The 118,576-nt window shown below is 37.0% G+C and overlaps 20 protein-coding genes and 2 pseudogenes across 36 annotated transcripts; 12 read left to right on the top strand and 10 right to left on the bottom strand.

Annotated features, from left to right (window-relative positions):
* Nucleotides 1–2,766: 2,766 nt before the first annotated feature.
* Nucleotides 2,767–3,474, top strand: LOC103342173 (SAUR-like auxin-responsive protein family). Its single transcript, XM_008245772.2, has one exon. The coding sequence runs from the start codon at nt 2,894–2,896 to the stop codon at nt 3,311–3,313; it is 420 nt and encodes a 139-aa protein (XP_008243994.2). The 5' UTR covers nt 2,767–2,893; the 3' UTR covers nt 3,314–3,474.
* A 2,678-nt stretch (nt 3,475–6,152) lies between these two features.
* On the bottom strand, nt 6,153–7,891 carry LOC103342172 (thylakoid lumen 15.0 kDa protein). The gene is made up of 6 exons (XM_008245771.3): nt 7,602–7,891; nt 7,421–7,524; nt 7,119–7,209; nt 6,826–6,894; nt 6,591–6,700; nt 6,153–6,469 (listed from the first exon to the last, which is right to left on the bottom strand). The coding sequence occupies exons 1-6, from the start codon at nt 7,801–7,803 to the stop codon at nt 6,377–6,379; spliced, it is 669 nt and encodes a 222-aa protein (XP_008243993.2). The 5' UTR covers nt 7,804–7,891; the 3' UTR covers nt 6,153–6,376.
* An 818-nt stretch (nt 7,892–8,709) lies between these two features.
* LOC103342171 (actin T1-like protein) lies at nt 8,710–9,484 on the bottom strand. Its single transcript, XM_008245770.3, has 3 exons — nt 9,287–9,484; nt 9,094–9,172; nt 8,710–8,942 (listed from the first exon to the last, which is right to left on the bottom strand). The coding sequence occupies exons 1-3, from the start codon at nt 9,436–9,438 to the stop codon at nt 8,874–8,876; spliced, it is 300 nt and encodes a 99-aa protein (XP_008243992.1). The 5' UTR covers nt 9,439–9,484; the 3' UTR covers nt 8,710–8,873.
* A 160-nt stretch (nt 9,485–9,644) lies between these two features.
* Nucleotides 9,645–11,680, top strand: TAF8 (TBP-associated factor 8). The gene has a single exon (XM_008245766.3). It carries the CDS (start codon nt 10,208–10,210, stop codon nt 11,387–11,389), a length of 1,182 nt encoding a protein of 393 aa, XP_008243988.1. The 5' UTR covers nt 9,645–10,207; the 3' UTR covers nt 11,390–11,680.
* A 394-nt stretch (nt 11,681–12,074) lies between these two features.
* On the bottom strand, nt 12,075–14,591 carry LOC103342167 (membrane magnesium transporter-like protein). Its single transcript, XM_008245765.2, has 4 exons — nt 14,387–14,591; nt 14,208–14,260; nt 14,023–14,123; nt 12,075–12,457 (listed from the first exon to the last, which is right to left on the bottom strand). Exons 1-4 carry the CDS (start codon nt 14,463–14,465, stop codon nt 12,364–12,366), a joined length of 327 nt encoding a protein of 108 aa, XP_008243987.1. The 5' UTR covers nt 14,466–14,591; the 3' UTR covers nt 12,075–12,363.
* A 155-nt stretch (nt 14,592–14,746) lies between these two features.
* On the top strand, nt 14,747–20,077 carry LOC103342166 (uncharacterized). 3 transcript variants are annotated; one of them, XR_016125960.1, is made up of 12 exons: nt 14,747–14,964; nt 15,047–15,308; nt 15,489–15,832; nt 15,934–16,219; nt 16,435–16,502; nt 17,030–17,278; nt 17,459–17,534; nt 17,866–17,942; nt 18,012–18,071; nt 18,397–18,481; nt 19,006–19,104; nt 19,331–20,077. XR_016125960.1 is itself a non-coding variant. In XM_008245764.3 (12 exons), exons 1-12 carry the CDS (start codon nt 14,830–14,832, stop codon nt 19,559–19,561), a joined length of 1,962 nt encoding a protein of 653 aa, XP_008243986.2. In that variant the 5' UTR covers nt 14,752–14,829; the 3' UTR covers nt 19,562–20,077. The 3 variants fall into 3 exon arrangements, 2 of the variants coding, with proteins under 2 accessions (XP_088905989.1, XP_008243986.2); XM_008245764.3 differs by having other exon boundaries at nt 14,752–14,964; nt 18,022–18,071; XM_089049863.1 differs by lacking the exons at nt 17,459–17,534; nt 17,866–17,942 and having other exon boundaries at nt 14,751–14,964; nt 18,022–18,071.
* Nucleotides 20,078–21,495: 1,418 nt separating this feature from the next.
* TKI1 (TSL-kinase interacting protein 1) lies at nt 21,496–29,372 on the top strand. Of its 3 annotated transcripts, XM_008245763.3 has the most exons (15): nt 21,496–21,696; nt 22,603–22,816; nt 22,928–23,010; nt 23,092–23,139; nt 23,249–23,358; nt 23,719–23,803; nt 24,079–24,355; nt 25,845–25,979; nt 26,089–26,240; nt 26,346–26,584; nt 26,669–26,742; nt 26,965–27,101; nt 27,812–28,207; nt 28,318–28,446; nt 28,761–29,372. In XM_008245763.3, exons 2-15 carry the CDS (start codon nt 22,690–22,692, stop codon nt 28,986–28,988), a joined length of 2,220 nt encoding a protein of 739 aa, XP_008243985.2. In that variant the 5' UTR covers nt 21,496–21,696; nt 22,603–22,689; the 3' UTR covers nt 28,989–29,372. The 3 variants fall into 3 exon arrangements, with proteins under 3 accessions (XP_008243985.2, XP_008243983.2, XP_008243984.2); XM_008245761.3 differs by having other exon boundaries at nt 26,669–27,101; XM_008245762.3 differs by having other exon boundaries at nt 25,863–25,979; nt 26,669–27,101.
* Nucleotides 29,373–34,816: 5,444 nt separating this feature from the next.
* LOC103342163 (UDP-glycosyltransferase 86A1-like) lies at nt 34,817–36,977 on the bottom strand. The gene is made up of 2 exons (XM_008245760.2): nt 36,060–36,977; nt 34,817–35,950 (listed from the first exon to the last, which is right to left on the bottom strand). The coding sequence occupies exons 1-2, from the start codon at nt 36,583–36,585 to the stop codon at nt 35,037–35,039; spliced, it is 1,440 nt and encodes a 479-aa protein (XP_008243982.1). The 5' UTR covers nt 36,586–36,977; the 3' UTR covers nt 34,817–35,036.
* Nucleotides 36,978–38,085: 1,108 nt separating this feature from the next.
* Nucleotides 38,086–39,436, bottom strand: LOC103342162 (UDP-glycosyltransferase 86A1-like; annotated as a pseudogene). The gene is made up of 2 exons (XR_016126991.1): nt 38,812–39,436; nt 38,086–38,598 (listed from the first exon to the last, which is right to left on the bottom strand). The product of XR_016126991.1 is annotated as a UDP-glycosyltransferase 86A1-like (transcript).
* A 141-nt stretch (nt 39,437–39,577) lies between these two features.
* On the bottom strand, nt 39,578–41,587 carry LOC103342161 (UDP-glycosyltransferase 86A1-like). Its single transcript, XM_008245759.2, has 2 exons — nt 40,888–41,587; nt 39,578–40,657 (listed from the first exon to the last, which is right to left on the bottom strand). The coding sequence occupies exons 1-2, from the start codon at nt 41,417–41,419 to the stop codon at nt 39,747–39,749; spliced, it is 1,443 nt and encodes a 480-aa protein (XP_008243981.2). The 5' UTR covers nt 41,420–41,587; the 3' UTR covers nt 39,578–39,746.
* Nucleotides 41,588–42,501: 914 nt separating this feature from the next.
* Nucleotides 42,502–44,489, top strand: LOC103342265 (UDP-glycosyltransferase 86A1-like; annotated as a pseudogene). The gene is made up of 2 exons (XR_016126988.1): nt 42,502–43,181; nt 43,388–44,489. The product of XR_016126988.1 is annotated as a UDP-glycosyltransferase 86A1-like (transcript).
* Nucleotides 44,490–48,491: 4,002 nt separating this feature from the next.
* Nucleotides 48,492–50,610, top strand: LOC103342160 (UDP-glycosyltransferase 86A1-like). The gene is made up of 2 exons (XM_008245758.3): nt 48,492–49,232; nt 49,437–50,610. Exons 1-2 carry the CDS (start codon nt 48,707–48,709, stop codon nt 50,381–50,383), a joined length of 1,473 nt encoding a protein of 490 aa, XP_008243980.2. The 5' UTR covers nt 48,492–48,706; the 3' UTR covers nt 50,384–50,610.
* A 1,330-nt stretch (nt 50,611–51,940) lies between these two features.
* On the top strand, nt 51,941–57,251 carry LOC103342159 (cell division control protein 48 homolog D). The gene is made up of 9 exons (XM_089052374.1): nt 51,941–52,478; nt 52,606–52,771; nt 53,342–53,570; nt 54,165–54,931; nt 55,023–55,244; nt 55,347–55,418; nt 55,520–55,801; nt 56,245–56,604; nt 56,721–57,251. The coding sequence occupies exons 1-9, from the start codon at nt 52,450–52,452 to the stop codon at nt 57,012–57,014; spliced, it is 2,421 nt and encodes an 806-aa protein (XP_088908500.1). The 5' UTR covers nt 51,941–52,449; the 3' UTR covers nt 57,015–57,251.
* Nucleotides 57,252–62,841: 5,590 nt separating this feature from the next.
* ROT4 (DVL family protein) lies at nt 62,842–63,454 on the bottom strand. Its single transcript, XM_008245755.2, has one exon. It carries the CDS (start codon nt 63,264–63,266, stop codon nt 63,036–63,038), a length of 231 nt encoding a protein of 76 aa, XP_008243977.1. The 5' UTR covers nt 63,267–63,454; the 3' UTR covers nt 62,842–63,035.
* Nucleotides 63,455–68,548: 5,094 nt separating this feature from the next.
* On the top strand, nt 68,549–70,510 carry LOC103342157 (Pentatricopeptide repeat (PPR-like) superfamily protein). Its single transcript, XM_008245754.2, has one exon. The coding sequence runs from the start codon at nt 68,626–68,628 to the stop codon at nt 70,471–70,473; it is 1,848 nt and encodes a 615-aa protein (XP_008243976.2). The 5' UTR covers nt 68,549–68,625; the 3' UTR covers nt 70,474–70,510.
* A 218-nt stretch (nt 70,511–70,728) lies between these two features.
* SIGF (RNApolymerase sigma-subunit F) lies at nt 70,729–75,612 on the bottom strand. The gene is made up of 9 exons (XM_008245753.3): nt 74,998–75,612; nt 74,205–74,356; nt 73,732–73,856; nt 73,409–73,615; nt 73,047–73,326; nt 72,724–72,954; nt 72,102–72,242; nt 71,549–71,749; nt 70,729–71,358 (listed from the first exon to the last, which is right to left on the bottom strand). Exons 1-9 carry the CDS (start codon nt 75,092–75,094, stop codon nt 71,071–71,073), a joined length of 1,722 nt encoding a protein of 573 aa, XP_008243975.2. The 5' UTR covers nt 75,095–75,612; the 3' UTR covers nt 70,729–71,070.
* Nucleotides 75,613–76,698: 1,086 nt separating this feature from the next.
* Nucleotides 76,699–78,136, top strand: LOC103342154 (TCP family transcription factor). The gene has a single exon (XM_008245752.3). It carries the CDS (start codon nt 77,060–77,062, stop codon nt 77,747–77,749), a length of 690 nt encoding a protein of 229 aa, XP_008243974.1. The 5' UTR covers nt 76,699–77,059; the 3' UTR covers nt 77,750–78,136.
* Nucleotides 78,137–78,739: 603 nt separating this feature from the next.
* LOC103342153 (Cysteine proteinases superfamily protein) lies at nt 78,740–84,362 on the bottom strand. Of its 6 annotated transcripts, none has more exons than XR_016125690.1 (12): nt 84,196–84,361; nt 82,254–82,688; nt 82,034–82,152; nt 81,573–81,646; nt 81,385–81,439; nt 81,148–81,222; nt 80,963–81,036; nt 80,827–80,875; nt 80,663–80,747; nt 80,266–80,322; nt 79,610–79,802; nt 78,740–79,092 (listed from the first exon to the last, which is right to left on the bottom strand). XR_016125690.1 is itself a non-coding variant. In XM_089049453.1 (11 exons), exons 2-11 carry the CDS (start codon nt 82,582–82,584, stop codon nt 79,741–79,743), a joined length of 981 nt encoding a protein of 326 aa, XP_088905579.1. In that variant the 5' UTR covers nt 82,585–82,688; nt 84,196–84,361; the 3' UTR covers nt 79,076–79,740. The 6 variants fall into 6 exon arrangements, 2 of the variants coding, with proteins under 2 accessions (XP_088905579.1, XP_088905584.1); XR_016125683.1 differs by having other exon boundaries at nt 79,076–79,453; nt 79,604–79,802; nt 82,254–82,677; nt 84,196–84,362; XR_016125686.1 differs by having other exon boundaries at nt 79,076–79,453.
* Nucleotides 84,363–87,440: 3,078 nt separating this feature from the next.
* Nucleotides 87,441–91,964, bottom strand: LOC103342152 (serine/threonine-protein kinase PCRK1). 2 transcript variants are annotated; one of them, XM_008245742.3, is made up of 5 exons: nt 91,548–91,964; nt 90,508–90,913; nt 89,769–90,026; nt 89,424–89,546; nt 87,441–88,606 (listed from the first exon to the last, which is right to left on the bottom strand). In XM_008245742.3, the coding sequence occupies exons 2-5, from the start codon at nt 90,862–90,864 to the stop codon at nt 87,968–87,970; spliced, it is 1,377 nt and encodes a 458-aa protein (XP_008243964.1). In that variant the 5' UTR covers nt 90,865–90,913; nt 91,548–91,964; the 3' UTR covers nt 87,441–87,967. The 2 variants fall into 2 exon arrangements, with proteins under 2 accessions (XP_008243964.1, XP_008243965.1); XM_008245743.3 differs by having other exon boundaries at nt 90,508–90,925; nt 91,548–91,782.
* A 3,093-nt stretch (nt 91,965–95,057) lies between these two features.
* Nucleotides 95,058–104,038, top strand: NAP12 (non-intrinsic ABC protein 12). Of its 2 annotated transcripts, none has more exons than XM_008245741.3 (14): nt 95,058–95,938; nt 96,026–96,102; nt 96,423–96,695; nt 97,263–97,326; nt 97,433–97,579; nt 97,826–97,860; nt 98,436–98,509; nt 99,064–99,989; nt 100,945–101,241; nt 101,678–102,142; nt 102,554–102,702; nt 102,915–103,204; nt 103,305–103,438; nt 103,576–104,038. In XM_008245741.3, exons 1-14 carry the CDS (start codon nt 95,706–95,708, stop codon nt 103,730–103,732), a joined length of 3,321 nt encoding a protein of 1,106 aa, XP_008243963.1. In that variant the 5' UTR covers nt 95,058–95,705; the 3' UTR covers nt 103,733–104,038. The 2 variants fall into 2 exon arrangements, with proteins under 2 accessions (XP_008243963.1, XP_088908506.1); XM_089052380.1 differs by having other exon boundaries at nt 97,439–97,579.
* A 638-nt stretch (nt 104,039–104,676) lies between these two features.
* On the top strand, nt 104,677–107,365 carry LOC103342150 (Translin family protein). Of its 2 annotated transcripts, none has more exons than XM_016796706.2 (7): nt 104,677–105,085; nt 105,195–105,291; nt 105,379–105,494; nt 106,008–106,052; nt 106,412–106,437; nt 106,851–106,913; nt 107,046–107,365. In XM_016796706.2, exons 1-7 carry the CDS (start codon nt 104,722–104,724, stop codon nt 107,049–107,051), a joined length of 717 nt encoding a protein of 238 aa, XP_016652192.2. In that variant the 5' UTR covers nt 104,677–104,721; the 3' UTR covers nt 107,052–107,365. The 2 variants fall into 2 exon arrangements, with proteins under 2 accessions (XP_016652192.2, XP_008243962.2); XM_008245740.2 differs by having other exon boundaries at nt 104,682–105,085; nt 106,778–106,913.
* A 930-nt stretch (nt 107,366–108,295) lies between these two features.
* On the top strand, nt 108,296–113,508 carry TRFL8 (TRF-like 8). 3 transcript variants are annotated; one of them, XM_008245737.3, is made up of 10 exons: nt 108,296–108,477; nt 108,557–108,602; nt 109,568–109,647; nt 109,925–110,117; nt 110,604–110,656; nt 110,866–110,956; nt 111,059–111,708; nt 112,400–112,624; nt 112,893–112,946; nt 113,037–113,508. In XM_008245737.3, exons 3-10 carry the CDS (start codon nt 109,594–109,596, stop codon nt 113,220–113,222), a joined length of 1,506 nt encoding a protein of 501 aa, XP_008243959.2. In that variant the 5' UTR covers nt 108,296–108,477; nt 108,557–108,602; nt 109,568–109,593; the 3' UTR covers nt 113,223–113,508. The 3 variants fall into 3 exon arrangements, with proteins under 3 accessions (XP_008243959.2, XP_008243960.2, XP_088899935.1); XM_008245738.3 differs by having other exon boundaries at nt 109,925–110,114; XM_089043809.1 differs by having other exon boundaries at nt 108,463–108,602.
* Nucleotides 113,509–118,576: the final 5,068 nt, after the last annotated feature.

A 118,576-nucleotide genomic window follows, 5' to 3' on the forward strand; every position in this document is an offset into this window, starting at 1 on the left:
TTCAATAAGTGATAGAATAAAGAGAGATAACAGCAATAGCCGGTGGGGGACCCGGTTGGATCTCCTCCGTCTGGCGGCCGTTCACGGTTGAATTGAACCCATGCCATCCTTTTTGTCTTGGAAATATCCTTCATGTACTGGCTCTCGTTACTCTCGTTTCCCTTTCTTCTCGTCACATCAACGCAGTAATCAAACCCCTCACTCGGTTTGAGGAATACAAAAACAAAAATCAAACCCCTTAAAAAAAAAAAAAAAAACCTCAGTGAACATTTTATACAACTTGCACATGACTGTGTTGCTTTAGTTCCAGTGGAATAATCGATCCTGGATCAGATATGCAATGGCTGGATAAAGAACACTAGGCCTTCTTTCTGAGAGGTACTTATTGTCCTATAATTCGTATAAAATGCTTCAAGGACCCCAATTATAACAGCCAAAAGAAAGGTACATCAAAGATCCCACTACATTGGACCCAGAAAAAGGTAAAAGGAGTGTACTGACATTGATAAGTCGATTAAATTACACATGCGTCCGTCCCATCTTAACTTGGCTTTTAGGATTTGGAGACAATGTTGATGGTGAATGAGTCATCATGGTAAGTGGTTTGGTGACAAGTATAACCTGGCAATGTTTTCTTGTCACATCATACTGTTAATTTAAATCACTCATAATAAAATATAAATTAATTTGATCAATAATTTAGATGTATATTCTTCGATCTATCGATGTTGCTAGTGGTAGGCTAAAGATCCCCCTGAAATCTTAACATATACATACACTATTCTTAAATTGATTGATTGATTAGTAAAAGAATATTTTCAAAATGAATTATGCTAGCCTTTATACACGTGACTGACATTAACACAACTCTTGTTTATGTGAATCCTTACACAAGAGTAAGTCCATGTACATATATTTGCTGCCATACCAGGAGTGATTTGTAGTTGCCATCAGCGCAGAGGTTGAACAGGGAAATATGAAGGAGCAGCCAAATGATGAGATAAAGCAGCACCATGGAATTACCCCTTCCCATCCCATTTGATTAGAAACGTGACCATCTTCCCCTGCCCATTAGGCAGATCCAGATACATTATAGGTCATCCAAAGTAATGCCTTTATGATTTTTTAATGCATTCAATTGTAAGATGCAGAGCTGATTATGTATTTTCATACTGAATCCAATGATAAGAGTTTCTTCTTTTAACAATTCTACAATTCTACAATTTAGAGAAGTATAACAAAAACTCAACTCCAACTATGCTTCATATCAAACTTCTAAAATAGTATGATCTCGATGTGCTCCTAAATTTGAGAAGAGAAAAACGGATCCTAATGGCTCATATTCATTGTTAAATCAAAATTAATTTAATAAAGAACTAAAACATTTGACTCCTTAAATTATGATAAAATTTGTGTGATGAGAGAGAGAGATACATAAGGTGCAGTCTCCAGTTAGAGCTAGATCTTGTTCTGAAAAAGTCAAGGGTTCCACACCTCCAAACCCCACATCCCTTACTTATTTGTTGAACTTGAATTGTATGAGTTTGCTTATCTTATCCATCACGTGGAAAATGAAACCGCAATTGAGTACAGTGTCATCTTGATATACATTGTTAGTCAATTTCCTGTAACAATTGACCGTTTTGAGTTTATTAGTTTCCTAAAAGATTCAGATGCTTATTTTTCATCAAATATTTCTGTTGAATCGGTAGTTTGAGCCTAATATTACATGTTTAGCAAATATAGAGAGGCATTTTGTTGAGCAAGTTTCTGCTGCTTCTTCCTGAATTAATAATATTGATTTCCCAAATATGTGTACCACAGACGTTATGGCCTACTCATCCAATCACCGGCAATAGTCACATAAATATAAAATAAAGTGGATGGCGGTTGATCATATGACCATCGCTTTTACTGCTGCTTGTCTCTAAGACTAAGACTAACTAAGAAACACCAATTCTCTTCTCGCCGACACACCAAGAAACTTTTTACTTCCATACACCGCAGTAACTACACAGAAACAAGTGGGTGAAAAAATAATGCAGGCTCCCGCAGCACTAATTTTACCATAAATTAGGAAAGTAAGTCTTGTGTATTAGTGATGTTCCTATGTAAACTTGTCTTGCACTCCAAGACATTTGGATTTTCTTGTGTACCAAGTAGTGTAGAGAGAGTTTTGTATACATGTTTTGTATTTGTTTAATGAAAGATCGGTTTAGTGGCTCGGCACATGCTTTTCTCTCATTCTCCTTATTCTTTCATGTCTCCTTCTCATTATTCTTCAATAATATCTAAGAATTATTGATCGGGACTCAGTATATTATTAGATAATCATCTGCTTAACTATTTTGTATCCATCAATGTTAATTCATGTGAATTTCGTGCCAACTTTGTGTTAGTATGATTTTTTAATCTTTATTAGATTGAGGTACGAGTTCATTTTTCTCACGATATAGTATTTTAGATTTCTAAATCACCGTTAGACTTAATCATTTTGAATATGAATCTCAATTTTGTGTTGATATTTTGTGAAGTTTTGAATCACTGTACAAAATTTTACCGTCAGATCAAAGTCCCAATTCCCATCACAAACTCACAAATCATTAAACAAACTCATCATCATCATGAGTGATGAGATGAGGAGTACCGCGTGAGGACATTTGGATGCGATGTTGACTCATCAAAACGTTTGCATTAAATGACTTGTCGTCCATGGCACCTACATTAGATGCAAAATGGCTCCTCAATGAAACAGAAGTTTCCTTCTTTTCCCACTCTGGCTTCCTTCTCAAAAACCCACTATAAAACACACCCTCCACAGAAAATCACCATCACCCATCAAAATAAACAACGCAAGCAAGCTCTTGAGTCCAAGTCCTCAACACACAATAATATGTCTACACTGAAAATCCGATCAAAGAAACCAGACGACATTCGAGGTCTCGTGACGCTGAGGCTGCTCATTCGGAAGCTTGTGCAGAGGGGTCTCTCCATTTTATCAGCCAGAGGCTTTCATCCCCACAATGATTTTGATGAAGCCACAGTGGTGCCAGAAGATGTTAAAGAAGGGCATTTTGCTGTCTTTGCAGTGAAGGGCAAGGAGGCAGAGAGGTTTGTGGTGAAATTAGAGTCCTTGCAAAACCCTGAGTTTTTGAGGTTGCTAGAAGAAGCTGAGGAAGAATATGGATTTGAACAGAAGGGGGCTCTTGCTGTTCCTTGCAGGCCAGAGGAGTTGCGTAAGATTTTAGAGAACAGGAGGGAGAAGAATAGTAGTAATAATAATATTAATCTTACAGTTATACAAGGATACTAGCTAAGCTAGCTACCCGAATGACCACATTTTCATGTATGATTTATTAGCCATGTAAATTTCTTTGTCTAATTATTTCCTCTGTTATATGTGCTCTTTTTGCACTGGATGTAGACAGATTTCTGCATGGGAAGAATATAAGAAAAATTCATTCTTATATCTTATATCATTTCTTCCTTCTGAGGTAAGCAGAGTGGGTTGGGGTTGGGGAAATGGGATGACAACAATTAAGTATGATCTGAAAATAATCATATTAGAAGCAAGAGCTATGCCTATCCGAACTTCCACTACTTTCATTCAGTTTTTAATTTTTCTGTGCCTGTATGTTGAACCAATACCATAACTTTTTTTCAACAATGACAAAGTTTAATTTAAATGCTTAGAATTTGAGGCGGCCAAGGGGGCTGAGAAGCGGTATTTTGTTTTGTGGCGGATGTTAGCGGTTCGAGTCTGTTTATCTTCACTTCAAGCCGAAATGTTGCTATATTTTTCTCTTTTTTCTTTGTCGCATTAATGATCAAATCCTTAAGCCTTAGCACTTCTATTTTCTAGAAAAAAAATATTTTCGCATTTATTTTAGACTCATATGTCTTGTAGTATGACACAGTCTAATACGGGATGTGAGAGGACGTTCAAACACTCATGATTTAGTGTTGGGAGACTCATCATAAGCATCAGAACCCTCACTCTGGCCCGCATTAGAGGATTCTTAATTATACTAATACAAAAGGAGAGGTGCTCCTATAAAATACTACACATGTAAACCGAGTGGAATATTTGATTCCGGCAGAACACCGATTCTTGCCGTGTTTGGCCAGGTAGTACCAACACGTTTGGTGCTTTTTTTTCTTTTCTGAAAAGAGTTAGTTGGCAATGGACTAATGATCTGATCATGAGACTTATGACGGTGGAAACCAACCAACTCCTCCGTTAGCAGTTGTTTTCTTTTTTCATAATTATTTCTTTATTACACAAAGGTATATTCCAATTGTGTTCATATTATTACTTTTTTATTAGTAGTTGGTTAATTTTATATTCACAATTAGGTCTTGGTGGACCCTATCTATTTGGACCTTGAAAGAACTTGCATTTTAGTGCATACTGTGAAGTCCATAGTCCTACCCTTGACTTTACATGCCACCTCCACTCCTCAAGAGGTTCAACTTTTGAGATCAACCCATGTGGAAAATGTAAAAATATTATAGGACTAGTGAGTAGAGACATGTGGAAATAATGGAATTAATAAAGTTTTCATAGTTGTATGAATTGTGCTAGCATCAGTCGTAAGTGATTGAATTTTATCCGTTAGTTTATATGAGACTCATAATGAAGCTCATACATATCAATACTTAGCATTTCTAATTAGGTTATTATGTGTGACTGATGCTAGCATCTTTTATATTTCACACTTGTATTGTATGTGGTCATTGTAAGCAAAGTCTTGAGGCACCAAAACAATGATGATTGATGACAACCCAACTTGAAAGACATTGACGGAAGTGTCTGAAAAATAGTTGGTCCTGATCGTATGTAATGATTGTTACCAAAGTCTGGAAACACTGGCTGGAGTTACAATTTAAAAGATTAGATGGATTGGAAGTCATTTTTATTGTCAGCCGAAAGTGCAGGATTGCTTCCAAAACTTTGAAGCTCTAGCAAACTAAGCTACAATTGAGCTTCAATTCGAGACCTCTTGTGAGCAGTGACGGATCCAGGATTATGCGGCCAAGGGGGTTTAGTGTAAAAGTTCCGAAATTTTTCTATAAAGAAAATAATGCTAAAAACGCCTATTAATCCGTCATTCAAAATTTTTAAATTTAAATTATCCATCAATATGATTCATATCCATAAATTTCATTACATAAAAAAAAATTTATCAATATCAACAATATATATTATCACTATAAATTTATTAATTTAAATTTTGACATGCTTACTTGTACTTGAAAAAAAGGGCGGCACAAGATGGTGGTGGTGATCGCCAATGGGCCACTCGCGAAGAGTTGGTGTAGGTTGTCGGAGGTTAGGAGGTTGGGAGAGGTTAGGATTTGAGAGGGAAGGGCTGTGAAATTGGGAATGAAGGGTTAGGAGGCGCTGTGCAGAGTCGGTGGGTATTCTATGTGTGTGTGTTTTTTTTTAATTTATAATTTAAAGGCCTCAAAACGACGTCGTTTTGAGGCCAGTCAATTAAAAATTGATGAGCCTTGGACCAAACGACGCGCTTTGGCAAGGCCAGTTTAAAAAAAGACTGCAGCGCGCAAAGGCACAAAGAAGAAGGAATGGCTTGGGACTTTCATCGAGCACTTGGTGTGCATACCAGGGGTCGCCTAGCAACTGTCCAAGGGGGCTTTCATGGAGTCCCTTGCCAAATTTCCAGCCTTCCAAGGGGTCGTCCGACCCCTCTTGTCCCAACGTGCGTCTGCCCTGCTTGTGAGAACAATATGGTGAAATATGATCTTATGAGTTTTTACGTACACATTATAATTAAGCACATCAGCTTGCCTTTTATACCAAAACATTTTCCAACTATGCAAGCGATATTGTATATATTTTCTTAAAACAAACCCATGATAAAAGCACATGGTTATAAGTGTGCTCAATTTGCTTGCCTCCCACACAAAGTTCCAATGAAGATGGGCAATTCTGGAGAAAAAATGAATATGGGCAATTCAAGCCATAATATGGGCCCGACCCGTTTAGATTAAGCATGGCAGGATCTATGCTATGTTGGGCCGGGTATAGCAACACTTTCGGCATTAAAAGAAAATTTTAAAATAATTGATGCTATTTTTTTTCTTTGATACAAGCAATAGGTGAGGGTATTTGAACAGAGAAACTCAGGTGCACGGATAACTATTCTTAACCATTTGAGTTACAAATCTTTTGTAAAATTCATAGTATTGATAAGATTATGGAATGAACATTATTCTGATTTTCAACACAAGAACAGTCACTGGGAAGTTGCTCATTTAGAACAAGCAATTTAGCATTGTCATACAAATCTCAACAACATTTACAAAATGGACAGGGTGCAAATGAAGGAGCCATTGTTAAGTAGTCATTGTATTATTTTACCTCAGAGCAATTATCTGAGCCTACAGGTTCTTTCAAGCAGCTAGATATTGCCACTACTGCAGCTTCAATCGCTCCGTCTTCTCCCTGTTCCATTCCATCCAGCAGATACAAGTTACAACCATACTCTTTTTCTTCAGAAAATCTTGTGCAATGCAAACAACCTCATTACAAACATAGATATATCTGAGCAATGAGGGAACTTCACCTTCTCTTTCCAGTAGAACATATTTCCATATTTCCCGGCCAAACGGCTCCAAAAGCTACGTGGAACATCAAGATCAACGGAAGCCCCCACGTTGAAGTTCAGTATATTGCCTGCTCAAAGAGAGAAAGAGACCCATCAATACAAATAATCTATGGTAGAGGTAGTACAAAGAAAAGAGGAAAAAACTCATACAATATAAGTTAAAACACAAGATTGGCATGTATGAATACATTACCAAAGGTGGGATCAGCAACAAAGACAATAGTTCTATCATCCACTTGCCAGAAATCTTTAATTGCCAAACCTGCAAAACATGGAAATATTGCAAAACCAGGGTTAATTTTATCTTCTCACACATTCAGATTGGTCTCTTAACAATAATTCTAATTTACAATTTGGCAACATAAACATGTTAGACTGTGTGACAAGAGAGCATTTGCTTGCAAAACCCTAAACAAATATATAGAAATTTAAAAAAATAAAAGAAAACACTCTGAATGCCAAAGTCTTACAGAATATTAAGCACACCTGGTGTGTCAGGATAGTTCTGTGCAAGAACCCTCAACTTGAATCCAGTATCTTTCTCTATGTTATCAATCTCTTGGGCTAGTCTTTTCTCCTGAAAATTACCATACATTAATTATAAGCACCTCAGCTTAATTCTTAGATTTCAATTTTGATGTCAATGTTCAAAAGACACCACTACGATATTATTAATGTCCCATATAATAGTAATAGATGCAATGCAAGTTTTCCATTTTCAATTTCAACCCAAGAATCCAGGAAATCCATATAAAACCAACAAATAAGCAATAAATAAGAAAACACACCTGACCATCAGAGAGGAAGCCAGCTACATCAATTACAGGACTGAACTCTTTGGGAAGCAATTCTGGCTTGTTCACCCCAACTTTTGCCTCCACAGGTCCTACTCCTGCAGAAATTTAAAGGCTTCTTCACATTTTCAGCATGTTAATCTTTTATGCAATTGCAGAAAATGAGAGTACGTGCCTGAGAGAGATAATCCGAGCGTGAGAGCCCCCGAGAGCACTAAATTTAAAGACTTGGACCGAAACTCCGAGACCCAGTTGCTCAATTGTGTTGGCTTTTGGGTTGAAGAGAGATGAGAGGACGCAGCGATCAGTGGCGTGAATGGAAGACGTGAGGTTGTTTGGGAAGTGGGAGATGAACATGGAGGATGGAGAAACGCCATTGTTTATTCAGCTAGGACCGTGGCAGCTGCAAAGGCTTTTAGGATAATGGAGGACGTGGGCTATTTTCTATTTCTGTTCTTTTTTGGGGGGTTTTTAACATTTTCACCAGGGATTCTTTAAAAATCTCCAAAATTCGGCTTTTTTTCATTACTTTATTTTCTAAATAATCCGGCTGTTAAAAGAAGTCCCAAATTCCCAATGATAATTTTATAAAAATTTTAACCCACATGGAAAAAAATACATGCAAAAATCCATACATCATAATTTACCTAATTTGTGTGACTTACAAGTGATTGCACGTATTCGAAGTTTATGCTAAACTCATAAAGGAAGTAAGTCGTAAACATTTTCTTTACCACTCAGCAAATAGGACTATAGATTTTCAGATTCCATTTTCTTTTGGGGGTACTACGCCTTAATTGTATTTTGGTGACAAATTCCGTGGGAAAGGATTGGTTTCATCAGACAATGAGGTCTCTCTTTGAACCAGACTGCTCGAAAACAATTGTGACTTAAAATGAGAAAGCTCAAAGCCTCAAGCCTGCTATATTAAAGCTTTTATCACAATCTGCGGAAGGCAATTCTAGTTCCCTTTCCACTCAATAAACTTGTGTTTGGGAGTTGTTTCACTAACTATAGCTGCAGGCTAAACAACATTAGGAAAATAACCCTTTTTCCAAACAGCAATTTGAGCAAACAGCTTCTCAAGACTTCCATTGCCAAGCAGAAAGAGATGCTGCATCATGTAGCAACTCAGCTAGCATTATACCATCTATATCCATCCATTATCCACCATTTATCAAATTGTTCATCGTCTGCACCTCAAATTCTCAATTGCTTAAATTTCAAATTATCCTCGCAATCGAAAAAACCAACCATTTGCAGAAGAAGAAAAAATGATCATATGACACAACTCACTGGCATTCAAAAAGGCAGGAAGCCTGATACTGATAAAGGAGAAGATTCTGCTTTTAGCCCTCAATACAATACATAATAAACATTATATCCTTCATGCTATGAGAGTTTCAGCTCAGTAAAACTTAAACAAGGCCAATTGAAACAATCAAGTTTAAGGGAAATAAACAGGCCAGTTGAAATAGTAGGAATCTCTGAGATCCTTGTCCATGTACTGGTTCCACTGCAACAAGAACCAAAAAAAAAAAAAACAAGTTTCATCAACAAAAGAACAATATAAAAACCCACAAAATCTCCCAAATGGGTTCTCATTAGAATCAGAGAAATTCTTGAAATTTCAGCTTGCCCAACATTTGAGACACAACCCAACATACCTTAAATTTGTAGGGCTCCCCTTTCTTCATGGCCTTCTTCCAGTGATACTGCTCAAAGCACATTGCTTTGTCATGCCAGCTGCAACAATTTTCAAATTGTGAAGAAAAAAAAACAGAATTAACAAACAGAAACATAAAATAGCAACAAATTCACAAACTGGGTAATTATCAAAACTAACAAAAGATGACCTACTTGAACTGATTGGAGAGCTGCCACATGTAGGGGTTGACCCAAGTGAGCGCAGAGAAGGCAGCGGACCCAATCCATATGTTCACAAAGCGTTCCGGGTCGGCATGTGGGACCCCCGGGTCTCCTCTGTACGCGTTCCCAAAATACTTCTCCATTTCTCAGTCTCTCTCTCTCTGTGGTTTCTTATCCTCCATCTCCGATGAGCACAAAGAACATATTTATACTATGGGTTTTTAATTTGGGCTGGGCCGGGTACACTAAAAGGCCCAAAAAGAAGTCCACTAAAGGCCCAGATGCCTCTTAGTTTAGTGGCAGAATTCTATAAAAGTAAACCCAAGACCCCCCCAATTCTCTTCATCGATCTCACTTCTCTCTCTCTCTCTCTCTCTCTCTCTCTTCGTTCCCAAATCTCCCTTCCGTTTGAATTTTGATACCAAACATTGCCAAAGGGGTCTTACCAGGGATTTATCAATTTCTATTTTTTTTTTCAAATTCATAAATTCCCTCCATATCCTCAACCTTCTTCACTCTCTCAAACCCTAACCCTACTTGCCTCTCCTTCCTCCTCTAGGGTTTCGCGATATTTCGCTCAATCTGATTCCAAACTCTGCTCGTTTACTTCTGATTCGTGTTCCGGAGTCTTCGAATCGCTGCAACGCTCCGAGAATTGCGTTTATTTCACTCCAATTTCTAACTACCTCTCGCTGCTTCTCTTTCTGGGTTTTTTTCTAGGGTTTCTCAGTGTCAGCTGGTAGAGTCCTCCTATTTTCTTTCGCTTTTATATGTTTTTGTTTGACTGCCGAGAAAACGAGGGAAAGGGAGGGAAGATGCGCGGGCTTTTGCGGGAACAGGTTCATGGGTCGAATGATTTGAGGGTTCGAGAAAAAGCCCAGTGATATGAGGGTTTGAATATGAGCCTTGAATATGAGCCATGGAGAAGCGGACAGTAGCAGCAGAGTGAATGAACCCAGTAGCGAAGCTTCGAGAAGAGGAGGAGGAGGAGGAGGAGCCGATGAGTTTGGCCGAGCCATATCTACGGTTGCGGTGGCGCAGATATGCGAGAGCGTTGGGTTTCAGAGCTTCAAGGAGTCTGCTCTGGACGCTCTCGCCGACATTGCCATCAGATACCTCCGTGACTTAGGGAAGATGTCGAGCTTTTATGCTAACTTGGCTGGCAGAACCGAATGCAATGTTTTTGATATTATTAGAGGGTTGGAGGATTTGGAATCACTGCAAGGGTTCTTGGGTGCTGCTGAGGTCAGTCATTGTCTTGCAGGGTCTGGGATAGTGAGAGGCATTGTTGAGTATGTGGGTTCGGCTGAGGAGATCCCATTTGCACAGCCATTGCCTCGGTTTCCGGTGATCAAGCAGCGGAGATTAATTCCGAGTTTCGAGCAAATGGGGGAGGCGCCACAGAGTAAACATTTGCCCAATTGGTTGCCGGCTTTCCCTGATCCACACACTTATATTCAAACACCAATGTGGAATGAGAGGAAGACCGATCCCCGAGAAGATAAAATTGAGCAGGCTAGACAGAGGAGGAAGGCTGAGAGGTCTTTGTTGAGTCTGCAGCAGAGGTTGTTGTGCAATGGTGAGGCATCTGGTTCAGGAGGAGTCTCCGTTGCAGTACCATTGGTTAGTGGTGGTGGTAATGATGGAAAGGGATTATTATTACAAGGGAGTGAGAGTAATCCAAGTAATCCATTCCTTGAACCGCCTATCCAGCCGGGAGAGAAAGATGTATCAGTGTCCGAAGTTGTCTTGCCATCCAAGTTTTTGGATGAAGTGGGGCAAGGGAAGAATGGCGGTTCTTCGGTTCTGGATGCATTTACGCCCGCCATTGAAGCAGTGAAGAATGGGGTGTGGAGTGATGGAGATGATGAGAGAAAGCAGCTTCTTCCAGATACGAGGCCTGCGATTAATTTCAAGTTCAGAAGTGGGAAGAAGTTTCTGGGAGAATCTTCGGATGTGAGGCTGCAAAAGAAAGGTTCTGGGAGACCAGCTTATTGGTTTGGGCGAGATGAGGAGAGGGATGACAAGAAGAGAAGAGCCGAGTTTATTCTTAGACAATCTATGGAAAACCCACAGGAACTCACTCAGTTGTAGATTAATTTTATTGACTGGTTTTCTTCATGGGAAGCTCTTAGCACCTAGGGATTTAGCAGTGGGCTATGGAGGCTCAAAGTAGAGGCTGTACTTGTTGTTCTAGTATACTCTAGTTTTAGTCCCACTCTTACAATTTTTTTAAGAGGTATGTGAATGTTTTCTTTCAATTCCATGTTTACCCTTTTTCTCTGTGAACCATTCTTCTAGGATGAAGATTTTATTTGTTTTCCCCACCAGCTGATATTTTGTATCAACACATTGAATTCTAATATTGAGATCTCCTTTTGAGCTTGTCTATTTTCTCAACTTCTATTCAAAGAAAAGCCAAAAGGACAACCAAAAAGTATGAATGGATTATAGAGTTTTGAGTCATGATCACATGCTGCTTCCGTGAATTGGAAGGGATTAAATTATATACGAAAACAGCACAAAACAATTCTGACAATTTTCTCAGCCAAAAAGAAACGAAAAAGCAACAATTTTGCATCCCAGATAACTAGACGGTTTTCATTTTCTATGACATTGATGGGAGAAGTGGTCGACTTGAAGACAAAATGATGAGCTGGGATCATCAGCTGTAACTGGATCGTCCACTTAGGTATGGGGGAGACTAAGTTATCTGTAAATTTCTTTCTACATTTCACAAGCACAAGCAGGCCTAGCTACTATCATGGGTCCACTGGAATTATAAATAGAAAGCTCTCAATCACCTCCAAGTTTAGATTACTTCAAATGGCTAGGCCAGGGCAACAACAAAGTCAGCAGCTATCTGGTCAAGGAGCTACATATGTGAAGAGAAAATACAACATAATCCAAGAAAACCAAAACATGTATAGAAACAGAGAATTCATGGTTTGCCAAATGCAGAAACAGCAGTGATCTGCCAAATGCTGCCGCTCTCACTAGAAGCCAGTAAAAAAAACTGAAATCGATGCCCTGCTTGAATACACCTTCTTCACTTGATTGAAAAGACCTCAGTGTTTCAACTTCAAATCCATCTCCACGGGGAACACTCTGGCACGATGGTTGAAGATCATAAAGTCTAGGTTGGCTGGTAGAGAAACGATCCTGCATTCCAAAATAAACTGGATGTCAATAATCCAATCAAGCATCTCGCATATAAAATTTTTAAAGTCAAAATAGCTATTATTCCACAATTCTGAATTTCAAGCACATAGACCATAAAGTAAATAGCAACAGTATCTCACTCGTACAATTTTCTCTTACAAGGTTTATACTTAAAAGGAGCACAGATAGCTGGCCATTGCCATGATGAAGAGTACACATTAGTCTTCTGACTTATCTCTATGAATATGCAACAAAACTTGGCCCTCTTTTAGTCTTAATAACATTACAAATTTATTTTATGCAAGGATGACTTAGCTTGAGAACTGATGGAGACAAAATAAGGACAATCCATATCTGAAAGTAACCTTCTACTTCTACAGTATCTTGCAGTGCAGAGAGGATTACAATATATTTTCCAATTAATAAACAAACCCAGATAGCCTAAGAAGGTAAGTCCCATATCATGCTCATTTGTAGGTTGCACACTTCTATTTTTTCGTTAAATTTTTATTTTTGATACGAAACAGAGTCCCATTACTAAAGAGGGCAGCTAAAGATTACAGAAAGACAAAAACTATTTTGCTCTCTCCTGCTTTATGGTCTCTAAACGCAAGAATGCTAACCCCTATTGTTTCTATCTTCTTACTAATTTGCCTCCCTTAATCCCATTACGCTTACTTCTACTCAGCTTTCTCTCAATAATTTGATATTTTCTCTTTGCAGATAACCCCCATTTGAATACTCGTAACATGTTTCAGTTCTATAACATAATGAAGCATGTCAGTGAACATTACACAATAGCATTCAACAACTTTAGACAGTAGAATGAGATACTGAGTACTGCAGCTTTACCTATAAGATATTCCATTTACTTTGTTAAAAAAAAGGTTCCCTTTTCAATTGTAAGAACCTTTATTCAGAAGGGCATGTGAGCAACTAATAATCTTATCAACAACCCCCACTACAAGGAGATATACAATTCAACTCTTAACCTATGTTTAGAACCCAATAATAGAGAAAGAAAAGAATTACACTTTTTATCTTTCCATTGTTTGGTTATTGATGAAAATAAAGATGAAAGGAAAATAACTCCATGTTTTCCTTCTCAAGCTCTCTCTTCAAATGGCGTATAATTTGAAGACAAAGTTGGCTCATAGGAAACTTTACCATAACAATATATTCTTCTCTTTATTTACCCTTAACCAAACAGAAGAAAATAAAAACTTCCGGATTTTTTTTATCTTCTCTATTTTCTCTAGCTGACAGAGAACCAAACATAGGGTTAGAATAGAAGTTGCAACTAGCAATGTGCAAATTAGGTATTGACATGGCAGTAACATCTATTCTATCATCAGTCTTTGCCAATTCAAACAATAAAAAAAGAGTTTGAATCAAAAGCATAACAAAACTGAGATTGTAGAAGGCACTGCAAGGCTCAAGTACACAAGCATAACAAAAGTTACTATAAATTTGTTTCAACTTTCAATTGAAAGGGATTGAAAAGAAATCCAATCACACCATGAACAAAACAAATCAGACCTTGAAGAGACAAAATGCACACATACCTATTCTCTTCAGAATGGGGATGTATTGAAAGAAACGTGCCGGGGACAGTAAGAGCTGCCCACATACATAACACTAACCCTAGAAGCAATTCAACAACCACCTGCAATTTCAGTTACCCGTTTAATCACCGAAACACCTAAACAAAATAATACCCATTTTTAGAATTTGCCGTGTTATATCTTACATTCAATGGAGGTCCTGAAAACTCTTCCTCCATAATCTTCAACAATCCCCTGTCTGCAACCAAATCAAATCAACCAATCTTAAAAAGGATCCAATTTCAATCACCACAAACCCTAAAGTTGTTGACTTTCAAATCCAAATAGATACCTAACCACGTATATACTAATTATCTGGGCTTACATTGAACGGTTGAATAAGCGGCATGGGAGAGAATTACAACTCCAAGGATGCCAACCACGAATCCCAAATTCAAAGCCATTTTAGCTCCGATCTCAGTCAGGCTATGGCTCCTGTATCGGCTTCTACGACGTCGTTTGCGATGCACGCACGAATTGTCGTTATTGGGTATTCGACAGTCCAGACTGAGCTTTACCCTTCGCTTTGTTGAAGAAGCTGTATTAAAACTTCAAAAGACTCCAAAGCGGTGTCGTTTAAGTAGTTTTTATTTTTATTTTTTTGTGAAAGTTTCATAGTATTACAAGGACACTATTTCCGGACACGACATGTCGTTTACTTCTTTGTCATCTCCTCCGCTTTAAGCGGCCACAGCCAGACGCTTCATAGCAGAAGCAGGGTTGGGTGTTGGAGCTCTGAACTCTAATACTTAAACGCAATCACATAACATGGGTCACCTTGTGAATCTACTTCAACTTCAAACAACTCTGTTTTTCAGCAACTCTCCCACATGTTCAAGTATTGCTCTCAAGCCTCACACTTTCGAATATCTCAAAGCAAATATCTTAACATCCAAGTGTAAGGTAAGGCACTAGCCCACTAGCTAAATTTCAGTTCTTTCTTGTTTTGTGTTACTTTGTTTTTAATTGGGTTTTGCTCTTTTAGGCCTTTGGAGGAGGAGAAATGGATGCCTTGCCACACTTGCAGGCTCTTAGAAAGTTTCCAAGGAAGGAGCTTGTTGCAAAAGTTGTACTGGTCAGATTTGACTCTACCCTTTTGCTTCAGGAACAAGGGGAGGAACACCGATTTCAACCCAATGCACTCTTCACCATTAAGTATTTGCACCAATCTGGGGCTAAAGTAGTTCTTGTTAGTGATTGGAGTGTTAAAACTAATCCTAGACTGTTTGTCGCGCAGTCTGTTGCAGGTATATAATGCTTCACACTAATGTTAGTTTTTTCGCTAGCATTTTTGCCATTATGATGCTTCATGACAGTGAAAAAAAAAGGCGGATTTATTTAAGCATGAAACATGGGGCTATGATATGACAATTCGATATGTTGAATTGCTGATCATTGTTTATTGCTTGATGGTCTCCACATTTCAGAGTTCCTGTCATCTCTTCTTGAGTACAAAGTTGTTCCAGTACAATGCATTTCTCAAAACGTGGTATCAAAGAGGGAAGGCTTTGAGAAAGGAGATATTCTTCTTCTTGAGAATCTTTCTGAGTTTAGAGGAGAAGTTGCCAATTGTTCAAAATTTTCTCAAGCATTGTCATCAGGAGTGGATATTTTTGTTAATGATTACTTTTCCCGGTCTCATAAGATTCTTGCATCCACCTGCGGAGTTGCTCACTTCTGCTATGCCAACTTAGCTGGTTTTCACTTTGAGGAGAGCCTATCTCAACTTAGAAGGGCTACAGAAAGCAACACAAAACCGCATGTAGCAATTGTATGCCTCCACTGCTAGTATATTAGTTCCATTATTTGTGTCTGGTTCCAGTCAAACTGAAAACTTATGGACTCTTAACTTTATTATCTTTGGCAGTGCAGATTGGAGGGGGTAATCTCTTTGATAAAGCAGCTGCTTTGCATTCCTTAACTTCCCGATGTGATGGGTTAGTCTTTGTTGGAATGATGTCATTTCAAATAATGCATGCCTTAGGGCTACCTGTTCCCTTGAATTTGGTGGAACATGGGGTACTTAAAGAAGCTCTAGATATAGTCCAGGTTGCACACATTAGAAATGTACAGATCCTATATCCAAAAGACTTTTGGTGCAAGAATGATCATCTTCCAAAGCAATTGGAAATATTTCCTGCTCATCGTATTCTGGATGGTGAGCCTGCTTTTGGTTTACCAAAAATATGATGCCCCTTGACTCCTTTTCTTTTCATGAATGATTAGAATATGTATGAATTGACTAGTCCTTTTGACTGCTTTTGTTGACAATAATATCATTATTTTTCAGTTTCCTATGTTGCAACTGTGTAATCTGAGTGTCATATAATAAATTTGTGAAATTGGGTTCTCAAAGTCTTTTCCCTATTTTAGGGTGGGTACCTGTTGATATTGGGCCTGCATCATTTGTCGAAATGAAGTCCATGCTTTCAAGGTGCAAGGTAAATAAAAATACTTATGAAGTAAGGCAGAAGAATTGTCTTTTGGTTTTCAAATACTATTTTGAATTAAATTTGAGGTGCAGTATCAATTCTTAAGTCTCTATCTTGGTATGTATGCAATGCATCTTTTTACCGAATAGATTTTAGCATAAGAGTGTTATGATACTTTATCTAAGGACTAAATTTAGCATGCTTAATGTAGCCCTCGAAAAGTTTGTTTCATTTTCAACTTTCAACTTTCCAATTTTAGGCTCCATATTCATTATTCTGTTCTTTCACATATTTATGGTCCTTTATAATTATACAGTGAAATTTTTAAGGTATGTTGTAAAGTTTCAAAGTTAAATTTGGCGAATATAGTGGTGTAGATGCACTTTGTCTGGTATAACCACTAGGATTAAATTCCACCTTGATGTCATATGTATTTTCTTTCTTGATCGCAGTCTGTTCTCTTTTGTGTTTTCAAGTACGCATTATTGCTGGCCTTGTGTGGACTCATTGTCAGACCTCCCTGATTTGAATTGCAGAAAGTCACTTGGATTGGTCCAGTGAAATTCCGTACGAGTAACTGCACAAAAGGAGCTTCTGAACTGGCTCAAATGCTTAATCAACTAAGTCAAAGCAACTGCAACATAACTGTTGTTGGGAATAAGGCATGTGAAGCAATGGTGAAGGAATCAAATTCCACCTTTAATTTCACTATGATTAAGGATGCTTCAGTTGTGTGGGAGTTTCTCAAAGGCAGAAAACTTCCGGGGGTCATGGCCTTAGATAGGGTACGATTCATATCTTCTTTCATAATGTGGATTGATGCATCAATCTGACTTCATTCTCATCTAAAGGAGCTCAGAGATCTTAGTGATGTTATTCACTTCAAAATGTAAATATTTTCCAGCATTTCATAACACTATTTAAAAAAATATTTTCAAACTTCTTAAAGTAGTTATCTAGTGCAGGCATACCCTTTTGATATTGATTGGAGTGATGCCTATTCTGATCCAGCTCAACCTTTGGTAGTTGATATTGGAAGTGGTATTGTCTTTCATCTTCTTCTCCCTTCCTATGGATTTCTTTTTCCGCATTGAGGTTTCAGTTTGTTACCTTATTGTTGTTCTACATGTATAAGCAAGATATTAAAGAGAGAGAGAGAGAGAGAGAGAGAGAGAGAGAGAGAGATCATAAGGATTAGGTTCTAAAGGAAGCTAAATTTGATGCAACTGACAAATTTCTGATTGGAATAAATAAATAACAAGGCTTGTTGAGTTGAAACAGTTGTATAATTTCAACATGCCCTTTATGATTTGGTCATGAGATAGTCATAGCAGTTACTGGTTATTTACTGACTCCGAATAATACATGGCAGGTAATGGAATGTTTCTTTTGGGGATGGCCAAAACAAGGAAGGATTTGAATTTTCTTGGTTTGGAGATTAATAAAAAGGTTTCCAGGATGTGGAAATTTTGTATTCTTTTTGCCTATTCTTATCCTCTATTACTGACAGTTTTACAGCTTTTTTCAGCTTGTAAAACGCTGCCTGGACTCTGTTCACTGGCGTGGGATAAGAAATGGGTAAGGGTTGTAGCCTTGGTGCTGCAAAAAAATTATGGCCTTGTGAATTTGCTTGTCTAACTGACTGTTGCATGAACTTTAATGACCTGTGTCTGCAATGTGCATGTCTGGGTTGCTTGTGCCACATACAATTGTGTGTTTAATGTTGTAAGTTAAAACTTGAATGGATCCAGTCTGTATGTGTGTATGCTCGCACGTGTGTGTTTGAATTTGGGGTTGGAGGATAGGAAACTATGATGCTTCCATTTATAGAATTTGGTGTGTTTAACATTATAGGTCCGCTTCATCATCTTACATATATTTGTCTTGCTTTTGTCTACTTTAGGTACTTCATCGCAACAAATGCTACTTCAACATTCCGATCCATTATTTCTAGTTACCCCGGAAAGCTAGTGCTTGTTTCGATACAGGTTGGGATTGCAACTCTATGTCTCTTTTCAACTTGAAACATCTGCTTCTTTTATCAAGTGACTATCCATGTAAATGTGCATGTTAGAGTTAGCAATATATAATCTGTTAAACTTTAAGAACCTACAAAATGATAGCCCTTTATGCATTATGAAAGACATGCTAAACCGAACTTTTTTCATTTCTTCCTTTCTTTAAAGGAATGTTATATGTGCTTCATATGTTTCATTGTCTTCTCTAAAATTATTTGATAACTTCTAAGTAATTGCCTTGTATAGAACAACCTGATGCCACATTTTCTCATTATAAGTTGAGAAATATGTGGTTCTCTGTTATTTTAAAAAAAAAGGGTACTATGTTAAGTTCTCTATCACTTCACTTGAAAATGACATGGAAAGTAGGGCAGTATATTTGATGTAATGGAAAATTAAATGCATTTTCTTGTCCTTATAGTTTCATCAGTCTTGCATTCAATGCTTATGTTTATTTTTATCAATAATTAATTGGGATTTTTTTCCCCATTTAGTGCCCAAATCCTGATTTCAACAAACCAGATCATAGATGGAGTATGCTGCAAAGGTCATTAGTCGAAGCAGTTGCTGATCTGCTTACAGCTAATGGAAAGGTAAAACTATTTTGCAGCTCCACTTCCATAAGGAGCTCCATTTTAACTCTGTAGTTGACTTTCTTTCCCCACTTCTTCACCTTTATTTTCATCACTGCAAGTAATGACACCATATACTCCATGATTTATACTTAAGACTACACAACTAGAAAATCAATGTAGGTCAGCTGCACCTGCATGACAGGGATTTGTCAGTTTATTTGCTAATTTCTGTTATATTTACTAGGTCTTTCTGCAATCTGACATAGAGGCCGTCTCTCTGAGAATGAAAGAACAGTTTCAGAGATATGGCAAGGGTAAACTTACTGTGGTGCATGAACAAAGTTTTGCCATAACTAATAGTGGGTGGCTTAAGGACAACCCATTTGGAGTTCGATCTGACTGGGAACAACATGTCTTAGCTCGTGGGGACCCTATGTACAGATTAATGCTTAGTAAATCAACCACTACTGAATAAAGTTGTTGCAGTCGCCGATGGAAGTAAATGGAACGTCTCATTTTGCAGTGGTCTAGGGTCCTTTCTTGGTTCTGTTTCTCCAAGCAAATTATCCTTCAGTGGTGATTGATGTGGGCTGCTGCATTTATGATCTTAGCAAATTATAAATTGGTAGCACTAGTTCCAGATGGATGGAAATCTTTACTTATGGTGGTATGCCAGCAACAAATAGTGCAACTGCTCTAAAACAAAGGATGGTGGTGGGATGAATGGATACAATGTGTAGCACATACAGTATCGAAAGAATGAGAGGAACAGAATATGTTTTGAGAATGTTACGAAAGGTTATGATCGATATCCTCCCTGGTGTCTGTACAACAAAGGAACCATAGAACAAGCTTCTACTGTAGCCATCTGAAGTTGCTCTGTGTATCATTTTGATCCTTATTACTACCGTTGTATTCATTGTCACTTGTTTGTAACAATTTTGGATGTAAATTCTGTTTTTACCATATAAATACGCTAGTTTCAGGAAAACATTGTTTCTCCTGACGTAACCATTCAATTACCTCTTGTGTTGCTGTTCTACTGCCTCAGAAAGGACTGGCTTTAAACTTACAAGAAGATGAGGCCTCCTTGGCAAGGTTCTCTTAAAAAAGGCTAAATGGCTAAATAGAGCCCTGTTTGACATAATTGTAGCCTAGCCTTTTCTTTAGCGTGAGATTATTCCCTTTGTCTCTTTGGCTTTCTCTTTCTTTTGACATTTCCTGTTCTCTACTCTAAATCTAGTGCGCACACATGGTTGAAAAGGTTCTTTAAAAGTAAATTACGCTTCCTTCTTTCTGCGATGCTGCCATGATTGATCACCTGCATTGCATGTGGAAAAGTCCACAGTTGGACTTCTTTATTGTTTGGTCTTTAGGGTTGCGTTCATGATGGAGAGTTAATTAATCACTTCGTCAAAATATGCGTTGGTTCATAAAGTTGTATTGGTATAGCGGTATTTTTCTTTTCAATGTTGGAAGAAGTTTTAGTCTTAATAATTTTAAGTATGAGACTATATGCCAAATTAGGTTCCTTTGTGTCTTTGTGATGAGGAACATTGTGTAATGATAATACTGTGACAACAGTAATACTAAATAATGTTTCTTTTACATACCCTATGGAAAATGTAGGCTTTGCATTAGCATTGGAAAGTTTGGGAAATAAGACGTCAATTCGAATTCATCACACATGCTATTCATAGTGAATGCATAGTTTGGGAAATGAGACTTCAAATCGAATTCATCACACATGTTCAAAGTGAATGGTTGATTGTTAGAAGGGAAAGAAAAATATTAATGGCATATCATTCATGATTATGATATATTGGGGGCAAAGAATCCAAATTGAACATTGACATGTATTTCATCCATGAGATTGATCTATACTTTCTTCATATAATTAATTTAGAGTTAGTTACCTATGCTAGGTAAGAGTAATATTTTGTATATTGATTGTATCAGTATTATTTGTGCCGGAAGCATTATTTATAGTGTATTTCAGCTCATCATTTCCGGTCGATATAACTTTCTCACAAACTATAACTCAAATGGCATAAAATCAAATCTAGGTTAGTTGGATGTTTGATAACAACCTCAACCATATCCTTATCATAATGATCGTGTCGATCATTGATATCATAACGATCGTTGTTTATGTTTTATCATATCTAATATCTATATAATCCATTAGATCGTCAAAATAATAACACAAACTTTTTTCTCCTTTTTTTATTAGAAGTAATAAAAGCATCAACAAAATTTAGTCTACCTTCTACTATTCCTAAAAATTTAGGTCTTCATAGAATCACTTGAAAAGTTGTGAAAAATTAGGTCATGTTGAGTAACCTCTATGTCCAAGTCCTTGCAAAATAAGGAAAAAAAAAAAACCCGTTCCCTTTGTGATATGATCCCAATATGTCAATAATCCTTATTTTTCGTCCTTTCCAGTGAATTAACTAATAACGCTTTTTTTCTCAAAGTAAAATTCGTTCCTTTTTCGAACTGTAGACGTCTGTCGGAAGGTTCTATCCGGTTTTTGTTTGCATTTCTTCAATCTCAGGAGCTCGTCCGTTCGATTTTAGGGTTTTCTGGGTTCTTCGAAATTTCTATCAGGTAATTTATGAGTGCGAATTCTCCAGATTCATTGATTTATGTGGTTGACAGAGCATAAGTTGATTGATTATTTGTTTGTGTAGTTCGAAACCCTAGCCGTCGTTTGGCTGCTGGGGAAAGTTGAAGAAATTACAATTGGGGTTTTTTTTCTTTCAATATTTCTTTTGTACTTCTGTTGATTTTTTTGATAGGAAAAGGTTAATTTTAACTCTACATATCGAGAAAAAAAAAAAGTTTTCTGAGGTAGAGTTCAGTTCAGGAGTTGTGATTTGGATCTAAATTCTTGAAGAGTGTATTCTCCATTTCTATTGTTGTTTTCTGGCTTTTTTTTAGCTACTGATTATAGTTCTCTTTTATTTTTTATTTTGAATACTGGAGTTCAATTTCTTGCTTAACTTTTACTGAATTAGATTGTTTTTTTGTAAGCCAATGTAGGCTCTGTTTGCCAAACTGGATGCTAATATGGTAATGGATTTGTTAGCATGAGCATGATTTGATATTATTACTATTTGCCCGGTTTGGATTGCTAGATACACTTCGGGTCTGCAAATACAAATTCCTTATTCATGTGAATAGTTTGATCACATTTGTGAGCTTCAGTGCTTGTTTGATGGAGTGCTTTTTTTGTGAACTTACTTTCCAATCATTCTCATGTAAAATTTTACCCAATCAAGGGAAATTTGAAAACTTAGATCTCTTATGTAAATGAACTCCAAAATGAAATCTTTTAACATTATGAAGTATCTGGAGAAACTGAATTTGGGGTGCATGAATGCACATCTTCTGGTGAATGTGAATGTGTGAACTCACTGATTAGGTTGTTGCCTCCTACTAATTTAACTTTGTGTCAATTTACTGCATTGGTTTTTCCATGCTAAGCTTAAATCCTCTTGTTACAATTAACAGTCTGGTTTGCACCAAGTTAGAGGTCAAACAAAGTATTGCTTGAAACCCGGAAACTGAGAGCATGAGCATATAGGTTATGCATTCAACATGCAGATAGGGTCAACAGTCATCGTGAACTCCGAGGCACATCCTCATCAGGGGGGTTTCTTTGTTCAGGATGGAGGTCCGGGTTTAGCTCCATCCACCTCAAATCACGTTGCACTGCAGCAGCCTGGTATACTTTATGCGATCAATTTGTATCACACGTACTTATTATGGGCTTTCTTCTGATTGTGTTACCTTCCAAAGTACAAATTTCCACCTTCTAATTGTTGTGAATTTGCAGTGAAAAAACCAACCCGGCAATGGGCTGCTTGGACACACCAAGAGGAGGAAAGTTTCTTTGCTGCTTTACGACAAGTTGGCAAGGCATGCTCCTGTCCTTGGTTTTTTTGGTAATTAAATATTTTAAACTTAAAAATCCCTAACTGTGCTATACTTGGATTGCAGAATTTTGAAAAGATAACTTGTCGTGTTCAAAGTAAAAACAAGGATCAGGTATTTTCTAGAACAATTACTTTTGGCTCTTTCCATTCAGTGGTTGATTGATTCTCCTGTCAACATATTGATTTTGATTTTCTTTCTCTTTTCCCTTCATGGTTTCCAGGTCAGACATTATTATTATCGTCTTGTGAGGCGTATGAACAAGCTGCTGGGTCCGGGATTATATTTGGATTCCAAAAATTCTAAAGATACTAATGCTGCTATGCTTCGATGGTAAGATTAATTATCAATCAGTTTTTTCATTTTTCTTACCTATGGAGATCCTCTAAAAAGATTGCAGCCTGGAGTTGGATCTTAGTTTTTAACAGTCACTGTTGGGAGCATTTGACCCAATATCTATTGTAGAGAATCCGTTTATATCTCTCCAGTCAACTATATTAATTGTCAATCCCTATAGACTAGGAATTCCTTTATATATATTTCCTATTGTAACGTTAGCTTGGCTGTATGTATACTTTCCTCCAATAGTGAGAAGAATACAATTCAGATTTCACAAACTGACATCTAAATTGTCTTGTTAAATAGAAATACAAATGCGCAAAGAATTATATGTTTTGTGTGACTTTGTTGCAGGTGGTCGTTGCTGGAAAAGTATAGCTGCAAAGCATCAAAGCTTCACTTGAAGCCCCGAAGATTTAAGATCTTTATAGAAGCGTTGGTTAGTAAAAACATTAGTTTTAATCCAAGACTATGTTCCTCTCTGTCTGTGTGTGTGTGTGTGATCCAATGATTTTTCGTTTATTTAATAGAGTAGAATTATACTGACCACCAATAGCCATGATATACCATTGCCTCTCAACTCATCACATGCCATGTGTTGTGCTTGGAGTGGTAAAGGTGCACCATGGTTAATGTAGTTGAGCAAAGTGCACTATGTCAGATATTGATATATTACACTGGTCATGGACTTACTGTCATGTTTTTTGCACAAAGGAACACCAACTCCTGAAAGACCGGAAGAAGAGTGTTAGGAAACGGCCTTCTCAGGGAGAAAACTGCCCTCCTAATGCTCCAAGCACACTTTCCAATCAGAATAGACCATCAGGACATGATAATCGCACAGTTAAACTGGTTCTTGTTGACAGTCACAATATTCAGAAATTAGGACCTGGAAAAGCGTCATTAAAGCGCAATGTAAATATAGGTGTTAATCGTAGCAACAAAGGAGACTCAAGTACCATGAAACCTGCTAGACAACGACGAAAACCAGGTGATTCTTTTTGTTAGTCTACCCACTTTTGCATAGTCTCTCTTTTACAGAAGCTAGGGTATGTGGTCCTTGCATTCTAATTTCATCCCATTGACAATTTTCTCATGTAAGTTTAGAATTTAATTGCTAGTGGCTGATTTGTCTCAGCTGTGCAAATTGGCTTCTAAGATCAGTGTGCTTTTCTTCTTTATATATATTCTTTAAGTGAACTGGTGTAAGAATGAGCATAGATATCTGATGTCAGATTTGCATGATTCTAGCAACCACTTAATACAGCAGGGAATATTTGAATGCATTTGGACTTCAGAGTTTCACCCTGATTAAATTTTTATATAACTTGCTTGAATCTTTGGATGGTTGAAATTACTCTAGGTTTATGAACTTTAAGTTTTTCAAACCTAACATGCGCCTTTGTGAAGTCACATTGCTGTTCTTGCCTCCTTCAAACATAGCCTCTGATTTTATTCTTCGTGTTTTCTTTTCCTGTGACTAAATTGCGTTACTTGTCTTCCTAGTAATTAAAAGAAATTATTTGAAGGTTTCACTTAATTTGTTTTTTCCTTGTTGGCTATGGTGAACTATCGCTTCTCGTTCCAGGTACAATTGGTGCCATCAGCTGCATTTTGGTAGATTACTTATGAAAATAAGTTGCAGCACCTGATTTTCAAAAGAAACTAGTCAACATATTCACTAGGATGAAAATATCGGCCGATATATCCCTTTTTTCAGGTGTCGATACAGATACAGGGGGTAAGCCTATTTCTTCCCCCTTATCGGCGATATATCCCCGATAACCCCCGATATCCTCGATTACTGATATTTAACGATACCAGACAAATAACCCGGAAATTTGTCTTCAGTTTTGAAAGTAATCATAGGTCCCAGCCACTGAATCAATGTCAAAAACCAAGCTCTAATATTTAGTAGCTTCTCCTTTCCTCTCTTCTGAGTCATTTCGGCTATTTTTGGCTCTTCCTCTCCTCTCTCTGGTTGCTCGGTTTCTTGTGTGTTTGATTTTATTTTTCACCTAATCTTCTATCTCTCATTTCCTTTATCATTAAGTCTGATTCTTGTAATATACTGTTGGGTTATGTTGTGTTTGAATAATGTTGTCTTTGTTGTGTTCAGTCTAATTGTATTTATTTTCAGGATTTTCATCGCGCATTATATACACGTACATTTCATCATATGCATATCTTATACTTAGTGCATTTTGAATTTTATTAGTTCAATACATTCATTGATAATGTGCTTAATATCTATGAAAGTTTCACTTCAAAATTCCATGTTTTTAAGCCATTATCTGTCTTTTTTGTCGATTTTCCCTGATAACTAAAACGACATCGATATATCCCCTGAAATATCCGTAAATTGAAGGCCCGATAATAGTATCACTTGATATTTTCATCCTTGAATTCACATATTCTCAATGCTAGTGCCACTTTCAGGAAATTTGGTATTGGTCTGGTTACTAATGTATTATTAGCAGGTGCTCTCTCGTCAGCAGCATATAAAAAGTGGGAAAAGGCTGCAATTGCTGGGGTTTCTTTGGTTGCTGATGCTGCTGAGCACCTAGAGCGAGCAATAACTGATAAAGAAGTTGAGCAAGACAGAAGTGCTGCAGGTGAATCATTTCCTTGCCAGTTCTTAGTTATTTTTTCTTGAGTGGATTAGACTCAAACCAGTTGGGGAAAATTTATTAATGCCATGGTTCTTTCCATTTTAATTTTCAGGGCAAAGTAGCGCTGTTCCTGTTGGAAAAATTCTGCCGCCTATGCCCGCTTTCGTACAAAATATTGATGCAGAGAGTGGCATAAACAATTGTATGAAACTTAAGCTCCAGTTGTTCCCAATTGATGATGGTACTAGAAGAGCCTTGGAAAATGTGAGCATTGTGATAACTTATATTTTCAAATTTGTTTTGAAATAAAGTTTTATCACCTGAGCACTTTTCAGAGTGATCAAAATTTGGGTTATTACCGTTTCACAGGATAAACATAATCCATACTTGGAACTCACTCTTAGTACTCGGAAAAAGATATCATCAGTTTTGGATCATCTAAATCGCAAATGGGGAAATTCGAATGTAGCATCAGGAGAGCTAACCCTGTTCCATTACAGTGTCCAGAGGGATAACCTGATGGGTTATCCTAGATGGATGCAAGACTCAATTGTCAGCGCGGCAGATGTATATGCAACGATTGGATGCCCGCCAGTTTTCCGTTTAAGGTTCCTACTTCTTTTCAACTCAAATATAATGTCACACACTAGATTACTAAATATCATAAAACGAGTCGCAATATTACCTTGCAGGTATGGTTGGTTCTCCAATGCTGAGCTTGGGTCTGTTGGATTGCAAACACCTGTAGCATCTTGCAGCAATCAAGGTGAGCATGATATTAATGAAGAGAAGAGGAAGGAGCAGATTGTGGATTCAGCTCCTATATCTCCTCTATCAACTGATAATCAGTCTGCCAATATCCATAAGGATCACTTAACTTCAACAAACAATAGTTGTGTTCTCTCCGCCCTGGATTATCAACATTCTCAACCCCAACTACCCGAACGTGGTAAACCACGGTATAACCATTCTCTTGGTTTGACTTCAGCTGAAGAGTCCAATGAGATAAATGGCTACATCTGCGTAAGTCCAAACAATAACTTTGTGGGGGACCCTACGGAAATAACGTCATGGCATAAAAAGGAGGCTGGTGATCAGAGTACCTCAAGACATCGGGGAGATGTGGTAAATGTCCTTTCTCTGCTCCATGTTTTTAATGTTATTAAACTGTCAGCCCACAGGTATGAATGTATGCATATTTTTAACTAGGGCCCAACAGAGGAACTTGCAATTTGCTTTCTGTACTAACTATTCCAATCACATAGCATTGTCTTATCTACCCATCTTACTTGTACATTAGATGTTTCTCAATACGACTGTCTCCTGTTGTTTCTTGGATAAAGCAAGATTTTTTTTTTTCTTTTTTGTTTTGGTGTGTATTAAAATCAATGCTTACCCCTTTTGTCCTCCTCGACTTACATTTTCTTTCTGGAATCTTTTGAATGTGACAATTGCCTTGTTCCTTATTTTAAGAATTTTTTACAGCTTGGCTAAATTAGCTTTATGAACAGAAAATGTTTTACTTGCATAACAATCTGCTTTATGCCACCCCCACCCCCATGGAAAATAATAATAAAAGAAACTTTTTACCCCCATGGCAACTAATCAGGTCTCGACTGTGTTCATAAGAAAGATGTGGATAACTTTACCTCTATTTTTCAAGAACGATTGCAAAGTGGAAGGGAATAATGTGTGGATGTCTTTCTTTATGTACTTGTATTAGTGGGAATCTTATTTTCTAACCCATGGAGGAAATTGTGTATAAATGTTTTACATATTTTCTGGTTTACTATTGTGCTATTTCTCTGAACATTAATTTGTGTGTATAATAATAGGATGACCTTAGATCAATTACTGGCACTGCACTATCAGCCGGGGTGTGGGCGGATAGCCTAACCAACATAAGCATGGGAGATCTACTTTCAGGAGTATCTCATGATTTAGATACTAACTGCATCGATCCACCTGTTGCTGAAGGCTCCCAATGCCTTCAGCAGATCCCATTTAGCTGTGATTCATTTGATGCCGTGATTGCTGCTCATATTTCTAGACAGAACAAGATGGGATGCCAACCTACTATGGAATGTCATGTATCTTCCATCTGGGATGCTGAAGAAACATGTGATGCTTTCTCATTTCAAAAGAATTCTGTTTTCTGTCAAGAGGTTTCCAGTTTATCTGCTGTTGCTCCTCCAGGGGCAAGCTCAGCGGGCTCTGATTGCATGGTTGAGGTATCATTTCACAATATATAATTTTTTTTATTGAAGCCCTCGTGTGACTGAGAAATAGGAATAGTCGCTTGCGTTGTCAAAATGCTTGAAATAATATAAGTTTCCTGCAGGAGATACCTGTAGTAGAGAGGCCCATTGATGATCCCCCTCAAGGAGGTCCTACAGATGAATGTCAGTCTGATCCACGTATCCTTGAGAGTTCAGTAAAAGATTTCAACGCTTTAACAGATATATACTGGGTATGTTCCTTTTTCAGCATTTTATGTCTTGAAAGTTGAATCTCCATGACACTCATATGGCTTGCTGGGTCCTGCTGAAATCTGCTCCTGTTGTTTCATCTAGGAAGCAGGGTCATTTAAACTTTTCTGTAACAAGTTCGTTTATAGGTTCCTTGACATCCTTTTTAATGGAGCTAATGGAATCATAAATATATTTTTTTTATGACAAGGAATTATAAATCTTTTTATATGGGAATTGTGTGTTGACAATATATTTGTTTATTTTCAGCAATTTTTTTTGGATACTTCTGATTTTTATGTTCCTTTCTTTACAGCCTGAATCTTTAGGACCATTAGATTTGGAGATGCCATCTTCTAAATACCATAGTGAAGATTTTGTTCTGAGTGATAGTCTTAGTGGGTTGAACCGCCTTATTGCCAGCAGTCTCGATGCATTTCAAAATTGCTCCTTTTTTGGGGCAAACAAGAGAGAACCAACAGCATCAGTTGAAGCTCGAGAAACGGCATCCTTTTCAGATTTTAAAATTGGCAATGGAGTTTGAGATCTGCCAAATGTTGGGGCTTCAATTGTAGTACAGTGACTATAACATTTTCCTAATGGCGGGGCTTCAATGGGAGTTCAGTGACTATAACATTTTCTCAGTTTAGCTCTGACGGGAGGATTGCATGCCAAAGGTGCCCCTGCGAGCCCAAACGGAATTTGAGCTTTCGTGTGTACAATTCTCTGATCAAAGGTCTTAATTTGTACAAATGTAGACAAATTGTATTTTGGCTTTTTATTTGTTACGTCTTTTGTAAATTGTGTATTCCGGAGCTGATGCATGACCTCTGCAACCTGACCAGATAAATCGGGTTTCAGATACCCTGATGTTGTCGAGTTATTTGTACATTCTTTCTTCCTCACTGTTTATTCTGTTTATGCTGTCGATTTTGTTGACTCTTAACCAAACCAAGAAAAATGGTCACATTGGATTCTATGATAATTTGGATTATTTGTTAATTGAGACTTGAGAGGTTGTTTTAAATGTCCTGACTAGTTGAAAAATAACATGACTAAAGTCACAGGGAGATGAAGTGCAACAACATAATGGTATTGTGGAAGCAAGAAAACCCCAATGTGCTAATGCATCAGAGAAAATGAAAGTATTATTGGAAAATATGTACGTGTATGATATGTGTATGATATGAGTATTAAATGAGAAAATTTTAAATTTTTTATATGGGTAATAACTTTGAAAAATTGAAAATCAAAAGGGGACAATAGATTCGGCCAATGGCCTAATTGTAATGGATAATGCTCTAAACTACTCTTAAAAATAATATTAACGAGTATCGCCGTGCGGCTATTCTTTAAACAAATTATAAATGAAAAAGACCCGCCTAGCGATTGGGCGCCCGGATCTTCTCTTTTCCCTAGCATAATTCCAAGGCTTCTTTTCATCTACAAATCTATCTTGTTCTACCCCAAGGAATTTTAATATTCTCAAGTCCCAGATACATTGACATCATCTTCATCGTATAGTTTAATAATTAATAATTAATAATATATTTTTATTTATTCAATAATATGTGAAAATTATGTGTATATTACTTGAATTTTGTTTGTATTATTATGAATTTTGTAAAAAAACACGTGTATTAAACATGAAAAATATGTACGTATGTGTACAATGTGTATTGTACATTTATTTTTTAAAACACGTGTATTTTACAGTCTTTTAGATGTGTATGGAAAAGGAAAGTATCATTGAAAAATATATACGTACGTGTATAATAGAGTTATTAAACGTATAGCCGCACGGCTATACTATTTGAATATATTGTATTTAAAAGGTATAGCCACTAGGCTATACTATTTAATTAAAAAACATTAGGAAAAGAGGAACCTCTTATTTGCATTAATTTATACTTTATAGATATTAATTTACTAGTTTCAGCATATCCAAAGCAGATATTAATCAGCCGCTATATAATAATTTAATATAATTTATAATTTTTTTAATATATATTATTTTTACTTAATAAAATGTGGCAATTATTTGTATAATATGTTAATTTTGTTCGTCTTATTGAAAATTTTGTACAAAATATGTGTGTTAAACATGAGAAATATGTACGTACATGTACAATACGAGTATTGTACGTTTGCTTTTTAAAAACACATGAATTTTACAGAGTCTTTAAGACGTGTACAGAACACGGTTGTATTATTGAAAACTACGTACATAAGTGTATAATAGAGTATTAAACGTGAAATTGCTAAATTTTTTGTACGGATAATAATTATGGAAAAGTAAAAAATTAGAAGGGAATAATAAAAACTCAGGTAATAGCTTAATAGTAATGGATAACGCTCTAAACTACTCTTATCGATACACGAAAATCGGAGAAAAAATTTAAAAGAAAAAAAAGGACCCTTATATATATATATAAAGAGTATAGCCGCTCCGCTATAATATTTATTAAAAATAATTAAAACAAAAAAAGGCAGTATAGCCTTGCGGCTATACTATTTTTTTTAAAAAAATAAAAAATACAATATAGCCGCAAGGCTGTATTGTTTTAACACCGAGTATAGCCATACGGCTATACTATTTATTAAGAAAAGTAGTCCAGTCTAGCGATCAGGTGCCCACGTGTCAAAATAAGTATAGCCGTGCAGCGATACGTTTTGAAAAAAAAAAACCGAATATAGCCGTTCGGCTAGAATATTTTTAAATAAATTTAAAAAACCGAGTATAGCCGCCCGGCTATACGATTTTTTTTTTAAAGGAGGGCTACCTGGCGGTTCGGCGCCTACGTGACAAACAAGTGTAGCCGCCGGCTGTACTATTTTTTTAAACAAAATGGTAGTATAGCCGATCGGCTATACTATTGAAATGCATTATTTTTAAAAGGAATAGCCGTTCGGGTATACGATTTAATTAATAAAATATTAAGAAAATAAGGACCTCCAATTAGTTTATACTTAATTTGCTAGTTTCAACATATCCAAAACATTTAATATATATTATTTTTATTCAATATAAGTCAAATCCCTCTTATCTGCTATGAACCTTGCTCGACAATTACTTCCTGTTCTGAACTAACCAAGTTTTTTGCCTTAGTAAATTCTTCGTTGAATTCAACATATTCTTCTTCATCAAGTTCACGACAGCTTTACGCCTTGATCCGTACGGTCTCATTGTCGTTCACGTCAAACGACGGAGAAGTCGACGAAGAATTTGAGAGTGTCGGTGAGGAGGATAGTGAGGCCGACCGGTTCCACAAGCACGGCGGCAGCCTTGATCCGTAGGCCTCTTCTGCCATGAGATAAACCTACAAGCTTTGTCCTCTCGAGTTTCTTGACTCGCAACACGAGTCTGCGAAGCAGCATAAGAGGTGGTGGAAGGCGGCGAGGTTGGGGGTCCTGGAATTTGGTGGTGATGTTGGAGATGGCGGTGGCCAGGAGGAGGACATTCTGGATGAGCTTAGCGCAAGAGTGAGAAAGGAGAAAAGCGTCGTCGTTTGAGAGTTGATAACCAATAATACATAGATAAGGGTAGGAATGTAATTTCAAATAAAATTAATACAAATTTATAAATAAACCCAATCATAGACATGTATTTATAAAAAAACTCAAGCACTATTTAAAAATAGAAACACACCCAAAATCAACCTCAAATTCAACTTTTTGGGTGTAATGATGGGTTTTTGGTGTGTTTATATGTTTAAATAGTGCTTGAGTTTTTTTATAATTTTAACCCCTATTTTGGGTGTTTTAGTGAAAATCAGACCCTAAGGCACTTGCAAAGGCCCATCGACCTCAAGCTAAGAAAAATTTAAAAACAACCGACTAAGAGCAAAACTGAACTATATCCCTGATATTTTACATTTTATTAAGTATAACCAAATTTTTATTTTTAAATAGTACAGCCATATTTATTAAGTATAACCAAATTTTTATTTTTAAATAGTACAGCCATGTGTCTATATTATTTATTTTTAAAATTTATAAAAGGGTTAATGACCTAAATAGTCCCTCAACTACCGCTATATTATAATTTTGGTCCATCAACTAAAATTTTCAATTCAAACGTCCTTAAGCTTTTTATATTGTACTAAAATCGTCCTTTCGTGACATATTCCGTCACTTTCAATCACGCAATGGCCACATGATTGAATTTTGAAGGGGGTATGCGACTTTTTCCAATGTCCAAGGGTTGTATATAAAATTATAATTAAATTTAATAATAGTTAAAAATAACTAATAATTAAATATATATATATATATATATAATATAATTAAAAAACCTCCATCATCATCTGCCCAGATTCGTCCCAAATAACCTAAGACCAAAGCCCAATCTCCAAACCCTAAATCCCCCATCTCCCAAACACAATCCCCCCAATCTATTTGAAACCCCCATCTCCAAACCCCAAAAATCAAGCACCTCAACACAAGCTCAACCAAAAAAATCAACCTAAACATAACACTGGAAGGCTTCTGGGTTCTTCGAGCAGCCCGATACAGATTTGGAAAGACGGTGAATGCGATACTACAGTGGCCACAGGACTCATTTTGAGGCTGTGATCCCTGTGTGTCTGTACGCCATTTGAAGCTTCCCGGTTGATTGTTCAAAGGTCCAATGGAGGAAAGAGTTGAGGTAGGGAAGGTTGCTGCAGGAGGTGAAGTTCGTGTTGTTTGTAAATTTGTAGTTTTTACAAGCACTGGTTTGGGCATGGGATGATGGCAGAGACAGAGAGAGCAAAACAGAGAAGGCCATGGCAAGTCTCAACATGCCGGCCATGGTGTGTTGCAATGAAATTGAAAATCTGAAATGGTTTTGTTATTGTTTTGATGAACAGGTTTGGTGTATTTAAAAGAGAGAAGAAGTGAGCTGTTCTGGTTTGTGAGTTTTCTAAAACAAGCGTTTTAGGAAGGAGGAAATTGTTGGAAAGCGTTGTGATTGGAAGTTGCGGGTTTGAAGATGGTGTTATTATAAGAGTTGGTGGTGTTAGGTTGTTGGCTGGTCTGTTGGGGAAGCTTCCATTGCTGCCACATTTTCTCTCACAAAAGTGGTTTGAACTTTCTCTGATTTTTGTTTGTTTTATTTTGGGTTAATGACCTAAAAATACGGTTTTGTCCCTCGATTTAACGGAATAATTCACAGACTTCGACGGAATGACGATTTTGGTATAATATAAAAAGTTTAAGGACGTTTGAATTAAAAATTTTAGTTGATTGACCAAAATGATAATGTAGCGATAGTTATGGGACTATTTAGGTCATTAACCCATTTATAAAAATAAGGACCCAACTACCAATTAGGCGTCTGGACCGGATCTTCTCTTTTCCCTATTGTAATTCCAAGGCCTCTTTCCATCTACAAATCTATCTTGTTCTACCCCAAGGAATTTTGATATTCTCAAGTCCCACGTACACTGAAATCATCTTCATAATATATTTTTTATTCATTAATATGTGAAAAATTTGTAAAAAAAATACGTGTATTAAACATGAAAAATACTTACGTATGTATACAATATATGCATTGTACATTTGCTTTTATAAAAAACATTTATTGTACCTAGTCTTTAAGACGTGTACGAAAAATAGAAGTATTATTGAAAAATACGTTCATGTATAATACGACTATTAAACAAGAAAATGCTAAATTCTTTATACGAATAATAACTTTGGAAAAGTAACAAATCAAAAGGGGACAATAGAGACTCGGGTAATAGTCTAATAGTAATGGATAATGCTCTAAACTACTCTTATAAATAAACGAAAATCTGGGAAAATATAAAAAGAAAAAGAAAAAGGACCCAAGTCGCGCGGCTTTACTTTTTTAAATATGGTTAAATAGTATAGCCGCGCAGGGATGCTGTTTAAATATACTATTGAAAGAGTATAGCCACGGTTGTACAATTTAAATATAATATTTAGATGATATGCAGTTGATAGAAATGTCGATTTCATCTGTTGTTAGAAAAGAAAGGATCAGCTAAATGAAAACAAATTTTTAAATTTTTTTTTTAAAGAAAAAACAAGGAAAGAAAAATGGCTGGTTGATTATATGTTCTGTTTGGTTTGTGAGAAACGCTGGGAAACATGATAGAAATATTGTTCTATAGCTTAGATTATCCGAGTTTTCTTCGGAAACAAGGGTATTAAAATGCAATTTGATTAACAGTATATCTCAAGCAAAAATAATTCCATGGAGCTCTGCTGCTCGCTCCGACTTTGATGTTTCATTTGAGTTGAGCATGCTAGACTGGACGTGAAAAAATTGATTCAGGGAATCAGTGCCGATGTGCCCTTTCACTTGGTCACTTTGTGCTTGCTAGAGTGGGAGAGCCAAAAATTGAAAGAAAGGAACTTTCATAAAAAAATTGGAAGAAAGAAACTTAAGTGTTTTATTCAGCAAAATCTTGACAAGTTACAACTGAAAAGTTTGGCCACTAGAATTACAATGGAAACTTCCATGCCATGTTGCTGCATTAATAAGAACCAATCTTTAATGAGATATGTGACCAAAAAAAAATCTTTAATGAGATGATGAAGCAGAACTACTTAGTGGCAGTGGCAATGTGAAAAATCAAATTCATGTTTGAATTTTGGCCTTTACATCACTAATGAATTGACATAAGTTCTTCTGTGATGACCCATTTACAGCCAACCCATCCTCCAATTTTTGCCTCATCTTCTTGATCTCCTTCTGCAATCCATCACCCAACCTTCCACTCATCAGACGGTTGATCTTCTCTGCTACCTCCATCCTTGTAATGGGTTTAATCCCATCACAAAGATTGAGTCCAATCCCCCAATCATCAACTACACGTTTCCTATTGGTGGTTTGGTCAGTCAATATAGGATAACACAACATTGGAACACCACACCACATACTTTCCAGTATGGAATTCCATCCACAATGAGTCAAGAACCCTCCTATTGCTGGATTTGAAAGCACCTCAATCTGAGAGCACCATGGCACAATCATCCCTCTATCTTTAATCTCATCTTCAAATCCAACGGGTAGGATCGAGGTTTCAAGTTCACCATGACTTATAGTATCAGGGCGTAGCACCCAAATGAAACTCACTCTACTAAGCAAAAGCCCATGAGCTATTTCTTCTACCACATTCTTAGTAACTTGAGCGTAGCTTCCAAATGAAATATACAGAACTGAACCAGGAGGCTTGGCATTGAGCCATTCTGTACAGTCAAACTCGGAGATGAGGTTGGTTGCCACCACCACACTCTTGGTGGCTTTACTGGGGAAGACAGGGCCAATTGCATATGTGGGTTGCTTCTCTTGCAAGGCTAGAAGGGACTGGGATTCGAGTTCTTGCACTGTGTTACACAAAATAAAATTTGCATTTGTAACTTGTTGGAAGGCCTTGTATAGGATTCTGTGAGCTGCTGTTGATGTATTAGTAGCTTGTAGGTGTGATACCAAGTCCTTTGGTTCAATAGCCTGCACACCAGGTATGTAATCGATCGTGTCCTCGCGATTATCTAATAAATCAACCAGAAAAATCAGATATACATAATGAAAAATCTTCTCGTCTTTTTTATTGACAATCTGATAGCATAACATGTTGGATATGAGAAGGTTATTACTCACCATGAGAACCAAAATGACCATTTTTTCTGAGGAGGTCCATGTGATAGTAGATGCACAAGACGAAAGCTGTTTCAGTCCAGAAGGAAATGTAGACAAGGTTATACTTGTTGGCTATGGTTGCTGGCCAGGTGTGGAAGGTATCAGCAATCAAGCAACTGATTGAAGGGTCAGATTGGACTAACTTTCCAACAAGTTCATCAACATGTGCAGGGAAGACATGCAATAGACCCTCAAGATATTGATCAAGATTCTGAGACCGGTTGAAGGCTAGTGGAAAACCGTCACTCACTGTTCTGTAGCGAATGTCTAGACCAGACTTTCGCGCTGCAGCAAAGATGTCTTCTTGACCTTCACTGCCATTGGATTCGGATTTGGTTATCTGGTGGTGAATAATTTGGGTGTTGACAAAAGTGATGGTGAAACCATTTGAGGCAAGCTTCAAGGCCAGATGGGTAAATGGGATAACATGGCCTTGGCGAGGGAGAGGCACCATGATTGCATGAGGCTTTGAATGCTTGTCCTCCATGGCTCCCTCTGTGTCTGTTTCTCTCTCTGTTTGTGAGTTTGTGGCTCTGTGTGCTTATACAAATACACACACAAAGTTTTGTTTTCTTTCTTAGGATAAGGGGTGGTGGGGCAGAAGTCTAATTTTCCACAAACTGTTTTTAAACTATAAACAAAACAGTGTCTTTCTAAACCAAGAAAATGAATCACACTTTGGATTCTTGTCGACAAAAATCAAAAGATTCACCGACAATATTCTCAAAGTAGTGGAAAGACTCATTATAATTTGGTTTTGTGCTAATTTAGAGGTTGCGCTAATGACAAAGATGACAAAGAAATGAGGAAGCAGAACCACACAGTAGCAATGTGGAAGTCACACTCGTTTTTGAATTTCAGCCTTTACATCAGTCAAACAATATGGGTAGAATATTTTTCAGATATATTTCATTCTCCGAAAGGAGGTATTTATAATACAAGGTTACAAACCATACTAGGGTTATACTAGGAAATAAGAAAAATCATAATTACATAATATCTATACAAAAAGGAAACAAATTAATAAAATCCTAATAGAATAAGAAAGAAATATCCTAATAAGACTAGGATATCTCGCCAACACTCCCCCTCAAGTTGGAGCAAAGATGTCACGCATGCCCAACTTGTGAAGCGAGTTGTGGAAGATACTAGTAGAAACAGCCTTCGTAAGGACATCTGCTAATTGATACTCAGAACTGATGAATGGGAAGGAAACAAGCTTTGTACAATCATGTTGTACAGGGTTATGAGCAATTGCAATCGCAGCCTTATTATCGCAATATAAATCCATAGGTTTCTTAGGCCCAAAGCCAAGATCTCTCAATAACCTCCTCAACCACAGTAACTCACATACACCATGGGCCATTCCACGATACTCGGCCTCAGCACTAGATCGAGACACCACCTTTTGTTTCTTGCTTCTCCAAGTAACAAGATTACCACCAACAAACGTAAAATACCCAGACGTAGAACGTCTATCAGTAGCCGAACCTGCCCAATCAGCATCGGTGTATCCTTCCACATCTGTATGACCATACTTGGAAAACATTAACCCTTTTCCAGGAGTTACTTTCGGATACCTCAAGATGCGCATTACAGCACCCATATGATCTTCATTAGGAGAATGCATAAACTAACTCACTACACTCACTGCATATGCAATATCAGGACGTGTATGAGATAAATAAATCAATTTCCCCACAAGTCGTTGATGATAACGCTCTTTATCTGTAGGGACTTGATCAGGATACAACCCCAACTTATGATTCTGTTCACTAGGGTTATCAATTGGTTTACAATCTAACATTCCAGTCTATGCAAGTAAATCCAAAATATATTTTCTTTGAGACAGAAAAACACCATGTTTAGATCTAGAAACTTCAATCCCAAGAAAGTACTTCAAATCACCCAATGACTTCATCTCAAACTCGGAAGCCAGATACTTCTGAAGATTTTGCATTTCTGCCTGATCATCTCCAGTCACAATCATATCATCAACATAAATAATTAAAGCTATCAATTTACCTTTATGACGCTTTAGAAACAAAGTATGGTCTGAGTTACTTTGTACATACCCAAATTTCTTCATAGATGCTGCAAATCTCCCAAACCAGGCTCTTGGGGACTGCTTTAATCCATATAAAAACTTCCGCAGCTTACACACAACACCCTCCTTAGAGGTTACAGGAATAACATGAGGGAGATCTATGTAAATCTCCTCTTTAGATTGGTAGCCACAATACTTTTTGTGGGTTATTGGGGGAAACAGGGCCAACTGCATATGTGGGTTGCTTCTCTTGCAAGGCTGAAAGGGTGTTTGATTCAAGTTCTTGTACTGTATTACACAAAATAAAATCTGCCCTTTGCACTTCATGGAATGCCTTGTGTAGGGCTCGGTGCATCGGTGTTGATATATCAGCTTCTTGGAGGTGTGACATCAAGTCCTTTGGTTCAATAGCCTGCACCCCAGGTATATAATCGATGGTGTCCTCTCGATTATCTAATACACCAACCAAAAAAATTGAGATTCGTAATAGGATGTTTTCTCTTGTCAAAATGTCAATATGAAGTATTGATCAGTGAATTCTTTTAAAACTTGTGATTTTAATTGACAATCTAGCAACATAACATGTAAGACGTGAGAACAAGACTGCAATGTAAGAATGTAATGTAATCAAAGCTCATGCGAATTTATGTGAAAGTTATTACATACCATGTGAACCATAATGACCACGTTCTCTGAGGAGATCCAAGTGATAGTAGATGCTTAAGACTAGAGGTGGTTGAGTCCAGAAGGAAATATTGACAAGGTTGTATTTGTTGGCTATGGTTGCTGACCATGGGTGGAAGGTATCAGCAATCAAGCAAGTGACCGAGGGGTCAGATCGGACTAAATTTCCAACAAGTTCATCAACATGGGCAGGGAAGACATGCAAAGGCCCTCAACAGCTTGGTTGTGGTTCTGAAATCGGTTGAAAGCTAGTGGAAAACCATCACTCACGGTCTTGTAGCGTATGTCTAGGCCTGACTTTCATGCTGTGGCAAAGTTGTCATCTTGATCTTCAGTGTCATTGGGTTGGGATTTGGTTATCTGGTGGTGAATGTGTTGGGTGTTGACAAAAGTGATGGTGAAATCATTTGATGCAAGCTTCATGGCCAGATGGGTATGTGGGAGAAGATGGCCTTGGAGAGGCATAGGCACCATGATAGCATGAGGCTGTGAATGCTTGTCCTCCATGGCTCTCTCAGTGTGTGCATCTCTCTATGTCTGCGAGTATGTGGTCATTTATCGGCGCGAGAGAGAGGGCAAGTGCCGAAATCACAAAAGCTAATGGACCGATGAAAGCTAAAGCACATCTTTTGCAATGTGTGGTCAGATGAGGTCAACTGCTTTTAGCACGTGGCGTGGGGCTAATGTTCCAACTTCCCACAAACTATTTTTAGAATTTAAACAAACAGTATCTTCTTTAATCAGAGATTGGAACTCAACTCAATAATATTGATTTAAAACATGATAATAGATCCACAGATATGCCACATTCTTGTGTATTTTGGATTTCACATTGCTAATGAAGCGTTTTATGCTAATGATGATCTAATGACAATCAGATGATGAAGCAGAAGCACAAGATTGTGGCAATGCGGAAGTCAGTTTCGTGTCTGAACTTTGTTCTTTACATCACTTATGAATTGAAAGAAATTCTTCTGTGATGACCCATTTAAAGCCAACGCATCCTGCATTGTTTGCCTTACAATTTTTATCTCCTTCTGCAAACCATGGCCCAATTTTCCACTCATCACATGGTTGATCTTCTCTGCCACCTCCAGTCTTGTGATGGGTTTTACCCCATCACAAATATTCAGTCCAATGCCCCAATCATCAACTACTAGTTTCCTATTAGTGATTTGGTCAGTCCATAGAGGAAAACACAGCATGGGAACACCACACCACATACTTTCAAGTATGGAATTCCATCCACAATGCGTTAAGAACCCTCCCACTGCCGGATGTGAAAGCACCTTAATCTGAGAGCACCATGGCACTATCATCCCTCTGTCTTTAATCTCATCGTCAAATCCAACGGGTAGGATATTGGTTTCTTCATAACTTGTAGTGTCAGGGCGAAGTACCCAGATGAAGCTCACTTTACTAAGCAAAAGTCCATGAGCTATTTCCTCAATATCTTTTGTAGTAACTTGAGCATAACTACCAAATGAAATAAACAAAACTGAACCATGAGGCTTGGCATTGAGCCATTGAGTACAGTCAAACTCAGACATCAGATTGGTAGCCACAATACTCTTAGTAGTTTTACTGGGGAAGACAGGGCCAATTGCATATGTGGGCTGCTTCTCATGCAAGGCTGAAAGGGTCTCAGATTCAAGTTCTTGCACTGCATTAATCAAAATAAAATCTGCTCTTTTAACTTCATGGAATGCCTTGTAAATGATTCTGAGCATTGGGGATAATAAATCAGTAGTTTGGAGATGTGACATCAAGTCTTTTGGTTCAATTGCCTGCACACCCGGTATGTAATCGATGATGTCCTCGCGTTTATCTAATAAGTCAACCCAAAAAAACACAGATACATGTAGTTATATAACTTTGCTAATGTTCATGTCATCATGCTGTGAATCTAGTAGACTAAACATTCGAACAAGACTCCACGCAATCAAATGGTTTAAACTTTAGATTGACAATGTGAGATTTCATGTTGTTAAATTAACTAGACACCATTCCATATGCAAGTTAAGCAAAAGTTTGGGGGATTTATGAGAGGGAGCATACCATGAAAACCAAAATGACCATTTTGTCTGAGGAGGTCCAAGTGATAGTAGATACTTAGGACTAAAGCTGGTTGAGTCCAAAAGGAAACATTGACAAGGTTGTACTTGTTGGCTATGGTTTCTGGCCAGGTGTGGAAGGTATCAGCAATAAAGCAAGTGATTGAGGGGTCAGATAGGACTAAATCTCCAACCAGTTCATCAACATGGGCAGGGTAGACATGTAAATGACCCTCAAGAAATTGGTCAAGGTTCTGAAATCGGTTGAAAGCTAGTGGAAAGCCATCACTCACTGTTTTGTAGCGTATGTCCAGTCCGGCCTTGCGCGCTGCGGCAAAGATGTCATCTTGTTTAGTTTTGTTGTTGGGTTGGGATTTGGTTATCTGGTGGTGAATATATTGAGTGTTGACAAAAGTGATGGTGAAACCATTTGAAGCAAGCTTCACTGCCAGATTGGTAAATGGGATAACATGGCCTTGGAGAGGGAGAGGTACCAAGATTGCATGAGGTTTTGTGCATTGATTGTCCTCCTCCATGGCTCTGTTTCTGTGTGTGCTTGAGGAAGTAGGCAAGTTCTGAAATCACAAAAATCTGATATGTGGCCAGATGACTCCCATTCAGTGGAGTCAACTATTTTTAGCAGATAACATGAAGGGGTGTATTATCTTTTATTTCTATCTGGTAAGACCAAATTTCTTGTAACCTCTGGTTTGCTCCATGATTCAACAAGTTGACTCACCTCCCCTCCTTTTATTCTCTTTTTTGAATAAACAATTCAGTGAGAGACAAACTTGGACCACTCTTTCAAAAGGTTCACTAACCACCAAGGCAACTACAAAAAGAACCCAACAAAGACTTCATATATATATATATATATATATATCCATTTAACTCCCTCATCACACATGGAACCCATCAAGATAACCCTTTTCATATGCCACTTACGTGCTAATTTGAAACACAATTTCTTTTCAAGTTCATGTGGTTGTTTCCATCTTTCTAAAACTAATGTGGAAGTCATATTCGTCTCTTTCGTAATTTTCCAATCATCAGATTGGTTGGTAGGCAGTACAATTGTCTTTTGTAATCAGCCACTTACATATATAATTGATATCCTCTTTACATCTCATATCTGTAATTAGGCCAAAGTATGATTTTAATCCGTGTAGTTTGATTGAAATTTCACTCTAATCTATATAGTTTCAAATTTCAATTGTTGTGATTTAAACCCATGTAGTTTACTATATCATTTCAATTCAAAACGGAATTCAAGAACAATATGACTTATCTGGTCAATTATTTCGACATAATTACCACGCATCACTTTTTTCCATTGCAAAATCATACTTTGGCAATCTCATTGATGAAGTTAAGGGGTGATTCACTTTGTTTCAGAAGATTTCTATCTCTTATTTTCCTATTTTTCACCCCGAAAAAAAAAAATTTCATACTTCGGCCTAATAATTATGCAGTAAAACTCCAAAAGTAAAATATATATGTAAGTTTCCTTTTGTCTGGTTATATAATCGATGGGTCCTTCCTTGTCATCACTGTGACTATTATTAGGCTTAGTGATAATTCAAGCACATCACCTAAGCTGTATAGGGATCTGGTTGCTATATAAAGCTTGGCTAATCTTGATGCCTCATGCCCGCTCTGAGCTCCAAAGTGCTTGGGAAAAATCCTTTTTCTCTCTTCTTTTTCTTTTCTTTTCTTTTCTCTTTGGTTTGAACCTTCTCCCAAGTTTGAGCTGCAGATATCTTGCACTTATAGGTCATCTCTCTCTCTCTCTTTCTCTCGCTCTCTCACTCACACCCACAGATGGAAAACAATACTTCAAACATCCTCATGCTGTCATATTTCCCTACCCTCTACAAGTAATCCCAGCCGTCCATCTTGCCATAAAGCTTGCATCAAAAGGCATCACAGTCACCTTTGTCAACACTCAAGCAGTTCACCACCAGATAGTAAAGTCCCACGCCATGGAAGATGATAATATTTTCAATGGGGTTCGTCAATCTGGCCTAGACATACGTTATGTAACAATCAACGATGGCTTCCCGGTTGAATTTCGATCGATCTCTCAACCACGACCAGTTTTGGGAGAGTGTTCTACATGATTTCCCAGCTCATGTTGATGAGCTTCTAGCAAAACTAGTCCTCTCCAACCCACCAGTCAATTGCTTGATATCAGATACTTTCTTTGAGTGGACAACAAACATAGCCAAAAAGTATAACCTAGTCACTGTCACCTAGACCTCCTCAACAAAAATGGTCATGGTCATTTTACTTCTCATGGTAAGTACCCTTTTCTCCAAGTAACTCTCTGATACATAACTATCTCTTGTATCCGACAATACAATAATACTAGCTAATCACTGTTAATATGGATCATTGATTACAATATTGTGGTCCAGATTGATAGTATATCAACATAACATATCAAATATCTAGCATGACAACAATATTTTGTATTCATGTATAGTTTGTGTGTGTAATATTAGCTAATCCTCGCCAAGACACGATCAATTACATACCGGGTGTACGCACAATTGAACCAAAGGACTTGTCATCGTACCTTCAACCTAATGATTACACTTCACCAATACACCGGATCATAGTCAAGGCCTTTGAGAAAATTAAAAACGCAGATTTCATTCTTTGTAACACAGTCCAAGAGCTTGAATCTGAGACCATTTCAGCCTTGCAAGAAAGGCAACAAATATATTCAATTGGACCAATATTTCCCCCCGGGTTCACCAAGAGCCGTGTGGCCACAAGCCTGTGGTCCGAGTCAGATTGCATCCAATGGCTCAGCACTAGGTCACGTGGCTCAGTTTTGTACGTGTCATTTGGTAGCTATGCTCATGCTAGCAAAAGAGAGATCGAGGAAATAGCCAATGGGCTTTTGCTCAGCAAAGTTGGTTTTATTTGGGTACTTCGTCCTGATATAGTCAGCTCTGACGAACCCGAAATCCTACCCGTTGGATTTGAAGATGAGATCAAAGATCAAGAGCAGGGGTTGATTGTGCCATGGTGCTCTCAGATTGAGGTGATCTCACACCCTGCAATTGGAGGCTTCATAACACATTGTGGATGGAATTCAATATTGGAAAGCATATGGTGCAATCTTCCCTTGTTGTGTTTTCCTTTGTTGACTGACCAATTCACTAATAGGAAATTAGTGGTGGATGATTGGAGGGTTGGGCTTAATCTTTGTGACCAAAAACCAATCACAAAGGAGGAAGTGGCAGAGAAGATCAGCCGTCTGATGAGTGGAAAATCAGCTGATGAATTGAGGAGGAATGTCAAGGAGGTCAGAAAAGCATTGGAGGGTGCATTGGCTATTGGTGGGTCATCATACAGAAATCTTGATCAGTTCATAGATGGTGTGAAGGCTAAAGTCCAAGAGAAAACTGGGTTTGGCTTCAAGAACACTGAAGTTTCCTAGTTTTTCAAACATTCCAAATACTATTTTGTCGGTTGGATTTGATCAAATGTTTTAAAAAAAAAAACTGTAAGAACATGGTCTCTAGGTTTTTGTGAAGAAGGTACTTTTGGTTTGTTTTATCGATAAATTATGGCCTATTGTGCCTCTTACGTAAACTGTTTGTCCATTCCATCCCATGAATGGAAAGATTGCACTCGGTGTTTCGCTTTGTGGTTGCCTTCCGTCACATTTCCGTTTTAATATTGAATTGATTTTTGAGTTGCGTTAGAATTAATCGCTCACGCACGTATAAAATATTTTTAATATTTATTATAAGTGGGGTAACATTTGGTCATATTAGGCTCTTATGGGTGAGGTCCGACACAACACCTGAAATAAATAAATATTCTTAACTATTTGGGGTGTATTTAATTGGAATTTTAAAAGATTATTTTGGAATAAATAAGTCTTGTGGTATTCAATTAAGACTTTTAAATAATCTAAACAAGTCTTGTGGTATTCCATTACGTGCCAGTTTGACATTGCTTATTTGGGGTGATATGTGATTTTTTAAAAAATTTGGGAAGCCCAGACCGTTTAGTAAACTATGAGAAAATCACTTATTATTAAAAATTGATGTGAGAGAAAGCCATAAGGAAAAGCAGCTAATGAAGTGCTTTCGTTTTCGATTATGTAGGAATCAGTTTTGAAGAGGCGTTAGATTTAATGATTATACGATAATCATTTTTTGATTATGCGGGAATCGATACCAACAACACTTTTAACAAAAAGTTTACCAAACGTCAAACTGCTTTCTCTCACAAAGAAATTTGACAGATTATTTTCACAGCACAGTAATGCCAAACTGACTATTATAATTTTTAAATGAGGGTGTCGAAATCCAGTGGTATTCAATCAAGACTTTAAACAAGTAACAAAAAGTTTTATGGTATTCAAAAACTTACTAATTTCGACAGATTTTTTTAAATATGAGATTGTGTGAGATTTTTTAGTGAAATGTATAAATACCAAGCCCTATCTCAAATCCCACCATAACCCATTGGATTTTTAACGTGGGATTTTTTTTTTTCTCTCTCTACCTGCTGAAGAAGATGAACAACAAAGCAAGCAGCAAGCCCAAGCCGAGCTTTTCCCAGACACCCACCAACTTCATATGCTAAAAATAACAACAGGGAATTGTTGAACTCCTTGGCGCCAAGCCAAAGCACATGTTTCCCAGCCAAGAAACCCAAAAAACCCAATATTCCAACAAAAATAAGAAACATAAAAGAGCAAGTAGACATTTGACCCTAAAATCTAGCGTGGTAGGTGTTTGTGATTATGTCCCAATGACCCAGGTTCCTTTTTTTTTTTTTTGAAGTTGCAATTCATTGCAAACCCTCAAAGGGGTAGAGAACAATACAAACAAAGCCGAGCAAAAGCACCGGCCATAAAACTAATAGAAAACAAATATGAACAAACCTAGCTAAACTAGTACAGTATAACACGAAGATCATGTTCCCGAGCCAAAAACTAAAATGTCAAAAGCCAACAAAAAGGCATTTAGCCCCCATAAAGGCATATATGAGTTAAGCAAAAGTTTGGGAGATTTATGAGAGGGTGCATACCATGAAAACCAAAATGACCATTTTGTCTGAGGAGGTCCAAGTGATAGTAGATGCTTAAGACTAAAGTTGGTTGAGTCCAAAAGGGAACATTGACAAGGTTGTACTTGTTGGCTATGGTTTCTAGCCAGGTGTGGAAGGTATCAGCAATAAAGCAAGTGATTGAGGGGTCAGATTGGACTAAATCTCCAACCAGTTCATCAACATGGGCAGGGTAGACATGTAAATGACCCTCAAGAAATTGGTCAAGGTTTTGAAATCGGTTAAAGGCTAGTGGAAAACCATCACACACTGTTTTGTAGCGTATGTCAAGTCCGGACTTGCGCGCTGCGGGCAAAGATGTCATCTTGTTCAGTTTTGTTGTTGGGTTGGGATTTGGTTATCTGGTGGTGAATGTATTGAGTGTTGATAAAAGTGATGGTGAAACCATTTGAAGCAAGCTTCACTGCCAGATTGGTAAATGGGATAACATGGCCTTGGAGAGGGAGAGGTACCAAGATTGCATGAGGCTTTGTGCACTGAGTGTCCTCCTCCATGGCTCTGTTTCTGTGTGTGCTTGAGGAAGTAGGCAAGTTCTGAAATCACAAAAATCTGATATGTGGCCAGATGACTCCCATTCAGTGAAGCAACTATTTTTAGCAGATAACATAAAGCGGTGTATTATCTTTTATTTATATATGGTAAGACAATATTCCAAATTTCTTGTAACCTCTGGTTCGCTCCATATTTCAACAAGTTGCCTCGCCTCACCTCCTTTTATTCTCTTCTTTTGAATAAACAATTCAGTGAGAGAAACTTGGACCGCTCTTTCACAAGGTTCACTAACCAACAAGGCAACTACTATTATAACCCGACAAAGACTTCCATCACACATGGATGATGGAACCCATCAAGATAAAGCCCTTTCATATGGTTCCCTGACGAACAAGACAAACTACAAAAGTAACCCAACTCTGACCAAAAAAATACTTTATTCAGACCCCAAAAAAGGACTCAACAGAAGAAGTAATCTTGGATTTCCTTAAATCAATTCATTAGATAATCGATGCTGTCCTCACGATTAACTAATAAATCAACCAATAAAAACAGAAGCATGTAAATAGTATCAATAAGTTTATGTCGTTAGACTGTCAATCTAAACTAAAAAAGTCGAGCAAGACTCAACACAATCAAGGCTCAAGGAGATTTGAATAGGGAGAGGTACCATGATTGCACGAGGCTTTGAATTGTCCAAGCCAAAATATGTTTTCGGTCCATGTAGGATGGGCAAAGTTTTATTTTGGTACATGTAATTTTAATTTTTGCAATTGTTGGAATGCAAATTGAAAGACATTTGGTTAGTTTCATCGTATTTCAACGGCACGTATATGAGGTTTTTTACACCTCTAAAAGTCTAATTTATCCTAACATATGCCACTTACGTGCTAATTTGAAACACAATTTCTTTTCAAGTTACAGATTTTTTAAACCTATAAATTGAAACACAATTTCTTTTCAAGTTACAGATTTTTTACACCTATAAATTGAAACACATTTCTTTTCAAGTTCATGTGGTTGTTACCATCTTTCTAAGACTAAAGTGTGTGCTAGTATTGGCATCATAGCGTTGCTGGGTTGAAAGGCCACCACCGTCTCTTCAGGGAGTGTTGGAAGCGGATGGTCTTCCAGGACCACCAAACTAATGTTCTTATCTATATTTTGTACTAAGTTAGCCTCTCCACTTGCTTGCTTTGGCTGAGTGTGTGCTGGCTTAGTTAATATGTTCCGTTCGTGGCCTTTGGCTCTTCATGAAGTTCCTTTTCGTCCCAAAAAAAAAAGTGACCGTGATGAGGAAGTCATGTTCATGTCTTTTGTAATTTTCCAATCATCGGATTGGTTGGTAGGCATTACAATCATGTCTTTGGTGGGAGAAAGACTTTCATGCAATGAAAATGACAGAAACGGGAATATCACATGCCATTGTGTTTTTTGCCAAGGATAGTAAAACAGTGATATCCCCGATGCAAGTAAATTTTTCTGCTTTAGTGGGGTTTATTGGTGAAGTGACATGCCTTGAATTGTCGACCATCCTCAGTAGAATCATCCATCCAATGAATTAAAAAGGGTTAATTACTATAATTAGATCAAAGACGTCACACATCATACTTTGGCAATCTCATTGATGAAGTTAAGGGGTGATTCACTTTGTTTCAGAAGATTTCTATCTCTTATATTCCTAGATGTTGTAATATATTGTAGCTCACAAACTTGCTGCTCATGCTATTAAATATTAGGATGTTGTAATATGGGATGAAGACGTCCTCTTGGTTGGAATTTTTTGCACTGAATGAACCCCCTTGAATTTACTCAATGAAAATATTATCCTATTTTTCACCCAGAAAAATAATTCATACTTTGGCCTAATAATTATGCAGTAAAACTATATATATATATATATATATATATATATATTATATGTAAGTTTCCTTTTGTCTGGTTATATCATTGATGGGTCCTTCCTTATCATTACTGTGACTATTCTTAGGCATAGTGACAATTCAAGCACATCACCTAAGCTGTATAGGGATCTGGTTGCTATATAGAGCTTGGCTAATCTTGATGCCTCATGCCCTGCTCTGAGCTCCAAAGTGTTTGGGCAAAATCTTTTTTCTTTCTTCTTCTTCTTTTCTTTTATTTTCTTTTTTCTTTGAACCGTCTCCCAAGTTTGAGCTGCAGATATCTTGCACTTATAGGTCATCTCTCTCTCGCTCTCTCACTCACACCCACAGATGGAAAACAATACTTCAAAACATCCTCACGTTGTCCTGTTTGCCTACCCTCTGCAAGGCCATGTAATCCCAGCCGTCCATCTTGCCATAAAGCTTGCATCAAAGGGCATCACAGTCACCTTTGTCAACACTGAAGCAGTTCACCACCAGACAGTCAAGTCCCACGCCATGGAAGATGATAATATTTTCAAGGGGGTTCTTCAATCTGGCCTAGACATACGTTATGTAACAATCAATGATGGCTTCCCAGTCGAATTCGATCGATCTCTCAACCACGACCAGTTTTGGGAGAGTGTTATACATGATTTCCCAGCTCAAGTTGATGAGCTTCTAGCAAAACTAGTCCTCTCCAACCCACCAGTCAATTGCTTGATATCAGATACTTTCTTTGAGTGGACAACAAACATAGCCAAAAAGTATAACCTAGTCACTGTCTCATTCTGGACCGAACCAGCTCTGGTCTTCAACCTCTACTATCACCTAGACCTCCTCAACAAAAATGGTCATGGTCATTTTACTTCTCATGGTAAGTACCCTTTTCTCCAAGTAACTCTCTGATACACAACTCTCTTGTATCCGACAATACAATAATACTAGCTAATCACTGTTAATATGGATAATTGATTACAATATTGTGGTCCAGATTGATAGTATATCAACATAACATATTAAATATCTAGCATGACAACAATATTTTGTATTCATGTATAGTTTGTGTGTGTAACATTAGCTAATCCTCGCCAAGACACGATCAATTACATACCGGGTGTACGCGCAATTGAACCAAAGGACTTATCATCGTACCTTCAACCTAATGATTACACTTCACCAATACACCGGATCATAGTCAAGGCCTTTGAGAAAATTAAAAACGCGGATTTCATTCTTTGTAACACAGTCCAAGAGCTTGAATCTGAGACCATTTCAGCCTTGCAAGAAAGGCAACAAATATATTCAATTGGACCAATATTTCCCCCCGGGTTCACCAAGAGCCGTGTGGCCACAAGCCTGTGGTCCGAGTCAGATTGCATCCAATGGCTCAGCACTAGGTCACGTGGCTCAGTTTTGTACGTGTCATTTGGTAGCTATGCTCATGCTAGCAAAAGAGAGATCGAGGAAATAGCCAATGGGCTTTTGCTCAGCAAAGTTGGTTTTATTTGGGTACTTCGTCCTGATATAGTCAGCTCTGACGAACCCGAAATCCTACCCGTTGGATTTGAAGATGAGATCAAAGATCAAGAGCAGGGGTTGATTGTGCCATGGTGCTCTCAGATTGAGGTGATCTCACACCCTGCAATTGGAGGCTTCATAACACATTGTGGATGGAATTCAATATTGGAAAGCATATGGTGCAATCTTCCCTTGTTGTGTTTTCCTTTGTTGACTGACCAATTCACTAATAGGAAATTAGTGGTGGATGATTGGAGGGTTGGGCTTAATCTTTGTGACCAAAAACCAATCACAAAGGAGGAAGTGGCAGAGAAGATCAGCCGTCTGATGAGTGGAAAATCAGCTGATGAATTGAGGAGGAATGTCAAGGAGGTCAGAAAAGCATTGGAGGGTGCATTGGCTATTGGTGGGTCATCATACAGAAATCTTGATCAGTTCATAGATGGTGTGAAGGCTAAAGTCCAAGAGAAAACTGGGTTTGGCTTCAAGAACACTGAAGTTTCCTAGTTTTTCAAACATTCCAAATACTATTTTGTCGGTTGGATTTGATCAAATGTTTTAAAAAAAAAAACTGTAAGAACATGGTCTCTAGGTTTTTGTGAAGAAGGTACTTTTGGTTTGTTTTATCGATAAATTATGGCCTATTGTGCCTCTTACGTAAACTGTTTGTCCATTCCTATCCCATGAATGGAAAGATTGCACTCGGTGTGTCGCTTTGTGGTTGCCTTCCGTCACATTTCCGTTTTAATATTGAATTGATTTTTGAGTTGCGTTAGATTTAATCGCTCACGCACGCATGAAATATTTTTAATATTTATTATAAGTTGGGTAACATTTGGTTGTATTAAGAAACCATTCATTATTCATATAAGTCAAATATATGAGTCAAATATATATGAGGGTGCATGTGATGTTATCGTTGACCTTTCTACACATACCAATAAGGCTTCAAACCTATCTTCCTTCTCAAATTCAAGTTTTTTTGTAAAAGAAAATGAAACTAATGAAATAAACAGCTGCTTGCACATGAGATCTACACTGGACTAGGGGAAGGAAGTTTATTTTGAGCAATCTGATTCCGATTCTAAGGGGACTTGGTGCTAGACAATTATCGCTTAAATTTAGTGGACTTTTTTTTTATCCCTAAATAGTCTTTTAAAATCTTAATTGAATACACCCCCTAAGTTATCAACTATTTACTCTCTTTAAGCCGTATTTGGAATTATGCAAATTCCAGCATTCACTTTCTTAAACAGGGGTTAAAGGATGGAACTTTATCCATCTTCTTAAATGACAGATAATTAAGGGTTCACTTGGGTTAATCACTAATACGAATTCAATGTTTTATTGGTAGAAAAATGGATTTGGTAATTAGTAAGATTTATTTTACAATTTTAGAATCGATTTCAATCGGTTGGGTTGATATAAATTGAATCAAATTGTAGTTGTTAGTTAAGCATTCGTTCGCATCGACGGCTGTGATTGTATTTAATACAATACAACAAGATGATGAGAAGTCGGCCATACTTACGAGATGTCGTCAGCACTTGGGTCACTGAACGGCCAGTCGTTGCCGATGTGAAACCAAAAAGCCCAATAACTTCACCGCCAAAATAAAATAAAGAAAAACCCAATAACCAACCAGCCTGTAATTCTAGAAGAAAAAGAAGGAAAATAGTATGGAGCCCAATTTGATTGGACTAAGGTTTTGTTTAGTCGGAGTCCACCTTCAGACTCAGATGAAAACAAGGACTTGGAATAGAAGATTCTAGAAATTTTAAAAATGTGCCCATTAATTTTTAAGTATTAAGATTTATTAGTCATCTTTAAGGTAATGAATGAATAATCCAAAAGAGAGAATAATTAGAGTTTCTCTCTATATCCTCTTGATTGATTTCTCCTCATCCACGTGTATTTTTGTCCTCTAATTATGTTGTGGGTATTCATGGTAAAATACTTATATTTATTCTTGTTGTATTTTTATTTTTCATATAAACAAAAAATAAAAACAAAAACCAATTATGTTAACACATATATGTGTGTGCTCCTCGTGCTGTATCCGAATTTGAGCTCCTCCTCAACATTAGAGTAGTTAGAATAACATTTTGTAAAAACAAAAAATAACAAAACTATTCGAAAAACCCTTCTATAGAGAATTGCCTATCCCTCTTTTAAAAATCCATTTTTATTATTGACCTTGCAATTAAATATTGCAAAAGAAATAAATTCCTAGCAAAAAAAATTAAAGGGAAAAGAAAATATTTGTAGGTATACAAAAAGAAATAGAATTTCCATTCCAAAAATAACAATGAGAGAAAAAAAGAAAGAAAGTAGAAGCCAGAGCTTGAATAATATTCCAGAACTAAAAAGGAAGTAAACCAAAACCAAAACATTTCTTTCCTAACAAGAAAAGGAGTTACCTTCGCTTATAAATATCCCAAACCCCCCATCTCTCACCAAATTGCTTTTAGCTACTCTTCCGCTCTCTCTCTCTTCGAACTCTTCAATCGACAAAACAATCTCAGACTCTCTCTCTCTTCGTCTACTTGGGTCTTCTCTGCTCCATCTTCACGATGACTGACAAGGCTGAATCTTCAGACTCGTAATTACCCAGATCCCTGTTTAATTCAACTGGGTTCTACTCTGTGCTTCGATTGCATTTAAGTTTTTTTCTTTTGGGATTTTCTGGGTTTTGATGCGATTTTGCTTTTCTTGTTTGTTTGTTGCAGTAAGGGAACGAAAAGGGACTTCAGCACGGCGATCCTTGAGCGCAAGAAGGCTGCGAATCGGCTTGTTGTGGATGATGCTATCAACGATGACAACTCGGTCGTCGCGCTCCATCCAGATACCATGGAGAAGCTCCAGCTCTTTCGTGGTGACACAATCTTGATAAAGGTTCGATTTTTGCATCATGTTATATATATGCGAAAGATGAAATGTTGATAGAATTTTGCTTACAAGGGTTTTCTAGTTAGGGCTGATAGGAATTACGGTTTTGGGTAGTGAGTGAATGCTGTAATTGTATCTGGGTTGGCAGGTTTTCTGTATTTTATTTGGGATCTGGGAACTGGGTGTGTTCTGCTGTCTGAAGTGTTGGGATTCTTGTATCGAAATTCTGTTAGATGGTTACTCCTTGCTTTTCTACTGATGTAGAACTCTACTATTAAAAACAATTTTATTGTATTTATTTACATGTTGGAATTGGCTTTTTCACAAGGTTCCAAAATTAGGCATTTAGAGAAGGGGTGTTGTGATTTAATATGGATGCCTTTCTTTCTATCCTCTTCTTTTGAAACTGTGCATGCGATGTTGTGGTTTGGTTGGCTTAGTATTGTCATTGGCTGTTCAGATCTTGGGCTTAATAGCATGAACTCTCCCTAAACTTTATTGTTCTGCATGTGCTTGGGATTATAAAGATAAACGGCAACTAACTTTTCGTGTTTATATATTTTTATTGGTGTTTAGGGAAAGAAAAGGAAGGATACAATCTGCATTGCCCTGGCTGATGATACATGTGAGGAACCAAAGATAAGGATGAACAAGGTTGTCAGAAGCAACCTAAGGGTTAGGCTGGGGGATGTTGTTTCTGTTCACCAATGTGCTGATGTCAAGTATGGAAAGCGTGTCCACATTCTTCCTGTGGATGACACTATTGAAGGGGTCACTGGAAATCTGTTTGATGCATACTTGAAACGTGAGTTTCTAACCCTTGTTATTCTCAGGTGCAACTGGAGCTAAAATTTGTAGCACATCATGAATTTAAAAAAAGTTTGCTTTTGTTTGAAACTCTATCTTTCCTAGTAAGCTATGTCAATATCAACATCAATTGCAACCCCAACTCTTGAAAGCTTCTGTTCAGTAATATCTGTATGCACAGGGTACTTATAATTGCAAAAATGGAGACAGTGTTTGATCATATTATTACTTCATAGATGCTTGCATGCTGAGAAATTTGATGCTTTTCCTTTAAAGAGTTGAATCAATTGATAGTGTCCAAGTTGAAGAGGATGTTACAACTCGTAATTTAATTGGTGGTGTTCAGATTTAAAGAGTATATGATTAGGGGAAAATGGTTTAGTAATATATCCTTGTTGTGTCACACCTACTGTATATAGAGATTCAGTATATTGTCACCATTGATTTTGGATTTATATTCGATTATAAGTTTCTGTTTAAAATATATTTTAGCTATTACTGATAGTTATGAGAACTAAAATGGTTTTACCAAGAAGTTCTTGTTTAATTCTTTGCAGCATGCATTTTTACCAAATCTCGTCTACTTTTGCAGCTTATTTCCTGGAGGCCTACCGTCCAGTGAGGAAGGGTGATCTCTTCCTTGTGAGAGGAGGAATGAGGAGTGTAGAATTTAAGGTTATTGAAACGGACCCTTCTGAGTACTGTGTGGTCGCTCCCGACACTGAAATCTTCTGTGAGGGGGAGCCTGTGAAAAGGGAGGATGAGGAGAGATTAAATGAGGTTGGCTATGATGATGTTGGTGGAGTTAGGAAACAGATGGCTCAGATTCGTGAATTAGTGGAGCTGCCACTGAGGCATCCTCAACTATTTAAATCGATTGGTGTGAAACCACCAAAGGGTATTCTGCTGTATGGACCTCCTGGATCGGGTAAGACTCTAATTGCCCGAGCTGTGGCTAATGAAACCGGGGCATTCTTTTTCTGCATCAATGGACCTGAAATCATGTCAAAATTGGCTGGGGAGAGTGAAAGCAATCTCAGGAAAGCTTTTGAGGAAGCAGAGAAGAATGCACCATCAATTATCTTTATTGATGAAATTGATTCAATTGCTCCCAAGAGAGAGAAGACACATGGAGAAGTTGAGAGGAGGATTGTTTCCCAGCTCTTGACGCTCATGGATGGACTGAAGTCTCGTGCACATGTAATTGTTATGGGGGCTACAAATCGGCCAAACAGTATTGATCCAGCTCTCAGAAGGTTTGGAAGATTTGATAGGGAAATAGATATTGGTGTACCAGATGAAGTTGGGCGTCTCGAGGTTGTCCGTATTCATACAAAGAACATGAAGCTTGCTGAAGATGTAATGTCAAATACAATCTTTTTCTTTTTCAACCTTTTTTTCCCATATTTCAGAAAGTTCTTACGTAATGTTTTGGACTTTTATTGCCCAGGTTGATTTGGAAAAGATAGCTAAGGACACACATGGTTATGTTGGTGCTGATCTAGCTGCTTTGTGTACTGAGGCTGCTCTTCAATGCATCAGAGAGAAGATGGATGTGATTGACTTAGAAGATGAGGAAATAGATGCTGAGATCCTGAATTCAATGGCAGTGACAAATGAGCACTTCAAGACTGCTCTTGGCACAAGCAACCCATCTGCTCTTCGTGAAACAGTAAGTATTTACATTTTGTTTCAAGTGACAGTTTTGTTTTGATTATTAGACGCCTTGTGTGCATTGGAGGAAACTCATAATTTCATGTTTTTGATTGGCCAGGTTGTTGAAGTGCCCAATGTTAGCTGGGAAGATATTGGAGGTCTTGACAATGTTAAGCGAGAACTTCAAGAGGTAATTGAGTTTACTACAATGGGTTGATCTTACAAAACTTCATTTATCTCATTTTTCTTTGTTACTTATAATATCTATTTCTGTATTATCTTGTCATGCAGACTGTTCAGTATCCTGTTGAGCATCCTGAGAAATTTGAGAAATTTGGAATGTCACCTTCAAAGGGAGTTCTTTTCTATGGTCCTCCTGGATGTGGTAAAACTCTTCTCGCCAAAGCTATTGCCAATGAGTGTCAAGCAAACTTCATCAGTGTCAAGGGACCTGAATTGCTAACGATGTGGTTTGGAGAGAGTGAGGCCAATGTGAGGGAAATTTTCGACAAGGCCCGTGGGTCTGCTCCATGTGTCCTGTTCTTTGATGAACTCGATTCCATTGCTACTCAGGTTTGAACCACTCTTTATGTAAAACCATTTCTTGTTACTGATGCCTGGTTACTAATTTGCATATTGTAATTAACAATAAGTTTTATTTGGAAATATAAAAAAGGTTTGCACCATCATTTAACAATGACTAAATAGGAGAAAACTTAGCATTCTGTTACAGAAACAACAGTAGGTTTAATTTGGAAAAATAAAAAAGCTTTGCACCATAATTTAGCAATGAGTAAATAGGAAAAAACTTGGCATTCTTTGTCCGAAACTTGAAATGTTAGTTCTGTTTCGTAGATTATCTGGACTTCTAATTTTTACTGTGGGGCTCTGCAACTATTGGCACAGCCTCAGCAGAAAGCTCTGTGACAAGAATTTCTGCAGTATTTTCCTTTGGGCCCTTATCTGATGTGTTTATCCATCTATATGCTTATTACTTTCATTTCTACAACTTGCAGAGGGGTAGTAGCGTAGGTGATGCTGGGGGTGCAGCTGACAGGGTTTTGAACCAACTCCTTACAGAAATGGACGGAATGACTGCTAAGAAAACTGTTTTCATTATTGGGGCCACCAACAGACCTGACATTATAGACCCTGCACTTCTACGTCCAGGACGTCTGGATCAGTTAATTTACATCCCTCTCCCTGATGAGGAATCTCGCTTTCAAATATTCAAATCATGTTTGAGGAAATCTCCAGTTTCCAAAGATGTGGACATCAGAGCACTTGCCAAGTACACCCAAGGATTCAGTGGTGCTGATATAACTGAAATATGCCAGCGTGCTTGCAAATATGCCATTAGAGAGAATATTGAGAAGGTATGATATTGCAGTGTTCATAGATACTTGGATCAACTTTGTGTCACTTTGGAGGAATGTAAAGACTTCTTTCTCTGGATCCATTTCTGAATAACCATTGTTTTCTAATCTTGCAGGATATCGAGAGGGAGAGGAGGAGAAGCGAGAATCCTGAGGCGATGGAGGAGGATGTTGATGACGAAGTAGCAGAGATCAGGGCAGCTCATTTTGAGGAGTCAATGAAGTATGCTCGTAGGAGTGTTAGTGATGCTGATATCCGCAAATACCAGGCATTTGCGCAGACATTGCAGCAGTCAAGAGGGTTTGGAACCGAGTTCAGGTTCGCAGACAATCCTTCTAGTGCAGCCGCTGGATCCGACCCTTTTGCAACTGTTGCTGCTGGGGCTGATGAAGATGACCTTTACAACTAGGATAGTCTCTCATTACGCGTCTTTTTCATGTTTGAATTTCAACTTTGCATTTTGTATTCCATTGATGATGTGGTAGAACCGTGGAAGTGCCCATTTAATCACATTATTGTATCCAGAAAGGCCTCGGGGTTTCCAGCCATTGGGTGACCCCTGGATACTACGAAGTTTAAAACAGTGTTAATTATTTTCTTTTAAGATTATAATGGATAATTAAAAAACACAGCAGGTTTTACTTCAGGTGTTGTGAACAGTGTTTGATGTTATCTGCTAATTTTTCACCTTGAGTTTTACTTTTATATTTTAATCCCTATTGTTTCTTTTCTGTTTTCTTCTTTTCCCTCACCTCATCCCCAAACTTCAGTCGGTCCCTTCACTGTTCGATTTTTATGCCTGATTGTGATTAGTCTTTACAGGTTTTTCCTTTTCTCGGTTATTATGAATTCAGAGTAGAATAGGAGAAATTGGATAAGAACTTAGGTAAAGATAAAGTAGCTGATTTTGGTAGATTTGGAATCATCAATTATTTTTTACTTTTCAACTTATAAAAACCATCATCAGTTCGGAGTAGGTACCACCAATTACCTTTTGTTTTAAACAAAAACAAAAACGAACTAGAAGATTATGCTACACAAACAGAGAAATTCTTCTTCCTCTCAAATCTCACACTCTTGTTCTCTTAACAAATGCATGCAGCATACTCAAACCTGAGATTAACTTGACATCTTAAAACTGACCAGCTTCTCCTTAAAAGTAAGGTGGGTTTGACATGGCAAAATTGACAAACTTGTAACGGAAAAAAAAAAACTTTACGTTAGTTATAAAAATGAGCCCCTCTTCAATTTTAAGTAGCCAAACTTCTTCCTTGATTCTAAGGATGCATACTCGCCCTGCTTTTTCTGTCTGGCAAAATGTGCGAAGTATAAGTTCAAATATTAGATTTCACCCGTTAATAATAATAATATAAACTTTGCTCTAATATCGTATTGAATTCTCTCTCTCTCTCTCTCTCTCTCTTGTTTTATAGCATTTGGAAACTGAGCACAATATGGATTTAAACATATCCACAACTGTATATACTCGTTTGAAATCCTGATCGAATAGTTTTGAACTTTTAAAAATCCATTAAAACCTCAATAAAATATCAAGAGCGGGACAAGCATAGCAGATTAAGTTGACTTAGAGCACTTCCACCATTGCAGTTTGGCTTGAGGGGCCCAAGCCCCATATAGCGCTTCCAGCGGGCTTCAGCAATCCCGGAAGGAGGTGGATCCCAACAAACCAGGCAAGTTCAAAGGCAAAACGAGCCCGAGCTTGTGCTTGGGGGTTGCTAACGTCAGCAATGAAATTTTTTTTAAAAAAAAAAATTTATCAGCCATATCCTTCACTTTCCACATCAAAACTCTATACAAATTCCTCTCCTCATAACTCATTGAATAGTGGTTGTTCTTGAGTTCTTGCCATGATAGTTGAAAACACAACAAGTCTTTTACAAGAATTGTTACTATTCACATGAATCGTAATAGCCCATATCTTGTCTTTGCCTTTTGCCGTGTCAAATGAATGGAAATGCTCTTGAGAATGCAGGGCAATGGGAGTCAGGCCGATTAATTGTCCTTAATAAAGCAGGCATAGAACAAAGAAGAAAAGAGAGAGAGAGAGAGAGAGAGAGAGAGAGAGTAGTGATTAGACCATGCATGGGGAAACAAGAAATTAGTGGCACTGGGTCCTCGGTCCTCATTTGTAATGTCATTGTGTCACGATCCATTGCTTTCTTCACTTTTTAGCTCTTTTTCTTTCTTGTCTTTGCCCTTTGCAAGCTGAAAAGAACTCCTCCCCTTTAAAATCGTACACATGATTATTTGATTTGAATTTTTTTGTAAAATTTAAAACTTTACATGTCTCTTTTAAACTTGGTTGTTTCAGCGTCTTTAAAAAAATTATTATTAAAGGGAATCTAGATCTTATCTTTCATGTGACAAGTGCAAAACTTTCCTCAAACAACCCCAAAAAATTTCTGATATTTATGAGAGGAACATGGTTAGTTGGCAATCCTCTCATACTTTAGATGGTATAAAAAAAAAACATCAAATCATATCATATACCATTCACAATAATGGTGTGAGAGAAGAAGCAACACCCTATCTTCGACCTAGCTAGATCGCAATTATGTCTCTTGACAGGCCCTTCTACCCCACCACATTTCTCATCTTGCTTCATTTTTTCCTCCCATCTTCGTAGGGGTTGCCCTACACCCTGCACCCTACACAGAAGGGGTCATATACCCTAACGTCATGTGACTCAGCCAACACTTCACTCACCTAAATTCAGACACATATGTTTCATCTCTTATGCCAGATTCCTAAATTCAAACATCTTAGATTCGAAACTCTCGCGACGTAAAAACAACTGAGTATAAGTAAATTGTCGGAGTTTTTTTATTTTAAAAAGAACAAAATTTTGAGATGGGCATAGATGGAAACTGCAAACTTGGAGATCCGTGATAGCTATTTGGTAGTTGATAGAACTTGGCAAGAAAATGAATTATGGGACAACTGACAAATGGTTGGAGAAGATAACCTAAAAAGGGGTAAAGAGTAGTAGGGCTCTTCTTCACTGGCTCTTCAGTACTTTTTGTTTACGACTTTACACACACGTGCGGCTCCACGTGGTAGGTTGTGAATCGTTGTTGCACGTCAAATATTGTGGCTTTTGCCAGATGTAAACTCTGTAACATCAAATTTTCAACCATGTCAGGAATGCACGTGCAATTATCCCCCAACCGGGCCCCGCACGTAAGCATTTTGTTCTTGATTTTACATGTACATCTTTATGTTTTGTCATTCCACCATTCTAATTTGAAGAGACGTGGTCTTTCGTTGTTTGAATGATATTTGAACTCTTATGTTTATGCAACACTATGTTAGATACATGTAAAGTAAAGTGTAATTTCTAATTACAATTTGACACGTATTGACTTGTTAAAGAGAATCACTCATTGAAAGAGAAAAACAAGAGATTAAACGAGCATATGACGAACTGTAAGTTGTAAATGTGATTTCGAGCCGAGAAGAAAGTGACAAAATATGTGTTTTATAAAACAATTTTCTAGTGATGGTCGATTATAATTTATATGTGAAAGGAAATGTCCCTATCTAGATTCAAACTCCAAAGCATCGATTTGATTGAACTAAGTATGCGAATAGACGGTAAAAAATCATGCCGGGTGAAGTTAGGTCGGTGAAGAAGACAGCGGACAGTAATTTACCAATAATCTGAAGGTCAAAATTGGGTGGGACCCATCCAAACGTACCTAAAGGGACAAGAGAGGGCCGCACGAGGGGGTGGGGTGGGAGGGGCACTTTTCAGCCACAGGGGATCGTACCTCCTCCCCTCCCATCTCACTTTGCTATCAACGATTCTCGCTGTCTGCTGTGCTGACCTACGTAGTGGGCCCCAGCTCTACATCCATCGGCATCGGCCCATACACTCTCTTTATAATGTTCACAAATAATAATTATTATTTTCACTTCTTAATTCTTATGTTACTTTTCTTTTTAATGTGAACCAAATGCATGATGAGATGATTTGTGATATCAATGCATAGGGTAGTCAAAGCTAGGTTCATTCATCTTTGAAAATGACTGTATTTATGAGTGTCTCAAGTTCACTGGCACATTCATGAATTTTTCATGAAGTTGGCAAAAAAAAGAAGAAAAAAAAAAAGCAATGGGGAGATCTTTTATAACTAGGAATTTTTGGGCTAATTAATATTATATGGTAGGATTTTTTTATTTTTTTTTATAGAAAATATGGTAGGATTTCAGTGGGTAAAAGAAAATAAAATCTGATTTGGGTGGCTAGAATAGACGGAATTCTAAAAGATAAGTGGGTTAATATTTAATTATAGTGGATTTTGTTGTACAATAAAGATTAAAGTACAAAACTAGCAATGGACTAAAGCTCAATTAAGCCCCTTCGTAGGTCAGCCCTTGTCCAAATTTGACCATAAGACGGTCACATGTAGAAAAAAAAACAAATTTTCATTGTACCTTAATGTTAGCTTAGCTCAAGGGGTTCTTAATTTTTTCGACCAAAAAAGAAGAAGGAATTCTTAATTCTAAATAATGCTTTTGGGATGCGCATATTATGATATTATTATACATTATATGGTAGCTTACCAAAAAGTCTGAAATGATATGTTATATGTTAGTATAAAATTTTATTAAATAAGTTGTAATGTAATTGTGTGTCACTTTGATCATTATGTCAAAGTACCTTTGGTTTTCCTTCAAAACTTAAGGGTACAAATATCCATCCACGTTGCATATACTTCTCTAACCTCACGCTTCTCATATTCTACCTTCATGGATAATGAAATATGGTGTGAGTAGACATTTATGCTCTTAAAAATGACAAAAAAACTAATAAACTGCGACGGAAGGATCAAAATGATATAACATTAAAAGTGTTAATTGAGGAATAGTTGAAAGACCATAACAGTAAGTAATTCAAATTGAAAATCTAAGTTAGGTTTGACATTTTGATAAGCAAGCATTTCTAATGCAGAAGTTTTGCTCTCTCTCTCTCTCTCTCTCTCTCTCTCTCTCTTTCCCCGGGAGCAACCACATTTTGACATGAAAAACTTTCGTGAATTTTTTTTTTATTCACTTTCAAGTCGCCATGTTAGCATGTCTATTTCTTTTCTGCGATGTATAGTACAAAGTTCTATGTTTACATCCATATTACATCATCTTCATATCTCAACACTATTATTAATTATTATTATTATATGACGCTAATGAGTTGGTAAGTTAATATGATGTGAACTTCTCGTTTGAGGCCACTCTTCAATATCATCTTATACAAAATCGTCTACTTTTTAAGTCAACATTCAAGTATCGCCAAATTAGCAATTGCTTTTGTTATTATAGGAATGTATATGGTCTTACTTCTATTATTGACAAGTAAGAGTGACCTGCATTGCATGCTTCATCCGGACCATAATTTTTTGTTGCATGCCAAGGAACATTAAAATGAAATGATATGGGATTTGAGGACACACATGACCCTAAAAACCTAACTAACAATTTAGAATATAGTCCAAAGAAAATAATTATCCACTTGTTTCCTTGCTCCTGTCCGGTGTTCCCTAACGAGGAGGCCCCTTATTGACAAATCCATTAGGATATTGTGGGTATTGGGTGGAATGATTATAAATGCATTAAACCATAAATTATTCCCCTTTGTCCATTTTTGGAAAACTAATTCATATTTGCATGCATTATACCAATATTCTGAAAATAATACTATTTTTATTTGTAATTTTTTTTCTTTAAAAAATACAAATAAAAAGCCAAAAAGCGATTACGAATTAAGAACTGGAATAACAAGCTTGAGTAAAAGAATATAGCAGAAAGCTGAGAAACAAAAAAGGACATGTATGTATGGAAATTCGTAAAATAAAACTAACAGATAATTTGGTTGAAAATCAAATCATGATGTATATAAACCTGAATTGATTTGTACACCATGATAATATCACTATGAACCCCAAAAAAAAAAAAAAAAGAAGGATTATGCATTATTAATTCAGACCTGGTTTTTTATGATTAAATATCTAAATATCATAAATCCATTCAGTTTTTAATATAATTAGGAGTTTATATTGTTCATACAATACAATGAATATAAATTGATGATGATAATTACACAAACCAAGAGAAACTGATAACCTTGAGATCATAATTAGCACCATTAAAAAAAAAATGTAGAAGAGAGAGAAGAAGAGGGAAGAAGAAAAGTGAAAGAAAAAGCAATATCAAAAAGCTAAGATAAAATAAAAATAAAGTGGACAAATCTTATTGGCTCCATCAAATTGGAAACAAAGTTCATGAACAGCCTTCAAATATACTTCTATACATATATATTTAAGCAGATTAATAATACTTAGAAGAGAAAAAGAAAATTAATTAAGAAAAATGAACTAACAAGCTAGCTAGGTAGGTGTGCCTTGCTACTAAATCAGGGGTCATTACGTTCGTGCCAGCAGAGGAGCATTGCTATGCAGCGCCGGAGGATGTAGAATTTAGTCCGCTGCTTCTTCAACAGGTGACGGCACTTTTTCCCGAACGGCGGCCGCTGGCAGCCGGATTCACACTCTCCGTTCATCATGTTCATCTGCGCATTTTGATTGAAGCTTGTAGTTGTACTAGTAGTAGCGCTACTTTCGCTTTCCTCCACCGCCAGTGCCATATTGATGAAGACTTGAAATTCAAAGGTCTGATCGCTCTCACCAGCTTCTGCTGCACTGCTTCTAGATTTGTCACTACTAGTCCCACTAGAAGCAGTAAATATATACACATGTGAAAAGGTAATACATGTATCTGTCTCATGATTCAAATTGTTTACTTTTACGTAATTACTAAAGCATTTAATTATCTACGTGTGACTTAATGGATAAATGAAACATAATGTTTCTGATAAATAAGAAAATATTTACGGTAATAATCAAATGACTAAACAATCCTGATTTGGATGAAATTTTGAAGGGAGGATAATCTTCGAATGAGGACCTAAACATTGAATTGTTCGGATTATAAAATTACATTGTGAAATATGCACATTTATTCATCAAATAAGGTGACAAATTTTTTCTTCTTTCATTTAAATATGAACTCATTCATTCAGAATCTCTTTTATTTCTAGTAGATAACTTACAGGTGCAAACTTAGTGAATAAATTTGATGGCTCTACTATATAATTAATTTTTTTATTTATTATTATATTGGAGATTGCGGGGCCTGGGGTTAGATTAAGTAGAAGAAATGATGGGAGCCATTGGTGCAGGCAGAAGAGAAATTTTTAGTATGGGTTGGATATGAACTGTGAACACTGCAAACGCACCAGCTGTCAGGAGGATAACATAGCATATGAAACATAGAATGGGCCAAGTTTCCTGCCATTTTTGTTACCTGATATGCTTTCAATTAAAAATTCACCTTGACCCCACTCCAAAGTCCTCCACAGGTCAAGTGCCTCAAGTACCTGCAAATATATATATAGAGTTATTTTCTCGTTCGAATGCCTGCATGTTGTTATCATATGGACGCTATAACAAATATATACGTTGTTATCATATGGACGCTATAACGTTTTCATATGGACGCTATAATAAATATGTAGAAAAGCAGGAATGTACATATATATATTATTTAGGGTTAACTGCCCCTACTTCTAATACCAGTAAAAAAATTCAAGTGAAAGAATATAACATCATGCTTTAAATTTTTAGGTAACTTGAAGTTTAAATAGGGACTAGTACAGTGCTACATTATTTTGGTCAAAGAATTGCAATAGAATCCTTGACCCCCACCCCACACCCATAAATGCCCTCAACTCTAGAGACTGCTGTATACGTACGTGTCACTTTCGTTTCATTTTATATTAATTCTTTTCGACACAGTTAGAAAAGAAGAGAGGTGTTTACACACACAAACACGATGTCATACGAAATTTAACTACAGACCACTAGTCTGTATGCCAACAGCTCTACCATTGAGTAAGACCCCATTGGCCACGTGCGCAAATATTTTAATGAATAATTTTTGCATATATGTCAAATTCTGATGATATGCAGAAAGAGTACAAACAGTCTCCAAATTGAAAACCAGAGGTGGGCTAAACAAATTGTGGACTGATCTCCTCCACATATATAGTCGTTCTTGGCAAGTAATGGAACTTTTATCATAGTTCATTAGTGTTAAGAAAAGTGAAGCTTGGAAGTTTTGAAGAAAATGCAGGCAATTAGTGGCCAAGATACCTCAGCTCATCTGTACGACTGAATTGTCCTCATGACGTTGATTTTCTTTTGTGATGCCTTCTGCTGACCAAGCAAATTTATTTAAAGGCTCAAGATCATGTACATGGGTCCAGCCATGTGCTAAGCCAGAGTGTTTTTTTTTTTCTTTTCCTGAGGCTTTGAGCTAATAAGTGTTCTTGGGCCAGCTACACTCTGCTTTGTGTATTTATGCAGAGTGGAGTGCAATAGGCTAAATTGGCTAATAGGTAAGGTAATAGGCCACACTGGTCAACAAATTAATGATGTCATATAATTATTTGATTCTGCAGCTAAGCAGCTATGCTACTCTTCCTTTGCATTGAATAGAAGAAAAACTTTCATGTAGTTGATGCCACACTACAATCACGTATTGAAAAACTAAAGCACGTGGCAGTGTGTGATTTGCCAAATGACATCCCAAGTAAGGGTGGGCATTGAAACTAGAAAACAGGAACACCGAGCCGCACCGAACGGAAAAACTTAGAAAAAAAATCGTGTTGACTAAAATGTCAACAAGCTGGCACCAATCTGCACCAAATCGATTCCAGTGCTAATTTCACATCTCACAAAATTGGACCGAACCGACTGACTGTGTATTTTTTTTATAAAATCTTTTTAAAAATTATTTCAGTTCAATGCTAAATTTCTAATCCATAACTAATATTCCCCCAAGCACAACTTTAAAGCACCTCTTTTTTCTAAGCCCAAATCTCTTTTTACATGAAATTGGGTCATTTGTAAATTTTTAAGTCCAAAAAATAAAATTTTAGTTGGGTAAAAAAATATATAAAAAAATCTTGTCCAAAATCGGAAACCGCACCGAAATCGATTTAAAATAGACCGATCAGTTTCATAAATGTTTTTTTTATCAAAATTAAACCGAACTGCACCAATTGAATAATACCGATTCCAGCTCCAGTGTGAGGTGAAAACCAAACCAAACTGGACCACGCCCTCCCTAATCCCAAGTGTGAAGAAGTTCTTCTCCTATCTCATAAGGACTTTGACACAGTTTAATAAATGAGATTTATTAGAGCATCTCCAAGGAAGATGTCAAATACCAAACATCAAATTTAAATTTGATGGCTGATGTGGCAATTTGACATCTTAAACAGTACCTCTACCCGATATGTCAAATTAAATTATTATTTTGTTATATTTTAGTATTGATTCATTTTTAGTTAAAAAGAAAATAAAAGAAAAAATAATAAAATATTCATTTGACATCTTCCTTTTGGGATGTCAAAAATAACATCTCAACCTCCAACCTTTATTCCACATCAGCTTTGACACATCGGTTTGAGTGATATGATATGTTATTTATAGCTGTTAAATATCTATGTGGCACGTTTGACACATTGGTTAGAGATGCTCTTAGAGCATCTCCAAGGGAGATGTCAAATATCAAATATCAAATTTAAATTTGATAGCTGATGTAGCAATTAGACATTTACACAGTTTAACACTCCACCCGATATGTCAAATAAATAATTATTGTAACAGTCAAATCATTTAAGATAAAGAAGAAAAAAATTTAAATAAGAAAATAATACATGAAAGTAACAGTCAGCTGTCTTTAAAAAATAATAAAATATTCATTTAACATCTTGCTTTTGGGATGTCAAAAATAACATCTCAACCTCCAGCCTTCATTCCACATAAGCTTTGACATATCGGTTAGAGTGATGTGAGATGTTATTTCTAGCTGTTAAATGTCTATGTGGCACTTTTAACACATCGGTTGGAGATGCTCTAAGGGAGATGCCAAATACCAAACATCAAATTTAAATTTGATGGCTAATGTGGCAATTTGACATCTTACACAGCTTTACACTCCATCACATATGTCAAATTAAATTATTATTTTATTATATTTTAGTGTTGATTCATTTTTAATTAAAAAGAAAAGAAAAGAAAATAATAATAAAATATTCATTTGACATCTTGCTTTTGGAATGTCAAAAATAACATCTCAACCTCCAGTCTTCATTCCACATTAGCTTTGACATATCAGTTGGAGTAATGTGAGCTATTATTTCTAACTGTTAAATGTCTATGTGGTATGTTTGACACATCGGTTGGAGATGCTCTTAAAAACCTCTCAAGCATGCTTAGAAAGTGACTTTTCCATAACAACAATTCTTGACTATGCCTCTTTAATTACATGTAAACTAAATTTCTTCTTATAAATCAATCACAATTTGATGCGGCGTGTGGATTGATCAAGTTGAATTTCTCATTAAGAAAAAAAAAAGCACATGACAAAATGAGAAAAAAAAAACACACTTCAAATTGTAATTGGTTCGTAAAGTGAGAAAAAAAAAGAAAAAGAAAAGGAAAACACAAAAAAGGAGTGCTAAGCATCAAAATAATACATGATGGGTAGGTACATGAGATTTCTGTTGCACCTAAAAAATGTGACTGGAGAGAGAGGAACACCCTTTAACATGAATTTTACACATTTAAATCACAGCAAACTTAAATCTTCAAAAAAGACTTTTTGTAAACTTGAAGTGAGAGAAGTGTTTGGTGGGTTATTTTGTGCCATGGTTCTCATAATAATTACGGGAGGGCAAGTCACCCCTGAGATTGAAACACCACATTCTGCAACAATTCTTGATGTGAAGAGGGGGATTGGGCAGCGTTTGAGTGTTGAGGTGGAGAGGCAGACCCTGTGGCTAGACGAAATAATGCTGCAGGATGAGGAGACAGTTGGAAATTACTTCCCCCAACGATATGGTGTTTTAAGACTCAGTGTGACACCTTTGCCTGGAGATCCAAAATGCATTATTTGGGTGAAGTATAAAGACGAACATTTAGGAATTGTGAGAATTAGAGAAACAATCATGGTGGCTGATCTGAGAGGCAAAATTGGGAGGCGTTGGGGGATTCTGAGTGGCATCACTATGTTCCATCTTGATACGGAAATGATCGATGACCGTCCTCTTTCTGCATATTATATAACCGACAATTCTGTAGTTGAAATTAAAATTGAGATTGAAGCTCGTTAATTGAGGTATTTTAAGATAATATGGTGATAGTTAACAATAAGTCCTTGGTTTTTTTTGGTTAGAAGGAAGCTTGATATAATATGGAGAAGTTCAAAAATAGATGAAATCATATCATATGGAGAGCTTATATATCTATCCCCTATCATAACATATTTGTATGAGGCTATAATATCATATCAACACGTTATGTGGTGTTACAATTTGATAAATTATGAATTACGAATAGAGATATTTAATCATATACCCATTCTTAGCACTAATAATATAGATAAACCCTACACCATTTAATTTCTAATTTTGATTATTAAATCACTTTGATGCCCTATTGAGTGTTTTGAGTTTTTTATGAGGATGAGTTTGTTTTAAGAAATCAATGGCAGTTTTGTAATTTATAAGAAGTTAAAAGCCTCTTTGTTATGCGTAAATGAGATTTTGGTGTGTTTCTAAAGTCCATTTCATGTAAGTTTTTTAATAATTTGGGCCTCTATATTGGGTATAATAGTGAATATCCCTTAAAAATATTCATATTTGACTAATTAAATAATTTTGAACCGGACCATATAAAAATCCGACCTATTGACTAGGGATAACGGCCTAAAAAAAAACAAGAGAAGAAAATGAACGGCCACGATCGTCTGATCGGGTTTGATCAATGCAACCACATTTATACCCGCTAAAATTGACCTCTTTCTAAACAGATCTTCTAAGCAAATCGAGCTCTAGACTAAACAGAGCTTCTTCTTCTTCTTTGCTTTGACAAACAATGTCTTCTCAGAAAACCTTCAAAACCCTGAAGAAACTCTTCCCAACAGACCCCTCATTGATATCCAACCAAGAAATTGCTCAGAAGATTTCTAAAACCCTAATCAATTCAGGCCTTCAACCCCTCAAATCCACCCCATCTCTGCTCTTCAATCTCAACCCCCACATAACCAACCTTGTCCTCTCAAACCCACTCGTCCCGCCCCTTTCTTGCTTGAGCTTATTCAACTTTCTCCAAACAAACCCATCTGTCACTTCCCACAAGCCCAATCTTCAAGCCCATGTAACCCTCATTTGCAGGCTCTATCAAGCTAAGAAATTTGCCCAAATGAAAATTGTATTGAATGGTATTGTCTCCAATGATATTCTTCGATGCCCTGTTTCTGAAATTGTCTCTTTGGCTGAGGATGAGCGTAAAGGCGTGAAATTTGTTGAGACATTGTGTGATATGCTGTTCAGGGTTTATGCAGATAACAAAATGTTTGAGGAGGCTGTTGGGGTTTTTGACTATGCGGAGAAGAAGGGGTTTGAGATTGAAGAAAGGTCCTGCTTTGTGCTTTTGCTTGCATTGAAGAAATGTGGTCAGGTGGATTTATGTTTGAGGTTCTTTGATCAAATGGTTGAAAATGGTGTTCAAATCACTGTTCATTCATTGACGCTTGTGATGAATGAGCTTTGTAAGAGAGGGGAGGTGAAAAAGGCTAAGGCTTTGATGGGTGAAATGGCTGGTAGACAAATTAAGCCTAATGTTGTTACATATAACACACTTCTGAAAGCATACATTGAAAGGAAGGATTTTGAGGGTGTTAATGAGGCCTTGAGCTTGATGGAGAAGGATGGTGTGGGTTATAATGTGGCAACATGCACGCTTTTGATTGATTGGTTTGGTAGCTGTGAAAAGATTGAAGATGCTGAAAAGGTGTTTGAGGAAATGCATGAGAGAGGGATAGAACCAGATGTGTATCTTTATACTTCGATTATTAATTGGAATGGTAGAGTGGGAAATATGAAAAGGGCGTTGTTTCTGTTCGACGAATTAACTCAAAGAGGCCTTGTCCCGAATGTTCACACTTACGGGGCATTGATTAATGGTGCTTGCAAGGGCGGACAGATGAAGATGGCAGACATCTTGGTGAATGAGATGCAAAGTAAAGGCATTGACGTAAACCAAGTTGTGTTTAATACGCTGATTGACGGATACTGCAGAAAAGGGATGATGGATGAAGTTCTAAGGCTGCAGGATTTCATGGAAGGGAAGGGCTTTCAGACTGATGTGTTTACTTACAGCACTATAGCTAGTGGATTGTGTAAATTGAATAGGAATGAGGAGGCAAAGAGTTTGTTGTTCACAATGGAAGAAAGAGGTGTGGCTCCAAATTTAGTGTGTTTCACTACTCTAATTGACATATTCTGCAAAGAAGGAAACTTTGTCGAAGCAAAGCAGGTAATTCAAGAGATGGAAAGGAAGGGAGAGAGACCTAACACTGTAACATACAATGCTCTAATTGATGGGTACATCAAGAAAGGTAAGATGAAGGAAGCTCACAAGCTAAAGAAGGAGATGGAAGACAAGGGGTTGATGCCAGATACGTATACATATTCATCGCTTATACATGGCGAATGTATTGATGGCAATGTGGATGAGGCACTGAAATTATTTCATGAAATGTATCAGAGGGATTTAACTCGTAACGTCGTCACGTATACAGCAATGATTTCAGGTTTGTCTAAGGATGGGAGAACAGACGAGGCTTTTAAGTTGTATGATGAGATGAAAGGAGAAGGCCTCACACCTGATGATAGAGTATATCATTCACTTGTAGGCAGCCTTCATACAGCCAAATCTTAACTCTGTGCACTCATATATAATTTTTTTTATGTGACTCTATCCCCTCTCTACCTGAAGAATTCAAACTTTCTTTGCCTAGTAGAGTAAGTTGCTTGAATTTGAAAGAAGGATTTAAAATATCTGAACTATAAAGATGGATGAAATCACTTTGGATTGGTAAAATCTACACAAATAGGTTTGCCTAAGATTGTAAATTCGAAATGCGCAGTTCAAGGAAGTCCTTGAGCAAAATTTGATCAGTTGGCTTCTGCCGAATGACACAAGAAGCGCCCACCCCTCAATTAGGAGTGCTAGCTTTGAATAAAAATGTGAGAAATATACAATAACTTACAGTATAGAGTTTCAACTCTTCTACAGTAGAGCAAAGAAAGCCAATATTACAACTTTGGAGCATTGAAACCTAGCCTCCGCTAAGCTCCAATTTTTTTGACCCTTAAGCCTAAGTTGTTCATTTTGGACGTTCTCTATATTCCAAGCCTCAGCTTGCTGTACAATCAGCTCCAAAAACTGGGAGCTCAACAGCTGAACTCCAGATTTCCTTAAAAGATACCAGAAATCATACCGACGGCGTAGATACCATAGCCTTGTGCTGCATTTCTAAACAAGTAAAGGACCATAAGCCCCAAGCCCTTGGCTTCCAAGGGACTGCCTGAGCTTCAAGAATGCTCGGCTCTCCAGCTGCCGCACCCGTTCCTTGGACAATCCAAACATGCCACCAATCTCTGATAGTGATCTCTGCTTCCCATCTTCAATGCCATACCTTAGCCTGATTATCTGTCTCTCTCTTAAATTGAGGATGCTTAGGAGGTGGCGCACATGTTGCCTCATCAGCTGCTTTGCTACACTCACATCTGGGATCTCAACCCCACTGTCTGCAGTTACCTCCTGCAATTGTGAAAGAAAAAAATGTTTGCTTCTTAAACCATTGGAGAAACCATGCTCAATATAGTCCAACAAATTACATCACGTTCAAAATTGAAGTTGTATACAGCCAAATCATATACCAGAAATGTATGTGAAGGAGAGAGAGTGAGAGAGAGGTATATAAGAAAATCGAGACAAGAAGAATCTTTACCTGAAAGGTAGTATCTTGGTCAGCCCAGACTGGTTGTTGCATTGAAAGTGGCATTCTGGTAGCATATAGCAACTTTTCCAACTTTTCAACTGTAATACCAACCCGTCTCGCTAGTTCTTCTTTGTTTGGGTTGTGATTTCCTTCCTGAATACATGATTTCTTTGCCTCCAATACTTTGCCAAGGAGGCTGTACACATTCTCCTGTGAATAATTGTCATATTCAGTAAAGTTCTTTTTGCTTTGCACACGCTACGAAATAGTTAACTTTTGAGTATTCAGACATAGGCGCGGATTTAGTATATTAGCAAGGTAACACTGTAGATTTTCCACTATAGCGAAAAGTGGTGACGAAACTAAGAATTCAAGGTACAGATTTCAATGGCAACGGTACTTTTCCTCAACCAATTCAATAATTTTCATTCTGTTGCAAAATCCTATGGAGACAACAGAAATTTTTCAGAACAGGATACAATCAGTTGACACAAAAGATAGATACTTAAAGAAGAATCTCATTGCAAAGTAGAGACTGGAGACATGGTAATTTTTTCATTACCGGCAAGCGGATGGTCCTGGAATGTTGAAATATGGCCTTCCTAACTGTTTGCCTTATCCACCAGTATGCATAAGTAGCAAATCGGCAACCAGCTTGAGGCTTGAACTTCTCAACACTCTTCATAAGACCCATACTTCCCTCCTACAAAAGTATCAGATAAACATAGAAAAGCAATTTAATTCTCAAGTCCAGGCCTTATTATAAAATCAAAATACTGCTCTTTGGTTGCAATGAAATTTTCTGAAAAGAATTGTTGTTTAACCTCCAATACAACCTAACCAAACAATCAGATAGAGCATGTGTATAATATATGCATCCTAGGAATTTCTGACATTGCCGAGATGAATGCAATAACATCCATTATCTGATCATGAAGGATACAGACGAACAAAAGTTGATCTGAACAGATGGCACAAATTTAAAATTTCAATCTGGCATGTAGGAGTTCCCAATGCAATTTCATGATCTAATACAATGCTTTACTGCATTCAAGTAAGCAAAAAAGAAAAAACTTTGGCGTAGAAGTCAAAATTTTGTCAGTAAGATGTGGTCTGTGTAACAAAAACTGTCAAGTCCTAGCCCTAAGGACTACATATAAGAAAGCATGTCCCAATGAAATTACCTGCATTAAGTCCTGGAGGCCAAGACCTCTCCCTTGATATTGTTTAGCAATGTGAACCACCATACGTAAGTTAGCATAAATCAGCTTTTCACGGCTACTGGTACCAGAGCGAAGCTGTGATTTCAAGATCTGACAACTAATTCCAACAACTTCAGCCCATTCAATCAAAGTTGGTTCACGGCCAAACTGTGTTTGAAGTCTACTCTTCACTTCTTCTAATTTAAATAAATCCTGTTACATAATTCGACACATGAATGCAGTATCAGACCCTACATAAACCAGTAATCCAAAAATCAGCAGACAAACATTAATTAGATATACACCTGAACTCGGGCAATCAATTCTGCCTCCTCTTTAGCAGTCAAGAGTTGTCTTGTTTCAGGACCCCACAAGAACAACCGCAGGGGATCATTTGGATTAAATCCTTCACTTATCTTTTTCGGCACATCTGAACTTGTAAAACAGTTTGACTCGTGACCTATAAGTTTTGACTTAGGCACCTTCCTTGTCTTAATTCGCTTGCGCCGCCTCTCAAGAATCCGGGTTGACCTTACAGTTTTCTCCTCCTCAACTATCCAGTTGGCCAAACTTGTATACCCCAAACTAGACAAAAATTCTTGACTTCAGTTTCAAAGGAATTTGATAGGGAAATCATAATGAAACAAGGAAGTAACACAAAACTGACCCCAGAGAAAGAGACTCGTCAAAATCAGCTCCCATTGATTGGGAGTCTTCAGCTAATGAGGCTGCTTCTCTGGAGGCTGACAAGGCTTTCTTAGCCAGGGCAACTACATTACATGGTTCGACATCCATATGCTTATTGGAAGCAGTGGTCAAAGACTCAAGAGTCAAAGGTGTGGATGGCTTTGCTCCTGTTTGTAAGGATGAAAAGCTGCAAGGCAGAGATACAACATGAGCATCACATAAGGATGCAATTTGGTAATAAAATTGCAATCACCTGAAAAAAAAAAAAAGAAAAAAAAAAGAGAGGAGTTTTATTCATCTTACACATCTAAAATATCAGGGTTAAGCAATTGGGGCTTAGAGCCGTTCACCAACGGGTAAAAGTCATCAATGTCTAAATCTTCATGGACAGAGGCCCCAGTCTCTATCTGCATCCTATCTAACGTAGCCTAATTAAAACACAGAAAATGGTAATTAATTAGGAGTTTCCCAGGAGAGAAATAGAGATAGCGTATGAGTCAATTTCTAAGAAGTGAGGAATACCAAGTAGGTGTGTGAAATGGTAAATGCTTAAGAAAGAAGAAGCCTCACAAAATCTTGAATTATACAAATCAATGGTGGCATTTTAAAAAAGAAAATTAGTATCATCAATAGGCATAATTTCAAATGAGGGAAAACAGAAGTTTGAGTAAGGAGTTTTACACCATTGAGGATTATTCAAGTTATATGCAGTACACGTCTAAAGCGCACATCTGATCTAACTTATATGCAGAGCATTTCTACAACAGAACTCTAACCTCAGATGTTTTATCTTCTTTCAGTACATGCAATAGAGGCTTGAACTCATCACGCTGCTCTTGTAAAAGAACCGAGGTAGGAAAATGTCGAGCTACAGATGTAATCGGCACAGAAGTAACTGCAGGAACTGCTTGCTCATGAAGCATCAACACTGAAAAATTAGGAGTACCAACAAGCCTGACGTTAACCAACAATGGACAATAGTGGGGGTAAACTATCCCTTACTCAAACATTTTTTTAGACAATTACTACCAGCATAATAATCTGCATCTCTTCATGAACTCCAATAGTATCAGACTCTAAAGAATTAACTTAAGTAACTCAGCATCTCAATTCTCATTCTAGAACCTTTTATCCTAGAGGGATAAACACACAATTATTCACACTCCTATGCATGTAAGCGCAGAAAAATAATCTTTTTTGAGAACTGTTTCAACAGGAAATAGAATATAAAAAATTATCCGCTACTTCCAAATGTAGCTCTTGCATTAGTATTTTACGTTGAAAAGATTTATGCTAATAGTCTTTGTTCCACAATTTAGCGCATCAATTCAAGTTTAAGGAATAAAAATCAAACACAACAATTAAATATGTAAAACCCATCTCAGAAACACAAAAGCTCAACATACACAGTTGCTGTATTGGGATTAAACACAAAGACCAATCATTCCCAACTTATGTTTAAGCACCTATGGCTGAATTCCACAAACTATAAACTTTCCCAGTAAATTCTCAGCAAGCAAACAGAATAAATGAGAAAATGGAGATATCAAAGTAGTGAACTTTTTTTACCTGAAGTAGAGGGAGAAGAAGAAGGAAGAGGATGCCTGAGGTGGGTTGTTGAAGGAAAGGCTGAAGATGAAGAAAGAAAGTGTCTTCCAGCCTCCATTGGAAGGACAAAATAGTTATTTATCAGTGTAGCTAAGCTAGCCGTATATTCAAGTAAAGCGGTGTATATTCTGCCCTGCTGCTGTGTGTACCTTGCATTGGCTTCCTGTGTTTTGCAGATAATGTAGCAGGGGAGGTTCTGCTCCTGCTTTCAGAGACTATTTCACACCTCAAAATCATTTACTTTGTTTTCTTTCAAATGGATCAGGTTGGGCTTGTTCACTCTTTTTTTTTTTTTTTTTTTTTTTGTTCTTCAGTTTTGAATGAAAAGAAATCAACAACTTGGGCTTGACCGAATAACACAGGGCTTGTTAATGTAGGCCTATTCTTTGGGAAGTTCCTGCCCAAGTTTGAGCATAAGGGGCTTGAGCCAGAGTGGTTGACGGACCTCTAGTCAAAACCTGGCCCATGAAAAGACTTAACAACTCAAGGCTTTTCTCGTAACCCAACCCGTAGTTGATTGTCCATCTCTTTTTCTCTGTGTCATTCCTACACGTGTGAATTGTTGTTAGCCGTTGATGCTGTGTGAGATTCAATTGCATTAACATCCGGCATACAACTAACCACATGTGAAGGACTGTCGCAAGCATATGACCTTTTTCTTTTGTAATATTAGTGGCGATGTTTGGTTTAATAGAAGGAAAAGGAATGGAATTCCTATAGAATGGACCCAAAATTAAGATCCAGAACAAGATATTGAGTCCGAGCCCACGCCCCGAAACCCATATCCTAAACAAGGGTTGAAATTTAAACTTAAAATTTAAAACTAACAAACAAACAAGTCATAAAATGTTCGAAACAAACAAAAATATAAATGCACTAACAATGATCGCAAGGGAATTAGGTAACAAAACTATAAATTCTCTTATAACGGTACGTTGGAAAATTACTTATGGCGAAGTCATGGCAACACAATGTTGTGCTGTAACCCACGAGCGAGTGGATTTGGACAGCAAGGGCCTTTGTGACATTTCAGTCTCAGACCGTCAGAAACTAAACCACCAAACAAAAACCTGAAACATTGGTTACAAGCGGGGGACACGACAGAGAAAGAGGGGCCTGCATCGGGCGCTTTTTTCTGTTGATAAAAAACAAAAAATATCACACAGTATTTTCGTTTTGTTTTATTTGTTGTATAAATTATTATCTATTCATAATTTAACATAACAAATTTTATCAAATTAAGAAAATATATTTGTATACTCCTTTTCTCTTTAGTACTTTTTGTTTGTTAATTTTAAACAATTAAAAAGAGATGAAACATATTGAGTATTTTTTTAAAGACGGTGTGACCATTAATTTTTTAAAAAGTGTGCTTATATTGATACAACTAAGTAGGCTAATTACAAACGTCACGCTAATAAAGGAAATGTTAAGACGACACCTCCCATATGATTAGCATGAGGACATTTTAAGTTCCGAAGATGTAGAGTTATCACGAAAGACATAGTCGTAAATTTTAGGTCCTTGAAAAAGTATTATTATCATTTTCCATATTTAAATTATTATTTTCGTACAAGCCTAATTCACAAATAAATAAATAAAGAAGGAAAATAGTGAGAGAGAAATGAAGTGGGGAGTGGAAAAGGAAAGAGTCCAAGAAAAGACCACCGAAGCAAAATTAATTCATGTCTTTATTCAATGTAAGCTCTCTCTCTCTCTCATCAGGTACCTGCTGCTCTCTTCAAACCAGCGCGTGTACCCCTTTTCCCAAAACAAGTTCAAAAACCATGCAAAACAAACCAAAACACTCTCTCTCTCTTCACTAGGACCCACCGAGCCCCGACGGGGGCCCACCATCAACCCGCTCTCGCTGCCTTATCCCCCATTTCTCACTCACTCAAGAAATAAAAAGGGCCCCTCTCTCTCTCTGTGGGGTCAATCGAATTCCCCCACCCTCTGAAAGCCCTAATTTCCCCTCTCTCTGAGCGCCCAAACCCTAAAACCACCACCACAACCACCACCCATGGGCTCAGAGATGGCCCTTGCCCCTCTACGCAACCACGAAGACCCGACCCTCATCCCCACTGCCGTTTTGTCCTCCGCCGCCCTAGAAACGGCGTCGTCCCGTCAGCACTCCCAGCAATCCATACAATCTCTACAGCCCAAGACACATAACCAGCTCTCTCAGACCCGAAAGTCCGCGTCTTCCAGGGACCGCCACACCAAAGTCAACGGCCGGGGACGGCGAGTCCGGATGCCGGCCATGTGCGCCGCCCGGATCTTCCAGCTGACCCGGGAGCTCGGCCACCGCTCCGACGGGGAGACCATCGAGTGGCTCCTCCGCCACGCCGAGTCCTCCATCGTCGCCGCCACCGGTACCGGCACTCTCCCGGCCGAGCCGATTTCGACCTCCGCCCCCGCCGTCTCCTCCCAAGTGCCCTCCCTCGCTTGCCGGGCCCACCCGCTCAGCTCCCTCAATGGCGGCGGGCAGTTCATGTACCCGCTGGTGTCGTCGGCTCATCAGGCTCAACCGAATCAGCCGCATCAGCAGCCGAGCATTCGGCTGGACTTGTGCCAGCCGGCGGGGTTGGACTACACCGAGTACCGGCAGCACATGCCGTTCACGTCGTTGCTGCTGCATCCGGCGGAGAATGAGGAGGAGGAGGAGGAGGATGGGCAGCAGGAGGAGGCTCTGTGTCTTGGGGATGGATAGATAAAGAAAATGCGTGGGGGTGTGTGTATATCAAAGTAGATAAAGCAAATAGGAAGCAAGCAATAGAGGGTGGGGTTGGTTGGGTACAAAAAGTGTAAGGCATGTGAGTGTTGTGTGTGTTTTGGGGTTTTAAGTTAAGAAGAAGAGAAGAGAGAATAGGTTTTGGGTTTTTGGGTAGTTTAGACAAAGGCCCTTGCCTTTCTTTAAAATATGATGTTGTTGTTCATCAATGGTTTCTTCTGTGTAGTAAGTAGCAAGCAGTCTTGGTCTAGAGTGGGGGAGGAAAGATTGGGGCTTTAGAGTTTGGCTCTTTAATCTGTAAATGTTCTTCTTCAAGGCATCATCAAATCAAATTTAATAAAATGAGAGTCTGTTTTGGCTTAAAAATTTGGATGAATTTGTGTACTTTTGACTTCTCACTCATGGAGGAGGAAGGAGAGGTGGACCATGGTTGGATTTGGACCCACCATTGTTGTACTTTATAAAATTTATTGAAGCAAGCTGAGAGCTTTCCAACAATTTAAAATCAAAATGAAGGGTACCAAGTTGTATGTCTCAGTCTAATCTTGTAAACCAACCTCAGGGATGATAAGAAAGCAGAAAACCTATGTTCTTGTGCTGTTGCCAAGAAGCAGAGAAGCGCTTTTATTCTAAGCTGCAATGAAACCTGAACTGTTGGCTTGGTTGCCATTGAACCCAGAAGCAAATGGTTGATAAATCTTTTGAGCTGTTCCTAATACTCTGCATTGTCCTGTATTCAAAGGTGCACTTCAATGGCCAAGCAAGTATACTTCACCACTCTGCACTGAAACGTATACTTCACCAATGGCCAAGAAGCAAGTACATGAATTGTTATGAAGCACAAAAATGACATAATCAATGGCGGAGCGTTCCGATTTAGTTGGAAGTCACCAGCGGCAATTCATTGATGATTTGTCGAATTTTATTCTACAACCACACGTTTAAACCGGGAAACTAAGAGCATGAAACTGTACAAATGAGGGTACGATTATTAATAAAAGCAGAGTATCATTGGATACAAAGAACCGTTTATGTGGCTTTAGCAATAGATTGATTCAACAGGAATTACTTTGGTCCAATCAATCCTACTTCTGCTATGGTAAGCAAAACATTCAGAAAACAATCCATACAAAGAGAAGTTATTCATCAACCAGTTTCAAGGATAGCCTAAGACAATTTGTATCCTTCGAATCTCTGTATGCGTACTCAAGCAAAGCGCATATATTTCACTATTGACCAAACAAACGAATCAACTGTACGAGATAAATGACCGAAAGGTTATCAAAACCTTAGTTCCCATCTCTATATCTCCAACAAAAATCCTGAATTTAACCATATACTATATGTCAATATACAGCGTCACAATATTTCCGCAAAATAATTGTGGTTTCCGTTTGACACCTGCCAATTATACACAATTTTTGCATAGACCATGAAGCATATATTTCACTTTTGTGTTCCTATAAAAGCCAATACCTATACTACGGAATACTTTCCATGATACTGATACATTCATTTCGAGTATCTCTTTTTTTTTTTTTTTTTTTTTGGGGGAAAGAATTCATTTTAATTATTTGAAATATCTTTGTACATTCCAAATCTACTGAACAGGAAGCTACACGTGAAGAAAACAATAAGCTGAAGGCCGAAGAAGATTCAATGAAACCCCTTCAACTCTGTTTTCTGAAAATGTATAAATTCATTATCATATTGTAACTGGTTTGTTCCAAAAATATCAGATGGTACTAGCATGCGACTACAAAATTCACACATGCAAGCAACCAAAATAATAGAAATTTAGAAACGAAAAAATGGAAAAAGAAACTAACTTACTCTTACAATGAGATATTCCAGCCTGGACGAACATTGGAAGAGCAAAAATATGAGATCTGAGCAGGTCCTGAACCACGAATCTACATGGTTTAAGCAATAACAGGAGGAGAAATGTGCCTAATGCCATCCAAACATTCCTAATGTTTATTCCCAAATATCCGCCACTTTTTCTTCTTTTTGTACTCACTTGAGAGCGAACCTGAAATAAAACCAAAACCATAAGTCATGCGTTACATTTAGAGGGATAATGTAAAATCCTAAAGCATGCATGATGGCATTAGCGTCAGACAACTAAACCTATCCAGACTTAGATATATAACAAGTCAATATAGAAAGGGCTAGTGGAAGCTAGTTGCATCTGATTGCCCACAAAAGATTCTTTACGGAAAATCACACTTGAAAATTCTCAGATCGGATAAAGAGCCTATTATGGTGTTGCAACTTCCCCCTCCCCATCTTATAGTTGGTATTACACACACACACACCCCAAAGGAAAGGAGACTGTCAGTTAATGTTCAGTCAAAGACCGTTGGCTAATGATACAGTGTTATTGCTCCAACTGGTTGAGTTCAGCTGAACAAGTTATCCAAAATCCAAGTTTCATTTTACTCCTTATCCCTTTGCATTCTACAGATGTACATGAAGAAGATAAAAACAATTACCTCCTTGAGGATAAATTGAGTTGTAATGCACCTCTGCCCAGAAACTCAAATAAATAACTGCACAAGATACAAGAGCTATCTGTAAAGCTTAATGGACGACAGATAACTAATATTTAAGGATATCACAATAATTTTTAATTGTTTAGCAAAAATTCCATGGGATCTGTTCGTCAGAAGTATATGATTAGGATAACGCGTGGATTCAATGAGATAGTAATAAATTTGCTCATTATAAGAGAAATGAATTTAGAAACAAGACAGTAACATGTGGAATATGGAAATCTGAATCAATAACAGATCTAGAAACTATATCACATTTTAACATACAGATAACTGATTACTTCATAAATCCAACTGTCTATGCCCACAACAAAAACTAAGAGCGCAACAAGCTTACCTTGTTTTGAAGTTTGGATATTGGGAAGAATCTCTATGCAACAGTTATCCTTAAAAGAAGTCAAGACAAAAATTTTCACCCCGTACTGCAAAAAATTACTCACAAGTATCAGTCATTATATTAATTACTCACAAGTATCAGAAATTGTAAAAGATCTTTCATACCGAATCAGCAGCTGCCTGCAATGAAACATGGTCACCCCACTCACCATTCCTGGTTTCATTCAGATTGATGGGTATTAATTTAGCCCAGAAGATTAATGACAGGAAAACAAGGAAACATTATGAGTTCAATTAATACCTGGACATCTTCTCCAAATAGTCATCATATGCCATGGGAACATATCCCTCGTAAATCTCAGGATGAGACTTCAGCTGGTAACAGTAAACCATCAAAGGATAAACCAGAATCCATGGTAGATACAAAATTTCAAGGTCCTAAAGTTCAGTTGAACGAATTAGTAGAATATTTCCAAGAGAGCAAACCTGATTTACGACTTCGCTTCTCACGTACTTGTGGTGGTCAGGTGTGTGATACAATTGGTCTGATAAAGCATGGAACTGGAAAATTAAAGCAAAACATGAGATAAACATGTGTAACCCTGAAAGATGCTAAGATCAATATACAGGAATAAAAATAAAACTGATAGGTCCAAATGAGAGCTACAAACTTGCTTTAAGGAAATAAACAACAGAAACAGACAAAGGTACAGCATGACTAACCTGGCAGTTTCCATCTCCTTCAACCTTGTGTTCAAGGAAGCCATATATCTGCAGTCTTCATTAAAAACGCAAGAAAATATTACAACAACAAAAAAATGATGAAAACAAATAAAATGGATTCTACTAACTAGGCAAATTTTAGAAATACATACTACTATATTTATAGAAAGGAAAAGGGCAGGTATTACCTGTCAAGTAGCCTTTGATGATCTGAAGTCGCTTCATCAAATGAAGGAATTTCTCCATTAATTCTAGGAATATGCTAAACCATATGAAGGACAAAGTTAATACTGGTGTTGACATTTGCAAATCACGCCATATGTTGGCAGAAAAGTAGCAATCGACATATACAATTAGTACTCATGAATTTGCAAAAGGTATAAGTTTCTTTTGGGTAGGGGTGGCAGGGGAGTGGGCAGGTGGGAGGAAATTCGCATGATCAACCAAAATGCTATTGAAAATATCTACGTAAATTCCCATGTACATTCCCTTCTCAACATCAGATTGTCAGCTAAACTATAAATTGATATAGAATGGCTAACATTTCCTAAAAGGCCAATGATGACTCTTTAAAACTGTTTAATAACAAAAACATGATGAAGCATTTGAGATTACAACATGGTGAAAAATCTGGACAGCATAAACTTACAGGAACGGGATTCAAGCTCCAGTCTACTTCACCATCAAGTGCACATTCATCAGTTAGCTCCAAATGATTACCAGGGCTAGAACATAAACTAGAAGCTTCTTCCTGGCCATAATCATGGTCTGCATGGTGCCAAAAAAAAAACGCCTATGAAGATAACTACATGACATAGGTTACCTTAATATGCATGAAAAGAAGGTACAGGCAGCAGGTTTCCAGATACCTGAACAATAATTCCTTGTAGATACACCATGCCACTCATCTGCAAGAATGGATGCTTGTGCTTGCGCTTCTCCTGCATGTGAGTATTCAGAGGCTTCTGTTACAGATAGTCGTGAAAATTCCTCTTGAAGAGTTCGTGCAATGATCTCATCATTCTCCACATGGTTTGATTCTGTATCATAATGACTTCTGACATACTCTTCATGGTAGATACCATTAGCATTGTGTTGTATCATGTCACCGTAGTAGTATGAAGAATTATAAACTGGATCACCATCAAGTAGACGAAGACCCCACTGAATAATTTCTGAATCATGCTCATGGGAAGCCATCTCTTTAAAAATGCATATGTCGAATAAGAAAGCTTAATCTTCTTCTAAGAGCAATGACGGAATCCCCAAGAGGTTCAAGTAATAGAGTAATCTCTGCCCAAAAGCTACCAAGTATGTTAAAAAAAATAAAAAAAACCTCCAATGCTTTGAGGTTCTTCAACCACAACTGTAATTTAAATTACAATATCCATCAGTGCAAATCTAAATTAAATCACAGCAAGAAATAATTTTATTAAATTAAGTATAGTGCTTCCAATTTTAACATAAATCCTTATTATAATGAAGCAGTTGACTTTTTCAAATAATACTGGACAAGTATACAATAGAAGATTTAGCTGCAATTGATTGGACATCTAACAGAGGATATAATAAACATATTTGTGAAAATGATGCCTGCTGTGTGATCATAATTACAAACTTTGCTAAGTTCCAAGTATGTTTATTATTAACTTTAATAAACAGTCCCATGTATACTAAAATTGTGCTGAGAACAGCAAAAGACTTCAACCCACCGTCAAAACACCAGGAAAAAAACAGATAATTGCTGGTCTAGAATGACCGGCTGGAAACTTCGATTATCCTCAAAACATCATAAAGTGACAGACAAACCTGTTAACCTAACAACGCGTGCTCACACATTCTCAGTATTTCTGAATAAAATATCGCACAGAGAGATAACGACCTAAAGCAGCCTACTTTCCCAATATTAAACTAGCTGCATGACAACAAACACATAACTCCCAGCAAAGAAATAAGAATCAACGTTAACTCGGAGAGCTAAAACACCTAATGCTTAACCTTTTACCTCACATGTTTAGGGAAAAAAAAAACAAAAAATGAAGTAAACTTTAACTAGCACAACATTTAATCTTTACTTCAAATAAAATTTCATAGGACCCTTGATATACATACGAAAACTAAAAGATCGACTTTGCAAACAAAGAAATTTATTTAAATAATATCCAAAACAAACTACAATTACTCTCCATAACATTCATATTACTATATATTCAACCCAACATCAGATTTTGCTTGATGAGTCAAATTGATTCCATTTCATTTCAAGACTAGACCTATATCTATTTTTATTTATAAGAAACTAGATCTATATCTTTTATTTTCTTTCTCCAATCTAAACCAAATCGGTTCACCCCACAACAACACAACAAACCATCTGAACAACACAACTACTACATGCATATCCTTTATCAAAATCATAATATTAAAAACCACACCGTCTAGAACTACACCACTCTCCATGCTATTCATCATCAACATACTCTCTCTCTCTCTCTCTCTCTCTCTCTCTCTCTCTCTCTCTCTCTCTCTCTCACACACACACACACATACACACAACACAACACAACACAACACAACACAAATCAAACAAGCACCAAAACTACCCAGAAAACAAATAGTCCCCACTAAAACAACATCAAAAATCTCAATCTCAATCAGCAATAAAATCCCACATAATAATCCACAAAAAGAAAAAACCCAATTATAAATAAATAAATAAAGGAACACTAAACAATTTCTTCACCAATCAATATAACAATCCAACAAGATAACAGAGTTTAAAACAGCAAAATCATTAGATTAAGAACTCACCCAATCAGCTTCGACTTAGAGCCAATAAAAGAGCTTTGAAAGCTGTCGTTTGCAAAAGGAAAACTTAGGGTGAAAGGTAGAGAGAGTTGAGTTGGAAACAAGGCCCTTCTTATTAATAGGACGGTACGAATGCATTGGCTGACGATGAAGCATTGAAAAATTGAGCAAAAAATGGAAATGGACTGAAAGTGCACCCCATTATATACAGTTTGCCAGGCTGTTAAAGGTCGAGCAACTTTTTCATCGTACGGATACTACGGAGACTCTACATTTTCTTGAGTAGACGTTGGACGGTTGTGATTTAAGCGGCAATTCCTTGAACGGTTTTTGATTGCCTCCGTCCAAAAAATTGACTAAATTATGATTTTAGTCCTTATCTTTGAGCAAAGTTTTTTTTAATTATTATTATTTTTTATTTTTGGTTTTCACAATTTTACCTTTCTTCCAATTCGATAATATTTGTGAGGTAGGTCAGAGAGTTCGTCCTCTTGCACTAAGTTCGATTTCCCCTGAATATATGTGGAGTAAAAGTTATACATAACTCTTATTTTTTTACATGCCAGCTTCTTAAAAAAATTGACGGAATTAAAAAATTATCTTAGAATTTGACAAATAATGAACTACAAGTAAAATTTGAGAAAGTTGAAACTACATGTAATCAATCAGAATTTCCGCTCACATTATAGTGACAAAAATCGTAATTTCATTGGCGACGAATTTGTAAATTGTAACTCAAATTGTTAAAGTAATTGTTCTTGTATCTGAAGTCATGTCATGTGTTCGATTTTTGTATCCCCTAATATCAACCATTTAAAACAAAAAATTCATAATTCGGCAGGATATTAATGTTCTTACGTGATAGGTTGGCGTGATATTGATTGCCCTTCTATGAGGAGATGGAAAATGGACGGTTGAGATTGGACTGAATTGAATGTTGGGTAGATCGAACGGATGTGATTGAAGGAATTTGGTACAAATTTGGCTGCCGTCTTCTCAAGCCAGAAGGTCCATGAGTCCATATGGGATTGCTTTGCTTATATGAAAAAAGAGAGGAGAAAGCTTAAGATTCAATTAACGACCAAAAGGTCCACACATGGGGGCCGGTGGCGACGTGTCACAATCGTAGTGTCTATAATTAATAATTTATTTTTAATATTAAAATTTTCGGAGTGACACAAACGTTAATGTTATCGAAATTCATCAAATATAATTAGTAGTACTAGCTAAAAGGATAACAATGACACGTCCATGGCACTAGCAAGCACCAAGGATTCTCTCATTAAATTGTTGAATAAAATTGTCAAGCTAATGAACTGTTGCACATGCAAACTACCTATTAGTGAGTGATTTGAAATAATTACTCCTTTAGAAAAGGTTATAGATTCGAGTCTTAGCATTCATGTATTGTGTGTGAGTTTGTATATTATCGCCTCTCTCAATACAAAATGACCTATAAATAAATAAAAATTTGCTGCACATTCGCAAGTTGTAACTTGCCTTTATAATAATAATAATAATAACAGTTTGATCCGATTAAATCGAAGTATGCTGTCATACAATGTTGATGTCTTTTAAAATGTTTAGGCTCAACTACATGTAAACCCTCTCTTGGTTGAAAATGGTACTAGACAAAACTCAGATGTTTTTTCCCTCAATTTTAACATTCCCGGTTTCGTTATATTTTTAGAGAGGCTATCATAGACTGATCATTGGCACACTAGTTGATGTTATTAAGAATGTATTGGTGAGAACAATGATGAGAGTATCTCACATTTGATTGATGAAAGTTTAACTCAAGAGCGAGTCTCTTCACCCATAACTAATTGGTCTCAAATTAAATATTCACGTTTCAGTATAGTATCTCAATAGATTAGTCATGTAGCAGATGCTCTCACGACACTTAATAATAATTATCTGAATATACAATATAGAACATTTTTGCGTTTTGTTTTTGCTTCACCAATTGACTAAAGGGTCATATACCAGAGGAAGAAGCTCAAGCTAATTAATTTAAAAGAATTACACTGATTAGCTTTTTAACCCCACTTCAAAGTTGAAAAGTGCTTGGTTGGTACTATGGTTATAGGTCGGCAATTCTGCCTTTGCGCTTTTTCTTAACTTTTGAGTGAACCTTTTACGCCAAAAAGAAGAATCAAGAACAACTTTTATAACTTCAAGATGTCTATGAAAACTTTTTTTGCCAACCAACCAAGTAAAATCTCTTTTTGGCTTTTAAGCTTCTTCACATATTCAGATTCAGAATTTTGAATGTCAGTTTACCAAACAACTTTTCTTCAAGCATTTTTGAAAAATATTGTAAATTACATTGAGTTCATCTATTAAACCAAATATGCATACTTCAATTTTCTTTTCTTCCAAATATTACTTCTCAGTCAACACAAATCCACCTCACATATTTAATGTATTGTCTAATTGTTTGTTCAAAAAAATAAAACAAGACCCTGCATGTCATGAGGATAGCATTGTTTTGCTATCTCCATCCAATTACATTCCGTCTTGTGAAATCCTCATCACGCATAACGGAACGTGAATAATTTAACCCCGCATACAAGTTTTCTCCTAATTCTGCCACCCTTTCTTCTCTTTCTCATACGTTATTTGTCATTATTGATTTACCTGTGAAATGCAAAAGCTAATAATCTAAGTGGCTGTTCGCTTATAAGCATTGCTTTTCCAAAATAAACCCCATGCGCATAGAATAGCACGCAGCACGCTATATAGACTGTCGTTTTATGCCGCTCCCTCAGTTTATAGAATCGTAGGCATCACAAACTCAAGTTGATGATATTATAACTTCCGTATCTTATATTGTTTTTTGGTTTTTAGCTTTGATTTCTATGTGTGATCTTGAGCAAGCCAAATTCTTTATGCTCTTTTGTACCTTTCAAGTTGACATGGTGTTATCTACTTCTGGATTTATCCATACGCATTGACTTTGGGTACACGTAACAAGCAAATGAAAGGTCCAAACGTATATCAATAATTGAATGATTAGGTTTATGATTCAATCGTTTTATAGCCCCAAGTTTGTCTTTTTAGTTAAATAAAAAACACTTAAGTTAAGATTAGGGGTCCTCAGGAATATTTATGAAGTTGAGTAACATGATTTTTTTTCTCGAAAACAACATATTACAATTCTCTCTCTCTCTCTATATATATATATATATAAATTCTTCTATGTGGACGTCTGGATATATATGTCTCAAAGTTCAAGTCCTCGTCCAAGCAAAAATATCATCCAATGATTTTCATAATTAAATACTCAAATGTGTAAAAGCTTCCACAGCTTAAGCGCACTCTAAAAATTAAAGAATGCAAAGTTAGAGAAAAGAGGTTTAACAACACGGTTGACAGTACTGACTACAAAGATTTACTAATGAAACTCAATATGTCATATATAGGCTTCTCCGGGTACCAAAAGAACCAAGTTGTCCCTCCATGCCTGAGGCCACTATAATTAGCATCTGCTCTGAAGCTTCTTGTAAACAGGACTCACAACTTTGAAATGGAGAGAAATCCGTCGTTTATCTGTTGCGTTCTTGTTTAATGTCTCTAAAACTTTCCACAGAAGATTGAAAATTTGGGCAGATTTATGCATATTTCATAGAAGAATTGGAAAGTGAGGGGAATGGTATTTACAAATTAAGTAATTTATGCATAAGTTTTTCTGTGTTTTCCATGTCAAACCATAATTTATGCTTCAGATAAGCCCAACAACCACTATGACCAGTTTGCTAAAATGTACTTACAATCAGCATGTCCTCAAAAGTTTCGGTGTCCACACGCGAGACAACCAGCCAGTTTCTCCTCTCCTTAAATCCGCATTTCTTCTTTTGTTCACTGTTTCAACATCCCGGGAAGTTTGTATCGGTGCCAAATTCCTCAGGGGCAGTTGCGGACTTGCTGTTCCTGTTGGTGCCTCCATATTTTTCCTTTGGCTTGATGGCGCCTCCCTAATTTTCTTTTGGCTTGATGGTACCTCCCTAATTTTCTTTTGGCCTGACGATATGTCCCTAATTTTATTTTGGCCTGATGGTGGAGCCTCTATAATTTGATTTACCATTTCCAATACCTCACTCATCTTTGGACGATTCTTGGGGAGTCTGACCAAGCATCTGTTGGCTACAATTGCAAGCTTTTGAACTGACTTGAGGGGGTATTTAGCTTCAAGCCTAGGGTCTATTATTAGGCGGAACTTCTTCAAGTCGGAAAGGTATGGCTTCACCCATTCTAAGAGCTTCTGCTCACTCTTAGGGCGGTTTCGATCTAGAGGACGCCTACCTGTGATGAGTTCATAAAGGAAGACCCCATAGCTCCACACGTCATTCTTAGCTGTTAGACGTCCGGTCTGGATATACTCTGGTGCTGCGTATCCCATGGTTCCAACAACCTGATGAAAAATCACTAGTCATGTAAGTGCAAGAGTGTAGTACATAGATGGACCATTAAAAACCGTTACTGCGTTACTCTCTCATCTATGGTGAAAAATGGCTAAAGAATTGGGTATCCAAACAAGATAAAAGCAGTCATAACTATAGGGCCTAGGCTCTGCCAAGCTGTCCATTTTACTTGAAATGAGCTTGGTTTCTTCCCACCAAAACTCCAAGGATGAATCAAGACATCCTAAAATTTAAGTAGAAGTAGCCAATAAATGCAAGACCTATCCACTTAAAGGGAAAACTAATCAGATGCAGGCCTAAGCAATAATAAAATCATGAACGAAATTCAATGTGCTCATATTACAATTACTATTAGAGACAACTCCACTTATCTTTAATGCTAGCAAAAGCACAAAATCTTGGATCTAAAGTAAACACAATAGGCTAATTCAATATCCATAGAGCATCCAAATGTCTAACAAAGTAATAATTTCCATTCATCAGATCCACGGTGACTCAATTTCACATTAAACACTTTCACTGATAGCTCAGCCATTGCAAATCTATGGAAGTAGCAGAAGAAATCTAGGTTCAAGTTCTCAATATTAAACTCCACAAATCTATTAACTTTACCGACACTTTCTCAATGTGGATACTCTTGATTATACTAAGCAACTTGTTTCAGATGTAGATATCTTGCTTAAATAAGATCATAAACAATGAACCAAAAACTAAGTCACAAAACAAGCTTCAAGACTAAAAGTTGATACTGGTTCATGCAATAGATGGAAGTAGAAATAATTAGATCATTTTGTATGATGATCATACCGCTGTTGAGACGTGGGTTAATCCTTCTGACGGGCCCAACCTAGCCATTCCAAAGTCTGACAGCTTTGCATTCCACTGCTCATCCAGAAGGATATTTGAAGATTTAAAATCCCTGAAAATGATCTAGACAAAAATAAAGAAAAATGTCAGTTTGATAAGCTGTATTACTCACAAAACTTAGCCCCTCTCCCCTCCCTCCCACTCTCTTTTTCTTTTTTAAGGGTTTTGCTTTTGGGTTGGGGTTCTAACACTTCCGGGCGGCCTCAAACACATTAGAATATCAAATTCATCAGAAGGGACTAACAAACTTACACACATTGAAAAGGAAAACAAATGTTAAAATACCTGAAAATCCATTTCTTCATGTAAATATGCCAGGCCACGAGCAGCATCTTGTGCTATTTTCAATCTCATGGCCCATGGAAGAGGATCTGAACGACTGGATAAATGGTTCTCTACACTTCCATTAGGCATGTATTCATAAATTAGAAGTCTCTGGATTCCTCGCTCATCATCCTCAGCACAGTAGCCCACTAGTTTGACAAGGTTTGGATGCTCAACCACCCCAAGAACATTAACTTCAGTCACCCATTCCTTGTGCCCCTGGTACCAAAAAGGTGGGATCGTAAGTTTACAAGCATACAGTAGATGGATTTCATTTTTTGACATGAATGGAAAATGCATCTTATTAGACTATATATCAGTTAGATCAAAAATCTTCGTGACAAGCATAAAACAAAGTCTATTACCCTTAAGTACAGAAATATGTTGTTAGAAAGAAGCAAGTATTTGTAAACGGTGGAACGAAAGACCCAGTGTGCTAATAATCATCAGAACAAATCAAAAAGCAAATTCCTTGTGTGAATGCATCATTATCATGTGTACATCATTGTGAGCCATTAGGATTTATTTATTTATTTATCAAACTTAATGAGAAACACTATACTTCCTTTAGTATACATCTCATAATTATCATCCACTAATCTTAATTCATTTGAAGCCAGCAAATAAATCACTCAACAGTTTAACATGGGCGATGAAAAAGAATCTGTCTAAAGTTTTGCCAATAGAAAAACAGTCTTGCCTGCAAGCCTCTTTTACTGAGCTGTTTCACTGCAACTTCAAGTTTTTGAGATGGATCTTCTGCACTCTTAATCACCCCTTTATAGACACACCCAAACCCACCTTCTCCAACCATGACAGAGCGGCTGAAGTTCTTCGTGGCAGATTTCAGCTCAGAAACTGTGAATACTCTGAGGTTGCTGGGTCTCTGAGAGAAACTAGGATATTGGTTCCTCCTCATGGACTCTGTGCTCGCATCAGAGATATTCTGGGAATCTAACTCAGATCCAGATCTCTTCATTTCACCATCAGTAAATGTTGTAATTGTGCTCTTCGGTTCATCCTTTTTTTCTCCAACGTAGAATAAGAAGCACTTCATAGCTCCAAACGTTGTTAAGCGTTATGATCCCTCACCTAAGATTCAGAAGCTGAAGAGAGCCCTAGAATTAGGGAGCCATAATAAACAACAATTCAAAACCATCAAAAGTCAAGATAAGAAAACACTCAAAATGTCCCTCTCCAATTCTGCAAATGTGACCACTTTTATGATCAACAGATATCACACAAAGCTCAAATAAAAAATTAAAACTTTTTACAACTGCCAGTTTTCCTTCCCAATACAGGTGTTTTGCAAGTGCCCAAGAGGATGTAACAAGTGACCAAGTTTTTACCTACTCGGTAACTTAATCAAAAGTTAAGGAAAACCCAAATACCTTAACTCAGAAAGTAACTCATGCCTTCCCTTTATTTTCTGTTTTTCTCCCAAAAATAACCAGCATCAATGAAAAATCAACTGTGTTTTTCATTTTTTGCATAAATCCAACTACTTCTAACAACCCAGATTTCAGATAAGGAAACTAAATATGTTAAACCATCCCTATTTATCCTTCTTTATTAGAACCCAAGAAAAATCAAAATCAGAGATATTCTCATTTCATTTACAAGGCCCAAGACAAAAAGTTTCAAACTGATATATTGCAATCCAACAAAACAAGCTGAAACAGAGAAAAAGCAATGATAAAAGATGATAATTGAAATTCTGGGAAAGAAAAAAAAAAGCACCTTGCTTTACTGATCTCAGTCTGATTGCACAAAACTCTGTCCTTGACTCCTAGAGTTCAGCAATTCCAAAGTATGAGGAAGTATGAGAGAAACCCATTTAATTCATTGACGCCCAAAATGACCTCTGAAGCTACAGAAAGAACGCGCAGCCCATGGTTTATAGTTTTAAGAGAAGCTTCAACACGGCATTTAGAGTCTAGCGGTCAGCTCAAGCTCACCAACCAAAATGCCAAACTCAAAACCCACATTAAATATATATAAATCTACCAACATGGGCAAATCATCAATCTTTTTTTTTTCGTTTCACAACAAGTAAATGTAACCCCAAGTGTGAATGGAGGCTTTGAAAATTAGACCAAAAGGACAAAATGGAGAGAGAGAGAGAGAGAGAGAGAGAGAGTCCTTACGTAGAAGAATGAGAATGAGTACTGGTCATTGGTCAACAAGTCCTGCACACGAAACCTTTAAGCAAGGTTATCCTAGTCTTACATAACATTTGATTTGATTATGGTTTATGGGTTTTTGATGGTGCTGTCTTTGCGTTCAACTACAACCATGTAATCAAACGTCTCATGCTCTTGCAACTTGCAAGTTGTAACTTGTAGTAACAAAAAAAAAAAAAAAAGCCTCTCATGTTATCGACAAAGCACGAAACAAGACAAAGAAAGGTCTCAGACCGAAAAAAAAAAAAAAGGACAAAGAAAGGTCATTCTTGATCTTGACTTGAGGATAGGGACTGTGCTGGATAGTTTTTCAAGACGTTGAAAAAAGAAAAAAAAAATCTAATAATGTGAACAGGAATGTTAGAAATACAAGGGCAATGCACACGCGGAGAATCTCAAGATGAATTTAGACGTTAAAAATTAATCCATACTTTGAACATTGATTAGAGATGAAATTCTTATTATTTTATTAATGTCAAAGTCAAGGGGCTCATGGCATGGGTTTCAAATTTATCTCTTCTTCATGAACATCCTACCGATATGGTGTAAAAAGTACCTCATCTTAATTTGGTCAATAGTTAAAAGTCCAAGATCTTTGTTGTTATTTTATTTATTAAGTGACGTGGGAGCTACCAAACTTGTGACTTTTGATCATCTATAATTATGTTGGTTCATAATTTCATTTGTGTTCGTCGGTGTTATTATTTCTATTAATTCCATCAACAAAGAAGAGGGTCCCTTTTAGTTTGCATGTTTGTGATTTACATCTTGTTTCCTGACCTTCAAAACATTGCACTATACAAGTTACAACCTAAACATTTTGCAAAAATAGAAACTTTTGTTTTCACCAAATTTTTGGTCATTACAAACAGCTTTTGGTCATTAAAAACATTGACTATATTTCAAATTAATAAACCGCGTCAACATATAAACAAATAGAGGCCGACTTATTAAATTTATTTAAAACTTAAAATCAACTTAAAAAAACAGAGATGATTATTCAATAGTGCAAATAAATGAACCTTAAAATTAACTGAGTACAACTTACTATTAAACTATTTATTGAATTAGTAATTTATCATAATATAAAATGACCAAAAAGATATATTGAATTGTGAAAAATATATATATAAATTTAATAAGTGTACCCTACTCACCATATTCAACCATAATCAAATGTAGAGAAGTTTTTGCATTGCTTGGTGTCCACGACGAACAACGCATCGAGCACTAATAGAGGCGCAATTACATGATGGAAGGTTCTTCCATTACTTTTTCTGATAATTTTTTGTTTTTGTTGTTGTATTTTTACTAGAATTTTATTCAATTTGCTTGATTAGTGTTTATTTGTAAAATTCGATAGTTACTTTTTCGATAACTTTCTACGAAGTTTCACTTATCAATTGGTGATTGCTTGTTGCCATATTTTTTATTTTCTTCAATAAATTTTGGCCTTAGCAGCAACGGGAAGTTTAACTTTAATATTATATATATTTCATATAAATAAATAAATAAATATATAATACATATATTCATTAACAAATAGAGTAGCAAGTTCGACTGATTTATTCTGTGCAAAATGGTTAATAGGAATGACCTTGCAAATGTTGTCATATAAGAGCATATCTCATCGAAATGTCAATTCCAACGTGGCAAGTTTTAACCCAAGAAAAAGACATTTTAAGCCTTTCAACCGTGATGCCAAATCCTAGTTGGATTGACATCTTTCACTTTTGCTGTCAAAATTGACGCCAAGATGTTGAGATGTCTTTTCTTTTTTTTTTCTTTTTTTTTTCTTTTTTTAATTTATAATTTTAATGCTGAGCCCACTTTCTTCTCTCCTCTTCCATGTATGGTTCTTAACTCTATTTAATATTTTACTCTTAAATATCGGGCCCACCTGCCTTTAAAAATAATAAAATAAAATGTATATTTGACATCTTGGTTGGATAAAGAGTTTTACAATATGTCAAATTGCCACATCAACCATCAAATTTAAATTTGATGTTTGGTATTTGACATCTCCTTTGGAGATGCTCTAAGAGAGCTTTTGGTGGAATCAACAAAACAAATATAAATGGTAATGTGGATAATGGCGTGGCTGGAATTATGGATGCAACCAATGATCATAAAGTAATAATAACTTGGTTTTTTTTAATTGATATTAAGGTGGTGTTATAGAGTGTATTATGGTGTAATAGGGGTATTTTTCGTAGTTAATAAGGTGTATTTAATATTGTCTTAGTTAATTTTATATTTTGATTAAAATATTATGGTATACTTAGATCATATGATATACTTAGGAATGACAATGGATTGAATTGGGGGTGGGTATGCCATTTCCATCCCTATCCCCGTTAAACTTTTTTCCCTCATCCCTGCAATATTTATATCGGGGATTCCCTATCTCCACCTTTGTTGGGGAATGGGTTCCCCGACCCGCCTCATTACGGAAGAAAAAACTATTATAAAACTACTTTGTTGAAAGAAAAGAAATTGGATCAGGACAAGATAATGAATATATATATATATATATAATATATATAATATACTTATAAGACAATATAAGAATGGTTACACATTAACTATAATTTAACTAAATGTATGAGTAGTGTGGCTTAAGATTCGTATAAGTTATATAAATATATAATATAATAATAGGAAATATAAAATTTAGTCGGCACAATCACTTTAATATCATATTTATATATACTATAATATATATATATATATATATTCTAAATGGGGGAGGGTTCAAGTCGGGGTTTAAAATACCAACCCCACCCCTCTCCGAACACTATACCCAAAAAATTTCCCGTACCCATTCCCATACTTGTTTTTTATCCTTCATACCTGACCCATTAGGGTCGAATCCCCGCGAAGACCCTTACCCGCAGGGAAAATTGTCATCCCTATATATACTCAATTAATTTTAAGGTTTATTTAACAACACTCTTTTTTAATTACTGTTTAAAAAAAAAAATGTACGTAAGAAATAAATGTTGTCAATGAATAAGCAGCTATTATGCAAGTGTTTAAAGAGGCATAGACAGAAACAGAGGGACTCGGAACAAATTTCACGCACAAACAGTCATGTGGTTTTGACTACCTTCAATGTGGCCGCTGGCCACACATTTCTCCCCGCCATTTCCTCAGCCCAAATTCCGGGCCTCCTTCAGAATTCACACGGACCTTTGGCCAAAAATCTTTTCCGTTTCTCAGCTCTGGTTGCTTTCGAGCCCTCTGCCACGTTCATCTTCAACCTCCATCGCACCCACGCTAACTTGCAATAGTTTTTTCCTTCTTTCACTTCTCAAGATTTAATTTTTTCCTTTCGACCAAAAAAAAAAGATTCAATTTTTTCTTTCCAGCATACCCATTTGCTTCATTCTTTCTTCTTGGTCCATAAAAACCCAGAACTTTTAGTATACTGCACAATACCATTGGCATTTTCGATAGCCCATTACTCAATTTTGTGTTCCTGGTCCATGTGGGTTCACAATTTGTCACAACATCGCATGATATGCTTGATATGATGAAGCATTAGAGAGTGTTGCAGGCAATTATGATCAATGCCTCCATGGTCAATTTTCCATGGACCACCTGCAAATTTGAATGCGATTAAAAAGAATATTCATTGAGTGTGTTATTAGAAAGTTGGATTCTTGGATGGTTTTGCTACAATGTGTAATGTGGGGAGCTCCAACTGCTAGAAATGAGAGGATTGAGGATTAATGCCTGTTGGGTTCCCCATGCATTTCTGTTTCTTATAATTTTTTTAAGCTTATTGCCTCGCACTCGGTGTGTGAATGGAGATGATTACAGCAGGACCAAAAACCCAGCTGTGCTTCCTATGGTTACACAGCTAATCTATAGCCGGCTTACAAATATCACTAAAACTTTAAGCACTGACCTTAAAGCTGATATGGGCTTCTGCATAAAGAATGTGTGAGTAAAACCTAATTGCCCTTAGTTTGTTTCTTTGCTACAAATTCCTGTTTTCAACCTAAGATGTTCTTTTTCTTGGCTTTTCAGAGATGATGATTGGAATGGAGCATTCAATTTTACGGGAAAGCTGGGATTCTTGACTGATTGTATAAAGCAGACAAGTGGTACAAGCTTTAGTCAATTCCCTATTTTTTTATTTTATTTGTTTTGGTGTGTTTTGTTTGCTAGTCTTTCCCCCCTTAATTGTAAGTGCATGTGTGTTCTAGGATGGTAACATAAAGCCAATGCCATAATAGAGAAAGGGGCTCTTAGTTCTGTTGGTGTGATGTCCATGCTTTGTTTTGTACTACCCTGATTCGTTCTAATGATGTGATGGCATGCTACATTCTTGTTATCTTTTCTCCTGGAGAACTTGTCTTTAAATGTATTCATATAGCTTATACCTCTGTAAAGTTCCTAACGAAAGATGTAATTCAATCACCAGGAGATGTCACTAATAGACTATGTACAGCAGCAGAAATAAGGTCCTATTTCAAGAGTTTCACCGCAGGTGCGATAAAACGTTCAAACTACTTAAAACTAAACAAGAACTGCAATTTGACCTCATGGGTTTCCGGATGTGAGCCTGGTTGGGGCTGTAGTCTCGGCCAGAACCAGAAGGTTGACCTCAAAGCTTCAAGCATACCATCTAGAACTCGGGATTGTCAGCCTTGTTGTGCAGGGTTCTTCTGCCCTGAGGGCATTACGTGCATGATACGTAAGTATGTGATGACACCCTCATTATCATTAATAGAGATGTGGTCTATAATGTGGTCCAAATAGTTTTATTGTTATTAATATATGTTCATGAATTTATTTATTTAACATATCGTTATTTCTTTTGGGCTGATGCTTCACTTTTTCCTGCTGCTTTTTTATTTTGTCATTTTCTTAAGCTCTGTGCTTATTTGGATCTAGGATAGGGTTTTCAGTAATTCTTGCTTCTTGTTTGAGAGGGCTGGAAGTGTTCATGCATAGTTATCTTGCCACATTCTTGTGATCTTTGTTTGAGTTCAAAATTATAATGTGTCTATAACATTTAATGCTAATGTATCTGTCTGTATATTGAGCAAAGTGAAATAAAATTCGTGAACATTGCAGTTTATGATTCTTTGGATTTTATTGATATACAATCAGAAGTATACATATAAAGAACTTCAGGACTGTATGCCAAATTTTCTCAGTCCACATAATTTCAGTCTCCTGAGCTGATTTGAAAGTAGGCAAATTATTGATCTATGATCTAACACCTTTTTGTTTTGTTTTAATTTTGTTGTAAATGAAGCTTGTCCTTTAGGTTCTTTCTGTCCCAGAGCAGCATTGAACAAAACGACTGGATTATGTGACCCGTGAGTTGATATCCTAGTCTTGACAACCTTTTTGTCCTCTCCTATCTCAGGTTTCCTATGGGCTTATAGTATGCATTAGTATTCATTGTTGGATACAATTTTGCAGATATAGTTACCAAGTACCCGCAGGAGAACCAAATCATACTTGTGGTGGCGCAGATATTTGGGCTGATGTTGACAGTAAAACTGATATTTTCTGTTCAGCTGGATCATACTGTCCGTCTCCTATACGTAAATATATTTGCAGTAGTGGGTATTGATTCTCATCCCTGGAACTCAAATAACTTTCTTACTTGCTTGCACCGTACTACTTTTCTATTTTGGCCATTGCGGCTTGCTACTTATTGCTATTTACTCCAAGATAAAAAAAAACCCTGAGGGTAAAGTCGTTCGGAAATAAATCTAATCCATCTTGGTGTTGCTGCATGATCTAAGAATTAGGCAACTAGTTGTGTTCAGCATCTGTATTCACTAAGATTGTGTTCTCATGCAATTTCAGGCATTACTGCAGGATGGGTTCAACTGCTGAAAACTGTAAGTTTTGTTATATGTTTAGTCCTTCCATGTATAGCCTTTTAATAATGTAGACATTACCTTTTTCCTTATGTTCCTGCTCCATTCGTGACATTCGGTGTTAGATTGGAGTTTTTACTTTCTTGAATATAGCTTGGTTTGGTTGGTTAAAGATGTGTCTTTGAATTAGCAAACTTTGCTCCCTTTCTCTGCTACTGAGGTTTCAGAATCTCAAATATTATAAAGAGGAAAGGGGCTCACATATGGAGTTGTCCTTTTATATAAGTTATGAATTTGTTTCTTTACTCACAAAGTCATTATATGTTTAATGATATTTAGTTTTGTACTATTAGGTGCTTGACCAAAATACAGGAAGAGTTGCGTACCATTTTATGATGAATGCAATAAAATAGGTTACATGCACCATATTCTCTCAGTAACAGCATATGATATTTCTGTTGACCATATCTCTTAGCCCTGTACCATTTCATTTTCACAAATCTGTGCTCCTCTAAGATTTCTGCCACATACTCTACATTTGACTGAGAAGGGTTGTGGTTTGATATATTTTATTGATCTCAATTGACCATTTGCAGCGTGCTTGAAGTTGACTGCATGTGGTCGTGGTACTGCAAACCAGAAGATTCATGCTTATGGGATCATCCTTATTGTAAGTGTTTCCTACATATTCTTGGATCAAATTTTGTAAAATAAAATCATAAGCTAGTTTTGGGCAGTTCATTGTTTAAGCAGGTGAGGATCAATTTTAGTTGTGAACCTTGTGGCTTTCAATTTGGATTTAGTCCTTATTGAAGAATATAAAAATTAATACTTGCTATCTCGCTCTCTTAAGATTTGTTTAATTTTGAAACCTGTGTGTGTTTTGTCTGAATAATAACTTCTCTAAATACATTTTCTCATATTCATTAAAAAATTCTGTAATTTTCCTTTTGACAACAAAAAAATAAAAAAGTAAAAAGCCAAAAAATGGAATGACATACTGCATGACATGAGTAAAGCAATCTCCCAAGTTTAGGTTCAGATTCTTCAGAACATGCTTCTGCATGTGCAAGACAATTTATAGATGTATTTGATGTTGGATGCTCTCGTTCTCTCTCTCTTTTTCCCTCTCTCGCTCTCTCTCCAAATATATATGCATCTATATATATATATATATATGTAGGGCTAATTGATCAATCAAATACTGTTCACTTGCCTCTGTAGGTTTTACTGAGTCTTGTTCTGCTCGTAATTTATAACTGTTCTGATCAAGTTCTTGCCATTCGGGAAAAAAGGGCAGCTAAGTCCAGGGAAGCTGCAGCAAGACATGCACGAGAAACTGCAAAAGCACGCGAAAGATGGAAGTCTGCAAGAGATGGAGTCAAGAAGAGCAGAACGGGATTGCATGAGCAGATGTCCCGAACATTTTCTCGCAAAAAATCTGCAAAATCAGAGCCATTGAAGGTTTTAGGCCAAGCTAAACCTGGTACTGATGACTCTTTGTTACCACCTAAGATACCCGGTACATTAAGTGGGGAGCAGTCATCAGCAGCTGCTTCAAAAGGAAAGAAAAAGGAACCAAGCGACCTTACGAAAATGATGCAATCCCTTGAGGATGATCCAAATAGTAATGAAGGTTTTGATCTACAGATCGGGGATAAAAATATTAAAAAGCAAGCACCAAAAGTTAAAAACCTGCATACTCACAGTCAAATTTTCAAGTATGCATATGGGCAACTTGAGAAGGAGAAAGCTATGCAACAACAAAGCAAGAACTTGACCTTCACAGGACTAATCCAAATGGCTACCGATACTGATGTGAAGACCCGTCCTACGATTGAAGTAGATTTCAAAGATTTAACTCTCACTCTGAAAGGAAAAGAAAAGACTCTTCTGAGGTGTGTCACTGGGAAACTTTTACCTGGTCGAGTTTCAGCAGTCATGGGTCCTTCGGGAGCTGGGAAAACAACTTTTCTTTCTGCATTGGCAGGAAAAGTAACTGGATGCACTGTTACGGGATCAATTCTTATAAATGGAAAATCTGAACCAATGCATTCATATAAGAAAATAATAGGTTTTGTGCCTCAAGATGATATTGTGCATGGAAACTTGACTGTGGAGGAGAATCTCCGATTTAGTGCAAGGTGCAGGTATGTACATTACAACTTCACGCAGCAGTTTAACTGCATTTTCTAATTATTTCCCTTCTTCAGAGTTATACATATGTGGAGTTTTTATATTGCTAGTGAATAAGTATCATTATTGTCGTAGATGATTACACATCCTCACATTTTAATACATGTCTGTAATTTCATTTGCGATTTATTCTGTCGTATACCTGCATTTCATTTTCATGGCAGACATATGATGCAAATTAAGCATATACCATAGTCAAACCTACTAACCCAATATTGAGAATACTAAATTCTTTTACTAATTAAAATCTGTTACAGGATACCTATTTTAAACATGGTGTTTTTATATCTAGATGTTTTTAGTAAGGTACCAGTGTACTCTTATGACAGATGAGATTCTGATTTCCGTATGACCCATTTTTATTTATTCACTTCGTCGGTTATTTCTTCCATCATGCTTGAAGAACACATATTTTCTCATATTTACATAAAAACATATCTATGAATTTGTTTCATTGATGAAATCTGACCGGCCAAGATTCATCATAAAAAGGGATATATTTCCTGGTTGTTTCTCATTTTATCCTTTATCAGACTTCTAAATGCTGGCTGAGGCTGACTCTTGATACTCTATGTTATGTTCTTATTTCACACACAATTTTTCTCATTTTACAAAAAAAACTAAATGATGAGGCTACCTTTAAAAGGTAATCAATGCACTCGGGACATAAAAAGCCTCAGGCATGTACGGAATGCGTGTCAAGTGGCTACCATTTATGATTTACTCTTTATTCATATGAGAACTTTCTATCCCTTACTAGCTAAAAATTTATTCTTATCAATTATGTTTCGCCATTAATTCTTAACTCTACTATGTAAGTTTTGTGTCGATTTGATTGAGGTCAGCAATTTTTTGTTGGCTTCATTCTGATTATATTACATCTTTGTTCTGGGCCCCTTCATACTGCAGGCTATCTGCAAACATGCCAAAACCTGATAAAGTCCTGGTTGTTGAAAGAGTTATTGAGTCCTTGGGACTACAGTCTATTAGAGACTCCCTGGTTGGTACTGTGGAGAAGCGAGGAATCTCTGGAGGTCAAAGGAAACGTGTAAATGTTGGCTTAGAGATGGTCATGGAACCTTCATTATTGATCTTGGATGAGCCTACAACTGGTTTGGACAGTGCATCTTCCCAGTTACTTCTTAAAGCGCTTCGACGTGAAGCTCGTGAAGGGGTAAACATCTCCATGGTAGTTCACCAACCAAGGTATTCTCTCTCTAAAATTTCAGGAAACGACAAAAAGCATGAGATATAGCGACCAGAATTTCTGAACATGCGGTGTGGTAGTTGATGTGTTAATAACAACTGGTCCTAATAATTGACGTAATAAGTATGCATTAACTGCCGCATCATGTAGTCCCTTAAGCATGTTCCTAAGAACAATCAACTGCCACATCATGTGGTCAGAAAATATATAGTTGTTTTAGCATTTTCCCAAGAAAGCATTGAACTTGAGTACTGCTATTTCTTTCTCTGGAAAGTTCCTGATGAGAAGTATTTAATTATCAATTGTCAGGTTAAAGAATAAGAAGCCGTTATTGGTTGCTTTTTCTTCTGTTATCTTTGTATCTTATTGACTTAGAGTTAGTGTTTTGATCCTTTTCTTTTTTTTTTTTTTTTTTTTGGGGGTCGGTTCGTACAGCTATGCCTTATTCAGGATGTTTGATGATTTCATTCTTCTAGCCAAAGGAGGTCTTACTGTATATCATGGATCTGTAAAGAAGGTTGAAGAATACTTTGCTGGCATCGGGATTGTTGTACCAGACCGTGTTAATCCTCCGGACCACTTCATTGACATTTTGGAGGGTATAGTAAAACCAAGCTCAGGTGTGACTCATGAAGAACTTCCCGTTAGGTGGATGCTTCATAATGGGTACCCAGTACCTCCAGATATGCTGCATCATCTTGATGGTATTGCTGCAAGCTCAGCTGGCCCAAAACCTGTAATGAAACGAGATCAATCTTTTGCTGCAGATATGTGGCAGGATGTAAAGTCTAATGTTGTGGTGAAAAAAGATCACCTACAACATAACTTCTTCACGTCTAACGATTTATCCGACCGAATTACTCCTGGTGTAGTTCGGCAGTACAGATATTTCCTAGGGAGGTATAGCATCCATTATTCAATTTTATTTAACATGCATAAGAATCCAAATTCTCTCTACTGGTTGTTGATACATTATTGGAGGTACAGTACTATCCCCAGAAGCCCGTCCAGGTTTGCTGGGGTTACATATCTGTTTATATGCAACTTGCTTTTGGGTGGCTTGTTTTTGTTTGTCAGTTTTTCTGGTAATTTTGGAAACTCTCAAGTCAAAAAGGGCATTCTTTGATCAATTTTCAGCTTAATATTAGTACTCATTTGAGCGTTGCCTAAATATCTGTAAAGATGGCCCCTATTGAAGATTGAAACTACAATTTATTTGGAAGAAGTGTAATTGATAGTCCTTCTTTGGCTGTTGAAGTCCAAGGACGTTTTAGTTTTTAACCTGAAATTCTTATAGGTAATTTCTCTCAGGGTTGGTAAGCAGCGACTACGAGATGCTCAAATGCTGGCAGCTGATTATCTGATTCTATTACTGGCTGGAGCCATCTTAGGGACTCTTGGTAAAGTGAAGGATGAAACATTTGGTGCCCACGGCTATACTTATACTGTCATTGCTGTTTGTAAGTTTAGAAACAAACTTTCTATGTTAATATTGAGTCTAACATGGTTTCTTTAGCCTTAACTGATGAGATTGGAAAGAGTTATTTCTTTCAGTTTTCCTTGCCAAAGTTATAAAATGTTGCAATAACTATAAGTCGCAGTATTTTAGACTAGACAATTTTCTCACCATGTCTTCGCTCATTTGATATAATCTTAATTTTGCTTATTGCAGCACTGCTATGCAAAATTGCAGCATTGAGAACCTTTTCTCTGGACAAATTACAGTACTGGAGAGAGAGTGCATCTGGGATTAGCAGTCTGGCTCATTTTCTGTCCAAAGATACGCTGGACCATTTCAATACAATCATCAAACCATTGGTTTATCTATCCATGTTCTATTTCTTTAATAACCCAAGGTCATCCTTTCAGGACAATTACATTGTCTTGCTTTGCCTTGTGTACTGTGTGACCGGCATAGCTTATGCAATTGCCATCTACCTTGAACCTAGCCCTGCCCAACTGGTATATATCGGAATATCAAGCTGATAAACTAAGTACATGCTTATGAATGTATGTATGTAATACTTATATTTCTTCTAAATCTAATCATTTCTGTTTTCAGTGGTCCGTGCTTCTTCCTGTTGTTTCAACCCTCATTGCAAACCAAGTGAAAGACAGTGAAGTAGCAAAGCGTGTAGCAAACTTTTGCTACACGAAGTGGGCACTAGAGGCTTTTTTCATTGCAAATGCAGAAAGGTTTGTTATGACCAATCTACACATGCATGCAAATTTGTTCCATGGAACAATCGACATTGTTACAAATTCCAGTGTTCAAAGTTTTCTTTTGTATTCTGTTGCGAATCGGGATGCTGATTTCATACTTTCTTGATCAGGTACTCTGGGGTGTGGCTGATTACTCGCTGCAATCAATTAATGAAAAGAAGCTATGACCTTGATGATTGGACTCTTTGTCTGGTCGTCCTTATCGTCATTGGCGTGCTTAGTCGTGTCCTGGCTTTCTTTCTGATGGTGACTTTTCAGAAGAAGTAGGTTGGTCTGGATATCCCCTTTCTCTGCAGATTTTCTTGTATATAGATCATACAAGTCAGATTTCAACACCCTTGTAATTTGTATCATAGTCACTGATGAAGGTGAAGCAGAATTCTTTAACAACAGAAAATTGATGGCTAACATTGTAAGCAGAAATGCTCATGCCTAGATGAGTATAGAGGACCCACACATTTACTTAATTTTGTACAAAAAAGGAACTGTTCAGTTTACTTTGATCTCTATGTATGCTCGGTAGTTTGACATCACATATATATTTATAGTTTCTCAAATTTTGAGCTTGAATCATATTAATGAGTCATTACCAAATTTTCCTAAAGATTAAACCTATTTGATGCAAGGGAGCTAACTATTGCAGCCATTGAAGTTTTATGACACCAGTTTTGGGTTACATATATTTTGTTGTGCTTGTCATTGTGCAGAGGTAAAGTTTTTAAAAAAAAAAAAAAAAAAAAAAAACTTTATCTATCCTATTCAAGAGAGATCTCTCTTTGTTGTTGTTGTTAGGCTAGGGAAGTAAAATCCGGATGTACTCTAATTCTAACTCATTACTCCACTCTTATTTATTACGTGATCTAACTCCAAAGCCTGATGAGAAATCTTTCTATCAACTATTGTAAATGCGAAGTCAATTAAGAGCAATATTAGGTCGAATCTTGGGCCTTTATGTATGTGGTGTTCACAAAGCATTATCGGGATTCACTTATGTCATGTGTGATTGTGCTGCATTCTTTTCAAATCAATCTCAAAATAACATTTTTGTTCGAAAATAACAGATTACTTTTCCCGAATTGAAAATTTGGATTTTATCTAAGTAATTACCTCACTAAAACTATTTAGAAAACCAAATACAGTGACCAAATTGAAAGAAAATAAAATTACAGCCACCAAACTGAGCAACATACACGCATTTTGCGCGCGAAACGCGTATCTATGAACAACAGAAAAACCCACGAAACGAAAAAGGACAAATGAATATGAAATCAGCGTTTCGAAACGTTTATTGTACGCTCTTCCGCTCCCTAAACCCTAACCCTAACCTTCCCTCTAATTTCCTCCCTCGTTGTCTTACACTCCTCATCCCTCCCTCACCTACGTCCATCAGAGCCCAAACGTTTCGCTCGCTCTCCCCCACTCACTCCTCTGCATCCATGCCGGGCGGTGAAGCTCACGCGGCTCCCCTGCTGGAGAAGCAGTTCGAGGACTTCCGAGCGCAGCTCGAAGAGTCTGGAACCTTGCGCGAGCGCATTCGAACTGTGGTTATGGAGATCGAGTCCACCACAAGGCTCATTCACTCGAGCCTTCTCTTAGTCCACCAGTCTCGTTCAACTCCTGGTAATTTCAGTTCATGTGAAATGTAGAAAAGGATTTTCCTTGATAAATATATGTAATTTATAAATTACATTTTGTTTGTTTTTTATTTTCTGGTTTTAATTTGAATCAGAGGTTTTGGAGAAGCCCTTGACTCAGATTGGTGTGCTGAAGGAGCTCTACAATCGACTCGCTAAGATTGTGCTCGAGTCTCCTGGGCAATACTATAGGTTAGTGAAGTGAAACAGGGGCATTGTTGGAATTTTAATTTGTGGTTTGGTTTTGGGACTGGCTTGATTGATGTGGTTTGTGTTTAGATATCATGGTGATTGGAAGACGGAGACACAGACTGTGGTTTCTCTGCTCGCTTTTATGCATTGGTTAGAGACAGGGGCTCTTTTGCTGCACACTGAAGCTAAGGAAAAACTTGGGTGTCCGTTTCTACTCTCTGTTATTGTTTCTTTATGGTGAAATGTTTGTATTTTTGTCTAATATGAGCTTCTTCTTTTTTTTTTTTTTGGAATTTTGATTTTGCCAAGACACTATATATTTAGGTGTCAATTTTGTGAAATGAAATGCGTAATATGGTTGACAATCAGATTTCAACCAATGGGTCGGGGTACTTTTTCATCATTAGAAGAGCAGCCATGATCATGCTTTTTAACCATTGATTTAACAATCAGGCTTCAGATTGATCTTAATCTGAGTCCAATGCAATGTAGAAACAAAGATTCAAATAGCAATGGTAACCAAAACACCAAAATCTTCTATGATCTGATTTTAGTTGAAAAACCTTGAGGCAGGGTCATGTGATGTAATGATGTCAATTACAACCCACGAGATCCATGACTGTTTATAATGTGTTATGTTTTTGGTTTAAATAATTTAGTCTTAATTGCAGTGTAATATCTTTAGTTTCTAATATGAGTTATTTCCAATTTTGCAGTGAACGATTCAGAGTTTGGTCTGGATGTTGAAGACTATCTTGTTGGTGAGTGTTGTAAGATTTCTTTATACATGATTGCATAAGAGTGATGTTGCTGTGAAACAAGTCAAAAAAGTTATCTGTTGATACAATGTTGTTTTGTGATAATCTGGAAAGGCACAAGATTTTGATTCTTAGATATATATTTCATGGTTTCATTACCTTCTATCCAAGGTGCAAATAATATAATTTTAAATCTCCTTAACAGCACCTCATTCAAATTGTGTGGGAGTCAATTGTAGGGTGTGTATATCTAAACCATTGTGAGGAGTCCAGTAGGCTTACTTGCATAGATTATTATCGCTGCTGGTTTCTCTTGGTTAAGTTAGACGCTGATGTGATTTTTTTTTTTCCTGCTGTTGCAGGTATTTGTTTCATGTCCAAGGAATTGGTAAGTAGTATTCTGCAATTGTGATAGCTTGCTTTTTTGTACTTGTTCAAACTGCCTCAAAATGTTTCGATTGTTGTCTAGAATTTAATACCAGCAAAAATTTAAATTGATAAGAAAATATGAAAAGTTTATACTTGAATAGGTATAGAGTTGGATACAGAGACCTAGGGTGTATATCTAGAAGGATGTCTTTTTTGTGGTCGGATAAGGATGTCATTGTGCGTCAACTGAGAAAATTCATGAGGTGAAAGCACATTGATTGACATGCCATTCCGCATGTCATGAAAATAATTGATAGCTTTGTATTGAAGTAGGCTCATTATACAATACATTGCTGCAGCCGAGGTATGTGGTTAACCAAGTGACAGCTGGGGACTATGACTGCCCAAGAAAGGTGCTGAAATTTTTGACAGATCTTCATGCAGGCTTCCGCATGCTTAATCTTCGGAATGACTTTTTGCGCAAGACATTTGATGGTATGCTACTCATTGTGACTATACTTCTTGATGTTTCTCTTTTCCTTTCAAGTTTCAATCCTTGCAAGCCTCATAATTTTTCATATTACTTTTGCATTCCATTTGCATGAAATACTGTGTCACCTGTGGCAGGTATGAAGTATGACCTAAGAAGAGTCGAAGAAGTTTACTACGATGTTAAGATCCGAGGCTTGACAGCCAATGGCGATCCTGTGGCAGACCAAGCAGCACAATCATAGATTTCAAAAGTTGTAAACTTCCTCTTTGTCATCTTGATTACTTGAAATTCCAGAGAGGGTAAATCTAGAATCGTGCTACTAGTTACAGGAGAATGGAAGCAAGGAAAACTGTAACCAATGCCTTGCTTCTGATGTCATTTTTCGATTTCTGTGTAAATCTAAAAACAATGAAACATGGTTGAGGAAGAATGAAAGTTAAGAGTTTTGTGAATCCATCAGTTTGTTTGTATAAAAAAGGGGATATATAGATGCAAGCAGAAATGATTCTGCTGCTCTGCATCGACTTCATGAAATACCATTTCCAGGCTCGCTCTTACCATCATGTGACCAATAACAAATAACTTTCAAGTTTTTTTTAATTTTACAGTTGCTAGATATTATTGTCTTCTTTAGGGACCGAAATGGACAGAGATTTGATTTTCAACTGTTGTGGTAAGTGGCATTAAAACTGGAGAGCAATCTGCCCTTGTAGGAATAGGACAGGATCGATCAACTAAGGCCCCTGCCTGCAACTTGACCACATGTAGACATAACTAAATTTGCTCTCCTGTCACATCTAAAGTTTTTTTTAAAAATCATTTTCCAAAGCCTATCGTTAGGGGTATTGTGACTATTGCTATCCATCCAATCTAGCGAACCTCACTTTCCCTTTCCGCGAATCAATTATCATGCTTTATGGGTAAAAGGTAATGGTGGGAAGTATAATCTGTCCTTTTTGAGAAGGGAAGGCGAAATGGTCTATGATTACCTTATGAACTGTAAAACCTCTTTTTAACATCACAACTTAATGTCAGATTTTTAGGTTCAAAAAATTAAAAAAAATGTCAAATTAGATACACTTTGCTAAGTGTAATTATAGACAATGAGTCATTGATACGAGACCAATCTAAATCAACCGACCTAACTCACATAAGGCGTGCCCTTTTCACAAACCAACCTAACTCACGCAGCATACCCTTTTCAAAGACAAATTATGGCGTTCACAGGTGGGGTTCAAATTCATAACGCCGTCAAAAGAGTCATAACGTGGATGACCACAAACGCAACAACCCCATTTTAATGTCGTCCACGTGTCGTTGTAGGTCACGGCGGACTTGAAACGCACCTTGAAGCGTTTTTATTTCTTTGTGAGCAGCAGAGCGAGAAATTAAACGAAAATGACGAAACACCCCCATTTTTCACATTCATCCATTTACTCATATTTCCCTCTATCTCCTCCATTTCGTGTCGCTTTTTGGCGGTTTTGAGGCTCTTCGGTTTCGAACATTCGCACGAATTTCTCTGGCGTCTCTCTCTCTCTCTCTCTCTCTCTCTCACTCACTCAGGTCAGATCTCTGCTCTCTAGATTCTGCTAGATCTCCATTTATCTTGATTTTTCAATTTTTATCTTCTCTGAGATCGCAGATCGGCAAGCTTTCAGCTCATTAGGGCTTCCGTACTCATTAATGAGGTACTGTTTCTACTTTAAACTCGTTTTCTGATCTACTTTTTTGCTTACTGTTTGGCTGCTGAGAAAACGAAGCAAGAGTTGCGGATAAACTTTGCTTTCACTAGATTTTTTTTCTTCATCTTTTTATGTTTTATTTTTTTGAGCTTAGCTGAAGTATACAGCTACATACTGTTTACTGCTCAACCTGAGATTTCGCTTTTTTTTTTCCTTTTTTTTTTGGTTTTTTTTTTTTGGTATTTAGGGTGCTTTGCATTGGATTGCATTTTATAATTATTTATAGTTTTTTTTTCTTCCTTCACGTTCTGAATAACTGATCAAAACATATGAAATCTCTTTTCTTTGGACAAGAAAACGTTTAATTACAAGGCCTGTCTCTTATCTGCATTTCTATTTATAGACTGGTATTAATCTGCGTTATGCAGATCCTAATTTGGATGGCTACTCGCTTATCCTTGTGTGTTTTTCTTTTAAATTCTAAAACATATGCAAGCAAGTTCATCAAGGGCATGCGCCGTTCCCTACTATGTCCAATCACTAACATGGCTGCTGGTGATAATGCATCAATCAATATTGAACCATGCAATTGGCCCCTTTGCCGTGATTCTATAATCTTGAACTAAAGTTCATTAATTCCTCTGTATTGATCGTGCAATTGCAAATTCGAGTGACTGCAAACCATTTGATATTCTTTTCCATATGAAATGCAATCCAGGTGGCTACAATAACTAGCATGGTTTCATAAGTTAGTACAAATTTGTAGACATGAACAGGCTATGTGGACAATAATCAAAATGTGAAGGAGACTGAACGTATTAATTGAAAAGCGATCTCTGGTAGCTTGGAATAGCTACTTATATCCTTTCTGTTGTCATATTGATGTACTCTGTTGATTAATGAAATCTGTATAGTTTGTCCATCTGGGTTCTTTTTGGTACAACCGAACTGATGAATGCGTGAAATTATAGGATCTGTGTTGGATGCATAATATGAAATGGATCATGAAGCACACTCGCGTAACAAGTTCGTCAACATGAAATCCCAGAGGGTGAGGATTTATCAGTTTTTTTAGGAATTGCCTTTATCGTCATGCTTATGTGCACTGTACATGGCTCTGGTTCTTCATATAGACTTTGCCATCTTTTCTGAATTTCTTGAAATGCTAGGCCTCTTAGTTGCTATTCTTGTCACTACTATTTAACATTAATTATTGATTAACAGTTGATGCTTGGTCTCAGTAATTAAATTTAATCCTCCTTTAGTTCCTTGCTTGGGATAGCCACTGGTATAAAAAAAAATTTCTTCTATTTTTCAATTTTTCATAGGTGAAAGTAGAAGGTTCTTTTGCTCCTGCATTAGAAGATGAAACTGAAACCATTGAGCATTTACTAGCAGAACCTAAAAGTGAATATGTTACGGTAGATGGTGTCTTATGCTGTGGCAAGGAGAATGCAGGAAAGTGCGTGGATGTTGAAGATTTTTCCTGTGGATATGACTTTGGGCTTAATACATACAGTGGTAATACTACTAAATGCTACCATTCTTGTTTCTAGCGCCCTTATTAGTTAAAGTATTATATCAAGTCCTTTTGTTGTAGGATTTTTTATTCCTCTAATTTGAAGTATAGGAAATTTCCCAAGTACCTGGGGAGCACCTTATGTACATTGTCATGAACAGTTTTGACATGTATTATTGGATTTCTTGACCTTTGATCCCTAGACTGAAATTCTTCCACCCCTGAGGAAGATCCTCTTGCTGAAAAAAGCAAAATATAATAGAAGAAAAAGATCATATTAGGGGTTTTTAACATCTGACACTTGCATGTAATGAAATCTTGTTTCTTTGATGATAGAATACATTCCAAATGATTTTTATTCAAAATTTATTTATTGGTAACTGAATTCGAGTGACTCTACAAAGGTTTTTGGTTTCATTCTGTCAAATAAAATTTTGGAATCACTTCTGTTATCATTCTAATCCCGTATATTTTTTTCCCTTCATAAGGTGGATTGCATTCTGCTCATCCTCGGGGAAGATACGATGAATTAGAATTTGGAGTATGTATTTAACTTTATGGATAGATTTATATTATGTCAGAGTTATTCTGTACATTCTTCTTCTCTTTGTGAAAATTAGCTTCCCTTTAAGTTTTAGGTCGCATCGTTTCTCTATATTACTTGATATGACAGTTTTAGGGAATGCTGTATATATTTACTGCTAAGTTATTTGTGGTGATTGCACTTTTGATGAGATAGTGATTTAGTAGGTTCTTGACGGCTTGTTGGACGAAGTTGATGAAGTGGAGGATATTCATGCGATAAATGGTCTTGCAAGCCCTTGTGATGATTATCTTTTAGGTGAAAGTTTGTCTATATTGTCTGGTTAATAGTGACATTTACGGTGTGCTTTCTCTTTCCTTTTGTTTTCTGATGCTTTTTTTTTTCTCCTTCCAATTGCAGATATTGGATTTACAGGAAAAGCTTCTGAACTGGGTTTTGGTCCTTGTGAAAAATCACATTTGGGGAACTCAAGTTCTGAAAGTCAGTCTCCACGATTAAGTGGCAGTAGTAACGGTGCTGTTGGGATATCTGAATCGTCAACTGTTACTATTCAAGAATTTGAATGCAAGAATAATTCTATTGACAAGGCAGTAACTCATGAGTTTCATGGTGGCTTCAGGCGGAAAAAAAGACGTCGAACACCTGTTGAAGGCAATGTCTATCCTGCTTCAATCAATTTACAAAATCTTGAGTTAGATAATGATGAAAAGACTTTAGTAAAGGAAATAGTGTCTGGTGAAAATGAGAAGCTCTCTGTTGAAGCAACCAAACTTGGTGCTTTTTGTAAGGAAAAAAGACTGCGTAAGCCTACTTTGAGATATATTGAGGAATTTTCTGGTAAGAAGTCAAAAGATTCCAACGAGAGGGAAAATTGTTCTGCTCTTACTGCTACGCAGGATCGCTCAAAGGTCAGATGTCAGAATGAACATCATCATATGAGTCCTGGGATATTGTCATCAGTTCCTGAGGAGGATTCAATTTCTGAAAACCAGACACTGGCCGAATTTAGGACTCAAAGAAAACTTGCAAAGAAGCATGCATCAATTTTGGTAGGAAAAGTTTCAACCCTGCACGTATTTATTCCTTCAACATTTAAATTATTTAGAAGAAAACTCCCTTTTTCTTTTCCCTTCTCTCCAGTTGTATGGTTGTTTCTCTTTCCATGTTTGCTTTAATTTACCTTATCAGTAGTGCTAGTCTGATAAACAGTGAAATTTAAGTATGACAGGTGGTCCATGAGGCACCGTTGTCTCTGGATCACCCTCTGAAAAAATGTGAGATTATTCATAGCCATCTGCAGATTGCTGTGTATTTTTCATGTAGACTTGGAGAATGTAAGGACTAGACTGTGAGTCTATTGTTCCTTGGTGCTTGTTAAATAGTGTTGCGTTAGCAGTGAGTTACCTATTATATTCTGCATCTTTTGTAGAGAATGTGTTGCTGCATTTCTGTAGTTTTAAAATCTGTTGATTTCAGGATACATGTTGCAACCTGTTTCTTAGGTTGCAAAACTTTTTTTTTGGATCTACCCTCTGGGTGATGGCGTTCTTTGCTTTGCATTGAAGGGCACAGCTATTGTGATGTTCATTGACTGGAAAGGAAAAAAAACATAGAAATCAGTGTGTATTATTTTTTTCTTTCTTTAGACAATTAGGATTATCAGTAGTACTGTGTTTTTCCTCTTTCAGTCGTGTAATGCCATGGTTTCAGAAGTTTAATTGTCTGTATTATTCTGCACAGGCGCTTGAGTCCGATGAGCAACCTATTACATCTGAGTCCGAAGATGACCATGTACCAAAAAAAAGATCTAGAAAGCACGATCGAAGGAAGCATCAAAGGATGTGGACTCTCTCTGAGGTGACGACATTGGTTGATGGTATTTCTGAATATGGAGTTGGACGATGGACAGATATTAAGAGGGTTCTCTTTTCGTCTTCTGCTTATCGCACGCCAATAGATCTCAGGGTACATTGCCGTTCTCTAACAAAGGGAATAGTATGCTCTCCATTTGCACAGAAAATGGAGAGGGCCAGTTCTTCAATCCGAACCACTCAAAGGGGCAGGGCCCCCTGAATTGGGGACAGGCCCATGAAGGCCTGACAAGCAATCTATGGTCCAGATTTTTACTGGCTTTCTCCATTTTGTGCTGTACCGGAGAGAAACTGGATTTCAATTAAACAGGTGTCTTTGTGTTTTAATTTCTAATTCTCTTTGCTACTTGTGCACGCTGCAGGACAAATGGAGAAATCTTTTAAGAGCTAGCTGTGGAAAGAAAATGAAGAAAGAGGCTAGATTTCTATCTGTTTATATTTTTATATTTTGGGTATGTGAAACTGTCATGCAAACTAAATTTGTCTAGATGGTTTGGTTGACACAGGTTGAGCAAAAGGAGATGCGAGCCTTACCAAAGTCTTTGGTACGCCGTGTCCGTGAGCTGGCGACAGTACACCCATATCCTAGGCAGCGTGGCAAGAAGTTTGCCCCTCCCATACTTCCTACTCCCAGTAAAAGTGCTTCATCTGATCTAATCAGAAAGTATGTCCGAAGGAAGAATCGATCTTGAAGTTCAATATCCCTGTTGCAGTAAATCAATAGTCAGGAATGTACCGAAGTTTAGTTGTAAAAAGCCTCTTTTCTCGTCAACAATCTTCTGTTCTTAACATGGAGCAATTGGATCCTCAGGAAAAAAAAAATAATGATTACAAGCTCTCTGCACCAGTTGGGCCAAATTTTCTGTTGTAATAGCTTTTTGAGATGTTTAGGTATGCTCAAGCAAGAGTAGTTTGTATTTGACATTATTGAACACACCCCTTCGCCTTTCTAGGAATTTACTTTGGATAGTTTCAAAACCATGGCTGCATGCTCTGTTTGATCAGGTATTAGTTGTGTTTTTGGCTCTAAATGTGCTAGTGGTTACCTATAACAAGTTATTTAGAGGCGTTATAATCGCTGACAGTTGCGATTTTTCCCGGTAATGTTTTCAAATATGGTATAGGTAACTCGTGACATCATTGATGCCATTTGTAAATGGGTTGCTTTGAGGAGTTGAATTTTGCGTGAAATCCTGCGGAAGGGTATTCATTTTTGGATTTCAATTTTTCTCTTGCATCAACACTCAAAACAAAGAAGCAAGGAAATGAAAAATTCAACTGCAACATTTATATACATACGAACACACACACACACAGAGGCAATTTCTCACCATTTATATGATATGGTCAGGAATTATTCACACACGCACAGGCGACTGACTATAACACAATTCAACTATATAAATCGCTGTCGGACTCCAGACCGTACCAGATAATTTTTATAAGATAACAGGCAAAGCGCAAATCACCATCCATACAAAAGCTTGTAGGAGAATATACCAAAGCCCAAGTAGAACTAATAACTAGTGTTCACACCAAACTAACATCATATAGGATTTCCCATCCATGCAGGACCAGCTTTTATTTACCCAATTCCACCATCACCACCATCTTCTTGAGAAGAGCCATTGGGGTCATTGTAATGCTGTCTAGGTATGCTGTGGTGGTTGTCGATATTGTGGTTGTCTAAACTGCTTCCTGGGTACTTTCCAATACTCTTTTCCATGGGTTTTCCGCTTTCGACATGCCGGTGTGGCTGCTCTTTTTGTCCATACGTTCGTCCCAACATAGCCCTCCTTGGCACTGCTGCCAAGCAATAGCTGGCCATGAACATCACAACCAAAAAGAATGCCACCACCTTCATTTCAAAACTTGTTACTACTAGCTAAAGCAAAGGTTTTTGAATATAAACTTGTATACAACTTTGATTTTTGAGCAAAGGGTTTGTGGTAGTTTAGAGGTTCAATTTCGTCAGAAAAACCCAAGTGGAAATAGATGAAGAGTGATTGTGAGGTGGTTTTTTTTGGGGAGAGTATGCTGCTTTATATAGAGGAACTGAGGAATAAAAAATAGAGATATTTAGTCATATACCTATTCTTAACGTTAAAATTATAAATAAACCCTACACTGTTTAATTTTTATAAACAAACTCAAAAAATTGACAACTGGCCCTATTGAATTTAATTTTGATTATTAAATTACTTTGATGCCCTATTGAGTGTTTTGAGCTTTTTTATGAGGTTTTTGAGTTGGGTTTGTTTTAAGAAATCAATGATAGTTTTGTAATTTAAAAGAAATTAAATTTTTTTTTGTTATGTTGTAAATAGGCTTTGGGTGTCTTTCTAAAGTTTATTTCATATAGGTTTTTTTATAATTTGGGTTCATATATTGGATATAATAGTGAATTTCCTTAAAAAATAACGATTTCGGTTGAAATTAAAATGAGTAATTAATTATGGGGTCACCACTAAATACGGGGCAAGATTGAGTGGGTTTCCATATAATTCACCAGCTTATAAATTTTTTTAAAATTAATATAAGGCTCTGTTAATGATGGTTGAGAGCAACTTCTTGTCCACTCAGCTGCCCCAATAGGAAAATCCCACCTTTCAAGTGGGATTATATTATTTTATTCACCAACACAATTTAAGTCTATCCAGCATAATGTTTTTGCTGTTTGGGTCACTTTAAGATGTCAAATCATGAATATATATATTGCCATACAAAATTCAGAATTAGGCCATCTCTCTAGATGTTTCTTGCCAAGTCGTCAACTGGGATTACAGATTTTGTATTTTTTTATTTTATCTAATATTGTTGTTGCAAAAGAAAATATAATAAGAGAGTGAGAACTAGAATTACAACGAGGATACTGCTTGTCTCATTTTCAGTAAAGAGATATTCATTTTTTCTGCGAATCATAATTTGACACATATGTAAAAATAATTTATAAAAAACACAAAAAGAAAAACTTCGGCACACATATCACATTGTTATTGACAGGAATATAAGAGCTCCTACTTAAATAATAAGGAATGAAACCGTAATCATTAAGAGAAGAAAGATAAGTTAATTATTTTGAAAAGAATCTCTAACTGTTAGGCTGTAGATTTGTTCCTCCACTTTGTGAAAGTGGGATAAATTTTGAAATTCATTGCCATTGAAAATTTGATAATTGGATTGGGGACAGGTAATTTTCAGATTTTACTATAGCCCATAGATCAAGTTGGGTTTGGGAAATAAAACCTAGCAAAATCAAAATCTTTTTCTTTGTGAACGGTTTTGGAAAACAAATACAAAAGCGACATGTGCCCCTCGTCCACTTTCAACGTGCTCATCCCATCCATAAATATCTCCATACTCAATTTGGAAGATATTAACCATTTCAACCTAGCCAGTCCTTGCAGGGCACACAACAAAGAAAGAAAAGGACTCAGGGAGAGCATCTAGGGTTGGTTCTGGTAGTTAAAGGATTTTGTCCAACTTCCATGAGATTTTGATTGCTTACACAATGGGCCACTTGAATGTGAAACTAGCCCAAAGATCTGATGATCTATTGCAGAGCAAATTTGGAAATGGATCTTTGGGCCATAACCAAGTAATGTCAAGTAATTTAACCCACAACAAGGGTAGTCACGATGACTAGTTTCTCTTCGGTGCAAGCTCGGACTGGTAGTGTGTGCGCTTAAAAGTGGCTAGTGTGCAGCGTATCAGGTTTAGGTGTTTGTGCTTGGAATGGCTAGTGCTAGTCCGAACTCAAACTACCACTCCGATAGAGCAATGTACTAATTCAAGGATGCGAAAATGTTTGCATTCACACCGAAGTAAAACCAGAAAATTACACGCCAACTTTAGCCTTTGCACTCTAAATTGGATGTTGGATGTGTTTTGCATTCACAGAATGGTGTGCAGGAAACTGAAATTGGATCATCATATATATATATATATATATATGATGATGATCCAGCTGTATTTCTACAACCTAGATAAGAAATCACATGTTTTGTGGATATAGAATTTGGATGGCCATATTTCTTCAAATTATGTGTTATTTGTCACATCCATTAAATTTACTTATCTGTTATGCATGCGTTCATGTTGTCAGATCATCGTGTTCCTCCCATGGCCATATAGAGACGGGTAGAGCTATCATGCACAGGTGGGACTCCAAATGCTTTCTAGTAACTACGAAAACAGTAAACCCTTGACAATGTTTTTTCTCTTTCGCAAAAGATGATAAGCAAAACCTTCACAATGATTGATATAATTGTATTTGAGACTTTATGAAATGGTATGTTTTTTTTTTGTTTTTTTTTTCACTACTTGTATTGACGTTGTTATATTTGAGGTTTGATGTAATTGTTCAGTCCATTTACGTGTATTGAATTTTGTGTATTCGAGGTTTGTTGTAATGATTTGTGATTGTGTTAATTATGTGCGTGCAAGTAGGCGACTCTCAACCGTTGATACATTATGAGTTCTACATGCATAGTAACGAACACACATTACGTTATACATTTTGAGCCAATTTTTACTACAACAATAGGTGTGTGTGCAAGAAATGAATACAATGAAATTTGGCAGGCTCAGTTACGTAATGTTTGAACAACATTAACTGAACATGTAAGCTATTATATATTGTCCCACCAACACCGCCAGAACCAGCTAAGCTAATGTTCACAACAGCTCAACATTATCACTGTATATATGGAACCTCTTGAATATATAGGTTTGGTCAATTCTAGCTCAACATTCATTGAGGCTGACGTGCTATCCCAGTACAAATAAGTACTCTATAAAATAGTGTAAAATGACAAAGAATACATAGCTTCTTCTCACTAGTGGAGAGATGGGTTTTATGTCTTGAGTGGGTGAGTAGAGTAGGTGGATTCAGTTTCTTTTCTTAACTCTCTTTTACTCTTTTTATGTGTCATTTTTTTTCTTTTGTGGTCTAAGGAGAGCTGAAACCCAATTTGGGTGTAGAGACTTCATATGTACCATTTGATTGAGAGGTAATGTTATTGTTGAAAAGTCTTGTAAATTTTGAAGAGAAGCGCACTGTAAGTTCGTGTCTTTCTTCATGGATGACACATTACTTAAGGAGAAAGACAAATGAAAAAGATATACACCCGTGATATGTAAGTTGTTTCCAAAATTAGGTGGGTGAAATGAGTGAAAATATCTAGTAAACACACAAAAGGGGAAAAGAAGAAGAAAAAAATAATCTGAGCATTGCTTCCCGAGAGGAAGCATGGGAAGGAATTAATGGAAGGGATGGGAGGAGGTAGTTGAAAGTGAAGTCGGAAATCGAAGTGGCAGGAGTGACAGCTAAGAAGAGCTGACGACTACACATGGAGGGAGATAGATTCCAATTCAAATCAAATCATTGCTGATCTTGCCAAATATGAGTTAGGGTTACTTGAGGTGTCACCAACTTCTCAACCCTTCTCTCACTTCTCAACTTCTCACTCACCCGTAAGCCATATTGGCCCAACCTCATGTGCACCATTCCATGTCCCTTTGCTAAGCTCCCTCACCCTCATGACCCACCCTATAACAACCCACCATCTTAATATGCTTCCAAGATGTATGATCATGAGATTTGAATTCAGAGAACAAGTTTGTTCGTGAGATTTGAATTCACGACAATCTTTAAGAAAGTGAAAAATGAATGTCACTAAACTCAATGTTGGTTAAATTATGTTGGTTAACTTAATATCTTTTGTAATGTCATCACAATGAAATATATGAATAAAACGTAATATAACTTTCTCACGTTACCTAAAGCTTGTACATGTTGATTTAAAAGTCCTCAACAAATGGAAGTTGATTTCTATCTTTACTTTTATTTTGATAGCTGGATCTTGAGAGTTATCAAAGATATTAACTCTCTTCCAGTCCCTCTCCATGTCTGCAGCAGAACTTGGTAGTTTTTAGTCAAAAATGATTGGACAGAGTGAGGAACTATGCCTTTCAACCAACCTAGCACAGCCAAGTTTGTCTCTAGGGGATGAATCAGTGTGCTGGCTCCTCTCTCTCTCTCAGC

This window comes from Prunus mume, linkage group LG1, assembly GCF_029339155.1.
Source record: "Prunus mume cultivar Tortuosa linkage group LG1, ASM2933915v1, whole genome shotgun sequence".
In the NCBI taxonomy this organism is placed as follows: Eukaryota; Viridiplantae; Streptophyta; class Magnoliopsida; order Rosales; family Rosaceae; genus Prunus; species Prunus mume.

Excerpts from the sequence above, each read along its gene's own strand:
- LOC103342173 (XM_008245772.2), top strand. The coding sequence starts at position 2,894 with ATGTCTACACTGAAAATCCGATCAAAGAAACCAGACGACATTCGAGGT.
- LOC103342172 (XM_008245771.3), bottom strand. The coding sequence starts at position 7,803 with ATGGCGTTTCTCCATCCTCCATGTTCATCTCCCACTTCCCAAACAACC. Across the intron at positions 6,701-6,825 it reads TGTTGCTGATCCCACCTTTG|GCAATATACTGAACTTCAAC; the intron begins GTAATGTATTCA and ends CTCTTTGAGCAG. Across the intron at positions 6,470-6,590 it reads TGTTCTACTGGAAAGAGAAG|GGAGAAGACGGAGCGATTGA; the intron begins GTGAAGTTCCCT and ends GGAATGGAACAG.
- LOC103342171 (XM_008245770.3), bottom strand. The coding sequence starts at position 9,438 with ATGGAGAAGTATTTTGGGAACGCGTACAGAGGAGACCCGGGGGTCCCA. Across the intron at positions 9,173-9,286 it reads CAGCTCTCCAATCAGTTCAA|CTGGCATGACAAAGCAATGT; the intron begins GTAGGTCATCTT and ends AAATTGTTGCAG. Across the intron at positions 8,943-9,093 it reads GGGAGCCCTACAAATTTAAG|TGGAACCAGTACATGGACAA; the intron begins GTATGTTGGGTT and ends TTCTTGTTGCAG.
- TAF8 (XM_008245766.3), top strand. The coding sequence starts at position 10,208 with ATGAGCCATGGAGAAGCGGACAGTAGCAGCAGAGTGAATGAACCCAGT.
- LOC103342167 (XM_008245765.2), bottom strand. The coding sequence starts at position 14,465 with ATGGCTTTGAATTTGGGATTCGTGGTTGGCATCCTTGGAGTTGTAATT. Across the intron at positions 14,261-14,386 it reads CGCTTATTCAACCGTTCAAT|ACAGGGGATTGTTGAAGATT; the intron begins GTAAGCCCAGAT and ends ATTTGGTTGCAG. Across the intron at positions 12,458-14,022 it reads CCCCATTCTGAAGAGAATAG|GATCGTTTCTCTACCAGCCA; the intron begins GTATGTGTGCAT and ends TTTGGAATGCAG.
- LOC103342166 (XM_008245764.3), top strand. The coding sequence starts at position 14,830 with ATGGGTCACCTTGTGAATCTACTTCAACTTCAAACAACTCTGTTTTTC. Across the intron at positions 16,503-17,029 it reads CCATGCTTTCAAGGTGCAAG|AAAGTCACTTGGATTGGTCC; the intron begins GTAAATAAAAAT and ends TTTGAATTGCAG. Across the intron at positions 17,279-17,458 it reads GGGTCATGGCCTTAGATAGG|GCATACCCTTTTGATATTGA; the intron begins GTACGATTCATA and ends TATCTAGTGCAG.
- TKI1 (XM_008245761.3), top strand. The coding sequence starts at position 22,690 with ATGCAGATAGGGTCAACAGTCATCGTGAACTCCGAGGCACATCCTCAT. Across the intron at positions 22,817-22,927 it reads CGTTGCACTGCAGCAGCCTG|TGAAAAAACCAACCCGGCAA; the intron begins GTATACTTTATG and ends GTGAATTTGCAG. Across the intron at positions 25,980-26,088 it reads GCAAGACAGAAGTGCTGCAG|GGCAAAGTAGCGCTGTTCCT; the intron begins GTGAATCATTTC and ends TTTAATTTTCAG.
- LOC103342163 (XM_008245760.2), bottom strand. The coding sequence starts at position 36,585 with ATGGAGGACAAGCATTCAAAGCCTCATGCAATCATGGTGCCTCTCCCT. Across the intron at positions 35,951-36,059 it reads TGGTCATTTTGGTTCTCATG|ATAATCGCGAGGACACGATC; the intron begins GTGAGTAATAAC and ends TTGATTTATTAG.
- LOC103342161 (XM_008245759.2), bottom strand. The coding sequence starts at position 41,419 with ATGGAGGAGGACAATCAATGCACAAAACCTCATGCAATCTTGGTACCT. Across the intron at positions 40,658-40,887 it reads TGGTCATTTTGGTTTTCATG|ATAAACGCGAGGACATCATC; the intron begins GTATGCTCCCTC and ends TTGACTTATTAG.
- LOC103342160 (XM_008245758.3), top strand. The coding sequence starts at position 48,707 with ATGGAAAACAATACTTCAAAACATCCTCACGTTGTCCTGTTTGCCTAC. Across the intron at positions 49,233-49,436 it reads TGGTCATTTTACTTCTCATG|CTAATCCTCGCCAAGACACG; the intron begins GTAAGTACCCTT and ends GTGTAACATTAG.
- LOC103342159 (XM_089052374.1), top strand. The coding sequence starts at position 52,450 with ATGACTGACAAGGCTGAATCTTCAGACTC. Across the intron at positions 55,419-55,519 it reads TTAAGCGAGAACTTCAAGAG|ACTGTTCAGTATCCTGTTGA; the intron begins GTAATTGAGTTT and ends CTTGTCATGCAG. Across the intron at positions 56,605-56,720 it reads TTAGAGAGAATATTGAGAAG|GATATCGAGAGGGAGAGGAG; the intron begins GTATGATATTGC and ends CTAATCTTGCAG.
- ROT4 (XM_008245755.2), bottom strand. The coding sequence starts at position 63,266 with ATGGCACTGGCGGTGGAGGAAAGCGAAAGTAGCGCTACTACTAGTACA.
- LOC103342157 (XM_008245754.2), top strand. The coding sequence starts at position 68,626 with ATGTCTTCTCAGAAAACCTTCAAAACCCTGAAGAAACTCTTCCCAACA.
- SIGF (XM_008245753.3), bottom strand. The coding sequence starts at position 75,094 with ATGGAGGCTGGAAGACACTTTCTTTCTTCATCTTCAGCCTTTCCTTCA. Across the intron at positions 72,243-72,723 it reads GCCTCCAGGACTTAATGCAG|GAGGGAAGTATGGGTCTTAT; the intron begins GTAATTTCATTG and ends ATACTTTTGTAG. Across the intron at positions 71,359-71,548 it reads ACCAAGATACTACCTTTCAG|GAGGTAACTGCAGACAGTGG; the intron begins GTAAAGATTCTT and ends TCACAATTGCAG.
- LOC103342154 (XM_008245752.3), top strand. The coding sequence starts at position 77,060 with ATGGGCTCAGAGATGGCCCTTGCCCCTCTACGCAACCACGAAGACCCG.
- LOC103342153 (XM_089049453.1), bottom strand. The coding sequence starts at position 82,584 with ATGGCTTCCCATGAGCATGATTCAGAAATTATTCAGTGGGGTCTTCGT. Across the intron at positions 81,037-81,147 it reads GAAGCGAAGTCGTAAATCAG|CTGAAGTCTCATCCTGAGAT; the intron begins GTTTGCTCTCTT and ends TACTGTTACCAG. Across the intron at positions 80,748-80,826 it reads TGCAGGCAGCTGCTGATTCG|TACGGGGTGAAAATTTTTGT; the intron begins GTATGAAAGATC and ends AATTTTTTGCAG.
- LOC103342152 (XM_008245742.3), bottom strand. The coding sequence starts at position 90,864 with ATGAAGTGCTTCTTATTCTACGTTGGAGAAAAAAAGGATGAACCGAAG. Across the intron at positions 90,027-90,507 it reads TCAGTAAAAGAGGCTTGCAG|GGGCACAAGGAATGGGTGAC; the intron begins GCAAGACTGTTT and ends TTTTGGTACCAG. Across the intron at positions 88,607-89,423 it reads TAACCCACGTCTCAACAGCG|GTTGTTGGAACCATGGGATA; the intron begins GTATGATCATCA and ends ATTTTTCATCAG.
- NAP12 (XM_008245741.3), top strand. The coding sequence starts at position 95,706 with ATGAGAGGATTGAGGATTAATGCCTGTTGGGTTCCCCATGCATTTCTG. Across the intron at positions 96,103-96,422 it reads TTGTATAAAGCAGACAAGTG|GAGATGTCACTAATAGACTA; the intron begins GTACAAGCTTTA and ends TTCAATCACCAG. Across the intron at positions 101,242-101,677 it reads ATGGTAGTTCACCAACCAAG|CTATGCCTTATTCAGGATGT; the intron begins GTATTCTCTCTC and ends CGGTTCGTACAG.
- LOC103342150 (XM_008245740.2), top strand. The coding sequence starts at position 104,722 with ATGAATATGAAATCAGCGTTTCGAAACGTTTATTGTACGCTCTTCCGC. Across the intron at positions 105,495-106,007 it reads AGCTAAGGAAAAACTTGGGT|TGAACGATTCAGAGTTTGGT; the intron begins GTCCGTTTCTAC and ends CCAATTTTGCAG. Across the intron at positions 106,053-106,411 it reads TGTTGAAGACTATCTTGTTG|GTATTTGTTTCATGTCCAAG; the intron begins GTGAGTGTTGTA and ends CTGCTGTTGCAG.
- TRFL8 (XM_008245737.3), top strand. The coding sequence starts at position 109,594 with ATGGATCATGAAGCACACTCGCGTAACAAGTTCGTCAACATGAAATCC. Across the intron at positions 112,625-112,892 it reads GCACGCCAATAGATCTCAGG|GACAAATGGAGAAATCTTTT; the intron begins GTACATTGCCGT and ends TGCACGCTGCAG. Across the intron at positions 112,947-113,036 it reads GAAAGAAAATGAAGAAAGAG|GTTGAGCAAAAGGAGATGCG; the intron begins GCTAGATTTCTA and ends TGGTTGACACAG.